This window comes from Dermacentor andersoni, chromosome 8 (assembly GCF_023375885.2).
Source record: "Dermacentor andersoni chromosome 8, qqDerAnde1_hic_scaffold, whole genome shotgun sequence".
Lineage (NCBI taxonomy): Eukaryota > Metazoa > Arthropoda > Arachnida > Ixodida > Ixodidae > Dermacentor > Dermacentor andersoni.
This window is the reverse complement of record NC_092821.1, coordinates 65016225-65160403: the sequence shown is the minus strand read 5'-3', so window position 1 is coordinate 65160403 and position 144179 is coordinate 65016225. Positions and strand designations below refer to the sequence as shown.

The 144179-nt window shown below is 45.7% G+C and overlaps 1 protein-coding gene and 2 pseudogenes across 2 annotated transcripts; all 3 read right to left on the bottom strand.

Moving 5' to 3' along the window:
• Nucleotides 1-59602: 59602 nt before the first annotated feature.
• On the bottom strand, nt 59603-136160 carry LOC126538765 (uncharacterized). Of its 2 annotated transcripts, none has more exons than XM_072289713.1 (3): nt 135874-136160; nt 126111-126317; nt 59603-61336 (listed from the first exon to the last, which is right to left on the bottom strand). In XM_072289713.1, the coding sequence occupies exons 2-3, from the start codon at nt 126301-126303 to the stop codon at nt 59685-59687; spliced, it is 1845 nt and encodes a 614-aa protein (XP_072145814.1). In that variant the 5' UTR covers nt 126304-126317; nt 135874-136160; the 3' UTR covers nt 59603-59684. The 2 variants fall into 2 exon arrangements, with proteins under 2 accessions (XP_072145814.1, XP_072145815.1); XM_072289714.1 differs by lacking the exon at nt 135874-136160 and adding an exon at nt 134312-134834.
• LOC140212836 (uncharacterized) lies at nt 107810-108923 on the bottom strand (annotated as a pseudogene).
• LOC126538771 (CGG triplet repeat-binding protein 1-like) lies at nt 108926-109733 on the bottom strand (annotated as a pseudogene).
• Nucleotides 136161-144179: the final 8019 nt, after the last annotated feature.

Here is a 144179-nt window from a genome sequence, read left to right as displayed (position 1 = left end):
ATGAACTGACAAAAAACGCTGAAACTCCAGGCTAGTTTGGTCTGACTAAGATATGATACACTGTACTGCATTCATTTAGTGCTTTTGTCACTGATCTCATGCACAAAGGTCATTCACTCCTATCTTACATGAAATGCAGTTACTTCTTTGAAGCTTCATCTAGTCCTTGAATTTGCTGCATCTAAGCAACTGCTATCAAAAGCTTATAGTCTTTCCTTGCATGTACAAAACATCCTTGGGCCTTTCAATGGACAATACTCATTACATTTGACGCTTGACTCGTGCAAAGTGCCATTTAGAATAATATGCCTGTCCACATTTGATAATACTTTCATAGCTGGGTCATTCCCATGCCAAATGTCTTGGTTATTACAGTGACCATCTCACATTTTTCCTTTAGAATCTTCTTGTCCACTTTTAAGGAAACATCCCATGACACAGTGTCACCGTCCTAGTGGTGCACTATGTAAACTCATGCGCTAGTTATAGCAGATGACGTCAACTCAAGACCACTGAAGATATAACTCTCTGTGAGAATTCCTTTTGCACAAAAAATGCAAACAATACACAATAGTAAAAATGTAGTTATCTGGCAAGATTGGCTGCATCCATCATCTTTGTTTGGGGCAATTCTGAGGTGGCTCCATGTTACGAGAGGCTTGGCGATCATTGCCATGTGACTGTTCGGGACTCTATAAATAAACGAAAGAATTGCCTCCATCATCCACCAGTTGATCAACAGCAAACTTGAATGCGTTGCAACGAATAAATGAAGCCAAGCCAGTGGGTTTTGCTCTACTGAATATCCCTCCGGATGGCATTCTCAATAGACATACTAATTTGAAACTGAAACCTATGCTTATCCCCTTTTTGTTGTGATGTGCACTTCGGGCCTGAACTAAGTGTTTTAACAAATCGCTAATTCGCTCTTTAACTTTACCATCAGGCCTCAAACACCGTTTCACTGCAATACAATGCTCCAGATTCATTTTGTCCACAAGAAAATGTCGCAAGAGACAAATCAAAGCCCTAGTATTAAGGTGGTGTTTGTCAAAGCTGTTAACGAAGCTCTATGCCCATGTGACAGCTGAAATTATGCAAATAAGTGATTAAAATGTGTCTGGTTGTAGAAATTTGTCGCAGACTGATTAGCTGCAGTTCTGTTTTATATATTACGTATGCAGGACTTCATAGTGATCAAAATGTTCATGCAAGATGGCTTTTTTAATACAGTTTAAAAATTTATGTACTAGGGATCACAACTTTTAAAGCTCCAGCATCTCCCAGCTGGAGAGCGGACACATCTCGAACAAGTGGGCTACGTACATGGAAGTGCTCTACGCGATACTGAAGATCTGGTATGGGAGAACGCAGGGAAGCAATTTCACATGCGTGGGCTATACGAGGCAAGTGGGGGGAGTGTCTCTCTTAGCAGTGTCGCTCGCCTCCTCATACCATGGCTTTGCGGCAGTGAAATATTTCTATCTCGGCTATTAATGAACTAATTTGAAAAATTATTGAGGCAGAACGCTCCCTGCAGGGCCCGTAACAACTTGCAGTGTATAATGAAAATTCGCTATGTGGCCTGGTAAAGGCCCCTTTAAAAGGTTCAACTGATTTGCCTGCACCACCGTAAACTATACCTCAAGGTGGTGCGCCAGAGGTTCAGAAATGATCTAAGATCCGTTTGATTTGCCTGCACCGCGCTGAATCAGTTCATGGCGGTGCACAAGAGTCCAGAAATTGTGCAGCTCGATATCTGCGGCACAGGCACAACGGAACACTTCAAACGAATTCCAGAGTGCAGACGCAGTGCAGGCATTATGTTTTCGTCCGATTAACGTACATCGTTATTTTCTTAGCTCCTGAACTGTGGGCATAATCAGTTTCTGAGGTGCAAATACACCATGCACTTACGTAGACACAACAGATGCACGAAACAGGGTTTCAAAGGTGCCTGTGTGCTGTACCAACTCGGCACCGACAGTAGACTGGGTACAGCAAAATCGCTAACCAGTCCTGCACGCATAGGTGGATAGTTTTTTTCCGGGAGGGGGTAATGGGGAGGGCCCAACCAGCTTTCTGAACCCCCTATATATATATATATATATATATATATATAGTGGGCGCAACACATGCCTGACTTTCGACTTCATCATCTGCAGATATCATCATCCATTGTTCAACTTCATCACCAGCAGCACAGTTTGATCCTTGTGGTAGTAGTCCAAGCTCGGCTGGAATAAAGTGGTTCCGTACAAGTTGTGGGCGGTTCTTTTCGTTCCCCAAGACCTCTCGCGCGTTCTCACTGGAGCTCCACTCGGGTCACCGCATAGCACCACCGGCCACGCTCACTTCAGCGAATCCAGGCACGTCCAAGGCCACTGCTCCACTGCAGCCTTCGCCTTCCGTCGTGACCATCAACAGCCGCCAGCGCGACCCCCAAGTCTTCGGTGGTCTACGCGGGGATGACCTAGAGGACTGGATCTAAATCTACGACCTCTTAAGCGACTTCAACAAGTGGGACAGTTCACAATTACGGAACGTCCTGTTCTACCTGTATGATGTTGCGAAAACCTGGTTTTAAAACAATGAGCCAGATCTTCCCAATGGGCGACGTTCACGCAACAGCTTCGGCAGATTTTCGGTGCCCCAGCTGTTCGCACTGAGGCCGCAAAGAAGCTCAGTGAGCACATCCAATTCGCTGGGGAATCGTACAACTCGTACATTGAGGATGTGCTTGCATTGTACAAGCATGTGAACGCCACCATGTTCCAGAGTGGCCGAATACGCCACATTATTAAAGGCATAAACACCATCGTCTTCAGTGCCCTTGCTACGCAAAATTCTGCTACCATCAGGGATGTGATAACTACTTGCCAGCAACTAGAGGATCTCCAGTCTTTGGCTATGCACCGATACCTCCGACATTCGTCTCCCTTCGACCACGCCACGGACGTGCGCATGCTTATCCTCGACATCGTCCGTGAAGAGCTTCACGGGCGGTGCTCTTCCTGCGCTCCATGAAGTACCATCCCTTCTCCACCGACCGGCTTGCGCGACATCATTCGGCAAAAGACCACGTTTGCATCGCCTCTACCGTGCTCCAGCAGCTCCTGCACTGATCAGGTACACACATATGCCGACGTTGCGGTGCTCTTTCCAGCCATCACCGCCCCTCTGCCTACACCAGGGGACCACCCTCCAGTGGCTTTGTTGTCACCACCAGTGCGTGTACAGCGTCACTACGCTCAGTGCCCTGCCAGGCCCATTTGATACTACTGTGGCTGTCGAGGGCACATCTCCCGATTTTGTCGACGGCGTCAACAGGATGAGCAACGTGTCTACATTGCCTAGGAACGTACAAGCGTCCATCCAGCATTGGGCTATCAGCACACGTCTTACCACTCCTCTTATCACCGGTCACCTTCTCCTTCCTACTCTGCTGATATGCCTGTGAATTCTCGTGAATCACGCCGCAGGTCACCGTCTCCATGTCGTCGTTCGGTGATGCTTCTCCAACCCGTTTCTCATGTCACGAACGCCCTCTTGGAAAACTTCCTGGTGTAGTTTTAGGAGGGGAAATAGCATCAATGGACAGCCTACGATTCCTCTGGAGCAACCGCCCAACTTGCTGTCAGTGTTCGTAGAAGGTGTATACGTCGAAGCTCTCGATACAAGCGCTACCAGTTTGATTATTTGTGCTGACTTTTGTTCCCGTCTCCGAAAAGTGACCACGCCTTACACCAGCCTTTCTCTTCGTGCAGCGACTAACGTTATTATTCGTCCAATTGCTAAGTGTACTGTTCGTGTGTCCATAGACGGAATTCGTCACCACATTGTTTTTGTGGGATTTCGTGAGTGACCCATGAAGTGACCTTGGGGTGGGACTTCTTATTTTTGGCGTCCGCTTCTATCTTTTGTCGTCAGCGCCTCATACAACTGGATGCCACTGGCAATTCTCTTCCTAACCATGAAGAACGCATTCGTCTCGTCACCTCTTCCAACTACGTTCTTTGGCCACCTTGAGAAGAGATTATAAGTGTGAACTCCTGTAAGATTGTGGATGGCGACATACTCATTCTACCCTATGACCATACCCTATCTCGAGCGATTCTGATTACCCCGGGTCTTATTCACTTCTCTGAGGGGTCTGCATTGCTTACCGCAATAAACCAAACTCTCGAACCCCAACTGTTGTCTCGTGGATCAACTGTCACTTGAGCTGTTGACACTCATGCCATTGCAATTGTCACAAAGACGGCTCAGTGCGTTCTTGCGTCTACTACCGTGCGCTGAACAAAATCATGTGCAAAGATGTTTACGCCGTCTCGCGGATGGATGATGCACTAGATTCGCTCCATGGTGCCGAATATTTTTTCTGGCCTTGACCTTAGATCAGGCTACTAGCAAATACCGATGTTCAAAGCCGACAAAGAAAAAACGACGCTTGCTACCCCTGATGGGCTCTATAAGTGCAATGCAATGCCTTTTGGACTCTGCAATGTGCCTGCCACTTTCAAACGCATGACTGATAAGTCTTGCATGGTTTGAAACGGCAAACCTGTCTGTGATATCTCGACGACATTGTGTTTTCAACAACGCTCTCACAACATTTGCAACGTTTTTATGAAGTCCTTGGCTGTCTTGCAAATGCTGGCCTGCAGCTGAACACACACACACAAACACACACACACACACACACACACACACACACACACACACGCGCGCGCGCATGCACACGAATGCAGTTTCGCCAGCAAGACCATCAAAGTTTTGGGGCACCATAGTCAGCAAAAACGGCATTCGAGCGGACCATGAGAAGTTTGCTGCGATCCTCGAATTTTGGGTCCACTGCGTCAAAAAGACGTGCACAGTGTTCTCGAACTTGCTTCTTCTGGCGCTTCATCGCTACACTTACGTTTCCGCTTCATCAACTCCTCGCCAGTAATGCACCCTTTGTTTGGTCCGTCGAATGTGAAAATGCTTTCCTGCTTTTGCAACATGCCCTGACCTCGAATTTTGTGTCCACTGCGTCAAAAAGACGTGCACAGTTTTCTCGGACTTGCTTCTTCTGGCGCTTCACATGCAACTTCGCTTCACTTACTTCCACGCTCCATCAACTCCTCGCCAGTAATGCACCTTTTGTTTCGTCCGACGAATGTGAAAATGCATTCCTGCTTTTGCAACATGACCTGACGTCAGAGGCAGTACTGTGCCACTTTGATCCGACCAAGCCCACCATCCTTCACACCGATGCTAGCAGTCAGTCTCGGTGCCATTCTACTGCAACGTGACAACACGTTCCGCGAACGAGTAATTGCTTATGCTAGTCGTGTACTAACCGGTGAACCAGTGCAGAGAAGAATTATTGCACCATAACCAAGTAGGAGTGCCTTGCTGTTAGGCAGTGCAAGAATTTCACCCATATCTTCATGACCGCAATTTCACCGTCGTCACCGACCATAACACACTGCGCTGGCTTTCATCACTAAAGAATTTATAAGGTCACGTGCGTCGCTGTGTGCTTCGCCTACAGGAGTACGATTTCAATGTCACCTACAGGGCTGCAAAGAAGCATGAAGACACCGATGCTCTCTCGCTACCCTCTGCCGAATCACGACGATTCACCATCACCTCTCCGTAATTGTGTACCTCCCGAGTCTTCTTCATCGGCTTTACCCATCGTAACCCTCAATTGGCTAAGACACGACAGCCCATCTGCCCTTGTGTCCCACCAACGCATCGACCCATACTACTGAACTATTCTCCAACGCATGGAAGACTCTTCGTCACCTCCGAATGCCCAACTTCGTCGACAACCTAATCAATTCAAGCTGCACAATGGGGCTTTACATCGCTACGTTTATCACATCAATAGCAACAAATGGGTCCCGGCCATATCACGTTCTCTGCAACGTGAGTTGTTCGAAGCCTTTCACCGATCATGTGACGGCCGGTCATCTAGGCTACGTACCACAAGACTTACAACAGAATATGAGGTCGCTGTTCCTCGCCCGGCCCGTCTTCAGCCGTTGCGAAGTATGTTGCATATTGCGTTCATTGTCGAAGCCGCAAACGACCAACAACAGCTCCTTCTGGCTCTACAACGTCTGCCTTGTCCCGCTTTGCCTTTAGAAGTAGTTGGAATAGACTTGTACGGTCCTCTTCCCACGACCTCACATGGCAATCTTGGGAGTGTAACGGCCGAAGATCATCTAACACGCTATGCGGAGACAGCATCTTTATCATTCAGGACTGGTGCTGAAGCTGTCGATTTCTTTCTACACAACATTATCTTGCAGCGCAGCGCTCCACGCGTTCTCCTCAGTGACCGCAGCAGTCTTCCTCTCTTCTATCCTTACCGAAGTTCTGTGCGCCTCTAACACAATTCGCAAGGCTACTTACAGTTACCATCCGCAGACCAACAGCTTGACGGAGCGTTATTATCGCACCCTCTCCGACATGATTGCGATGTACATCCGCCCCGACCACACGAACTGGGATGCAATCTAGCCGTTCGTGACATTTGCCTGTAACATGGCTACGCAATGTACTAGCGGCTTTTCACGTTTTTTCTTTATCTATGGCTGTTCACCAAGTTTCGTTCTTGATGTATCGTTCCTTTCGACTCCTCTACCCCCATCAGGTCCTTTCTCGGAACAGCTTGTGTCTCGTCTCGCGGACTGCCGTCGCTTCGCCCCGCTTAACAGCGGCATCTCCCAGGATGCTTGCAAGTTTCGTTACGACTCGACCCACTGTGCTGCGACTTTTTCTCCTGGTGACGAAGTTCTTCTTTGGACTCCTGTGCGCGTTCCTGGCTTATGCAAAAAATGTTTCACGCATTTTATTCGACCTTACATGGTCACTGAGCAGATATTACCTGTCAATTACCATGTCTCGCTCGTTAGAACGCCATCCGATTCCCGTTGCTGTGGGACAGAGATTGTGCATGTCATGTCTGCCGCTTAAAACCAAATAATTGACGCACTTTATAGTACTTGCGCGCAGCCAGGCGGCCGCTTCCACAGCGAGAGCATTAGTGTGGGCGCAACACATGCCTGACTTTCAACTTCATCATCTGCACATCTTGTCCATCTGCATATATCACCACCAGCAGCACAGTTTGATCCTTGAGGTAGTAGCCCGAGCTTGGCTGGAATAAAGCGGTTCCTTACGATATATATATATATATATATATATTTCTTGCACCCCAAGAAACTTCGTGTGACCTCGAAGACTTCAGCACTGAAGTGACGGCACTATGCGTATATACAAGACCTCATAGAGGAGACAGTTCAATTTCACAGCCTGAGTCCCTTTGGTGGTGTAATCTTCCTTCGTGTAATTGTTGCATACTTGGCTATCACCAACACTGCTTCGCCTTTCTGCAAAACTGCAGCCTCTCTCCTTTTTTTTCTGCTAGTCCGGGCATAGGCGCTGCCGCACATGACTGCTGTTGATTCTGATTTCGAGTGGATTCGGCTTGGTCTCATTTCGGTTACTGAGTGAATTATACAGAGAGAGAGAAATAGAAGATAGGAAAGGCAGAAAGGTTAACAACACGCATGTCCCGTTTGCTACCCTTCACAGGGGAAAGGGGTATGAAGAGAGAGAGGGTTCCACAGCTATCATGCACTAAGATTTAAAAAAGAACAGTTGCGTGACTCGAAGAAAACCTAGTGCATATTGTGTCCAGTAAAGTGGAGTAGCCGCCAGTAATTCCTTCGTTACTGAGATTTAATTTGGTAATTGCAATTACCTAACTCTACAAGTACTGTCCTAATTTTCAAAGTGTCAATGAGGCATTTGTTGGTATCCCAAAATGACATCCAACTGCAGTGTTTTCAGCGACATACTAATTGCGTACTATTTTTTTCGGCTGGCAAAAAAACCTCACGAGGTATAAAAAATACCATGTGAGTGAACTCCCCCCCCCCCCCCCCCCGCATCATAAAGCAGTGCCCTCAAATAAGCTGATTGAAAGCAACTGCATTGCCTGTCGCAAACCCGAAGAGGCAGCGCATCACCTTGATAGTGGTATGGAAGGATCCCCAACAGGAGGTTTCGCAGCTTCGCAGCTACTCCTTTCTCTCTACGTCACACTTATTATCCGTCTGTCAAGGCCGACTGATCAATGATAACAAAAACCCCTTGATATCGCAGCCGAACTGCAGCTCTGACCACACACGAAATGCGAAGAGCAATGTAATAGGCACAGAATGTTTCAAAATCCAGCCTTTGCTCGCGCCGCATCGGAAGAGTGCGCGCGAAGTTATATTTCGCACCAGAAACTTGCTTCGGACCAAAGCCAATATAAAGTGAGCATTTTATTTTTCATGCAAGTGTATACATGCTGCAAAAATAGGTTCGTATCAACAAATAAAAGCGAAATAAACACACTGGAAAGCGACCAACTTGTAGAGAAAAGGCAAAACCAATGCGTTCACGAAATTAGATATACCACTTCTAAATGAGCCGAACTGGCAGTCAGAATGTCGGCAAACACACGTACACACACAAAAACTGCGTGCCCTTATTATCTATGAATTCGTAACCTCAGTCGAACATTAGCCTAGAGGACGTGTTCAAATAGGTCTCCTTTCGCAGCTACGCAGTACTGTCTATTTTATCACACCTTTAGTGGCTTTCATGATGACGGACGCCGGAATTCTACGGCAGACATCCGTTATCCTTACCTTGAACTAATCTGACGTTCCTCTCGATCATGTAAGCACAATCTTTCACATAACCCCAAAGAAAGAAATTGAACGGAGAGAGGTCAGGTGACCCAGCCAGCCAATTTACAGGCCCGTGCCTTTCAATCTATTGCGCATGAAAAGTCGTACCCAACCAGTTTCGTGCTCGGTTGCTGCTGCATGCAGGTGGCCCATCTTGCTGATACCGCAGAAGTGGAAGACGTGACAGCGGGACTTTGCTGAGAAACTCATCCACCAATCCTTCAAGGATTTCGTTCACGTAACGCTGTCCAGTCAGTGTGTGATCGAAGATGGTACCGATTATTGTACTGGCGTAAATTCCAAACCACACATTGAGCGACCACTGGTACTGGCGCCGATTGCGCTTTACTTGATGTAGATTGGAGTCCCTCCAATAGTGTGCATTATGCAAATTTACCTAGGCGCTTCTGCGAAAACTGGCTTCATCTGTGCACATGATCTTGCTCAAAAAGTCAGGAGACTCAGGCTTTTGTGAGGACCCAATTCGAGAAATCTAGACGATTCTACTCGTCCCTATCTTCTAAGCATTGGTGCTGGTTCAGGTGGTACGGGCGAAAGCCCGTCATTTACAATCCTTCAAACTGATGACTCGGAAATTGGTACCTGGGTGGCCATGTCTTGCACGCTAGCACGAGGGTTTGAGACCATAAATGCTAGAACACCCGTGCGTAGGTTAGGACTCAAAGGTGGAGTTCTCCGCTGCTGCTTCTTGAAACTGCCGGTTTGGCTCAGGTATTCATAACTTCTGATGATAGTCGATGCATTTGGTCTACCACCACCCTTCCATGACTGATGTGTATATTTGCGGCCTTCCTCTTTTTGCCACTTGCAGATCCTAAGGCAAAAATCATGTTTACCTTCTGCTCAATAGGGAAAGACAAGGAGACTGGGACAAAACAAAACGCACATTTAAACCTTTGCACTGACGTTGTCAATTCGCTTTTGTGGCAAAAAAAAAAAAAAAACTGACGTCCGTGCACTTTATCAATGCTAAGACAACAGCCATCACAACTGTTTTCCAACTAACATCAACCGCTACGTGTTACTTCAGCCGGGACATGACAGATAAGGAACTTGCTTGATCACAATGTTTTTCTTTATTTCGCTCTGTATAACTCAGAAGGAGCCTGTCCGAGGGCACTGCATTTATGATCTGGGTGGGAGCGCAGTTACCTGGTATTAATTCTCCATATTTCGCGGGGTTTATTTATCAGTGGGAAAAAATTAGCGTGCAATTAGTTTGTCGCTGAAAATGCCGTAGTTAGATGTCCCTTGACTGTGCCTTCAAATGCCTCATTGACACTTTGATAATTAGGATAGCATGTCTCAAGTTAGATAATTTATTAAAATTAATTAAATCTCAGTAACAAAAAAATTAGTGGCAGCTGCTCCACTGTACTGTAAACAATACGCATTAGGTTTCTTTTAGTAACGCATTGCCCTTTTTTTAAAATATTGGTGCATGATAGTTAATCAGGACACTCTGCATATATTTATGACCTTTGCGTGATATGACAATAATATAATAATAATAATAATATAAGTTGTAAATTATAAGAAATGTTCTTTTTCCTTGAGTTGTTAGCATTGCTTACTGGAAAGAGAAGGAACACTGAGACACACAACATTCACGCGCATTTTACACGCCATTTATTAAAGACTCTGCCGAATGGGTCACTGAAGTCTATAGGTTTTTTCATGGTCAAAAAAGCATGCAAAGCAATTTGAAGTGTGGTGAATATACAGCAACATATTCATTCTCTAGGCATAGGCTTTCCATACCTTTAGAGGTAAATTTTAATTGGCTATCTCCATCTCTTTCAAATATAGTAAACTTTGTCCTGTGTGTATATTTAAATAAATGGTGTACATGCATGGTGTTTAAAGTGGAAATTCAAAACAAGGTTGAAGTGAGAAAATATGTATGAGGCAGCCACCACTAGTGCTTCTAATACGGGCCGCCCTGCTTCCAGCTTTAATCCACCCGCTGCCTCTTAGGTGCCCTGGAGATCCTGCGCCCCCTGCTTTAACCTCAGGTGCTGTCCTGAGGCATCCGTTTGCCGGTTACCTGTGCCCTCCTGGAGCAGAAGTGCTTGTAAAAAATCTAATCTATCGTCGCGACGAAAAAAGCAACCCGCGACAACACCAGTCAGAACCTTGCCCCTTCAGACACAGCGATCACCAAATGGGGCGTCCGTGCCCACTGCCTCACCACGCGGGCAGCCAGCGGCGGAGCGTAAACAAACTCGACCGCACTCCACAATGCCGGCATGTCTCGGGGACAAACGCATACAACACGCGCTAAGAAACCTCCTCCGTAGTGCCTAGGCAGAGTAATATATTCAAGGAGCAAAAGCAGCCAGATTTTCTCTCTCTTGTCCGCTCTTTATATGCTCTTAAAGGTGGCATATACCTTCGGTAGCGTATACACTATGGTACGCCCGTTAGTTTTCTCTGTCTCGCGTGCGTGATTGGCCCGAGTCGCGGTCGGATGTCTGCGACTTCGTTGCTTGCTGTCGTGCCTGTCTGCGTGTCGCCTACGTTACAGACGTGTGTCCCAGGTAGACGAAAATGCCTAATCGTTGCCGCAACTATTGTTTGGCGCCCGGCTGCCGTTCGGGGTGCAGCCTCGTGAAAGGCGCACTAAAGCCGTCCGTGTTCAACGTTCTGCGAGACGAAGAATGCAGTGGGAACGGAATTTGCGCTGTGTAGATAAAGTATAGGCTGAGACATGTGGCAGTCTGCGAGCAACACTTCGAGCAGCGATACATAATCAGAGACTATGTGCATGCAAGGAAACGCGAATTCCTCGCGGAAGGCCCCTGCTGTCGCAAGACGTCATGCTCACGATTCTACAGAACCTGCCCGACCTTTTTCCATGACCAGAACCAGCGCATAGAGAAGAGCGACCAGCGCTGGATTAAGGGGGGCGCTGAGGGGGCTGCAGCCCAGCGCCTCACCTCGGACAGGAGGATAAGGGGGCCCATTTATTCTAACCTGCTTAGTATATGGAACCATGGGCAACGGAACTTCGAGCGACATTTATGAAGCGAGAAAACCAGAACGAGCAGACGGGGCCCCCCGCCTAATGTAACAGCATGCGTTTAGCCTGATCATTTGGGGAGAGCTTGTCGAGCTGCAAAAACAGGAATCCCCCGCCACTCCGGCGGTGCCCTCTTTCTTACGAAGCGAGGTGCGTTTGCTTGGAAGAGTTTTCGTGGTTTTCTGTCAGTCCGTCTGTCCAGTGCTGTCTGGAGAGAAGGGGCAAGCGGGAAACACCTGAAACATGTAATGGGGGATAAGGACCTGAATCTCACTTGCCCCTCGTCACCACAACGCCACCCTCGACCTCTCAAATAGTTCCGCCACTGTCCTTCTCACAGAAAGGATGTGCTGCAGTACCCAACAGTGCCTCCCATTCGACTTTTCTTTACCGTGATGGTAATTTGGGCGGGTGAGGATGAGTCCCATAGCAGATGATGATGAGTCTGATGGCAGAGTCTAGGCAGGAAAGGAAAGAAGACGCCGCACGGTGCTTTTGTCCGCGGGCCGTGGGGCATGGAATGTTCACTGTTCGGGCTACGGTTGTGGAAGAGTGAAGGAGGAAGTTGGAGAGCTGGACACAAAGGCCTGTCTCTAGGGTCCATTCCTGCCTAGTGGCTGCGCACCGTCTCGGACTCTCGACGGAAAAAGTAGGTCAGACTGGCCGCCTAACTTTCCAGAAAGAAGTAGAAAAGAATGTCTCAGAGGCAACGGAGAGCGCGTAACTTCGCCCGCACTAGGAGTCGCCCTCTCCCTTGTTCTCGCGTTCGCCGTCGACGGGGCGAAAGAAAAATCGAGAACCTCCCAGAATAGACGATTGCTCCTAGCCAATAGGAAGACGAGACCGGAACGGGAGGAGTGAGTTTGTACGGAGAAGGAGGGAATTTGTACAAGGAACTCTATGCGCATGTAAACGCCTGCTTTGGCGCTAGTGACAGACGCGGCGCGCGTCCATAAATTGAGTTGATCGCGAGCTGCGATTCAGCCCTCGCCCCCGGTTAAGCTTGCATGAGCGCGCCCACTGAGGAGCTCCCGGGGGACACACCACTCTCGGCCAGCCACGGACTATCCAGGCAGCGTGCGCCAGTCATCGGGACGGCCACTGTTGGACATCTGGGGTCTCGTCGGACTGACGAAGTGCCCGATGAACAATTCGTATCCATTAATGCGAAAATGCTCGGTCGGAAGCATCAAAGTGGTGCGTCTAAACGAAAGGCGAACTTAGAAAGAGAAGAGCGTGAAAAGAAGCTACCAAAAATAACAAAGTACTTACTGAATGCAGTTTCCGCGGAGCGCTATGATCGCTCTACCCAGAGTTCGTGTCAAACACCCAATAGTACCAACTGTGCTTCTTTGGAGGACTTGCCAACTCCATCACCACGGTTTCCTGGCAAGAAGCAAGGTTTGACTCATCTTGGTTGTCTGGATCCTGTGAAACGGTGCCAACCTCGGTCGTCCATATTTCTGAGCAAGCGACGCTAACCGAGCCCTGTTCTGTTCCTGAGTCAGCAACGTCTATGCTACACGGCCGGGCCCCTGCCGCAGAGCTCCAGATGTCCGGTCCGCCACGCCCGATTTCTTCTACTGCTGATCAACAGGTGCCATACCTCCCCGATGAGCCTCCTTCTACTGACCAGCTCCAGGAAACAACACTCCAAGAACCGACTCACTTGTTTCCTGTTAGTTTGTCTTCAAAGAATCATGTTCGCACCCACAAAGTGTGCCTCGAGAGGACAAATTAGACGGCTTCTCGTTGCGGCAACAGAGAAGTACAGACACCCCCGCTGCAAGAGGTACGTTGCGAGATTCTCCGAAGTGACCCTGCTAAATGGCCGGACGTTATTACTGACAGCTTTCGGAGTGTATGCCTTGAGAAAGGGCCATTGTATTTTCAAGATCGGGCAGAAAGTTTTCCGTTTTCCGAAAGGCGATACGAAACTCAGAAATGCTATATCTCATCTCATCTTTTCGTGTGAAAGGCTGTAAATGGGGAGGCGTACGCGACACTGGTTAATGTACTCGGAGTCCAAAGGTTCCGTTTACTGTTTCATGTGCAAACTATTTTTGATTTCAAGCAACCCCAGTGCTTTCACCACGCACGGCTTTTCTGATTGAAAAAGAGCAGAAGAAAAGCTTTCCGCACATGAAAATAGCGTCGAGCACCAGAACTACGTGGCAGCATGTCTCGCCCGCTCTAACTCGAGCAGCACAATTGACAAGGAGCTGGTTAAGCATCTTTTCGCTGAGACCGCTTACTGGAAAGAGGTGTTGAAGCGCGTAGTCGTAGTTAAGCTTCCAGCTGAGTGCAACATAGCGTTTAGGGGCAGTAAGGAGAGTTTTGGTTCACCGAGAAATGGCAATTATATGGGAGTGCTTGAGGTTATTGCGAAGTTTGTTCCCTTTCTATAGGAGCACATCAAACGCTACGGGAACAAAGGAAAAGGTCACCCATCGTATCTGTCAAAAACCATTTGTGATGAACTTATAGAGCATATGGCAAAGGCTGTCAAGGAACGTCTCTTTGACGAAGTGAAACGCGCAAAATACTTCTCTTTAATGGTTGATTCGACTCCAAACCTTAGTCACGTTCATCAGCTGTCAGTTGTTTTACGATACTGTTTAAATGGAAAAGTGTACGAACGCTTTCTTGGATTTGTTCCAATTGAATCGCATGCCGGCTTGTATCTTTTCGATACCGTGACGTCCCTCTTGACGACCAATGGCATCTCAATTGATTGTAGGGGCCAAGCTTATGATAATGCAAGTAATATGTCAGGAAAATACAAAGGACTGCAAGCTCAAATCAAACACCTGAACGAATTGGCAGTCTACATCCCGTGTGCGGGTCATTCACTGAACTTAGTTGGCGCGTGTAACGTTGACAGTTGCCTTGAGGCAGTCAAATTTTTCACTGTAATTCAGAGACTGTATGTGTTCTTTGCTGCCTCACCTAAGCGATGGAGGTATCTTTTGGATAGCATGGGCGGACCTGGCCAGCAGCTTGTTTTGAAAAGTCTCTCTGAGACCAGGTGGTCAAGACACGCTGAATCATGTAAGGCCATTCTGAAAATTTTCAATGCAGTCTTGTGTTGCCTTGAAGCTGTATCAAAGAACGAGGAAGAAAACGGTGACACTAGGAACGAAGCGCACTCTCTCTTCAAGAAAATGACAAAACTGAGGCTGCGTTCATGGCGATTTTCTGGAGTGAAATCTTGGAGCTCTTTCACAAAATGAGCGTAGCACTTCAGAAACCAGGCCTAGAAATTTCAACTGCTGTAGACCTGCTGAGCTCTCTAGAAGGCTTTGTTAATTCTTTGCGACCTGTCTTTGATATCTTCGAAGAGAGAGCACGCACGCTAAGTACCAATCAATGTTATCAGGATGAGGGCAAACACATCGTTTTGAGTAATCACCCGGACGTAAAAAGCGATAGTGCGCTACAAGGTAGAAAAAAGTTTATCCTAAAGACCTACAATGTTGTACTTGACAGTCTAGGTTCTGCTTTGCGAGTGCGAAAGGCTGCCTACACTGAACTCTGCGAAAGGTTCGGATTCTTAAAATTGCTGACAGAAGTTGGGAGCGAGGCCTCTGGCACAGCAGGCTGAGAAGTTGGTGAAAACCTACAAAAATGAGTTGGAGCCAGCATTTCCCGCTGAAATCGTTCAGTTTGCGAACTTTCTGCACAACTCTGTGTGCCAGGACACGAGTCCCCTGGGAATAATGAAGTTGCTGCACGAAAGAACGATTATTGATTTGTTTCCGAATCTTGCTAATGCTTTGCGAATGTACTTAAGCATACCCGCGGCAAACTGTGAGACCGAACGACCATTTTCCAAGTTGTCGCTGATAAAAAATCGCCTTCGTTCGAGCCCCTTTGACGACAAGGTGAACTCGCTGCTATCATGTCCATTGAAAGTGACCTCATCCGCGATCTATCCTTCGAACAGACTATATCTGATTTCGCCAAAGTGAAGGCGCGAAAGATGCCATTTTAAAAGAGGAGTGTTTGCGCTATGCATGAATGGTTTCAATAAGTTCGTTGTGTTGCCTCCCAGCCTCCACGTTGCCAATGAAACACTTAGCAGTGTAATTCAAGATATGCAAATCTTCGATGTTCGTCTCTTGTTTGTTCTTCTTGTGATATTTAGTGTGCTTAAAAAGAACTGTATTTTTGTCGTTTTTGATAGTGCCAGGTTTATTTGGTGTCGTCCTTGCTTGTTTTACCTTTAGCGAAAATATTTTCAAATAATGCTTTGTAATTACAGTTGGCAATTTTCATCTGTATTCTAGTGCATTTTTATGGTGTATGTATTGCCTTAAGTATTGCATATACCTATTGCATATTTATAGAGTACAGTGTATAACGATTACTGCAGTCTGATGATTGAATTTTAATAAAGAATGGTTTGGATACAACCATGCGTCTCCTCACGGGATTAGACATAGTGATGCAAACAAAGCCTAGCTTCGGAAGGATCGACATCTGAGCTGTGTTGTCTTTTCTACATTCTTGTTCGTCTTGAGTTCACTAAACTTTTCCTTAAAACCTAGCTTTTGTTGAAAACAGAATGCAGATTATACGACGTGAACATATGTGTTGGTGTTCACAACTGCACGCGTTTCAAGCACGTTTTGTTGTTTTTCTTAAAGTAATAATAATAATAATAATAATAATCAGGTTAATCGCACTTCGTTCTTTTTGATTTGGTGGAATTAAAATGAAACATGGCATATTTCCAGTAGTGTAGCAGGCGACGGGGGAGGGGGTGGGGAAGTATAGGGAAAGGGAGCCTGCATGCGCCCAGGGCCCCCATTTTTCTTAATCCGGCCCTGAGAGCAACACGTGGCTAACGTGTCACGTTAGCCACGTGTCACGGCACTCATCGATACAGGAGCACATCTTTCTTTTATGAGTCTGCCTTCCGACGACGACTGAACAAGCTCCTCACCCCAGCGTCGGCACGCGTCGTCCGCGTTGCGGATGGCGGTACTGTGCCTATCATCGGCATGTGTACGGCACGTGTCAGCATCGCCGGCCGCCACATTCCTGTACTCTTCACCGTAATTGCTCATTGCCCCCACGACCTTATTCTCGGCCTCGATTTTCTCTCCGCCCACTCTGCCCTAATTGACTGCTCTTCCAGTACCCTTCGCCTCGAGTTGCCGATGCTCGCAGAACCTTCTGACGCACCCCACTGCCGCTTACGCTACACCGGCTTTCTTCGCCTGCCGCCAAAGTCCATAGCCTACATTGAACTGTTGTCTTTCCCACCAGTTCCTGATGGCGAGTACCTCGTCACTCCTCTGCCCGACATCCCAATACAGTATGACGTCACCGTGCCTCACAGTATAGTTACTATTACTGCGAACCACACTCGCATGCCTGTCAGTAACTTTGGATTGGCAAAGCAAATTCTACCGCAAGGTATTTGCCTTGCCACCATTGATTGTCTCGGCGACCAATACGTGGCAGCGTTATCGACCGATGGTTCTCGCGACCTTAGCATGCCCATCGCGCCAGCCTCGGGCGTCGATCCCAACATAAAGAAAATGGTTGCGACGGACCTGTCCTCTACGCAGGCTGAAGACCTTTGCGAATTATTATCGTCCTACCGCGAAATTTTTGACTTTGACGATCGCCCTTTAGGCCAGACGCTCGCGGTGAAGCATCGCATTCTTACTGGCGATGCTGTGCCTATTCACCGACGACCGTATCGAGTTTCTGTGTCGGAACGCCGAGTAATTCAAGATGAAGTGAACAAAATGCTCGATAAAAACATCATTGAGCCTTCATCGAGTCCCTGGGCGTCACCTGTGGTGTTGGTTAAGAAGAAGGACGGCACGTGGCGCTTCTGTGTTGATTACCGTCACCTGAAAGCATTACAAAAAAGGACGTCTACCCGCTCCCACGTATAGACGACGCCCTTGATTGCCTGCACGGTTCCAGATATTTCTCGTCTATTGATCTTCGTTCGGGATATTGGCAGATTGCTGTTGACGATATGGACAAAGAAAAAACCGCGTTCATCACACCTGATGGCCTATACCAATTTAAAGTAATGCCGTTTGGATTATGCAACGCCCCTGCCACCTTTGAGCGTATGATGGACTCCTTGCTCCAAGGTTTCAAATGGTCCACATGCCTCTGCTACCTCGACGACGGCATCGTCTTCTCGCCAACGTTCGACACTCACCTTGAGCGTCTCACAACTATCCTTGATGTATTTCGAAAGGCGAAGCTGCAACTTAACTCATTCAAATGTCGTTTTGGCCACAGACAAATTACTCTTCTGGGCCATCTAGTTGACGCTTCTGGAGTACAGTCTGACCCCGACAAAACTCGCGCTGTCCGAGAGTTTCCGGTTCCGAGGACAGCCGCAGATGTTCGAAGATTTGTAGGGCTGTGCTCATACTTTCGTCGTTTTGTTCCAGATTTTGCGACAATTCTCGTGGGGTACTGCAGAAGCCGCCGCCTTCTCTCGTCTCGTCACTCTTCTAACCTCACCACCCATTCTCGCCCACTTCGACCCTGATGCCCCTACAGAATTACGTACAGATGCCAGCGGTCACGGCGTAGGTGCCGTGTTAGCCCAGCGTCAGCGTGGCAAGGATCGCGTTATTGCTTATGCGAGCCGCCTCCTAGCACCATCGGAGCGCAACTATTCCATTACGGAACGCGAATGCCTTGCTGTTGTCTGGGCGGTTGCAAAGTTCCGTCCTTACCTTTACGGTCGCCCTTTTTCCGTAGTCACTGACCATCATGCTCTTTGCTGGCTCTCATCGCTAAAAGATCTTACAGGCCGGCTTGGTCGCTGGGCTTTGAGGCTACAGGAATTTTCATATTCCGTGGTGTACAAGTCTGGCCGCCTGCACCAAGACGCTGACAGTTTGTCGCGTTACCCTGTCGACGACTCTGACTCCTCCAATATTGCCAGCGCTTCTTGCGTATTCTCGGTATCCCAGCTGCTTCATTTCGCCGACGAGCAACGCCGTGACGCCTACATCAGAGCACTCATCGACCGTTTTGAACACTCTCCGGCCGATGCTACTCTACGCCTCTTCGTCCTCCGCGACGGTACTCTGTACCGTCGTAACCTTCATCCAGACGGCTCTGAGTTCCTGCTTGTAGTACCTAAACAACTCCGCTCCACCGTTCTAGAAGAGCTTCACGACGCACCAACGGCAGGACACCTCGGCGTATCTCGAACCTATGACCGTGTACGTCGGCGTTTTTTCTGGCCGGGCCTTGCCCGTTCCGTACGACGTTACGTCGCCGCTTGTGAACTTTGCCAACGACGCAAGAAGCCTTCCCAGCTCCCCGCTGGTTACCTGCAGCCGCTCGACATCCCTGCCGAGCCCTTCCATAGTGTCGGCTTGGACCTTCTAGGCCCATTTCCGGAAGCTACATCAGGAAACAAGTGGGTTGCAGTCGCGGTGGACTACGCGACCCGCTACGCCGTAACCCGCGCTCTTCCGACCAGTTGTGCAACTGATGTTGCGGACTTCCTGCTACATGATATCATATTGATGCATGGTGCTCCGCGTCAATTGCTTACAGACCGAGGCCATACCTTTTTGGCCAAAGTTATTGACGACATCATGCGTGCCTGCTCAATACAGCATAAATTTACCACCTCCTACCACCCCCAAACGAACGGCCTCACTGAGCGTTTGAACCGCACCCTTACAGACATGCTATCCAAATACGTTTCCGACGACCACCGTGACTGGGACCTGGCTCTACCTTACATTACCTTTGCATATAACTCTTCCCGTCTCGAAACTGCTGGTGTCAGTCTTGTTCACACGCAGCCGCAGTACAAGAAGCTGCGTCAAGCTTGGCTCGCGAAACTTAAAACCGGCAAACAGGCATCGGCTACAACTCGGGTATGCAGCGCGCACAGACGCGAGGAAGATTTCTGCTACGGCGCCGGGACTGCAATAATCGGTGAGTAGCACAAAACGCGCGGTACGTGAGATGCTCGCCCGCGCTCGCTGCCCGGCTAATGCCATTACGGTTTGGTCTATGAACTTGTTGATGTTAGATACTGGCAAGTTCACTGGAATGGAAAGGGAGCGGTAAGAAGCGCATAAAAAGAAGGCATGGCATGTGGTCTGCTAGATACTGGCAAGTTCACTGGAACGAAAAAGGAGCGGCAAGAAGCACATTAAAAAAAAAAAAGGCATGGCATGTGGTCCTGTTTGTGTTATGAATAACGCACTGGATTACGAAAAAGAAGCAGTGGAAAATCGCACGATCAGAATACCGATAAACATGCAGTGCGACGCAACTTGGGAAATAATATTGAACCGTCCAAGAATTAAGAAAAAAAAAAAGATTGAATAGTCGTGACCGCAGCTCACAGTCGCCGCAGGCGTCAAGGTCTGTATAGCGAAATTATTTTTGAACAGGTCTGATAGCGCAAAGAGCGCTAGAACGAAGAATGGTTGGTGTAATATCCTGTGTCGGCTTTAAGAGACAGAAAGAGAGCGGTTTGGATCAGAGAGAAAACGGGTATAGACGACATTCTAATAGACATCAAGAGAAAAAAAATGGCGCTGGGCAGGTCATGTAATGTGCAGATTAGATAACCGTTGGACCATTATGGTGACAAAATAGGTACTAAGAGAAGGGAAGCGCAGTAGAGGACGACAGAAGACTAGGTGGTGCGACGAAATTAGGAAATTTGCGGGTGCTAGTTGGAATCGGTTGGCGCAGGACAGGGGTAATTGGAGATCGCAGGGAGAGGCCTTCGCCTTGCAGTGGACATAAATAGGCTGATGATAATGATGACAGCGTTCACACAACTATTATTGCTTGTGTGCGGTCAAATGCTCATATTCGGCGGCATCGCCATCATATTCGATGGCAACGCCATCGCAGCGAAAGCGATACATTGTGCGCGGACATGCGTGCATTCGATCACTGCGAAACCGTGCGATGGCTGCACTGAGGCGCCATTCTTTTATGCTCCGTTTGGTTATACAGACAGCCCACTATACCAACGTATTTCACATAGATTGCTTTGGGCGTTTGCCTATTAAATTATGGAGTTTTACGTCCCAAAATCAATTTCTGATTATGAGGCACGCCGTAGTGGAGGGCTCCGGAACTTTCGAACACCTAGGGTTCTTTAACGTGCACCTAAATCTATGTACACGGGTGTTTTCGCACTTCGCCCCATCAAAATGCGGCCGCCGTGGCCGGGATTCGATCCCGCGACCTCATGCTCAGCAGCCAAACACCTTAGCCACTGAGCAACCACGGCGGGTTTGCCTATCTTTCATGCAAGAAGCCGCTTCGGGAGACTACGTGGCAACCGCGCGCAGTAGCGTTCTCTGTACGCATTCGGTAAACAGATAGCGTCTCTAAACGATTCTGCGCTTTCTGTTTTTCCAAGGTTATTATTTCGACAGTAAGAAACTTCCCCCGTTTTGATAGTACTTACAGAAATTTCCAGGAGAGTTGACGCGTGCTGTTATTATTGAACGCCATAAGTGAAACCTATGAGCTAGGAGCGCGCCGCGTGATCCCTCATACGACGAAAGTAGGCGCTTCGACAGATGGCGACTCCGTCAACCCTCACCCCCAATAGGGTCAGTGTCACGGAGGAAGGAAACTAAGGAGAGGCCCTGACGTCACTCTTTGTGAAGCAAAAGTGAAGCCGGAATTTGGCGTTGCTCATGGCGATGCTCCGCCTTTTGGGCCACCCTCCTCTCTTGTTTACATCTTTCGCGAAACCACGCCGCGCTGCGCGTGGTGTCGCGCGCGCTCGCGCAACATCTGGCAGAGCAGGGTGCAGGTAACACAGCGCAACAAGACACGGTGACTAACGCAAACCCGCCCACTCAGCGCCTTTGCCACGGCCCGAAACCTACCAGAGCAACACGTGTGAGCGCTCAAAACCATAACAACGCCGCCATTGTGGCCCAAAAGGCGTGGCCATGCAACAACAAAAAAATAAAAAAGCAGCAAAAAAATGAAAACCTACTACGTCATTTCCGCCACACTTTTCTCCTAGCGCGCGGAGGGGGTAGGGCCTCTCCTTAGTTTCCTTCCTCCGTGGTCAGTGTTGACTTGTCGTCTTGTTCCCACCTGCGTCTCTCCTCTTCAGTCACTTGTCGGCGCACCTCGTGTGTGTAAGCCTGTCCGCCTGCCGCATTCAGAGGAGAACCCCATGGATGAATCTCCGCATGGCTGCCATTCGCTGTTTTTAAGCAGACACTCTTTCGACGCTAGCGCCAAAAGTCCCTTTCAGTTACGGCCTTAGCAGGAGAGCCATACCTTGATAAAATGGCGGCGCACAAGGTTGTTCACATTGTCATGGCAACAGGAACAGCAGCCGCGCGGCGCCTTCTCGCCCCAGCGCTCTTCGTCTTTTTTTTTCTTTTTGCGTTTATAATGACGACCCTCCCCGCTCCCTTTCTATCCTTCCCCATGCTAGGGTGACTACCCATGCCCTAACACCCTACCCTACCGCTGCCTGCGTGCGTCTAAACGTCGTACAAAAATCCCCCACGTGACCTGATCCTAGGTGCCTAGGGACAGGATCGTTTAGGGGTCGTTTGTGTGTTGGTTCTAGGTTCTCTGTTACTTAGCGGAAAGCCGTGAGTAATGGTGGTGCGGCAGTGCGGCTTTGGCCTCGGTGGGCTCTGGCAGTACAGAATCTGCGTTGTGTGACCCGTACTTCCTTGAGAACTCGGCCGTGGTGACAATTGAAATGTCGAAGTGGCTTAATGGCCTAGCGCCTCGGCAGCGAAGTTCTGCGAACCGCGATGTGGCGTCGCCGTGTCCGACTTTGCTTAACGGACATCGACGGATGTGCTGCTCGCTGCAAGTCATGTAAATGCAACTGCGTCGACCGCCCACTGTTCAGCGCTGAATGTGTGTTTGGTGTACTGTGCTTGAAACGAGTGGTGCAGCCGTGCAGCGGGGGTGGTGGAGGAGTGGCTTAGGGGCTCCATTTGCGCGTTCAGACATGTGCTCCCGTTTTGGTCTCATTATAGCAGCTGTCGCAGGATTGTGGTGTGCTCCTTGCCTAGTATGAAGATTACGATGCTAACACACAGCATGTTCACGCTTTTCCGTGCGATATGTCATTTGCATGACGACCGAGTTGAAAACGAGGCATATGTCTGTGTTTTTGCGTTTGTGTGTTGTAAATTACTTTCTATTGTGGAAGTTCTGGCAGTCTTATTACGCAAGGAGTACGAACGTAAACATATAAACATATTTCTGTGTCTGAAATTTTGAATTACCCACAATACCATTTACGATTGGTAAGCGGGATACACGGCCTGTGTAAATTAGCTACCTTTTGTTGCGACGCTCTTCCGTGTGGTTGACTGATGCATGGTGCGCGTTTATTTCTGTACTGTTGTAAAAACCATTTGTTTATTCACTCAACACAAATGTACTGCTTCTTCGCTGCTGTACATTTTAGTTACGCGGTGAAGCATACTAAAAGTGGGAGGGGGCCGCTATTACCCAGCATAGTATGTCCACTTAGGAGACCTGACAGGCGGCAGGTGCGCGAGTGTATAATTAAACCACTCTCATTATGACCAGTGACAGTGGCCCCTTTCCACTTTTAGTATGCTTCACCGCAGTGCATTGCTTAGGCTTCACCGCGAAATATTAGTGTATTGCGAGAAGGGTAACCTTAAGCAGTCCATATGCAACGTTTCTTTTGTAGCTTGCTACACCGCAATATCGGGGTGGAAATAAGCATCGTGCAGTAAAGCATACTAAGAGTGGAAAGTACACATAGGTTTACACTGTGCTCATTATTTTAAATTGTGATATAATGTGCAAGTGCATTGAAAATTCTTTGTATATTACAAATTCATATTGCAGGGAAGCTTACTAAAGCACATTCGACATTACGGAACGCGTTAGTCACCTTCAATGCAGGAGCACAATGCGGATTCATGCCCATGCTTTTGTCTGGACTGCACATGCTCTTTGAGAATTGATTCGTTTTTCATAAGTGCACTGCTACTTTACTCTAAACTGGAGGGCTGAAGAAGTTGATATGGAAGCACAATTTTTATTAAGGGGACAAGATGTTGCCAAGATGGTTGCAGCACAGCTTTTCTTTTTTTTTCTTCCAGGCACCTTTTCTAATAGAAGCGTCCATTGCAGTGTTTCGAGCCTCTTTGAGCCAGCACATTATGTATATAAAAATCGGACACTGAGAACATCACCTATGCTCTCTGCAGTAAGCTATGCACAAGAGAAGTTCCTGCCTATCTATTGTAAAAAAATGTTGCACAACCAGACAAAATAAAAGAAGGGGGTGGGCTGCAGTAATACTAAGTGTTAAATGGTGCTTTATCCTTTCCTTTTAGTCTTGTTTTCGTGCTTTTTATTTTGGATCCTCCACAGTAACCACGCGAGTGCCGAACTTGAGCTTGTTGACGATTTCGTTTAGAGAAGTTTTTGTTCAGTTAATATAACTTTGGGTCCTCAAATCGCAAAGTTCCCTCTGTAATCCCTAAGTAAACAGTTATTTATTAAATCCTATTTTAAGATAGCGCGAACTTCAGATAACTACGCATGAGCGCACCGCACATGAAACATTCTGCTAAGGCGAGTAGTTTAACGACCACTTTAAAATTTTTAGCCCGCACACTCGTCCAGTTATTACGTAAGACGTTGATAAAGCTGCAGCCGACAATTCTGCGGCACTACACATTTCAGAGAATTCTTTACCATTTACGCCCAGTGAAGCTGGCGGAAAGAAGGGGGGGGGGGGGGGGGGGGGGTTTCAGACATATATGACAACACCCCCCCAACTGACACCCGGTGCGCGCGGCCCCCCGGCCCCCCTGTTACTACGCCACTGACACTGTCCCAGCCCATTTACTTCCTTCCATATTCTTCAGTCCTTCTTCATACTCCATTTTACTGCGAGCTTCCCTAACTTCAAAACTAGTTCAGCCCATATCACCCTGCACAGCTTCATTTGTAGTCTTGCCGTGAGCACCCAATGCGAGGCGACCCACTGATCTTTGGTTCACATCGAGTCCTGATTCTACCCGATTTAAACCAAACCGCATTTCCAAAAGTAAGTCCATTACACCCTTCCACATACCTCGGAGCACCTCGTACCTATTATATCGCTATGGCGCTCTGTGCTTCATTGTGGCTGCATTTCTCTTCCCCTTCACTGTTATTGTTCTTTCCTGTGTTTCCATATATCTACTGCCTTCGTTTATCCATATACCAAGGTATTTCTACTCTATTACCCGAAATATTTCCTGGCCCTGTATCGCCACTGTCTGTTCACTGTTTTCGTTGAATACCATAACACCTGATTTTCTAACACTAAATTTCAAACCTAAATTGTTGCCTTCCTGTCCACAACCAATTTATATGCGAACACCTCCTGGCACGCTTGGGCCTACGCGGTCACAACCCACGGGCCGCCCTGCTTCCAGCTTTGGTCCCCCCACTACCCTTTGGGTGACCTCATATAGTTTCTAAATAAATACTTTATTATACTAATACGAAACTCTATGAGTGACCTGGAGATCCTGCGCCGACTGCTTCATTATAACCTCAGGTCCTCTCCTGAGGCCTGTGCCGGTTACATGTGCCCTCCTGAAGTAGTGCTTGTAAAAACTCCTATCTATCGTCACGACGAAAACAACAAGTCGCGACCCGCGACTTGTACAACACGAGTTAGAACCTTGTCCCTTCGGAGACAGCGATCACCAAATGGGGCGTCAGTGCCCACTCCCTGACCGCGCGGGCAGCCAGCGGCGGAGCGCTCAACCGCACTCCGCAACACCGGCATGTCTAGGGGACAAACGCATACAACACGTGCTAAAGAAGCCTTCTCCGTAGTGCCAGACTCATATTCAAGGAGCAAAAGCCCGCAGATTTTCTCTCTCGCGCCCGCTCTTACTCTCGCCTTAGTACAAAGACTGGCGATCGCTCAAATGAACGTCTCGTGTGTCCTCTCCTTGGGCACCTAGGATCAGGTCTCGTAAGGGATTTTTGTACGACATTTAGACGCACGCCCCATGCCCCGCGCAGCGATGCATGGATGGATGGATGGATGGATGGATGGATGGATGGATGGATGGATGGATGGATGGATGGATGGATGGATGGATGGATGGATGGATGGATGGATGGATCGATGGACGGATGGACGGATGGATGGATGGATGGATGGATGGATGGATGGATGGATGGATGGATGGATGGATGGATGGATGGATGGATGGATGGATGGATGGATGGGTGGGTACGATGGATGTTGTAAGCGTTCCCTTTGGAACGGGGCGGTGGGTTGCGCCACCAAGCTCTTCCTGTTATAGTGCCTAATGTCCAACCGAGCTTAAAAAGAAAGAAAATAACCATGATGACCCCCCACAACCAAATTTTCTGACCCCGTATTGGGAACTTTGTTTTTGTACGTCTCCGTTTTTTGTCGTTTCCATACTTCCACCAATCTTCCAATCACCTCTTACTAATCTCTATTGCAGACATGTTTACTTTTCCCCTGCTCTCATTGAACCCAAGGGCTTCAAGGAGTCCAGTGGAGCGTAAATCGACCACTTGGTAGATGTCTTCACATTCTAATACATGCTCCATCGTTTCCCTAGCTTTACCGCAGCCAAGCACACGCTTCTTCCTTCTTAGATCTCGCTTTATAGGTGCGTGTTCTAAGGAATTCTGATCTCGCTTCGAAAAGTAATTAGCTTCCCTTTCAGTTATCATAAATGGTTTTTTCCTGATTTCGTTTTTTCCTCTTAAGTAGTTACTGATGGCACGTTTTATTTTTTCCATTGCCGCCACCCATGAGATTAATTCAGCCTCTCTGACTTTCCGCTTGACCTTCTTTGTTGATGTGTTGCCCACCCTACAGGCCGCATACTTGCTGGTAAGCTTCCCAGTTCTTTTCCTTCACTGTGAATCAATGTTTTTCCTGTACAGATACCTCAACACTCTCCCAGCCCATTTACTTTCTTCCATATTCCTCAGCCGTTCTTCATACTCAATTTTACTGCGAGCTTCCCTCACTTGAAAATTAGTCTCGCCCGTATCACCCTGCACAGCTTCATTTGTAGTCTTCCCGTGAGCGCACAATGCGAGGCGACCCACTGACCTTTCGTTCCCGTCGAGTCCTGATTGTACCCCTGATTTAAAGCAAACAACCGCATTTCCAAAAGTAAGTCCTGGAACCATTACACCTTTCCTCATACACCGGAGCACCTCGTACCTACTGTATCCCCATAGCGCTCTGTGTGTCATTATGGCCGCATTTCTTCCCCTTTACTGTTATTCTTTTTTCCCATGCTTCCACGTATCTATTGCCTTCGTTCATCCATATACCAAGGTATTTATATTCTTTTACGCGAGGTGTCGTCTGGCTTTGTATTGTGACTGTCTGTTCATTGGTTTTCATTGAATACTATAGCACCTGATTTTTAAGGCTAAATTTCAAACGTAACTTGTTAACTCGCAACACAATGTCGCCTGCATAAAACGAACCTGGAAGCTGCTGCTCTATTACTGTATCCGCTTGTTTGTATGAGAGATTAAGCCCGATATTACTTCCTTCTAGCGCCTTTTCCATCCTCACCATGTACATCATAAGCAGCAGTGGGGATAAAGGGCACCACTGCCTCAGTCCCTTGTTATCAACTTTCTCCTCGCCCCTCATCCCTTCCGATTCGATGCAAATGGTATTTTCTAGGTAATTATCTCTCAAAAGCTACAGACAATCGTCGCCTAAGCCTTCCCTTTCCAGAATATTCCACAAAATGTTACGGTCTGCGTTGTCATACGCTCCTGTAATGTCTAAAAAGGCCCCATACAACGGTTTCTTTTCTACTTTTGATATTTCAATACACTGAGTGAGGATAAATAAGTGATCATTCAAACGCCTACTTATTCTGAAGCCATTCTGAAGTTCTCGCAAAATGCCATTATTCTCTGCCTATGCTTGCAGCTTTAACCTAACTGCCTGCATTGCTCAGCTGTATATTACCGATGTGATGGTCAACAGTCTTTACGAGTGAATTTTAACTTCCTCCGCCATACCTTTATAAATTAAATTCATTCTACTTTGTCTCCAACTGTGATATTCGTCTATCTTCTAGACTTTTTTCTACTGCTTTCAACAGAGCTTCCTTACTGTTTGTAAGGAAGCTCTGTAAGAAGCGAATTAATCAGTCCAAAGGGAACCTCGTCTAGCCTTGTGGCTGTACGCTACGGGGTTTTCTCTTCGTCTTTCTTCCAGATGAAATTTGTCAGCACCAGCCCCTTTTCCATCTGGTTCTCTTTCATTCCCCCTTTTTCCCCGACTACAACCTCGTAATTGCCTTGGAAAGATTCGGCTGTTATTTCTTGAATGTAATTTAATGCCGCGTTCCCTTTCAGTTTGTTTCCATCTTCGTCTAGGATATGTTGTATTGTTCTTGACTTCCTGACTAACAATTTTATGTGGTTCCAAAATATTCTACGTGCGGCCTTCTTTTTCTCACGTATTTCTGACAACCAACGTTCACCTTGACCTTTGATCGTTCCTTGCACCGCTACCTGAACCATAGACTATTTCTCCCGGTATATTTCCCATTTACTGGCTACTTCATCCTGCGGCAACTGCGCCTTCATTGCCTGCCTGTGCTGTCGGGATGCCTGTGCTCTCGGATGCTATATATATATATATATATATATATATATATATATATATATATATATATATATATATATATATATATATATATATATATATATATATATTGCATTTGAAGAAACTTTGTGTGACATCAAACAAAACTTCCCTGAAGTGATGGCCTTATATGAGAATTTACAAGACCTCATATTAGGAGACAGTGCAATTTCACAGCCCGAGTCCTCTCCCACGACCCAGAATCTGGCGTGTAACAGTAGTGTAGTCTTCTTTCGTGTAATTGTATATTTTACTATCACTAACACTGCTTCGCTTTTCTGGCGCAACTGCAGCCTTTCTCTGTCTTTCTTTATTTTCTGTGAGTCTGAGTCTAATCGCTCCTACGCATGACTGCTGTTCACTCGAATTTCGAGTAATCCGGTTTGGCCTCATTTCGGTTACTGAATGAATTATACAGGGGCCCCAACTATCACGCACCAATATTTAAAGGAAGAGCAATTGCGTTACTCAAAGAAAACCTTGTGCATATTGTTTCCAGTACAGTGGAGTAGCGGTCAGTAATTCTTTCATTCCTGAAATTACCTAATTACCTAAATTACCTCATTCCAGAAGTACTGTCCCATTTATTAAAGCGCCAATGAGGCATTTGCGGGCACCCCCAATTGACATCTAACTTCTGTGTTTTCAGCGACGTACTAATCGCCAGCATTTTTTCCCCACTGGCAAACAAACCTCACGAAATATGAAAAATACCACGTCACTGCGCTCTCACCTGCGTCATAAAGCAGCGCCCTCAAATAAGCTGATTGAAAGCAACTGCATTGCCTGTCGAAAACCAGAAAAGAAAGCGCATCACCTTGATAATCGTACGGACGGAGCACGAAAAGCAGGTTTCGCGGATTTGGAGCTATTCCTTCCTCTTTGCGTCATACTTATTATCCGTCTCTCAAGGCCGACTGATCACAGTGATAACAAAAGCCCCTTGATAACGCGGCCGAAGAGCCCTCTGATAACGCACCAAACGCGAAAAGCAATAATGTAATAGGCAGAGCATATACACTCCCAGGGAACGCTTACTTCAACTTGACATGCATAACACGCTAGAGGAAATAGCGGAAGCACAGGAGAGGGCCCAGTTCATCAGGCTATCTACCACACAAGCTGGAAGACACATCTTACAGGAGCTGGGCGTTCCCTCCAGAGTAATCAAAACACAGTTCTGCAGCATCCCTCGAGAGCAGCGGGACCGCATCACTGTCGCGCCGATCCCACGAAACGTCCACCCAGAACACAACGTGGGAAGACGTCGGGCGCGCGCGAAGGCTCTCCTGGAAAAGGCTCGTGAACGGGCTTCGGAGAACAGTTTCGTAGGCGCAGCGCGCTACGCCGACGGACAGGCCTTCGCTGTAGTTAGCGTAAATCATGAAATCCAAATAACGAACGCAATCTCGATTCGGACGACGTCCTCTGAAATCGCAGAGCAGGCTGCAATAGCGATCGCCTTATTGGACGACAAGAGGACATCAATCTACAGTGACTCGATAGCAGCTGTTAGGGCATTTGCCAAAGGAACCATATCCGAGTTGGCCCTAGGGATATTAGGAAGCAAAGAGATCAAGCCACACACATTAATCTGGTTTCCAGCACACATGGGACACATCGAGGGTGGCCCGCCCAACCTCAATGAGTCGGCACACGGAGCTGCGCGAGGGATCATCAACCGCGTAGCTACCGGGCAGCGTGACGCCGGGGGTACTGACAATCGAGACTCTCCTTCCTCGTACACCAAAATTACTAAGCACTTTTACTTGGCTCGGAGGATCTACCCCCTCCCACATTGCAAACACAATAGACCTCAGGCTTTGACACTATAAGGCTTCTACAGACGGGGGAATACCCAAACCCCCTACTTCTTCACAAGATGTACCCCGAAATTCAGACGACAAATGCATGTGTACTATGCAATGACTTAGCGAACTTACCTCACATGCTCTGGCGATGCCCCGCGTTACGCGGCGATGAAAGCAACACTTCTTCACGCTGGGATGCTGTCCTACACAGCCCCAACCTCGAAGAACAGTTATGGGCTGTCCAACGGGCCCGCGACGCAGCGGAGAGGCTCGGCCTCTCTGTCCCGACGTGGGAGCGGCCCGCTGCGCGCTAGGGCGCGCCCTAAAGGACCCTAATAAAGTTTTTCATCCATCCATCCATCCATAGCATGTTTCAAAATCCCGGCTTTCCTCGCAACGCATCGACAGAGTGCGTGCGCAGCTATATTTCGCGCCAGAAACTTGCTTCGGACCAAAGCAAAATTAAAGTGACGGTTTTAGTTTTTATGAGAGTGTATACGTGCTGCGAAAATCCCAGTGCCCTTCCAGTCTGTGAAGTAGGACGACCAGCAAAGGTGTCTATGTGGGCCCCTCAATGGCGAACTGCACCTACGCCGCGCGTCGGCCCAGCATTGCGCTATCTTCGGGATCGGCCCACGTATGGCGAGTGCTTAACGCCTGCTTCACCTCCACCACGGGGCGGCCCGACATTGCAGCGGCTTCGGGATCGGCCCACGTATTGGGAGTGCTTAACGCCTGCCTCACCTCCGCCGCGGGTCGGGCCGGCATAGCACAAATTTCGTGATCGGCCCACGTATGAGGAGTTCTTAACGCCTGCTTCACCTCCGCCGCGGGTGCGGCCGCCATTGCACAATCTTCGGAATCGGCCCACGTATGGGGAGTGCTTAACGCCTGCTTCACCTCCGCCGCGGGTCGGCCCGGCATTGCGCTATCTTCGGGATCGACCCACGTATGGGGAGTGCTTAACGCCTGCTTCACCTCCGCCGCGGGTCGGTCCGGTATTGCAATACCTTCGGGATCGGCCCACGTATGGGGAGTGCTTAACGCCTGCTTCACCTCCGCCGCGCGTCGGCCCGGCATTGCGCTAACTTCGGGATCGACCCACGTATGGGGAGTGCTTAACGCCTGCTTCACCTCCGCCGCGGGTCGGCCCGGCATTGTGCTATCTTCGGGATCGACCCACGTATGGGAAGTGCTTAACACCTGCTTCACCTCCGCCGCGAGTCGGGCCGGTATTGCAGTACCTTCGGATCGGCCCACGTATGGGGAGTGCTTAAAGCCTGCTTCACCTCCGCCGCGAGGCGGCCCGGCATTGCGCTATCTTCGGTATCGACCCACGTATGGGGAGTGCTTAACGCCTGCTTCACCTCCGCCGCGAGGCGGCCCGGCATTGCACTAGCTCTGGAATCAGCCCTCGCATGGGCAGTTTTTTGCTTACCACAACGACACGAAAATTTCGTGGAACGGTAGAGGATACAGCTTCGCTGTGAAACAACTTCATGGCATAAAATAAAAGCGAAATAAACAGACAGGGAAGCGATCCACGTGTTCAGAAACGGGAAAACCCATGCGTTCAAGAAAGTAATCACTTCTAAATGAATCGACTTGGCAGTCGTAATTCCTGCACAAAAAACAAACAAAAATACATCAGATTTGAGTGTAGTTATTCCCTGTGAAAACAAAGCTCCGTTGATTACCAGCTGCTGCCCACAGCTCGAGGAGGTGTTCGAATAGGTTTCCTGCAGCTACGCAGTACCAAGTCCGCTTTATCTCATCATCAGTGGCTTTCTTAATGACCGACGCTCGAATTCTACGGCTGACGTCCGTTATCCTTGTCTTGAGATAATCTGACGTCCGTCTCGATGATATAAGCACTGTCTTTCACATAACCCCAACGAAAGAAATCGAGTGGAGAGGTCAGGTGACCTAGCCGGCTAAATTACAGGCCCATGCCTTCCAATCTATTGCGCATGAAGAGTCGCATCCAACCAGTTTCATGCTCGGCTCCTGCTATGTGCTGGTGCTCCATCATGATGACACCACAGAAGTGGAAGGCGCGACAGCGAGACTTCGCTTAGAAACTCATCCATCACTCTTTCAAGGATTCCGTCAACGTAAGGCTGTTCAGTCAGTGTGTGATCGAAGATGGGACTGATTATAGCCACAGGCGTAAATTCCACACCTCACTTTGAACGATCACTGGTACTGGTGCCGATTGCGCTTTACCCAGTGTGCATTGTTGTGGTAACTTCAATAGTGTGCATTGTGAAATATTACCAGGGCGTTTCTCTGAAAATTGGCTTCATCTGTGCACATGATGTTGCTCAAAAAGTCCGGTGACTCATCGGCTTTTGTGAGGACCCAATTCGAGAAATCTAGACGATTCTACAGGTCACTATCTTCCACGCATTGGTGCTGGTTAAAGTGGTACGGGCAAAAGGCCGTCGCTTAGAATCCTCCAAACGAATGACTTGGAAATTGGTGCCTATAGGCGGCCACGTCCCGAACGCTAGCATGAGGGTATGAGCCCATCAATTCTAGTAGATTCGTGCGTAAGCTAGGACTCAAAAGATGGAGTCCTACGTCGCTGTTTCATGAAGCTGCCGGTTTCTCTCAGGTTTTCATCATTTCTGATGATAGTCGACGCGTCTGGTCTACTTCCACACTCCCATGACTGATATATATTTCCGGAATTCCCAGTGTTGTCATTTGCAGCTCCCAAGGCAAGACTCATTTTTACATTCTGCTCATTAGAGAAAGACAAGGCGATTGGAACGAAACAAAACGCTCCTTTGAACATTTGCACTGACGTTGTCAATTCGCTTTTGTGGTAATAGTTTTGTGGCAAAAAAAAATCGTGCACATTATCTACGGTAATTGACAACAGCTATCACAGCTTGTGTCCAACTAAAACCAAGCGCGACATGTTACTTCTGCCGAGGGGCTGCAGATAAGGCGCTAGCCCGACCACGATATTTTACAGCGAAGATGTATATGTCTAGCCGATTCATCTGTCTGTCCGTCTCTCGCCTGTACACCAAAACCTCTTCCGGCACAACTCCACGCGAATGCACGAAAAAAAAAAAAAGCGAGAGAGAGGCGCGCGATTGACTGCAGCCGTAGTGACGTCGTTGCTCTCCGTCACAGCCGAGTGGGCGTGCAGCTGTTTCTCTCTGGATACAATATCTGTAGGCCACTCGTCATACGTACTCCTGAGGAGCAGACAACTTTCGATCAGCAACGCCGCGAGCAGAATCGGGAACTAGCTCGTCTACGCCGTCCAGATGCTGCTGCCCGGGCACAAGAACTGGCTCGTAGAGCCCAGCGCAAGCAGTATTAAGAACGGCCCAGCTGAGGTGCAAGTGTTGCCAGCCAGTTGCGAGAACGGGCGTCAACGCTTCCTGGAGCGCCGCCGCAAACCTCTAGCCACGGCGTCACTAAGTCGCCATTGTGACTGAATGCGTTCGGCGGGCCAACTATTGTTACCGAACCGCTATGTTCTGCTATGAGTGGGGGAGTTGCCGCGGGAACGTCGACGAAGGCCCCTTCCCACGCGCCGACCAAGACGCAGGACAATGGCTACCCGGACGCGCAACCCGGGTCGGCTCCCGAGTTCTACGAAGCCCGTCTGACGTCGGCTCCAGACCGTGCACCTGTGTGTGTGTGTGTGTGTGTGTGTGTGCGCGTGCGTGCGTGCGTGCGTGCGTGCGTGCGCGCGTGTGTGTGTGTGTGTGTGTGTGTGTGTGTGTGTGTGTGTGTGTGTGTGTGTGTGTGTGTGTGTGTGTGTGTGTGTGTGTGAGAGAGAGACACTTTTCTTAAGCAGTCATGTTGGACTGAGACACTCTCTCAAGCAGTCGTGTTAGACTGACGCACTTTCTCTCGCAGTCATGCTAGACTGATGAACTGCACGTAAATACTGTAAATAAACCCGTATTCCTCGTTCTCGATGAGAAGCAGTCTCTCCCTTCATCAACGTCCTCAGCGTGGATAAGTTGGACGACGGCATGGGCTACGGGTTTGACAACGGGTTACGAGCGATGGGATTCAGCCCCCAATCATAACAGCAGTAACTGCGCACCGATGATCCGGCAGCCTACCAAGTCGTCGCTTAATGAACCCTAGGCATTAACCCAGTGATAAACACCGGGGCCGCACGTTTCAGCTTCGCTGGGTAACCATCTGTACGAAGCGCTTCTTGGGCGGTGATTTTCTTTATTTCCTTCATTCCGTTCCGACTAACTCAGATGGAGCCTTTAGATAGCGCTGCTTTATGATGCGGGTGGGAGCGCGTGACGTAGTATTCGCCCTATTTCGCAGGGTCTATTTATCAGTCGAAAAAAATTAGTATGCAATGAGTACGAGGCTGAAAATACCGCAGTTCGATGTTCCTTGCATGTGCGTACAAATGCCTCACTGATACTTTCCAAAATCAAGAAAGGGGCTGACAGATAGAATAACACACTGTGGTATAAAGTTTGTAAACAGGGATAAGGTGCCTGTATTCGTGAAAGGCGGCCTCGTCATCCTCGGCATGTTAGTTTTAAACTGTTAGTGCAGTGAAGTCACCGGTTGTTGTCGGTGGGGGTTGGTTATAAAGGGAGAGACTTCAGAGGTAATGAGCGCTGTCGCCTGACGTCTGTGAGCGTCGTTCCCAAGACAAGGGGACAAGAGCGGGAGAGTGGGAAGGCGGCGAGAAAAGAAAAGAAAGAAAAGGAGAGAAGAAAACGGGGGGACACGAACAGGGAAAAAAGGAGAAAGCACAAGAAAGAAAAGAAAAGGGCATGGGAGGGCGTTGGGGAAGCCTGAGGTTACGGAGCATTCAGGGGTGTCGTTGGCGGCATGTTTTAGTGGCATTAGAAGAGCCGGTCAGCGGGCAGAGCGCGAGTAACACAAAACACAAACAAAAAAAACATGAGTTGCGTAATATAGCAGCAATGCGTCGAGTAATTTTGAAGCAGTTAAGATGGCGACAAGGAGTCTGCGGTGCAATGTATGGGGTAACTGGAAGGCAGCGTCATGGTCTTTCAAGGGACGTTAGCCCCCAGTTGCTCAACGTAGATGTCGTTATGGCGGTATATAGAAATGGCGATACCCTGTGTGGCTGAGGCGCCGAAAAAAGGTATACTGACGTCTTAGACTTCGGAATATGTTGGTGAGGGTGTGTCAAAAAACATATTTAAAAAAACAGACAAACAGAAAAGAGATTGGGGGGAACCGAAACCGGAATTGCAAATAGGAAGGTGACCTGTGCAAAAGCGGCCGGGGTCAGGTGTACATGGGAATTAAATGGGGGTCGTACAAAAGATAAAAACGAAAAAACATGAAAGAGTATATTAAATTGAGTAATCGACAGGCAAAAATTTTCGAAATGGAGGAATAGGTGAGGTTAAGAATTAAAGTTGGCTAGTGGCATAATGTGTTTTGTGTCTTGGTTGATCATATGAGAATTTCAGATTTAAGTTACCGCTTTTAAAGATTCTAAGTTGCCACGTGCCAAATTAATTCCCGTCGGGTGTAGGCAATTAAACTTTTGCATGAGGTATGATTCCGCATATTTCCTTTCGCGAGGTGAACGAAAATTTGTTTGCATTATATAGAGCATTGCTTTGTCAAATATATGACCATGTTCATTAAAATGGCTGGCTACTACTTTTAAGTAAATTGTGCTTTGTGTCCGCGCGGTGACCGTTGAGTCTTGTATGAATTTGTTGTCCTGTCTCACCTATGTATTGTTTGCTACAAGCGGCACATTCTAGACAGTAGACTACGTTGCTTGATGTGCAAGTGACAGCCGAAGTTACCTTGTGTGCGTAATTCAACGCTGTAGTTTTTACTGTAGTAGTAGATTGAATATGTTTGCATGTAGAGCACCTGGAACGGCCTCAGGGACTGGTTCCCAACTTCCTCTTTGTCCTTAGTTTGGCATGCACAAGAATATCTTTAAAATTATTGTTGCGTCTGTAGGTTACTCAGGGGGGGGGGGGGGGGGTCGGGAAAATCTTTTTTTTTTTCTGGTTGCTGGTGAGAAATGGGTAGTATTTACTGCGGATGTTATTCATGTTTGCGAGTGCGTTTGAGATTTTAGTAGTGAGAAGAAGCGTTGTTGTGATCCTCGGGCGGAGCTTGAGGACTTCGGCTCGATCAAGTTTGGTTGCAGCGGGGTAGGCTTTTTGAAGGTCACTATTTGGGTGGTTCCTGTTAGATAGGGTTTCTTTAAGGTGATCGCGTCTATCGATGTAGTCTTTGTTTTCAACGCAAATGCGATGTAGTCGTGTGTCTTGGCCTTTGAAGGTGCCTTGTTTGCAATATCTGGGATGGTGGCTTGTATATTCTAGGTACTGTTGCTTGTCGAAAGGTTTCCTATAGAGCGCTGTCTTTAGCGCCACATTGTCAATGTACATTGTTGTGTCCAGAAAGTTTATGCGCTCAGTTGAGGATTCTGATGTGTATTTTATTGTAGCATGAAAAGAGTTTAGAAATGCTACAAATTTATCTAGACTGTCTTGACCATGTCGCCATATTATGAATATGTCGTCTATGTATCGGATGTGTGTGTGGGGCTTGTCAGTGCAGCGCGATAGGAAATCTGTTTCTAGAATCCCCATAAATATGTTCCCGTAGATAGGTGCGAAAGGCGTACCCATGCTTGTGCCATGTTTCTCTAGGTAGTAACTCTCCTCCAATTCGTAGTAATGTTTTAGAACTAATTCAAGGAGACAAGTAGGCTTCAGTAGAGTGTTGTGCATTGTGTTTAGACAGCGTTTGCTTTATCGAAGATAAACCATCAGGGATTGGAATGTTGGCGTACAGGGCCGTGACGTCTAGTGTGGTGGGGTAGTGTGTCATCAGTCTTAATGTCCTCTATAATTCTCGGCAGGTGGGGCGTATCATTTACAAATGACGGAAGTGCTTTTGGCAAGTCACCAAGATAGTGGTTAAAAAATGTGGACATGCTCTGTGTCGGGGTGGTGTATCTGGCGACCTGGAATAATAGCGGTGTATGGTTCAGTGGATGGAACTTTATGAATTTTGGGAAGGAGGTAAAAACGCCCGGCAGTTTTGTAGCTTGGTTTAAGAATTTTGTATTCTGACGGTGTTATCAATTAATCAGCCAAAAGTGATTTACACCTGTTGGTAATTGTCACTGTGTAGGATAATGTCGGATCTTTATATAGCTTACGGCAATGTTCTGGGTTGTTTAGTTGGCTGTAAGACTCGTGCTTGTATTTTCAATCTGACCAAATAACTGTACTTCCACCCTTATCTGCTTCCTTATAACAATGTCATTCCGGCAACTGAGATTTGAAATGATATGACTCTTCGACGCAGCTATGTTCTTAGGCCGCTTAGATCTCTTGGATTGGCTTATAATTTTTTTAGTGAGAGTTACAAGGTATATGTCAAGTTCTATGGCTTGTTCTGGTTCGGGAGTCCAAGTGGATTGGGCTCTAAGTGGTGTCGGCCCGGTGTCTGATGCGTCTGCGAAAAAGTGTCTCATACGCATTCATCGGGAAAATGCTGAGAGGTTCTTGTGAAGCTCGAGTTCTATTATTGTGTTGTTCGTGGGACAAAAGTTTAGGCTCTTCCTGTGTACGCCTATTTGTCTTTTACTTAATGTTTAGAGTGGTTTAATTTTGTGGAAGATTCCGTCACGTCTGTTACTTCTAAACTCGAGGTCCCTCTGATCGGCGTGTGCTGGCTGTTTGACTGGAACGTTGTTTCTTTATTGTTTGCTTTTTCCCTTTGTTCTTGAACCAATTTTCTGGACTGTTTTTCGTCGTAATGCTCTAAATCTCTCTTTTCATCTGGTGTCATAGCTATGTTCAGTAGTCTGTCGCTGAAACTTTCAATTTTTTCTTCGCAGTGTTCCTTGATGATATTCGAAAGTGAAAGTGAAGCATTGTGCAATGTTGTTTGCCATTTTGCACGACGGTGTTGTGGGAGTGTTCCTAGAGCTGGTACAGCCTTGAGTGTTAGACCTTAAGCGATTATATTTTTCTCTGTGCATATTGTGTTGGTTTTCAGATGGGAGGTGTAGCTCGCATGTTTTTCGATAAGTTTTCTAGCCTGCAGGAATTCGGTGCTTCGTGGCAGAGAAGATTTATTGATTTGCGATGTCTGTCATTTATTTGTCTTTTTGTGGGCAGATTTGCGTGGGGTGTTTTTATGTTTGGCCGGTTTATTACCGCATGCCCGGCTTAATTCGAGATCGGTTTCTGTTTGACTTTGTGCGTGTGCAGGCAGGCGTGTGGGGGTCTGTGTGAAAAATTCGCTAGTGGATTTTCTGTTGTCTGTTGCAGTTGTGTCTGTTTGCACTGTGCTTGACGTCATTTTTCATGTAGTGTGTCTTCTGGTTCTTTTCACATTCCGCTGTCTGCGTTCCAAGTGTTCTTGAGGTGACTGTTGCACTTGTGCAGTGGCTTCTTTCACATTCCGCTGTCTGTGTTCCCAGTGTTCTTGAGATGACTGTCGCAGTTGTGTTGTACGCGGTGGCACGCTCCACCGAGTCGGTGGGGGTATTTGAGGTGGATTTAAAGAGTGTTTTTCTGTACGTGTCCTTAATAAAGGATTTGATGTGTTGGGAAACTAGCTTTATTCCTCTGCGGTTTAAGTGGAAACCGTCCCGAGCCAGGTGTTCGTGCGGTGTTTCGTGTATTTCTGCGTGGTGCATCGTGTCAACCTTCTTGTGGAAGTGTTCTAAGTTGAAAAATAATCAGTTGAGCTTGTTAATCTCCTCTTTGTGCTTCATGAGTGCATTAGTTTGGTTGATTACTGGGCGGTGTTTGTTTTGTAGGCTGGGAGCGACAGTGGTTACGGTTATATGTGCGTTTGGGCGAGCGGCTGGAATAGTTCGTATTACGTCGTTCATGGACTCTATCGTTTCCGCGGCGCTTTGTGTACTGAGGTTGCTTGTGCCTACATTGATAATGAAGGGTGTAGTGTAAACTGGCGTATCACAATCTAGCGGGAGAATATCTTATGTTTGCGCCCCACTCAGGTGTCTTACGTATGGCGCGTGTGGGCCTGGTAGAAAGTGTTCCTTCAGGTATCTGTACTGACTGTCTCCAAGGGCTGCTACATGGGCAAAGGATAACAAGGGGCACTTACCCTGTTCCGTCATCGTCAGCTGGCATGGAAGTTCAAAATCAACAAAAGGGCTGACAGATGGAATAGAACACTGTGGTATAAAGTTTGTAAACAGGGATAAGATGCCTCAGAAAGGCTAGCCAACGTTTCTATAGGAGGACTTATCTTTGTCAAAAGCGTCCTCCTCATCCTCGGCATGTTAGTTTTAAAGGGTTAGTGCAGTCCCGCCCGCTTTTGCGCGCATCACGCTCCTATTTGCTATTCCGGTTTCGGTTCCCCCTTCTCTTTTCTTTTTTGTCGGTTTTTATAAGTTTTTGAAACACCCTCCACAACATTCCGAAGTCCAAGACGTCAGCATGCCTTCTTCGGCGCCTCTGCCACACAGGGTATCGCCATTTCTGTATACCCCCGTAACGACACCTACGTTGAGCGAATGGGGCTAACGTCCCTTGAAAGACCATGTTGCTGCCTTCCAGTTACCCCACCGCAGACTCCTTGTAGCCATCTTAACTACTTCAAAATTACTCCGCATTGCTGCTATACTACGCAAGTCACTCTTTCAACTCATGTTTTTTTGTGTGTTTTGTGTTACTCGCGCACTGACCGCCTGACCGGCTCTTCTAATGCCACAAAAACATGCCGCCGATGACACCTTTGCATGCTCCCTAACCTCTCGCTTCCCCAACGCCCTCCCCATGCCCCCTCATTTCTTTATTTTTTTTGTTCTTTCTCATCATTTTTCCTCTTGATGTCCCCCCCATTTTATTTTCTCCTTTTCTTTTTCTTTTCTCCCAGCGGTCCCACTCTCCCGCTCTTCTCCCCTCGTCTTGGGAACGACGCTCGCAGACTTAAGGCGACAGCGCTCAGTACCTCTGAAGTCTCTCACTTTATGACCAACCGCCAACGACAACACCCGCACGTGACGTCACTTCACTAACCCTTTAAAACTAACATGCCGAGGAAGACGAGACCGCCTTGGACGAAGATAGGTCCTCCTATCGAAACGTTGGCCAGCCTTTCTGAGGCACCTTATCCCTGTTTACAAACTTTATACGGACGGATTATACGAATTTAATGTCATGCCATTCGGCCTAGTGTGCCCGCTGCTTTCGAGCGCATGATGAACAGCATCTTGCGCGGTCTCAAGTGGCACACGTGTTTGTGCTACTTAGATGGTGTTGTTGCCTTCTCACCTGATTTCCCGACTCACCTCCAACGACTAAGAGAGGTATTAAGCTGTCTACTAAGGCTGGCTTGCAGCTTAACATCAAAAAATGCTTCTTTGCTGCCCGTAAGCTTACCATCTTCGGCCACGTCGTATCCAAAGACGGTGTGCTTCCGGATCCTGCAAAACTCCGTGCAGTGGCGGAGTTCCCCAAACCCAAAAGCCTGAAGACACTAAGCAGTTTCGTCGGCCTCTGCTCCTATTTTCGCCGCTTTGTGAAGAACTTCGCTATGATCATCGCCCCTCTAAATCAAGTGCTGGCTGGAGACAACGCAATATGCGATTGGTCGAAAGCATGCGATGACGCGTTCACGACACTTCGCCATCTGCTCACCTCTCCTCCTATTTTGCGACATTTGGACCCCGCTGCCCCAACTGAGGTCCATACAGATGCTAGCGGAGTCGGCCTTGGGGCGGTTCTTGCCCAACGCAAACGTGGTCTTGAGGAATACGTCGTTGCTTACGCTAGCCGCACGCTGACAAACTCTGAGCTAAACTATTCTGTTACAGAAAAGGAGTGTTTAGCCATACTGTGGGTCCTTACGAAATTTCGACCTTACTTATACGGCAGCCAATTTGATGTAGTAACGGACCACCATGAGCTATGCTGGCTCTCCTCATTGAAAGACCGCTCTGGCAGCCTCGCACGCTGGGTGCTCCGTCTGCAAGAATACGACATCCGGGTCTTGTACCGCTCTGTACGCAAGCATACCGATGCTGACGATCTCTCTCGATCGCCCATTTCACCTGACGCCCACAGTCTTTGCCAACTCAACTTTGTCCTGTCAGCACTTGCCATCGATGACATCCACTCTGAGCAGCGCAAAGACCCGTGGATTTCTTCGCTTTTATAGTTTCTCGCTGATCCTGCCACTGTTACAGCATCGAGGACGCTACGGCGGTAGGCGCATCGCTTTGTTGTTCGAGACCAACTCCTCTACCGTGGCAACTATCTCCGCGAGGGTCGCCAATGGCTCCTCGTAATACTACGTTATCTTCAGGCTGATTTATGCGCATCGTTCCACACTGATCCCCAATGTGCGCACGGTGGCGTGTTAAGGGGCTACACCCGCCTTAGGCTCCGGTATTACTGGCCTAGCATGTAAAAGTTCGTTCGCAAGTACGCCCGCTGCTGCCTCGACTGCCAGCGCCGAAAGTCGGTCCCTACTGCCCCTGCCGCACCTTTGCAGCTCCTTCCTTGTCCGTCACGTCCTTTTGATCGCGTCGGAATCGACCTTGACGGTCCACTTCCTTGTACCGGGGCTGGCAACCGCTGGATTATCGTTGCAGTCGATCGTCTCACACGCTATGCAGAAACCGCTGCACTTCCATCTGCCACTGCCCAAGACGTTGGGTCAATCATACTGCGACATTTTGTTCTTCGTCATGGAGCCGCTCGGGAACTTCTTAGTGATCGAGGCCGCTCTTTTCTATCTGATGTCGTGACGTCGCTTCTGAAGGAGTGTGTCACATCATCCACAGGACCACTAGCGCATACCATCCGCAAACGAAGGGGTTGACGGAGCGTTTCAACCGAACTCTTGACGACATGCTCGCCATGTACGTCGCGTCCGACCATTACAACTGGGACGCTGTGGTTCCGTTCGTCACGTTCGCCTATAATACTGCCACTCAAGCCACCACTGGTTTTCCCCCGTTTTTCTTACTGTGCAGCCGCGAACCTTCCTGCACCATCGATACCATTCTGCCCTACCAGCCTGATTCATCATAATGCGTTCCTGTCTCTCAAGCTGCGCAGCATGCTGAAGAATGCAGGCAACTCGGCCGCTGTCTTACCACCGATCACAGACACCAGAAGCTTCGTCGCGGTGGCTCTGACCCCCAAGCTTCCCTTCCGATGCATTGGTTTGGCTGTGGGTTCCAGCTGTAGCTCCCGTCCTTTCTTCTAAGCTGCTCCCACGATATCATGCACGTTACCGTGTTATTGCACAAACTTCCCCCGTGAACCATGTCGTCGAGCTTGTGTCGCCGTCTTCTGATCAGCGCCGTCGCGGTCGCGAAACTGCTCACGTAGATCCGCTCAAGCCCTTCTACGATCTCGCTATGCTACCTTATGCGTAGATCGCCAGGATGGCGCCTGTCTCTCCGAGGTACAAATGTAATGAAGAAGAAGCGCCGGTTAGCCCAGCGCATCTCCAGCGTATGAAAGGCAACGGAGAACCGGCGGTTAGTCAGGCGCATCACCAGCGCCTTACACACGGGGCCGGTTCTGACTGCTCGCAGGGTTTCGACTACAGCACCGAGTTCGGCCTCTCACTCCATGGGTACCCTGTCAATAAACACCTTGACACATGGCCTTTTTTTTTAATCTCGGCGCATGATAGTTCATAGGGGCACTCTGTATATACTAAGGACCTTGGCATGCAAGTGACGACCTTTCCATCCCAAATAAATGTTATCAGGGTGTCTACCAAGTTGACATTTCCAAATTCCCTGAGTTTTCCAGGTTTTTACCTGAGCACCATTGCAAAATTCCCTGAATGAGCCAGAACTTCGTTTTATGTCAAGACAGGCTGACACCATGTTGCTCGATGCTGTCACTCTCTAGTAAGCATGTTGAAACAAAAAAATGACTTAATCTAGTTTGGATAGTAAGGAGTAATATCTATGTTATTGAAAGAGAAAACAGAAGGAACAGCGAAAAAAAATGGTAAAGCTCATTCCAAATTGAGTCGAACATTTTCAAATACGAATGAAAAGGAGATGCATACATAAGTAAACATTTTTGAATATGAGCTATGTATATCATCTAATAGCAAGCTCATCGGTATGAGGCCTGAACTTAGTCACAACAAAGATTCTCTCTGAGCAGTTGGGCAGTCAATCTCAACTGTCCTGACATACTCTCAGCCCGTACACAACATCCCAGTGTTGGGTTTCACCGCTTTAAAGAGCTTATTTTGGTTTGAATGAGGGGCACTTGCGTCTCGGCGTCAGCAAACACTTTGTTTTTTGAGCTCGAGCTCCTTCAATGAGGCGGCGGCACGCTTCCTTTCCCGTTAATTCCTCAGTGCATCGGTCCTTTCTGTTCTCATCTTCCTTCCGCCACGCGTTCACCCCATGGATTAGTTGAAGCATCCTCTTGGTAAGTTGTACAGTCAACGTCTGATTTTTCTGACTCCCTAGGGGCCGCGAAAACATTCGAAAAATTGGCCAGTTGGAAAAAATAAATGCATGTCATTTACTGCCCTTAGGAGCTCAAACCGCCACAGGCACATACGAAAAGGCTTGAAGGCTTGTCGGTACACGTACTAGGCATATCGGTGCTCGTACTGTGACAGGCAATACCGGGTGCATGCGTGTATACTTAAGGAATACATACTGTGACCCGTGTCAATAGCCCCTTCTCATGTGTGTTATGCTTCACTGCGATACTTTTGCGTATGGTTCACCAAGCAACATTTCTGTACAAAGGCGAAGCTGACTTTCGGGAACCGCCATTATGCAACGCACCGTGCTTTCCAAGCTTCTCAGTCAATCGCGAGGACCACATAGGCGGACTCTATGCCATTGCTGACAGCAGCGAATTCTTTCAATAAAAAATGAATGCATGTCTTTAACTGCCATTAAGGGCTAAAATTGCCACAGGCACGTCCGAAAAATTTCTTAAGGACTGCAGTACACTTATTAGACATATCGGTGCTCGTACTGTGACAGGAGACGGGGGTGCACGCCTGTATAATTAAGGAATGCATACTATGTCCCGTGACAATTGCCCCTTCCTACGCTTGTTTTTCTTCGCCGCGTATCGCAGCTGTATTAAGGCAAAGCCAACTTTCGGAGACTGGCATTGCGCAACGCGCTGTGCTCTGCGAGCTTCGAAGCCAATTGCGAGGATTGCAAAGGCGGAGTCGGTGCCACTGCTGACAGCGGCGAATTCTTTCAGTGAAAAACAGAGCACAGCACGGCAAGAAACTTAATAGCGAACGTAGAAGCAGCTAGACCTAACGTTGCCGCGGTGGTGGCTACGGCTGCCAGCGGATCTGCGTGCGAGAGTGCCGGTTCGAGGCGGCGAGATAATCGAAATGGCGGCGGTAGTGGCATGATTAATGCCATTTCAGATCAGCAGTCAGGGCAATATACATTGACTATATGGAGTACTTGGTGGTGCCGCAAAGCCGTGCGAATTATCGGGCATGTTCGAAAAATCGGGAGTCTGGAAAATCGGTTAACTACTCTGGCAATACCCCGTGCGAATGACACGGCGTCAATGACGATTCGTTGCAATTCCTCTGTTACTAGAGCCAGCATTAACACGACTTTCGTTCCCTTTCAATAAAGTTGCAGTTAATTTTCCCTGATAAAAGCACAAATTCCCTGAGTTTTCCCTGATATTTCCAGACTATTCGAATTCCCTGAGAATTCCCGGTTTTCCCGGTTTTCCCGGTTGGTAGACACCCTGGTTATAAATTATTACAAGTGTTTTTAATGAGCCGTTAGCTTTGGTTACTGGAAAGATAAGCGTTACTGAGACACATATCATTCACGTGCACTTCGCACGCCGTTGATAAAAGACTCTGCCGAAGGGATCACTAAAGTCTATAGGTTTTTTTTGAGGGTCGGAAAAGCAGGCAATGAATTTTGATGTGAGTTGAACAGACAACAACATATTCATTCTCTAGGCATAAGCTATCCACACGTTTAGAAATAATTGTTCTTTGGCTACCTCCTTCTCGTTAAAAATATAATAAACTTTGTCCTGTGTATATATTTAAATATATGGGGCATGCATGCATGGTGTTTACAGTGGGAATTTAAAAATATGATGAAGTGAGAAAGTGCGGATGAGGCAGCCACAGCTAGTGCTTATAATGCGCTTGTCCTCCTACTGTCAGAATTTGCAGAAATAACGCGAAAGTACGAATTTAAATATGTGCACGTCCGCGCCAACAAAGATGCAGTAAGCTGTTCGCTACAATAAATCTTTTGAGTGACAATGTCGAGGGCCAAAAGGAGCCTCAAATAATGTAGCTGACAAAACTCTGATAATGACACGTTCAGTAGGGAGGACAGGCATCGTCATTGCCGGGCGGGGGGGCGTATCAGCACCCCCCCCCCCCGCCTGTGACCCGGAGCCCTCCCGTAGTCGGCGCCTAGGGAACTTTGGCTAACGATGTGACCAGTGCGATTTAGGTTGGTCCAGTTTTGCTGTACGGGAGGCTTCAAGCAAGTTGGCCTTCTACAAGCGCATGCTGCACATGCATTGCGACAGGTGGGTGAGGAGTCTTTGACTACTTGTCGGCAAACTGTTTTCGCACGCAGTGGGCGTGGCGGCCATACCACTTGGAGCAAAAATACGGCCTCATACGAGGCGTCATACTGGCGGAATAGGCCGGAGCCTACTCCAAGGAAGTGTAACAAAGAGTCCATGACGTAGAGTACGCGGCGTGGTAACATGCATTAATCCGTAAAGAGACTCTGTGTCTTTCTACCGCCAACACAAGAGCTCCATCAGACCTGTCCGCCTATACAATAGCGTCAGGAGCGCCCTCCTTTTTGAGGCTAGAGCAAGGGCACTGCTCACTCTGACGGCAATGTGCGTTCGATACAATTAACAGTGACATGTGTTGTGCCGCTCCTGTGGGCACTCGGATGAAACAAACGAGCATCTGGTGCTTCAGTGTCACGAGCTTGGCGAATCTGTGTCTGACAAAGCGCTAGCAGCAGCACTCAGCTTCGATGTCTATGAGGGTGATATGGAGACTGTAGCGGCGTCCAGAACTAAGCGATGCCTTCAATAGTGGAGGGCAGCAACACTGCAAAGCAGGCGGTTGCCAACACCGTCAGTGGAGGACCTGGGGAGAAGTGTCCGTGATTGTGTAGGTGTGGGTTGAGGGCACGAAGTCAGCCACCCTTCCTGGAACACTGTTGTAGTTTTTTGCTGTTTTTTTATTCCACATTGCCCGGCCTTCGCGGTAGCGGCCACCCGTTTCAAGGGAAAAGCACCACTTCATCATCGCCAATTAATTTTTTTTATTTATTCCGTACTGCCAGTCTGTTTTAGAAGCCCTAGGCAGGAGTGGGATATACATAAAGGCTTCAAGAGCCAATAACATGTGAAACACAAGAAAGAAGAAAAAGGAGAAAAAGAAACAAAAAAGGTGGAAACAAGCAAAGCGTCATCTTGGTACAATGCAAAAGAAAGAAACAACAATAAAGAGGAAGGAAGATATCAAAGAGTTCTGCAATACAGCACATGATTACGCAACGGCTTATACACACACACACACAAATTAACGGTGCCCTTAACATGATATGATCTATATCACATAGTGTATGTATTAGGATAGAATTCGTGGGAAACGTTTCGGTTCATAGATTAATGAGTGCGTGCATGAAGGACGATATGGTGGAGCTTTGAAGAACGTTTTCAGGCAGGGCGTTCCAGTCATGGATGTTTCGGGGGAAAAAGGACTGCTTAAATAATGTGGTATGGTGCGAATACTCGTCTAACCTGAATGAATGTGATGAACGCGTTGGGCGCCGGCTACAAGGGGTAATATACAATTTTTTATCTAGTTTTACATGCTCCCGGTGAATTAAATATAACATTTTGAGCCTGTCTCGATACCGTCTTGCCGCTAGGGTTTCCAGGTTCGCCTGCTGTAAAAGAGCGCTAACTGATGTATGACGGCGGTAGGAATTAAAAATAAACCTGACTGATCTCCGCTGTATCATTTCAATCATATTTATGCTTGCTTGGGTGTAAGGATCCCAGACAGGAGTAGCGTACTCTAACAATGGTCTGATGAAAGTCTTGTATGCTAATAATTTTATATTACATGTAGATTTAGCCAAGGTCCTCCTGAGGTATCCAAGCTTATTCATGGCTTTCTTTTTAATGTGAGCTACATGACTATTCCACCTAAGGTCCGACGTAGTTACTAAACCAAGGTATTTATATTCTGTAACAAAGAATAAATTATGGTCATTAATGCTGTATACAAAGGGTAACGGCTTCTTTTTGCGTGTAATGGTCATTGATACTGTTGTTAGGTTAATGTTCATTTGCCACTCTAAGCACCAAGTCGCTATTGCTGATAAAGATGAATTTAGGATCGTCTGATCTGCCTCGCTGTGAATTTCATGATAAAGTACGCAGTCATCTGCAAACAGTCGAATTTTAACTGGTATATCATTCACTATATCATTGATAAAAACTAGAAAGAACAGAGGGCCCAAGACTGATCCCTGTGGGATTCCAGATTGCACATCGGATAAGTCTGATTTCGCATCATCAACCACGACTGTCTGTCGCCTGCCCGTAAGATACGCCTCAATCCAGCGAAGTAGTTGCTCGTTTTTGAGAATAGGTTTTAACTTTGATAACAACTTTTGGTGGAACACACGGTCGAAGGCTTTCTCAAAATCTAAGAATACCATGTCAATTTGGCCTTGGCCGTCTAGTGCTGCCGCGATTTCATGCACTGTTTCTAATAGTTGTGTTACAGTGGATTTCCCACGACGGAAGCCGTGTTGTCGCGGGTCACAGAGGCCATTACATTCTATGAAGACTGAGATGTGCCTAAATATTGTGTTCTATCACTTTTGATGAAGTGCAAAGTAGGGAGATAGGACGGTAAGATTGGAGCAATGAACGGTCGCCTGATTTAGGGATGGGAATTATTTTTGCATGTTGCCAGTCACGTGGAATTTCTGCACATGAAAGTGATTTATTATAAATAACGTAAAGATATTTGGCGCACCATTCGGCGTATCTCACCAAAAAAGCGTTAGGTATTTCGTCGACGTCTGGCGACTTCTTTATATCAAGATCAAGAAGCAAGGACAGTACACCTGCTTCGTTTACGTCGAGATCATCGATGGGTGCAATATCATTTAAAGCAGCTATGTGCGGTGTGTTTCAATCATCCCTCGTGAACACAGAGCAAAAGTACTTGCTAAGTGCATTTGCAATTTTCAGTTTATCTTTCACTATGAGACCATCCACACAAATATCAGACACGTGGGTTTTCTTTGGCGATAAGTACCGCCAGAACTTATCCGGGGATGACAGAAGAAAATTTTTTAAAACAACATTTTGATAATAGTCTTTCGCTATCGAAATCCCTGTTTTTAGCTGTAGGCGCAGGTTGGTTAGCTTTTCGGCGTTAGCCAATCGCCAATCCGCAAGTACTGACGAGCACATAAAAACTGGATTTATTCGGGCTCTCAGCGCATGTGTGCGAAGCAGTGGTTGCGAGAGAGAAATCAGCTGGGGACTTTCGGTCCTTGAGTTCCTCGTCGCCTAGATACTACGGGGGAAAACGTCGTTTGCCCCGTTCATCCCTAGCTGAGCTGGCAGCACAGAATCGACAGAGCGCGTGGTTTGCACGGCGAAGAAGCCGTGTCCCAGGCGAGTTTGTTGCGACGGTGGCACATTACATTCTGATAGTCGCAGGGGGATACGTTTGCGTGAGCTGGTCTTAGAACAGCTTTGCTACTGATTTTTCACAGTGTTGATGCAGCTCATTTAATTATCACCTGCATTCATTGTAATAAGACAAATGGCAACACTGCGCGGAAGGGCGTCTCTTGAAGTCTCCCAACAGCCAGTGCCGCCGTGCCGACTGCATACACGCTTAGCTACATGCTTTCCCGACGCAGTAAAAGCGACTAAGACGCGGCATTAGCTGCTACTGCGTGATGCAGGATCACTATGACAAGAAAATTAAAAAACAAAGGAAATTAATGCAGCAACTGTGGTCAAACGTACGTCACGCGTGATAAGCGGACCTACCACCCCAGGAAGCATGCAGCTAGTGAGTAGGGCTATGCCTTCATGCTTGATCTAGCTAAGGCCACAGCTAAGCCGTACTCTAGACCTAGACCTCTACAGGCCAGCTGGTAGCTCAGCTAATGCTCCCTCCACTAACGGCTAGTAGCCACCTTGGGAAGCACTGCTGTAGCTGCAGTGCAGGCATTCAATATCCAGGCTTGTTTCAGCTTTGCATGTGCTACAGTTAGTTCTATTAATGACCATGTTTAGGTTCTTGGAAGGCTGTATTCTTACTTTACACGTCACTGCAAAAGCACAAGAAAGGCAACGGCCACAGTAAAATTTTCACTTCGACTGTGGTCAGTATCTTTCTTGTGCCAATTCCCAATCATGTGAGTTGTCAAGCCCTTGATTTCAAGCCACTATAATATTGCACAAAACATCAAATTTACAATCATGTAAAGAAGCAATAAATAGCGTGCAACAATATACTTTTTCTCAATACATAGCACCAGCACTGAAATAGTTATCCCAATGTTAACAATGTATTTGTGCTCTACGTATTGTTGTCCCACTCCTTGTAAACTCAGACACAACAGTATTCGCTTAAGCTAGCGGAAGTATACGCATTCCTAGTGATGAAATGGCATCAGCATAAACCAAACTTAATTTGTATCAAAGTTGGTAACGAAACATTAATGGAAGTTTTCATACAATGTATGGCATCTGCCTCTACGCGTGAGCAGCTGAACAAGGGATTTTACATGTGGTCATGATCACAACATTATTGACCTTGTGGTTTATACTTACTCTTTCTGAACCCCCATAACTTCTCTTTCTCAACCGCAACCAACCCAACCTTTAGACCCGCTCTGTTTTCAGAGCCCAAAAATGTATTATGCAGTATGACACGCATGCCCTTATCCCCCCGAGTGTCTGCTTCATTCCCCACAATCTTTCTCCAGCGAAACAAGTCTCTGTCTAGAGACTTCAAGCTAGGGTGATCTTTACACCAGCCATCACTTCCGCCAGGGGTCAGCGATACATACACATTGTCCAGTGCCCGCATGCTCTGGTCCTGCATCTGATGCTCGACATCTACTTTAGACACACGCTGTGCCCCTCGGGCAAAAACAACTCGCGAAAGTGTACTTAAAGGTGTAAATCGAACACTGATAAAGCAGAAGACGATGAACAATGGATTATAAACAACACATTAAGCATGTTGCAGTATCTCAATGAAACGAGCTTGCATGCATATGCCGGGTATTTCAGCTGACACTTCCAAAATGTTTGAAAGTTGCCTGTGAAGGTAGCACAATTCTAGTTCATGAACTGCTCTACTCGAAGAGGCGGACATCACTTGTACAAAGAATTGAAATGTGTAACAGACAAATTAACGAAATTTGATTAACTAGGGTTTTAATTATCTTATGGCCCAGTTACATTTGCACTCGAATGCATGACACGGCGCTTTGTTATGAAAGTAACTGGAACGGCAATGCATTTCTCCGCAATGTTTGGGAATTCATCATGATCATCATCAGCCTATTTTATGTCCACTGCAGGACGAAGGCCTCTCCCTGCGATCTCCAATTACCCCTGACCTCCGGCAACCGATTCCAGCTAGCTCCCGCAAATTTCCTAATTTCATCGCACCATCTTGTTTTCTGCCGACTTCTACCACGCTTCCCTTCTCTTGGTATCCAGTCTGTCACCCTAATGGTCCAACGGTTATCTAATCTGCGCAATACATGAACTGCCCAGCGCCATTTTTTAATCTTAATGTCTCTTAGAATATCGTCTCTACCCGTTAGCTCACTGATCCAAACCACTCTCTCTCTCTCTGTCTCTTAAAGTTATGCCTAGCATTCTTCGTTCCATCGCTCTTTGCGCGGTCCTTAACTTGTTCTCAGGTTTCTTTGTCAGTTTCGAAGTCTCTGCCCCATATGTCAGCACCTTTGGTAAAATGCACTGATTGTACACCTTCCTTTTCTATGATAACGGTAAGCTCCCAGTCAGGAGCTCACGATGTCTGCCGTATGCGATCCAACCCATTTTTATTCTTCTCTGAATTTCTTTCTCATAGTCAGGGTTCTCTGTGATTAGTTGACCAAGGTAAACGTACTCCTTCACCGACTTTTGAGGCTGACTTGCGATCTTGAACTCTTGTTCCCTTGCCCGGTTATTTATCATTATCTTTGTCTTCTGCATAATAATCTTCAATCCCACTCTTACACTCTCCCTGTTAAGTTCCTCAATCATTTGTTGTAACTCGTCCGCAGTGTTGCTCAGTAGAACAATGTCACCGGAAAACCGAAGGTTGCTGAGGTATTCGCCGTCGATCCTTAGTCCTAAACTTTGCCAGTTTAATAGCTTGAATTTGTCTTCCAAGCACGCGGTGAATAGCAGTGGAGAGATTGTGCCTCCTTGTCTGACACCTTTACAGGTACCTTCCTACTTTTCTTGTGCAGAATTAAGGTGGCTGTGGAATCTGTAGATATTTTACAAAATATTTTTGTAAGCGGTCTCTACTTCTTGATTACGGAATGCCTCTATGACTGCTGGTATCTCTACTGAATCAAATGCTTTTTCGTAATCTATGAAAGCCATACGCAGAGGCTTATATTACTCTGCGGATTTCTCGATAAGCTGAATAATGACATGCATGAGATAAATTATAGAGTATCCCTTCCTGAAGCCAGCCTGTTCCCTTGTTTGACTATAGTCGAGTGTTGTCCTTATTTTATTGCAGATTACTTTGGTAAATATTTTATATAATACTGGGAGTAAGCTAATGGGCCTGTGATTCAGTTCATTAACATCTCCCTTTCTGTGGATTAGTATAATGTTCGCATTCTTCCAGTTTTCTGGGATACTTGCAGTCAATAGACACTTCGTACAGAAAGCCGCCAGTTTTCCTAGCCTTATGTCTCTTCCATCTTTGATTAAATCGACTGTTATTCCATCCTCTACTGCCGCTTTCCCCCGTTTCATGCCCTGCAAGGCCCTTCTGACCTCATCTCTAGTTATAGGAAAAGTTTCTCTATAGTGTTCATTATTGTTTCGAATAAAATACTTCCGAGTCATCTGAGTACTGTACAAGTCAGTATAGAGTTTTTCCACTGCTTTTACTATACCTTCCAGATTGCTGATGATATTACCCTGTCTATATTTCAGTGCATACATCTTGGTTTGTCCGATGCCTAGTTTCCTTCTCACAGATTTCAGGCTTCGTCAATTTTTTAGGCTTCTTCAGTCTTTCTGACGTTATAATTTCGAATATCCCTTATTTTCGCTTTATTGATCAATTTTGACAGTTCTGCGAATTCTTCTTATCTGTTGAGTTGGACACTTTCATTCTTTGTCGTTTCTTTATTAGGTCCTTTGTTACTTAGGAGAGCTTGCCTACTGGTCGCCTTGGTGACTTGCCTCCCACTTCAATTGCTGACTATGAAGCCAGCCTCTTTACGGTTTCATTCATTACCTCTATGTTCTTATCGTCATCTCGCTGTTCTAAGGCTGTGTATTTGTTTGCAAGTACCAGCCTAAATTTGTCAGCTTTTACCCTTACTGCCTCTAAGTTGACCTGTCTTTTCTTGACCAATTTTACTCTTTCTCTGTTCAAATTGAGGTGAATCCTAGCCCTCACTAACCTATGATCACAGCACTTTACCTTACTTATCACTTCTACGTCCTGCACTATGCTGGAATAGGCAGAAAATATGAAATCAATTTCATTTCTTGTTTCATCATTAGGGCTTTTCCAGGTCCACTTTCTGTTGCTACGTTTCCTGAAAAAGGCGCTCATTATTTTCAGCTTATTGATTTCTGCGAACTCTACCAGAATCTCTCCTCTAGCCTTTCTAGAATCGACGCCGTATTTGCCAATTGCCTGGTCACCCGTCTGCTTTTTCCCCACTTTTGCATTGAAGTCGCCCATTACTGCTGTATACCGAGCTTGCACTTTTCTCATCGCTAATTCAACATCTTCATAAATCTGATCTACTCCCTCATCGTCGTAACTGGATCTTGGGGGTAGGCTCGTACTATCTTTATTCTAGCTACCTCTTATTAAGTTTGATTACGACTACGGCTACCCTTTCGTTTATGCTGTAGAATTCGTCAATGTTGCTCGCTATGTCCTTATGGATTAGGAATCCTACCCCGGATTGCTTCTTATCAGGGAGACCTCTATAGCAGAGGACATGGCCGTTATTCAGCAATGTGTAAGCCTCACCAGTTCTTCTAATCTCACTAAGGCCGATAATATCCCAAACAATGCATGATAGTTCCTCGAAGAGTCCTGCTAAGCTAGCCTCAGTCGAAGGGGTTCGAGTGTTAAACGAGGTGTCAGCTTCCATTGGCGGCCTGTTCGGATCCAGAGATTCTAAGCACCCTCTTCTGCGTTACAAGTCTTACCGCCGCCTTGGTCAGGTGCTCCGCAGCTGCTGGGGACTGAGGGCCATTGTTTAATTGAATACATCATGTCAGGGAGGTTGTGGCCGAATACTGCACCAGGGAGGACAATTCCTGTTCTGGTGAGGGAGTGTCTGTTCAGTTTAGTGGGCCTTCCTAATTTGGTTGTACCTGGATTAGTATAGCCCATCTCGCTCTCGGTATCTTTCGCCCGTGTCAGGCGTCACTACAAGCCTGCAGATGTAGTGCAATGGAGAATGTGAAAAAAGGAAAAGGACGGGGGGGGGGGGGGCGATGGTAACTTCCGACAACCGCAGCCAAGCATTCGACATAGCTCAGTAAGATAATCCCGCAGGCGGCTAGACTACGTTGACGCTGAAAAGTACGGCCCAGAGGGCACTACATGCCTAAGAGATCCGCTGATTTGCCCGTTCTTTGCGGATTTTGCTGATCGTTATAGGTTGCACGATCGCAATACAATTCTCGGTCGCAAGAGAATTCTCGGGAACACAAACTAAAATAAGCAAGAAAGAATAACTGCAGATGTAGACGAAAGGAATGGACGCATATACGATCGTTCTGACGTGCTGAAAATCTCTGTGTTAACTTTAGAGCTAAGTTTTGATGCTACTTGCTGTCCCCTATTCTTTGCGTGAACACTGTAAACAAAAACCTTCACGTCATTTTTCTCTGCACGTGTTGTGCGGAAATTTCGCGTCCTCAAATAAAGTCCGTTTTGGCAGCGCACCTCGTAAGTTGCTGCGCATAAGTTCTTGGACGTTTGTAGTGCTATGGAGTGTGTAGTGCCAACGTGGACTCGCGTATTAGGTTCCCCGAATATGTTTTCAAAATCTGCATAAGCTAGCTTCTATGTATTGTGGGCTTATAGAGAGGGAATAGCAGATGGTGCAGATGTTCGGAATTTGTCTGCGTTATTTTTCTAGCGTTCACTAGAAAGCATGCGCAAGGTATGCCGGTAGTGTATTTGCAAAGCCCTTTTCGTTTCGGATTTAATACCGCGAAGTTGGTGCCATCCTGAGAATTCGTTCCATGTGCCTCCAACTTGCTCAACTCAACGGCTAGAATTTGTAAATTGCAATATGGGCCATAAGGTAACTAGTTTGAAGAGTTAATTAGTGGATTATGCATTTCAATTTTTACCACCTCACGAACTAGAGCTGTGATATCTGCCACAGGTAACATTTAAGAATATTCGAAAGTGTTCGCTGAAAGACCGTGCATATAGTTTCATACTGACTTTTCGTCGGTTGGCAACCAACGAGAATAAAAAACTAAGCGTCTTGTTGAGAGCAAGGGTCAGTGCTACATTCCAGGCGACGCGGGAATTTATGCTTATCATTGCGCTGATACATCGAAGACTGTTCCGGAACAAGAGTGCCACGCAACATTTCTTCGCAAAATACTACTATAGGCTTTTGAGTGCCCGACACTTCAGTTTGTGTCAACATGCCGTGAATGGCACACGGTGCCTAGAGTAAAAGCCACATGGTCTGCCTGCGCAGGGCATTATGCAGTGCGGAAAAAGAATTGCTGGTCCATATATCATCGTACATATCTCATCAAGGGAAATTGCTCTTTGAACTGCATGTAATGGCGGGTGGATCCAGACGCTCTCCCGAACCCCCCATCCTTCTCCCGAGACATGCCGGCTTCTCTGCGCATTGAGTGTGCAAAAAGGTTCCCTCTGATTACCATTTCATGCTCCATAAGCATTAATGAGCTCTTATGTTAAGTCTGTGTGTAAGCAAACTAGCGTGAAAAGGAAGGGAGGCGCACTAGTAAAAGCAGGTCAGGTATCCCCAACACCAAGAAGGTTGGGAACCCCTGCCTTCTGTAACTGTGCACCGTTACATCTAAGAAAGGCCTGTATGTTAGCACACATTCCAAGAGAATATGAAGTGACCTACATAGGGCTTCAATGTATCACTTATTATTAAGAGACCCTGCACATGACAGAAATGATGTATACATATAGAACAGAATTGCTAATGTCATTTTGCTTCCACACACTTGTAGACAAAAGGGTCAGTTGCAGAATAAGAAGATACCACCAAAACAAGTAGGTTCATTCACGAGTGCATTCACACTGCTTATGTTCTCAATGTCTCAGAAATCTAGTTTAGCTCTAACTAAACAAGGCATCAACATTTTCGTTCTACTTCAACAACCAGAACTTCCAAACAACTCAGGACATTAAGAGATCAGAAAAACAATATGCCATTAGCTTTTCTTGTGCACACATAATACTCTTTTCATGCACAAGGATGTTCAATTAGGTAGTGATCTCCTTTGATAACATGTCGTAGGGAAATTTACAGAATTCGCAATTTATCGCTAATGAATGTTTTGCTGTACACAGGAGTCTCTTGTAGGCATAGCGAATAAACAAGTACTTCGCTGTTGAGCCGTTACATCACAGGAATTTCACACGATCATGGCCACTGAAACATGTGCTGAAAACTGATTACTAAAAATGTCTCTGCAACCTTCAACACAACTGGTCTAAACTATATCTTAATATAACTAAATAACTTAATTGTCAGTTATTCATATATTTATTTCCACAATGTGTGCCTACATAACTGGTACCACACTTTACTGTGGTGCTCTCAGTTTTGAGTCATGTCACATCAGTGTTCAAAATTGTTTCATTGCACTTTTCAAACACAATGAAACAGCTTGTAACATTATGCTGGAACATGTGAATTACCCTAGCAGCTCAACATATCCCCGCATATAGTAACGCTTGTCTAACAGAACGCCATGCAGCATATTGCACACATATGCATTTTCCCAGTTTATTTTACTTTTATTAAGACACAGACACCTACATGGCTTAACTGTGTGGGTAGATAAATGCTATTTGAGTTCACAAGTTACGAAGAAGTTTTGAAAGAAGAACGTGAACTGAACTTGTCACGTGTTTCCACAGGTGCCTCTTCACGTGGTTGTAAAGTGCCGAAGTCTGTAGGCATATGTGTTACCAAGATTTCTGAGTGGGTGTGGACGTAACCTTTAGCAATGGAACTTGCCAGAAAGGAGAAAATTGTTTTGCATGTTTACTTACTATATGTCAGTACTTTGTTGCCTGAAACAGATTGAAACTAGTGGTCAGCAAAAGTATAACTTTTCAGATTTAATGTAATGCGGATGGGATAGGGCCAGAAGTGAAACAAGTCAATGTAGAATACATTTCAGATAGTTTTCGAAAAATGAACATCTATCATCAAAATAAGTATAAAACAATGTGCACATCCTGGTGTTCATAAGATTGGCAAGTTCCTGTTCCGTCGCATGTTATGAAGCACTGTTTACTAAAAGCACAAGTGGCGTATCAGGAACACATGGGGAATTTGCTTGCACACAAAGTGTTCTTCACTCAATACAAATTATCTCTGTATAGCTAGGAAAGCCTAGCTCCTCGAGAAACGTATACAGCCCCTACTACACACGTTCTCAAATTTTATCCCTATGTTATGCCCAAGGGCGGAGTTACTAACCAAGGCAATATTATCAGCGAATCGCAAGTTGCTAAGGTATTTTGTATTAACTCTTATTCCCAATTCTTCCCAATCCAGGCCTCTCAATACCTCCTGGAAACACGCTGTGAATAGCATTAGAAGGAACGCATCTCCTTGCCTGACGCCCTTCCTTATTGGGATTTTGTTGCTTTCTTTACGGAGGACTACGGTGGCTGTGGAACCGCTAGATAACTTTCAGTATTTTTACATGCGGCTCGTATACACCCTGATTCCGTAATGCCTGCATGACCGCTGAAGTTTCGATTGAACCAAACGCTTTCTCATAAGCAATGAAAGCTATATACAAGGGTTGGTTATATTCTGCACATTTCTCTAACACCTGATTGATAGTGTGAATATGGTCTATTGTTGAGTAGCCTTTAGGAATTCCTGCCTGGTCCCTTGGTTGAAATAGGTCTAAGGTGTCCGATTCTATTTGTGATTACGTTAGTAAATACTTTCTGGGCAACGGCCAGTAAGCTGATCGGTCTATAATTTTTTCAAGTTTTTGGCGTTCCCTTTCTTATGGATTAAGATTATGTTGGCATTCTTCCAAGATTCCGGTACGCTCGAGGTCATGAGGCATTGTGTATACAGGGTGGCCAGTTTTTCTAGAACGATCTGCCCACCATCCTTCAACAAATATCTGCTGTAACCTGATCCTCCCCAGCTGCCTTCCCTGTTTGCAAAGCTCCCAAGGCTTTCTTTACTTCTCCCTGCGTTACTTGTGGGATGTCAACTACCTTAACCATATTAGTAATGATATTGCCGGCTTTGTCTCTTAATGCATACATCTGATTCTTGCCTATTCATAGTATCTTCTTCACTGCTTTTAGGCTTCCGCCGTTCCTGAGAGCAGGCTCAATTCTATCTATACTATACTTATCCATATATATATATATATATATATATATATATATATATATATATATATATATATATATATATATATATATATATATATATATATATATATGATGCGTTTGTGTGTATATATCTATGTTATAAAACGACTAATGTTTTCAGTGTTCCAAGGTTACTAGAAGATATTTTGATTTACGAAGTGCCTATTCAAAGCACAAAATATTCGTACTAAATTACTCAAAATAAAAACAATTCATTCTTGGATTTATTATGTTAAGAACATGCCCTGTGCATAACTTTCTCCGTGAAGAAATTACTTAAGAGAGATTGGCACCACTGGCATTCACAAAGAAACTTTGCAAGTGTTGAAACACATTATTGACCCAATTTCCTGCCTTCTGTGCACAAATGTATTATACTGTGCAGGTGTCACTGTATACTCGATTCAATATGTAAATTTTATAGAAATATTTTTAGAGATATGTATGTCACACCTGTGCTTATACAAATGCTGACACATATCTTGATGTAATATGTAGGAATGAATTAGGCATGGAGGACTTGACATTTGACTCAATACGTAAATTACTCATGTATATAAGTTACAATAAGAGCCTTCTGTGCTAATAATGAACTTCCCAATTGCCACCACTCAACCTCTCTTGCAGCCCTCGATAGGATAGAATACTGACATCACTATATAGCATGCTGCATTCAGGTACTCAAATACCAAGAACAGACAATGAATTCTGATTAAACATAGGATTTTATTTGGTGCCCTGATGAAACAGACAGTGGAAAGCTAACTTATTAAACAATCAATTGCTCTAAGAAAGTACCCATTTGCAAAAAAAGGAAGTATGAACACAATAAGAGCACAAGTATCTCCGGAATGAACCACGTAATCCAGAACCTAGAGCCAACAAATACATGAATTGGTCCAAAAGAACAAGTTCATATGTACCAAAAGAGAATACCCGGGAAAAACATACAGAGCTTAGAAAGCAGATCATTAAGACATACATAGTGTAATAATTATTACAACGAACATACATAGTTTCTAGGGCTATGCAAACAGTAATTTGAGATAGGGATGAACAATTATTACTTTTCGAATAATGAAAAGCCACAATATCACAAAGCAAAGTACTGATTTTACCGTCTTCATTCTATTGAGGTTTAACTAAACGTCTATGTTTTTTTCTCAGCTGTAAAGGCCTTGTGTGGGTCACTTTTCATAATTTCTTTATCTCTATGTTATATTACCTGCTAAAAAAGATCTAGAGCAAATATGGGGACCTGAAAAAAGTGTTTCAGGGACCGTATCAGATCACATCGAGACCTGATGCAGTAGAACAATATGCAACATGCTACACGCCCATAGACATCTAACTCAAATTCTAGTTCAACATATTTGTTGACCTACCCTGCAGTATCACGGTGTTGTGCTCTCCGCTTATGTCCGCTCAAACTACGAGACTGCTTAAAGGACAGGGAGCAGACAGTACAAATGTATGGCCGGTCACCTGTATGAATGCGCTGGTGTACCTTCATTGCACTCTTTAACGAGAAGCCCTGAAGGCATAAAGGGTACTGATATGTTTTCACCTGTGTGGGTGTGCAGGTGTTCATTCAGGCGGTTCTTTCGTGAGAAGCTCTGAGAGCATGAAGGGCACTGATATGGCTTCTCGCCTGTGTGGGTGCGCAGGTGGAATTTCATGCTGCGCTTTTGTGAGAAGGTCTGAAGGCATGAAGGACACTGATATGGCTTCTCGCGTGTGTGGGTGCGCAGGTGGTATTTCAGGCTGGCCTTTAGTGAGTAGCTCTTAAGGCATAAAGGGCACTGAAATGGCTTCTCACCTGTGTGGGTACGCATGTGTTCGTTCAGGTTGTTCTTTCGCGAGTAACTCTGAAAGCATGAAGGGCACTGATATGGCTTCTCGCCTGTGTGGGTGCGCAGGTGGTATTTCAGGCTGACCTTTAGTGAGTAGCTCTTAAGGCACGAAGGGCACTGAAATGGCTTCTCGCCTGTGTGGATACGCAGGTGTTCGTTCAGGCGGGTCTTATGCGAGAAGCTCTGAGAGCATGAAGGGCACTGATATGGCTGCTTCTCGCCTGTGTGGGTGCGCAGGTGGGACTTCATGCTGGCCTTTTGTGCAAAACTCTTAAGGCATGAAGGGCACTGAAATGGCTTCTCACCTGTGTGGGTGCGCTGGTGTTCATTCAGGGAAAACTTTCGTGAGAAGCACCGAGAGCATGAAGGGCACTTATAAGGCTTCTCGCCTGTGTGAGTACGCAGGTGGGCTTTCAGGCCGGCCTTTTGTGAGAAGCTCCGAAGGCATGAAGGGCACTGAAATGGCTTCTCACCTGTGTGGGTGCGCAGGTGTTCATTCAGGTGACCCATTCGCAAGAAACTCTGAGAGCACGAATGACACTGATATGGCTTCTCGCCTGTGTGGATGCGCAGGTGTGATTTCAGGCTGGCATTCTGTGAGAAGCTCTGAAGGCACGAAGGGCACTCAAATGGCCTTTCACATGTGTGGGTGCGCAGGTGTTCGTTCAGGCGGTTCTTTCGCGAGAAGCTCCGAGAGTATGAAGGGCACTGATATGGCTTCTCGCCTGTGTGGGTGCACAGGTGGCATTTCATGCTGGCCTTTCGTGAGAAGCTATGAGGGCATGAAGGGCATTGAAATGGCTTCTCACCTGTGTGGGTGCGCAGGTGTATAATGAGGTTGCCCTTTTCTGAGAAGCTCTGTGAGCATGAAGGGCACTGATGTGGCTTCTCATCTGTGTGGGTGCGCAGGTGTATCGTAAGCTTGCCTTTTTCTGAGAAGTTCCGAGAGCATGAAGGGCACTGATATGGCTTCTCGCCTGTGTGGGTGTGCAGGTGTTTCATAACGCTGCCCTTTTCTGAGAAGCTCCGAGAGCATGAAGGGCCCTGATAGGGCTTCTCACCTGTGTGAGTGCGCAAGTGGATTTTTAGGTGGCTCTTTCGTGAAAAGCTGCGAGAGCATGAAGGGCACTGATATGGCTTCTCGTCAGTATCGATGCTGGCATGTGCGTCCCGATGAAACAATTTATCAGCCTCGTGGTCACATAGGTCACATCGGTGAAGGAATCCTTGCTTTTTGTTGTCACATGTGGCAGTTGATGGAGAAATAGGAGGCCTCGATGCTGCACAAATAAAACAAAAGTAATTAAAGATAGCATGAAATGCCAAAAAGAAAACAGGTGCTGAATTTAATTGCAAGCTTTCTTTTTTTGGGAGGGGAGACCTTGAAGGTGATTTCAAGTATGAATAAACAAACAAAATTTTGATGGTCCTTTTATTTTTACTAATAGTTCTGCATTTGAATGCTTGACGATGATGTTTGTGATGTCCGCCTATAATAGAAATTATGTTTTACAAGGGTGTAAAATTAGAAAGTCAGAGAATGTGGAGTGTTCGAAGATTTTGACGGATTTTTAGGAACCTTAACAAACAGTTTAAAAATGTTATGAACCAGCTTGCTCTCTGATCCTGAATGAGCACTTGAGGCTCGGAGGCCGTACTCGGCACTAGCAAAGCTTAGGATTCTCTGGCACAACAAATTTGTCTCATGTAAGGCTTCATCAGTCGGTTTCTGGATGCCGCACCCTCCTTCTCTACCTCCTTCTCTACCTCTCTACCTTTAGACCCTCTAGGCGAGGGTCTAAACGAAAACCCACACAGATCCCCACAAACATCCCCACAATTGACCTAGCTTATTATGGGGAAATGTCAGCTGATGGCGGGCAATAGTGCAACTGCCAAAACCACCGCCAAAGTTCTAGGCTGGCGTGCTACATAATCAGCTACCTCACATGGAGAGTTTGTCGGTGTTGGCACTTTCACATTTCAATGTTAAGTTAGAATACTGAGCCGCCAACCACAATTATGAATTTCTGGCAAGAACATTCGAATAATTGTGCGGGCAGTCTGAAAATGGTAACCTTAGTGGGGAAAATAATTTCAGTTTTTATAGCACCAACGGTATGTAAAGTGTACTTAATTTTGCCCAGTGATGTGCTAAACTGGTGTCCTGCTTAATCAAACTACCGCGATGACGGACACCGAGGAGGTGTTCCGCTTTCCTTTGTCTCGCACCTCGATGCACGTCGCACAGAGTAAAAAAAAAATGTAGATACAGTAGAACCTCGTTCATACATTTTGGAAAAAACCGCGAAAAAATTACACTAACTAGGAAAACGTACGATGCGAAGTAGCTAAAAAAATTTGTGACTCAACTTTTGTTGTCATCTACGTAACGCAAAGCGTCGCACTGATTGTTGCGGCACGATCCGCCGACGCGCGTCGAGCTGGTGGTGCTCCAACGGCCTGAGACCCGCTTAGCTGTTTTTCTATTCCGTGGTGTTGTATGAGGGCGACGGGAAACCGAAACGAAATCGACCTGAGGGGCGACGCCTGACGCCGCCAAAGCTAAACACGATGCCCACATAGCGCCGCCTGCAGGAGGGAACGGCGGCTCGTTTGGATTACCGCCTACTAAAAGCGTGCTGTACGCTACCAATGGCACTACGCGCCACTCGCCGTAAAAGAGATAGGTGAAGATATTTATCGCAATAGGTTTGGCGGTGACAGCTGTGAATGTGAACTGTGCGCGCCGTCGTTTCCACGTGAGACAGACGGCCACAAACTGTTCTTGATTCCGCGCACTTCGCGCCTTTTCTTCGTCACATGGGATACAGCCGCCGGAAAACGCATGTAATCGCAGTGTTTAGCAGGGAACGGCGGCGCGTATCGGTTCTCGCCTATTGTAAGCATGCCCTACACTTCCAACGGCAACACGCGCTGTCAAACAGATAGGCGAAGATGCTTATCATAATATGATTCTGGGCGATAGCTGTGAATGCCGCGTGCAACGACCCCGAAGATTTGCTGGTATCGATATGAGAAACTAAGTGCGCACCGGCATTTTCACGTGAGACGGGCAGGTGAGTATTGCAGTGAAGCTGGCACGGCAGGCAGCTGTATACCGTTCTTTATCCTGCGCACTTCACGCATTTTCTTCTTTACGTGAGACCTAGTGGCCAGAGAACGTATTATACGAATGCAGTTTGGCGACGTGCTGAACGTTGGTGCCAAAAAATCGTGTCCAGGAATGTAACGCCGTTAAAAAATGACCGCAACTTTATTGGGTCTTTTTTCTGTGTGCACACGATTGCGAATATTGGCACCAGTGAAATGTCAGTAACGGGAACGTATTATTGAGATTCTACCGTATATCTGCACGAAGTTTGACTCTGCAATGCCATCTGATTGGGCTGCGATGCACGAATTCTGTTTCGCGAAAGCATTTCCAGTAGTTGTCAGCATGTCGTCCTCGGACTCAATCTCAGCCTCTGGCCTAGCGCGTGATCTCAAAACCAATCACCAAGGTGCTTTACTGCTTTGAACAAATTTGAGGCCACTTTGCCGGAACAACCTGCCGTGCGCCCACCATCACGTTGGCTGGCAGTGAGTTTTAGAGCGGTAACTCTTAGGCGCCCGTTCCTGCAGCGAGCGTCAGCGTCGCCATCCTACCTCGCAACCGAGCGAATAGCAAATCGAAAGAGCGAACGTGGGGTGCAGCGGTAGATAAAAAAAGCAACGAGAGCGAAGAGAGCACGATGGGAAAAATGGAGGAGGAGGGTATGGCGAAAGCATGAGAAGAAAGGCGTACGTAGTGCTGCGCACGAGGGTCTTCGTAGCGACGATGGCCACAATACGTGTGCACCGTTTGTGTAGAAAAAAAGCGCTGCATGAGCGGAGGTTGTCTGCGGCGGCTGCTGTGGATCGCGCCCACGCATCACTCGCATGCAGGCAGTGTCGGAATCGTCGCTGAATTTTTTATGGCCATATAATGCAAAGAGCTTAAACAGAGGCTTAACCAGCAACACTTTCTCAATATGCCGCGGCGAATGTTGCTGTTTGGTGCACTGTCGACCAATGTATAAGTATATCCGCCGTATGTCATTTTAAAGTCGTGCAGTTGGCTCGCCAATAATAAAGAGAGATATTGGAGAAACAGTGTAAAAATTATGCGTGGCTCTGCTATCGCAAACACCAGAGACCAGTGGAGCTGGGGGAAGGCCATTAAGGTAGTGCCAGAGTCCTTCCATGTTTTTCTGGTCACGAAACTCCGCCGTCACGCTATGGGAGAGGTTCATATGCTGCCCAAAAGTGCCGCGACGCGGCGCCACTGTGCCACAGAGGGCATCGTTCGCGCGTTCGCGTACCGAAACGCGTGCGCAGTGCGAGGCGAGCTGAGTGATCGGGTGCGTTCTGTGCATGTGCTGCGCTATTTCTCGAGTGCTGGGCTGTTTAGTTGAAGTGGCGGGGTGGGACAACGATGCCGAACACGTGTTGCAAGTAACAGCTGAAGAAGTAGAATGGTGGTATCTCTAACAAGCCATTTAAAAAAAAATAGCTGTATGTCGCTACTTGTGTTCGTTTGAGAGTTGTTTTGCCATGTGCTATGAAATGCTTATGCTTTACACTTTCTTGTTTATAGAAGCAATCGATTATGCATTCTGTATTTATTGCCGGAATCTTGGAAGAACGCTAACATAATCCTAATCCATAAGAAAGGGGACGCCAAAGACTTGAAAAATTATAGACCGATCAGCTTACTGTCAGTTGCCTACAAACTATTTACTAAGGTAATCGCAAATAGAATCAGGAACAGCTTAGACTTCTGTCAAGCAAAGGACCAGGCAGGATTCCGTAAAGGCTACTCAACAATAGACCATATTCACACTATCAATCAGGTGATAGAGAAATGTGCGGAATATAACCAACCCTTATATATAGCTTTCATTGATTACGAGAAAGCCTTTGATTCTGTCGAAACCTCAGCAGTCATGGAGGCATTACGGAACCAGGGTGTAGACGAGCCTTATGTAAAAATACTGAAAGATATCTATAGCGGCTCCACAGCCACCGTAGTCCTCCATAAAGAAAGCAACAAAATCCCAATAAAGAAAGGCGTCAGGCAGGGAGATACGATCTCTCCAATGCTATTCACAGCGTGTTTACGGGAGGTATTCAGAGACCTCGAATGGGAAGAATTGGGGATAAAAGTTAATGGAGAATACCTTAGTAACTTGCGATTCGCTGATGATATTGCCTTGCTTAGTAACTGCGGGGACCAATTGCAATGCATCCTCACTGACTTGGTGAGGCAAAGCAGAAGAGTGGGTCTAAAAATTAATCTGCAGAAAACTAAAGTAATGTTTAACAGTCTCGGAAGAGAACAGCAATTTACAATAGGTAGCGAGGCACTGGAAGTGGTAAGGGAATACATCTACTTAGGGCAGGTACTGACGGCGGATCCGGATCATGAGACGGAAATAATCAGAAGAATAAGAATGGGCTGGGGTGCGTTTGGCAGGCATTCTCAGATCATGAACAGCAGGTTGCCATTATCCCTCAAGAGAAAAGTGTATAATAGCTGTGTCTTACCAGTACTCACCTACGGGGCAGAAACCTGGAGGCTTACGAAAAGGGGTTCTACTCAAATTGAGGACGACGCAACGAGCTATGGAAAGAAGAATGATAGGTGTAACGTTAAGGGATAAGAAAAGAGCAGATTGGGTGAGGGAACAAACGCGAGTTAATGACATCTTAGTTGAAATCAAGAAAAAGAAATGGGCATGGGCAGGACATGTAATAAGGAGGGAAGATAACCGATGGTCATTAAGGGTTACGGACTGGATTCCAAGGGAAGGAAAGCGTAGCAGGGGGCGGCAGAAAGTTAGGTGGGTGGATGAGATTAAGAAGTTTGCAGGGACGACATGCACAATTAGTACATGACCGGGGTTGTTGGAGAACTATGGGAGAGGCCTTTGCCCTGCAGTGGGCGTAACCAGGCTGATGATGATGATGATTTATTGCCATTCGTTTGCTGGTGTTTGTTTCCTGCCCCCCCAATGCATATCTCTCGCGTTTGATGTTATTTCTTTATGCTTATTATATCAGTGTCATTCTTTTAACAAACTTCTTGCATTGTGAATGGTGGACCATTCGTGACCGGACGCCTCTGTGCTGTCTGTATTTCGCTCCGCTTATTTTACATGATAAATAAATGATCGTGCTTGTATGTTGTTTTTGCACCAACACGTTCTATTTCTTTTCTTAATCGAATTATAAAGTTTTCAAGATAATGTAAATAGTTGCGCATTAAGAACCAAAATACCTAGTCTCGTCGTTTCTGCGTCGAAACCACGAGCAGCGTGAGCAGCTGGGCTTACTGACGCTTCTAAACGACTGCTTGCTAAGGCAATTGCCTAATTACAATACAGCTAGTTTCAACTGCGCAGGTCCTAACACTTCACGTTCGCCTTAATCCGTTGCTAAAAGCCGCACCGAAGACATTTAGTAGCGAAGTTTGTCTTGCGTTAATCCTACCTAAATCTCATTCAGAAATGGCATCGCTTTGCAGAGAAATCTTAAGCGCACGAAGCAGCTCAATTTCCTTTTCTTTGTCATTAAGTATTCTACGGTAGCAGCCCTTTGCAATAACAATTTGATGCTTTTGATCTCCTTATAAGATACTGCCCACAGTCAGAGTCCATCTCTGCCACAGTTTAAAAGAAAGTTAACAGCTGTGCTCGGCGAACAATCTGGCGCTATGCGCAACGGAGAGTTGGCGCTTACTTACTGGTAACCGGGGGTGACAGCCCATATGTTTGCATCTGGTGATAAGTGGGACCACTGGTGCTTTATTGCGAATGCGCGGTGTTTAATTTCAGGCAAATATTAAAAAGCGGAGCCCACTGAAGCGTTGAGGCGAACGGCGATGATATAGAAATCTGGACCGAGACCACCCGGCCGTGACAGCGGACGCATTTCGCCGGGGGCGAAATGCAAAACACCAGTTTATTTAAATTTAGGTGCATTGTAAAGACATTTAGTAGCAAAGTTTGTCTTTCATTAATCCTACCTAAATGTCATACAGAAATGGCATCGCTTTGCAGACTTTTAGGTGCGTTTGAAGATATTTAGTAGCTAAGTTTGTTTTGCATTAATCCTACCTAAATCTCATTCAGACATTTATTTATGTTTATTTAAATTTAGGTGCATTTTAATGGATCCCAGGTGGTCAAAATTAATCCTGAGTCCCCCACTACGGCGTGCCTCATAATCGTATCACGGTTCTGGCTCGTAAAATCCCAGAATTTTTTTCTTTTTTCTGAGACCGCCGAGAGCTCCATGTTATGTGCGGCTTTTCTTTCGTCCCGGGCGCTCATATAATGGCAGAAGACGCGCTCAGGCAGTAATTTAAGCATATTCAATGTTAAAAATAGTTACGTGAAACTAAAGCGACGGTTGAGGAAGTTGAGAAAGCTAGAATACCGAGGCTGCCCCCCACACAACCACACCGGTAGCGGCGTTCGCATGCCCTCTCATGCACGGTTGCGCCTCTAGCGGCGGGCGCTGGCTCTATATGAAACTGAGGCGCCAGTTTCGTGACCATAAAAAAAAAATGGAAGGACTCTGGTAGTGCCAAACCGCACGGAAGACACACGAGCGCCGGCAACGCGTATCTACGGCGTTCGCGCCAAAGGCGTCTACTACGGCGTCCGCGATTCGCATGGCTAACGCAGTAGCAGACGCAGCGGTTGTCTCCATTCTGTACGGAGCGGCGGGCGAGGAGGACATCGAGGCACCCTAGCAGCCACCGGAGAAGGACGCTCCTCCTCCCTCGCCTGACCCCCCTGCCTTGCGCGCGCTCGCGTGCGTACCGCTCCTTCTCCCACGCTAGGATCCACCCGATCCTAACATTTCACTTCGCGCAGCATAGCGCCGCGTTGCTATGCTGCGCGATGCTATTTTTATACTCTGCTTTTCTTCTCAGCTCTCTCTCTCCCCCAGCTCGGCGAAACTGCGCACGTCAAGAGAAACCCATCGTGCTTCTAACAGCTCCATTGTAATATTGTTCATGGCCTTGATATCTGTGACACTGAGCCCATCATCAGAGGTGGAACAGTCATTTCACACTTCGGCGCAGGTCCTTGCGCAGGCAAAAAGCCGAGTTTGCGTACGAGAAAACACTTCTGGAACTGAGTCCGATGGACGTGTGCTTACCATATACCATGAAAATTTTAACTGATATAGTCCATTGGTTATTGAAACGAGTTTGCACGAGGCTTACCTTATAAGCAGGGTCTGGAAATAATGCGGTGCTTCACACCGCAACGCACAAAGGGCGCTACAGACGGGTTCGTCGATACGGCGCAGAGAAGGAACCCCAGAAAGATAGATCATCATCAAAACCATGTTTATTAACCCAGAATGCAACACAGCGCGACAGTCTCAGCTTGTGCACAAAGGCTTACCGCAAGACCGATCAGCACGCGCGCCTGCACTTAACATGATATCACGCAATATAGTCGTGTCATGCCAGGTACTTTAGGGAGTTTTCGAATAAGGGTGGCAAAGGGTTCGCGGCCGCAACAGAAACAGTGTCAGCGCCACTGCGCATGCGCGAGCCGCGAACAGCGTTTTGCATTTGCATCGGTGACTATTTCAATGAAATAGCACAGCGACCCAAGCTCGACGCAAAACTTTTCCTTCAACAAACATGCCGTCACCCATCGAAGTGGTGGCTCTGGCAGGGTACCGCATTTAACCTCATTCACTAAGAACATTTCAAACTATGCACCACGCGGGACTCTGATGGCAGCGGTTCTTTTCCAAAGACCCACTTTCACTCACAAACATAGCAAAAGCTTAACTTTCTTCCTAAAACGTGATATGCCCCTTCGGCAAACACCATAGTACCACGCATGTTCGATGAACACCGAAATAAAGTGGCAGCAATACGGTAGTGGCCTTACATTGTACTTCCGTCAGAAAAAGTGCGTATGATGAACAGGACGGCTCCGACAAACCCATGGAGTATGGAGGGGACTCTGCTTCCTTCTATAATGATGATGATAACGTGTTGGTTCTGATTGCAATCTTCCTAGCGACGGAAGGAAGGATTCGCTCTTATGCATACGCTGGCGCAGGCTCCGCAAAATTTTTTGCTAAAATGCCGTTTTTTTCGCAGGATGGCGCAAAGGCGTGCACTCGGTGCTGTTTGGTGTCATTGGCGCAGGTATCCCACCACGTGTTAAGCTGGAAATATCGAACACGACTCTATACAGCACCTGAAACTGATTACCATTTTACATTGGTCACAAGAGGGAGCAGCACAGAGCCTTCCTAGGCGCCAGTGCGATTGCTCAATGCAGCCTGAAAGGCGATGCTGCCCTGTTGCCCATGGAGCCCGCACACGCTGGGGTGGAAGGCATTCAAAATAAAGAACACTCCAAGGATAGAACCATAATACGATCCAGGCTCAATTGGGGAAGCTTCATTTGGTACACTGCAAAGCTATAATACAGCTGCTGGTCTTCGCCATACCACTTTGATGGTGTGCAGAAACTGTGCTCGAGGACCAAGCCTCGTTTTGAAAAAGTCAAGGAACACTTGCGGCATAGGGAGGGCGTAGATTTCTCATATTTTGCTGAAATATAGCAGGGTTCAGTGCAATCAGTGGGGCAGTAGCATCACTGTGTGAATACCTAGGCTCAGTAGCATTTCCGTTTTTTTAACCATTGTTTCGGCACCTGCAATGCTCAATTTGTGATGTGTCAAAATTATTTAGCTGAAAACACACTCTAAGTGTGTAAAAAAGAAGTTATGTCAGCGTGGACAACATGAATCGTGCAGAAACATCAGCGTTCATGGATCCATCTTTAGTGTTTCGCACCGCTGAATTCCACCATGGTGGTATCGTTCGAAAGGTCAGTGTTTCACCTTTTCGTTCCCACACTCCTCACACAAGAGCAAATGCAACAATAAAAAATATTCAGGTGAAGGTCTCACAAATTTTCCATGGCAAGGGGCCCTCCTAATGGCTCATCACGCCAGCAAGCTAAGAGAGGCCTCATGACTAGCTGTTGCTACGGCAAGTGTGAAACAACGCTCCAGTTGGCATTGACAGGCCTGCTTCCAAGTTGGTCCACCATTTCTTGTTTGATCACACCTTGATTTTACAAGCAGCATTTGTTCAACGCTTGTTTCGAGAAGTTCGCAACTGGACTCATTTACGGAAACAAAGCACGATCATTATCTGATTGCACGCAGAGAAAGAGAAAGCGTTTGTCGCAACTATCAGAAGAGCTATTCATCAGATCGTGCCGGACAGCCAAAGTCTTAGAAGCATCATGCAATTCCATATCACGTTAGCAGTTTAGCTCTAGCAAAGCAAACTGCCCCATGTCATGGAGTCATGGACTACATAACAATGCAGACATAGCACACGTGCCGTTTTACTTAGCAAACCATACAGAACCATAGAGGGTGCACTGGCGCTTACCCTTGCAAGTCTTTGAACAGTCACGGGTTCTTGCAGTGTAACCCTGTTTAGTGACTTGATGCACCTACAACGTCACCATTAGTGGATACAGTGCATTTGCAGCATCTAGAAACGCAAAACGCAGCACAGCGTCTGCTACATGCAATTCGTGTTGAACACAACGTGGATCTCGTGCGCATATTCTCCTGCGGTGTTGTGAGCTTTGCTGTGCGATTAATTTTCACACTTTGAAAGCGAATGCTGCTTCATAGAAGGAGGAAATTTAACCACCTTTATCAAGAAGAATCTAATTGGAGTGCCTTACCATTGAATGAACTGATTTCAACACATTTGGTTTCTTTCCGTTCAGGAAAAGGTGAGCTTCATTCTAAAGCTTTTCTTTTCGTCAGACACAACAGCTAAAATTCCCAACACTTGCAAAGTTTGAGTTAGACTTTCTCAGCATTTGTGTGTGTGTGTGTGTGAGGTGCGTCTGCGTTACAGAAATCTTAAGGATGTCTCCATGAACGGATTTAAGCGAACTTGGTATCGTTTTTTTTTCAGCAAGAACCCAACTACAGGCTAAAGCTTTCTTACTTTGATGACCTTGGCACATTATTATTCACGTGATATGTAATCTAATTAGAGTAAGGTAACTTATCTCCAATGTCGAAAAGTTTTTTATCAATAGGAAAACTGCACCAATTTTTTATCAGCTTTAACCTCTGTGGTGGGCCTTTGAGAATAACCATCTATTACTGATCATTATTTTTCGAATAATAAATTACTAAAACAACCCGAGAGAAGTCAGCGAATTGCAATCTGGCATTTCGTCATATCTGCTTATATAGATTACATACTTTAAATCTGCTTGCACACTTTAAATCTCCATTCAGTGATGTGCCTGCTTACTAAATTTCATCCAACATAAGTTGATAAATAAAATGCGAAGCTTTCCTACGACCCTCGTCGCTATTTAACAGCAATCGAATAACCAGAAGTCTAATCGCTGGCAAACGGAGAAGGTGGCTGCAGTCCATAAATCGGCTGATGTGCACTGTCCTGAGGACCACCACCCTATCTCAACTAGCATTCCATGCAAACTTTTAAAACACCCAATACATTCTCACCTCATCAATTTTCTGAAAAGTAACTCATTCTTTTATTCATGTCAGCAGGGTCTTGAAATAATATTTTATGTGATACCAAAGTTCTTTGTTTCACTAATGATTGGTTCGTCACCTCAGATCAAGGATTTGATGTTGACTTTCACATTTTCCCAAAGCCTTTCGCTCTGCTGTCGTGTTCTACGTGTCCTTAAACTTAAGCACCTTAGCATTCAAGCAAATGTGTCGTCTTGGTAAAGGAGTTTATTTCCAATCAAACTCGGTATGTCGCAGCCACTAACTGCTCATCTACGAATTCACCAGTTACACCCAAAGTGCCACAAGGATCCATCTTGCTGCTCTTGCCATTCTTGATTTATATTTATGATCTTCCTAACTGCGAAATTATTAATTAATCTGTTCGGAGAGGGCTGTGTAACCTACCGCAAGATTACTAACCTTGGTGATTCATATACGTGGCAGAGGGATCTCCACATTATGTCACTCCGGTGTAGCAAATCTATAATCAAACTTAACACAGAGAAGTGTAAATCTATGTGCATATTACATACTGTAAACAATGGCAATCAATATATACTACTGAATGACACTTTGCTATCATAAGTTATCACCCACAAATGTCCTGACCTTCCCACAATTAATTATCTCTGGGGGAAAATGCATCTTTATTTCACTACTAATGGCAATCGCAATTCAAGTATCTAGGTCGTAATTTTTCCTCTTCTGCAAACACTGACACTCTATAAAAACTTAGTTCTCTCAAAACTAAACATGCATCTGCCATTTGGGATAAAAATTAGACATAGCTAAACCTTGCACTTGCCCAGGAAATCAACATTTACTGCATTTACCTCAGTCACTGAAGGCCTCATCCTCTCACGTACTGTAAAAAAAATGCAGCTACATCAGCCGGCAACATTGTTGGGTTACATTCATCAGCTTCCAAATAACCCTGAGGCGCATTTGAATCACTTTGAAACCTGTCACTGGCATAGCCTAGGCAGCATGGCGTGCTGTAGATGTACAGGGGCGGCCACTGCCAGCAGGAACACTGGAGCTCGTGGCAGCCCTCCGCGGAGTGCCACCAACTGCGCCTCATGAAGTCGTGGCAGACAACTCGCCATAGTAGACAACACGCCGGGCTTTTCCGAAATGGCTTCGATTATGCATGCGCCGCAACATTCATGAGGCACCGGTGACGAGGCTCTTCGCATAGCTGTGCCTCCCGTATTCCCGCTAGCATTGGTCGCGATTTTACATACACAAACAATGATCACATCATGCCTACTTGAAAACATGCAAAAAAGGTCTAATGGTGAGTGGAAGCTGAAGGTAATGAGACTATTGCTAAACTGCTGAGACTTCCCACATGGGCAACTGATGATGATGATGACAGCCAGGTGCTGCTTGTTTAGTTGGAACAAAGCCGCCAATGCAAAGACCGTACATGCTCACAATATAGGACGAGTTTGTTGCCGGATCCAACCTTCTTAGCTCTTCGAGACATCTACTGTCTACGAATATTAAAGCAAAGGTAGTGCTGATTAACGATTTTGTTCTCTGCAGCAGTGGTTTAATAAAGCTTCACAAAAGCATTTTCAGGGTCCACAGAGCCCTTGCATGCAAGTTGAATTCAAGTGTACAGTGTGCAGTGCATCATACTTTTCACATGACTATGCAAGGTGGTACTTGCCAACCATGGTAATTAATCAAAGAGGAGGCCACATCATCACTCCTACTACATATACGGCACTTGGCACGTGCCAGGAAACCTTTTTTTGGCAGGGTTGACAAAGCCCATGTTGACAATCTGGTCACACTAGCATCTAGTGTGACACCGGCTAGTTACGGGGGTACAAAAGTTCAAGGGTAGAAAGTCAAGGCAAGCAAGCGTCAAAGCAAGCGTCAAGGCAAGCTGCAATGCATTTTGTGTGGCAGAATTCTTGCATAAAGCTCCCTTCGATTTAACCAAGCTAGCCTGCCACCGGACACTACACCTGGCCTATCAAGACAAGGACCTCGACTTCTTTAAGGCTGCAGAAAAAAAATGCCTCGAAAATGTAAAATTTTGAGAAGTCAACTATATCACAGTACATCCCCATAGTATAATTTCCCAATTTTTTTGTTTTCGAGCGATATGTATTTTTGCATCATCCGAAGACTCATAAAGATCCGGCTGTAAATATTCGCACTCCTGAAATGTGTTGAGCTTTGTTAGATTTTATTTTTCCACTTGTTTACAGTCGCTGACCAATTTGAGATTGTCTCCAGAAAATCGGGCCTACCAAGAAAACGAATTCACAGAAAAATATATCACTTTAGGTATTTACCAAGCGACTTAAACTCGTGAATATGTGAATATGTTTCTGTGACGTGCCATGTTGTCACACCAATAAATTAGCTTGCACATTGACAGAGTGCCGTTCTCATTGTAAACAGCCTGAAGCACCATGCAGGCTTGCGTCATTTCAGAGCTAGTTGGCAACTGTCATTGGCTCCTCAATGCGGGAGTACAACTCATCTTCTTACAGCACCTGACAAACTATTTTGTCGTTAGTAAGTACAGCACAGAACTAGATCTCATTTGCAGCATTGGTGAGCTTCTCCAGCGTCATTTCCACAAGCAAATTCTCGATGAGGTCAGTAGGTGAAGTCTACAGATCAGGTTGCTAGAGCTGCAATCATTGCATGACGGTGGCATTTCACGTTGGATCGCGAAACCTGCGTGGCTCCAGACTGTGTTCTCAGTCAGGGCCTCCCTGCATCCAAAGGCATGCTGACTGCAGTGATAAAGTCAACATTGTAGCTTTCGCCACTGTCCACACAAACCCCCACAAGATAAAGCACACGTGACCAATGGAGCTGCTTGAGAGTCCAGATAATCCCTTGGTCCATTGGCTGCAGGAGTGATGTTGCGGGTGACGGCAAGAATTCCACTTGTATAGTTTTGAGGTCGTTCACATGGCTATGCGCAACGCAGTTGCCCATTGTTATTAGAACTTTTTGTCCTTGACACTCCAACTTCCTCACCAGCTTCTGAATGCGCTCTTTGAATAGATGTTACATTATCCACACTTTTCTGTTGGCTTCATACAGAACTTGAACTCGCGCGCTCTCAAAACATCTCGAATTCTTTCATTTACTGATAATAAGCATCGGAACCTTTTCAGCTCCCAGAATATTGCTGCCCAGAGGAAAGGTCAGCTGTTCCTTGCTGTGCTTGCCACGGTGGCAAGGGTCCCCAATGAACACAAGAGGTTCTTCAGGTAGCAACTTGTAAAACAAGGCAGTTTCATCACAGTTAAATGTGTCTCTGGACATGAACCTATCTTGACGATCATTTTCAGCAGCCGACTCATCTACAGCAGCACTTTCACCACACATCTTCTTAAAGCTTAAGTTGCTTCTTTGCTTAACATTTCGGACCCAGCCATTATTAAATTTAAAACCCTGAATGTCCATATGAAGGGTCAGGGTTACTGGCATTTGATTTAAAGCATCACCGGACACCGACACTTGCACAGCGATCGTGGCTTTCAGCCACATCAGAATAGCTTCCTCAGATTCTGGGTGGGCACCTTGGCTGACATTGTTCTGCCAGGATCCAGTAGATTTCTTGGCAGGTTCCAATACCATCACCTCGTTGCTTATGTAGTCTGACATTGTCTGCTTCAAGATTTCTAATTACTTTGCGACGTCTACATGCGACCGGCCACTTTGCACTTCTCTAAAATGTTGGCTTAATTTTCTGCCGTAAACCTGCTATAATTTCCTCACTTTGAAGTTTGCTTAAGTTGTTTATTTGTCGAGTTGGAGCTGGACGACGAAGGCGCTGTCAGCGCCATTGTTACCAGCTGTGACGAAACCACTAAAGACGATCAGCTGCGTAAGCGGCTAAGCCTGTCTCACAGTACGAAGCTGAAGAGAACCACAATGCGCATGAGAGGCGATATAAACAGTACCACTGACTATATGCACTGACTACCAGGAGGGGGGGGGGGGGGAGTGCTTCAGCGCCCGAGGCCCCTCCGGAGTATCCCGGGGGGGGGGGGGGCTGAGCCTCCCTCCCCGCGATGCCTAAGCCTCCCCCCATCCCTCCCACACCTAAAGTATCACTACTAGAGCTTTTTCACCCACATCATTTGAGGTTTTTTTTTTTACTTTCCTCGACCTTTTCATTAAAATTTTTATTGTGGCTAATAGCTTACTGCATCTTTGTTGGCGTGGTTGTGCACAGATTTTATTTCACACTTTCGCTTTATTTCTGCAAATCCTGACGAGGGCAAGCCCATGAGAAGTACCAGCAGTGGCTGCCTCATACATATTTTCTCATTTCAAAATTGTTTTACATTTACACTGTAAACACTATGCATTCCTAATATATTTATATATATATATATATACAAAGGACAAATTTCATACCTTTTATAGAAAAGGAGGTAGCCAATTAACAGTTATTTCTAAAGGTTTGGATAGCCTATGCCTGGAGAATGAATAGGTTGTTTTATCTTCACCTCGCTTCAAATTGCTTTGCATGCTTTTTTTACTCTGAAAGAAAACCTATACATCTCAGTGGCTCCTTCAGCAGAGTCTCTTATCAACGGCGTGTGAAACGCATGTGAACGATATGTGTCTCAGTATTGCTTCTCTTTCCAGTAAGCAATGCTAAGGACTCACGAAAAAAATTTCCAATAATTTATCACATTTATTAGAGATGGAAACATCTTCATTTGCATGCAAAGGTCATAAATATATAGAGGGTGTCCCAATGAACTATCAATCACCAAAATGTAAAAAGCAGCAATGCGTTACTCGAAGAAAATGGAGTCCATATTGTTTTCAGTACAGTGGAGTGGCTGCCACTAATTTTTTTGTTACTGAGATTTCATTAGGTCAGTGTAATGAATTATCTAGCTTGAGACGTACTACTGTAAATATCACCATCAATGAAGCATTTGTAGGCACAGGCAAGGAACATATAGCTGCGGTATCTTCAGCGACCTACTAATTGCGCACTAATTTTTAACTATTGATGAATACACACTGCTAAATATGGAGAAAACCACCTGACTACGCCCTCACCCGCATCATAAAGCAGGGCCCTCCAACGTGCGACTTTTCGTGCGCAATAGATTGGAAGGCACGGGCCTGTAATTTGGCCGGCTAGCTCACCTAACTATTTCTCCACTCGATTTCTTTCTTTGGGGTTATGTGAAAGACCACGCTTTTATGATCGAGACAGACATCAGATTAGCTGAAGAAAAGGACAACGGATGCCTGCCATAGAATTCCTGTGTCGGCCATCAAGAAAGCCACTGAAAATGTGATAAAGCGGATTCAGTACTGCGTAGCTACATAAGGAGCCCTATACAAACACGTTCTCTATAGGCAGCAGCTGGTGTTGAACGGGGCTTACGAATTCATAGATAATGAAGGCACACTGAAACTGATGTTTTTATACATTTGTTGCAGGAATCTCAATTGCCAATTTGGCGCATTTAGAAGTGGAATATTTTCTTTCTCGAACGCATTGGTTTTGCCTTTTCTTTACAAGTGGGTCGCTTCTCGATCTGTTTGTCTCACTTTTATTTTTTGTCACGAACGTGTTTTTACAGCATGCATACATTTTCATGAAAATAAAACCGTTACTTTAGTTGGCTTTGGTCCGAAGCAAGTTTCTGGTGCAAAATATATAAATGCACGCGCACTCTTTCGATGTGGTGCGAGCAGAGCCGGAATTTTGAAACTTTCTATGCCTATTCCATAGCTTTTCGAGTTTTGCGCGTGGTCAGAGCGGTGCTTTGCCCGTGTTATCAAGGGGCTTTTGTTATCAATGTGATCAGTCGGCCTTGAGAGATGGCTAATAAGTGTGCCATAGAAATGAGAGGAAGGAATAGCTGCGAAATGAGAAACCTGCTTTTGGTGCTCCTTTCGTACCATTGTCAAAGTGATGCGCTCTCTCTTCGGGTTTGCGACAGGCATGCAGCTGTTTTCGATCAGCTTATTTGAAGGCGCTGCTTTACAATGTGGGTGAGAGCGCAGTCACACGGAATTTTTCGTATTTCGTGAGGCTTCTTTGCCAGGCGGAGAAAATTGAACAGAGCTTGAAACATACGAAATTTTGGTAGTTCTTGTACAATGAATCTATGGAGCGCGTGGCAGTACCACGGCAGAGTCCGAATATTCGGGGAAGCACAATATATTGGGTGTCTGAAAAGTCGGTCGGCGAACATATCATTATGCTGCGAAAAAGAACGTATTAGAATTTCACTTAGTGCCAGTAAACATTTTGTAAAGCATTTTGCAATTCTTATGTTGCCACCGCATGCACCTGAATGACAAAGGAATGGTTGGGCATTGGTCAGGTGTCGGAAGATACCTTTGGCACATTCTGCTTGTGCTTGCCAAGTGTACTGTGAAACAAAATAAACGTTTCTTGTTTGTAGTTGTCAAAAAATGGAGACAGCGTCATCGTCTTTGGTATTACGGTGGCGAACACGCCAGCTTGGAAAACTTTGTGCAACACATATAAACACTGCAGAGGGTGCAAAAATAACATGTCAGGGCCCGACTTTATAAGTGCATTTGAAAAGAATGTGATAAAATGAGCAGAATCGTAAAGCAGGATTGTTGTACTGCACTCTCTGAATAGAAACAAAAAAGTATAACTCTTTATTTTCAATGGAAGCTTTGTTGTGCAATGGCTATTCTTTTGACAGTGAACTTGAAGACACTGTGGTGGAATTTGTTTTCTGAGCACCATGCATGAGTTCTCGGATGACAAGAGATTCAATTCATTGCAAAGGCTGACTACTGTCGTTTCACAAAGCGACAACGCTTGACTTTCGCCTCTGCAAAGGTGCATGTGCTTGTAGCACATTCTATCAAGAGTGCAGCAGAATAACTATTCACTCGGACAAACTGGCGGAACAGAAAAATGTCCCGTCGGCCACTGCAGTCTGCAAACACTGTGCAAGAAACCAGAAGCCGCTATCGACGGGAGAGGACCAAAACGAGTGTATGGGCAGCAGTCCCCTCAAGATGCCTACAGGTTGACTGAAGTAATTGCTGGCGTGCACCTCAGATGCCCAATGCATGCTGCTGATTGCATGACGACATTTCTGAGAGCTCGCTTTAGTGGAGGCAAGGATGTTTTGATAACTTGAGAACGAAGAAAAAAAAATTATGGGGTTTTACGTGCCAAAACCACTTTCTGATTATGAGGCACGCCGTAGTGGGGGACTCCGGAAATTTCGACCACCTGGGGTTCTTTAACGTGCACCTAAATCTAAGTACACGGGTGTTTTCGCATTTCGCCTGAGAACGAAGAGTCGACTGGTTTTATTCAAGAGTAAAAGTAGGTTTTCCGTGTGGCTGTGGTGGTGTCCCTGTCGGGCAGCCACTTCGGTTTCAAGAAAAGCAGGGGCAATGACCTCCACAGCTAGGCATACTGTATTTCTGGAGCAAGGGGCAATGACAACCACGGCGAGGCACTGCTCAGTGACAGATGGTCGCTACAAGGACTCTCCTGTAGAATGCCGGAGGCTCTCTAAGGGGAGCCCTTCATTCCGGCTGAAGGTATGAAGAGTTAATGTTCAACATAGGCTGGTTTTATATAGTCGAATGACACTGTCTCTGCCGTGAATGTCACTATTCAAGGCTTTCTCTGAACACGAAACCACACGAAAGGGGCCTTCATAGGAAGGAGTCAAGTGTAGCTTGATAGAGTCGCGCCACAGAAAGACGGGCGTGGTTGAGTCCATTGCTGGGAAACTAAACATAGACTGCCCGCGGGCGATATGTGGGGGGGTGTAGGTCGAAGTTGGTAGAGCCAGAATTGTAGCCCAAGTGCTGCACGGCCGCTGGCGGAGTGCCTTGCTGGGTGTCAAAAAACTGGCCTCGAATGCAGATTGCTAAGACAAAGAACGTCTCGGCTGCCTTGACACCGAGGTCATCCTTGGTCATTGTTCACAGCCCCAGCAGTACTAGGGGTAGCCTGTGCACCCATATTGCTGTCTGTCGAGTGTGGTGGTCGATGACACCTCGAATTGTCGGTGGAGAGACTCGACCATGCCGTTGCTTTGTGGGTGGTAAGCTGTGTTATGAAGGCGCGTGGTGAGCAGTCTTGCCAGGGCAGAAAAAAAGCAAGCTTTGGAACTGTCAGCCCTGGTCAGTAGTTATGAGCAAAGGGATGCCATACCACGACACCAGCATAGCATAAAATGCTTCCACCACTGTTTCCACCGTGATGTCTTGAAGAGGCGTTGCCTCAGGCCACCTTGAGTACCGGTTGAGAAACGTCAGGAGGTACCTGAAACCTTGGCAGGGCAGAAGACGGCCCATCAAGTCTAAATGCACGTGATCGAAATGGCTCTCTGGTGGTCGAAACGGCTGCACCACAGAACGTATATAACGGGTCACTTTCACGGCTTGACAGGCTTGGCAGCTCCTTGCCCAGCTTCGAACATCTTTGTTCATCTCTGGCCAGACGAAGCAGTCTGTGATAAGCCTCTGCTTCGCTCTGATGCCGGGATGGCTCAGCCTGTGCAGTGAATTGAATATTGGCCGCCGAAACTGATGGGGCACGAAGGGGTGAGGAGCTGCCTGCAATGTGTCGCAGGTGATCAATGTTATTGTGTAGGGAAGCGGCACCTTCTCAAGCTGGAATGACGAGCCTTTTTCCCGCACTTGGCGCAGCTCAGGGTCATTTTTCTGGGTGAACGCTAGAGCTTAGAAATTCACAGGGCCAACAGGCACAGCAGCAATCCGCGACAGTACATCAGCTGCCCGGTTTTCGGTCCCAGAGATGGACCCAGAGATAAATTTGGAGATGAAGGAAAGTTGCCAAAGCTCACGTTCTGAGTACGAGGAACTATACATAAATTTGGAGATGAAGGAAAGTTGCCAAAGCTCACGTTCTGAGAACGAGGAACTATACATTCTTGACAACAAACGTTAACCAATTGTTCTTGGTCAGAAAGTAAAAACTTTCAAGAAAAAAATGGAATTGCTTGACAACGCAATAGATGGCCAACATCTCTCTCCCGAAGGTGCTGTAGGTTTGACGCGCTTTGAGAAGCCCAGTGGCCTCCAGTCTATGCCATCGTGCTGCTGCAGTACTGCACCCATTGCTGTGGTCGATGCATCTACCATAAGGCAAGTTAGCGCATCAGGGTACGAATGAATCAGCAACAGCGCAGTCGCCAACCATGTTTTGGCTTAGTGAAAGAAGTGTTCTTGCTCCAGGTACCAATGGAAGGTAGGCATTTTTTTTAGCCACAATGCAGCAGGTCGGTAAGCGGCTGAAGAACTTGTGCACAGGATGGTTTGAAGCACCTGTTAAAATTTACGAGCCCCAAAATCTCGCACAACTTTCAGAAGAAGGTTTGAGAGGGGAAGTCCTTGATTGCCCACACCCGATTCTAGTATTCTAGCTATAGCTTGATGCCTTGGGGCCAAGCTGACGTCAGCGATCACAAACACCTGTCTGTGCAAATGCCAGAGTCCGATGTCTAGCGCTATCAACTGGAGCTCATACGACGCAATGGCAGTGTTCACTGCATGGAGTGTAGGTGTGAATTTTGCGCGTTGGTGATCTGCGGCCGTGGCGGGAATGATAAACTGCTTGGCTCCGGTGTCGCCGAGGAGGCAGGTGCCGATGATGGGATCGACAACGAACAGGCGGCTTGCTTGAGGACAGATATCGCATTCCGCTGTTAGCGAGTGGCCAGTGCGCTTCCCACCCATGAGCAGGGCTGGGTACAGCGACTGAGTGTACTTAAAGGCGTGAAGTTGTACTCAAAGGTGTGAAATTGAACAGTGGTCAAGCAGAAGACTAGAAACCATGGATTATGGACAACACATTCCTTAAGTCTGTTGCAGTACCTCAATGAAACGAGCCAGCATGCATATAAAAGGTGTTTAACTAACACTTTCAAAGTTTGTTAAAGGTTGTTTGAGGCAGATAACACAATTCTAGTTCATGCGCTGGTCTACTCAAAGGGGTGGACATTACTTGTACGAAGTGAAATTCTTAATCGACTAAATAACCAAAATGCACTAAGTAAGTTTTCAACAAATTACTTTATGGCCCATATTGAAATTTACAAATTCTAGCTTCAGAGTTAGCCATGCAAATCCATCTGCAACAAATTCTCAGGATGACACCAGTTGCGAGAGATTGACCCCCGAACTTTTTGGAGAAATGCACTGGCATTTCAGTTACTTTTGTGCTTGCAAAAAACAATGTTTTGTTAAGAAAGTAACTGGAACTACAAATGCATTTCTCCAAAAGGTTTGGGAATTAGTACCTCAAAACTGGTGCCATACTGAGAATTCGTTCTAAGTGTATCCAACTTGGTGAACTCCATGACTAGAATTTGTAAATTACAATATGGGCCATAAGGCTATTATTTTATGAAGTTAATCAGTTGATTTTTGTTAATTAGTCATTTACGCATTTCAATTTTTTGTGCAAATGATGTCAACCATTTTAAGGAAACGACCTCATAAACTAGAACTGTGATATCTGCCACGGGAACCTTTAATTTTTTTTTAAAGTTCGCTGAAGCACCATGCCTATAGTTTGATATTGATGTTACGTCGGATGGCAACCAACGAGAATAAAAACTAAGTGTTTTATTGAGGGCACAGGTCACTGCTACATACATTCCAGGCGATGCAGGCATTTATGCTTAGCACTGCGAATCGAACACCGTTCAGGAACAAGAGTGCCACGTAACATTTCTTTGCAAAATACTACTCGAGACTTTTGAGCACCTGAAATTTCAGTTTGTGTGAACATGACGTTAATGGCAAGCTGTGCATAGAGTTGCAGCTACATGGTCTACTGGCGCAGGGAATTATGCAGTGCAGAATAAGAATTGCTGGTCCATATATCATCGTACATACCTCATCAAGAGAAATGGCTCTTTGAATTGCATATAATAGCGGGCAGATACACAGGCTCCCCCCACCCACCCACCCCCTTGTCCTTCTCCCAAGACATGCCGCCTTCTCTGCGCATTGAGTGTGCAGAAAGGCTCCCTCTTATCTCCATTTAATGATCCATAAGCATTAATGAGCTCTTATGTTGAGTCTGTGTGCAAACATAATAGTGGGAAAAGGAAGGGAGCGGCACTACAGAAAAGCTGGTGGGATAACCACAAGACCAAGAAGTTTAAGAAACCCTGCCTTGTGTAACTGTGCACCGTTCTATCTAACAAAGGCCTATATGCTAGCACACATCCCAGTAAAATCTGCAGTGACCCATAAGGGCTTCAATGTATCACTTATTGAGAAGAGACGTTGCACGTGACAAAAATGATGCGTAGATAAAATAGAATTGGTAATGTCATTTTGCTTCCACACTTGCAGACAAGAGGATCACTTGTGGCAGAATAAGAAGATACCAACAAAACAAGTATGTTCATTCATGAGTGCATTCACATTGCTTAGGTTCTAAACATCTCGGAAATCTAGCTTAGTTCCAACTAAACAAGGCATCCACATATTGGTTTCACTTAACCAAACAGAAGAGATCAGAAAAACAATATGCAATTAGCTTTTCTTGTGCACATGTAATCCTCTTTTCATGCACAAGGATGTTCACTTAGGGAGCAGCCTACTGTGAGAACCACATGTCCTAGTGAGACATACAACATTCACAATTTATCTCTAAAGAGTATTTTAGTGTACACAGGAGTCTTTTGTAGGCATAGCGAATAAACAAGTCCTTCACTACTTAGCCGTTACATCAAACATCACATGGTCACGGTCACTGAAATATGTGCCGCAAACTTATTACCAAAAATGTATCTGCAACCTTCAACACACCTGGTTGAAACTATATTATAATATAACTAAAAAGAACTTGTTAATTAATAATATATTTAATTCCACAATATGTGCCCACATAACTGGTACCCTACTTGACTGGGGTATGGTGACGTCAGTACCACGACACGTGGTGGTGACGTTGAAGAACACAGTAGCAATACTGTGAAAGACAAAACTAACTTTCATTGGGCGAACCTGTGCCCACAAAACCGGCTACACTTATAGCACAACGATAGCGGCGAACACGGTCGGCGATCGTCGAAAGTCTGATCAGCGGGTCAAGCGCGTCGGCTTTTATACATCAATCGTCGAATGTTCCAGACTAATCGTTGGGACCCGCGTGCCTTCCACAAAGTTCTACACCATTCGCGTCAGGCGATGAAACCAGATAACATAAGGTTCGGCGACAACAGAAAGCGGATAGAAGCATCGATAACTTTCCAGAAACTTCGGATACATGCAGGCGCGTCCCGCGCTGTGCGATAACATTTGTTAGGCGGCGAAACGTGGTCACCCGATAAAGATAAGTACACGTGTCAGTATCATTGGTCAGGTCATATCAATGTTTTCAATTGATTCATTACATTGTTAAAAGACAATGAAATAGTTTGTCACATTATGCTGAAACATGCTAAGTTACCTCGGCAGGTCAACATATCCGAGCATACGGTAACGCTTGTGCAAAAGAATGTCATGCAGCGTGCTGTACATATATGCATATTCCCAGTTCAGACTTTACGTAATACAAAGAAGCCTACATGGCTGAACTGTGTGGATAGATAAATGCTATTTGAGTTGACAAGTTACAAAGCTTTGAAAGAAGAACCTGCACTGGAATGGTCATGTGTTGGCACAGGTGCCTCTTCACGTGGCTGTAAAGTGCCAAAGTCTGAAGGTGCACATGTCACAAAAATGGCTGAGTGGATGTGGAGGTAATCCTTAGAAGTGGAACTTGCCAGAAAGAAAGATATTGTCTCGCGTGTTTACTTATTACATGTCAGTACATTGTTGCCCAATATACATCAAACTAGTGGTGTGCAAAATTCGTTTTTCAGATTAAATGAAATGCGAATGGATAGTGTCAGAAGCAAAACAAGTCAAATGTAAAATATGTTTCATATAGTTTTCAAAATATGACCAGCTATTATCAAAATATGTATAAAACAATGTGCACATACTGCTGTTGATGACATTGGCAAGTTCCTGTCATTCACCTGCACTTTTATGAAGCACTGTTTACTAAAAGCACAATTAGAGCATAAGGAACAAATGAGGAATTCGCTCACACATAGCAAGCGCAAATAATCCATGTAAGCCAGGAAAGTGTAGCTCCCTTAGCAACGTATACACCCTCTGTTGATCACATTATCATATCTTAAGCCTATGCAATGACCACGGGTGTGAACGGGATTGCACACGTAATGCTTAAAGTGTTCGAAGGCTACTAGAAAATATTTGTGCTTACGAAGTGCCCATTCGAAGCAACAAATATTCACAATGACTTAATCAAAATAAAAACACTTAGTTCTTCGATTTATTATCTTAACAAGAAGCCCTGTGAACAATTTTTTTTGGGTGAGGAAATTCCTTTCGAGTGACACAACTGCAGTTCGTAAGGAATTTTTACAAATGTCAAAAAACATTATTGGCCCAATTTCTTGCCTTCTGCACACAAACGTATGATACAGTGCAAGTGTATTTGTATGCTAGACTCGAAATGAGTACATTTGATATAAATATTTCTACACATTTATGTCACAACAGTGCTTACACAAATGCTGATACATTTCTTGAAGTAAAATGTAGGAATGAATCAAGCATGGCGCACCTGACATTTCACTCAAGACGTAAATTGCCTGTGTATCTTAGTTATAACAAGTGCCTTTTCTACTAATAATTGACTTCCAACTGCCATCACTCAACTTTTCTTGCAGCCCCTGACAGAATAAAATACTACCATCAATATATTGCACGCTGTCATTCAAGTATTCCAATACCAAGAACAGACAATGAATACTCATTAAACAAAGGGTTTTATTTGGTGCTCTGATGAAACAAACAGTCGAAAGCTAACTTACTGAACATTCAATTGCCCTAAGAAAGAACCCAGTTGCAAGAAAGCGAGGAAAAACCAAACAGGCGTGAATAGAGAAAGATCAAAGAATCTCCAGGATGAAACACGTAAATCGGAGCTTAGAAGCAACAAACTCATGAATTGGTCTAGAAGAACAAGTTCACATGTACCAAAAGAGAATAGTGGGATAAAAGAAAGGCACACGAAGAGCTTATAAAGCAGATTATTCAGATATCTGTAGTGTAATAATAATTATTACAATGAAGATACATAATTTGTAACGGCATGCAAACAGTAATTGTTTAGAAAGGTACGGACGTTGATTACTTTTCGAATAATGAAAAGCCACAACAATGCAAATTGCTGATTTTACCGTATTCATTATATCAAAGTTTAACTTTATGTTTACATTCTTTCTCGGCTATAACGGCTTTGTGTGGGTCAGTTCTCATAATTTATTCTGCTCTATTCTTCCTGACATGCTGAGAAAAGATCTAGAGCAATTATGCTGACCTGAAAAAAGTGTTCCGGAACTCCTTTAAGAGCACATCGATGCATTTATACTACCTGATGCAGAAGAACACTATACAACATGGTACACGTCCGTAGATATGTAATTTGTAGTCTAGTTCAACATGGGTTGTTGACCTACCGGACAATATCATAATGATGTGCTCTCTTATGTCTGCTCAAGTGATGAGACTGCGTAAAAGACTTTGAACAGACGGTGCAGCTGTATGGCCGGTCACCTGTATGAATGCGCTGGTGTACCTTCATGGCACTCTTCAACGAGAAGCTCTGAAGGCATGAAGGGCACTGAAATGGCTTCTCCCCTGTGTGGGTGCGCTGGTGCTTCATAAGGTTGCTCTTTTCTGAGAAGCTCTGCGAGCATGAAGGGCACTGATATGGCTTCTCACCTGTGTGGGTGCGCAGGTGTTTTATAAGCTTGCCCTTTTCTGAGAAGCTCTGAGAGCATGAAGGGCACTGATATGGCTTCTCACCTGTGTGAGTGCGCAGGTGTCTTATAAGCTTACCTTTTTCTGAGAAGCACCCTGAGCATGAAGAGCAATGATATGGCTTTTCACCTGTGTGGGTGCGCAGGTGTCTGGTCAGGCTGCACTTTCCTGAGAAGCTCCGAGAGCATGAAGGACACCGATATGGCTTTTCCCCTGTGTGGGTGCGCTGGTGCTTGATAAGGTTGCTCTTTTCTGAGAAGCTCTGCGAGCATGAAGGGCACTGATATGGCTTCTCACCTGTGTGGGTGCGCAGGTGTTTCATAAGCTTGCCCTTTTCTGAGAAGCTCCGAGAGCATGAAGGGCACTGATATGGCTTCTCACCTGTGTGAGTGCGCAGGTGTCTCATAAGCTTGGCTTTTTCTGAGAAGCTCTGAGAGCATGAAGAGCACTGATATGGCTTCTCGCCTGTGTGGGTGCGCAGGTGTCTGATAAGGCTGCATTTTCCTGAGAAGCTCCGAGAGCATGAAGGACACTGATATGGTTTCTCGCCTGTGTGGGTGCGCAGGTGGAATTTCAGGATGGCCTTTTGTGAGAAGCTCTCAAGGCATGAATGGCATTGAAATGGCTTCTCGCCAGTATGGGCGCTGGCATGTGTTTCCAGGTGAGACAGTTTATCAATCTCACAGCCACATAATTGACATCGGTGGAGGCATCCTTGCTTCAAGTTGTCACATTTGGCAGTTGACAGAGGAATAGAAGGCCTCGATGCTGCACAAATAAAACAAAAGTAAGTAAAGGTTATTATGAAATGCCAAAAAGGAACAGAGATGCTAAATTTAATGACAAGTTCTCTTTTTTTATTTGTGAAATATTGAGGGTAATTTCAAGTATGATGAAACAAAGAACTCCTTATGCCCCTTCTTAATTTAGCCAATATTTCTGCATCTGAATGCTTCATGAGCCTGTTTGTGAAGTCCACCAATAAAAATTGTTTTTGGATAGCCAAAAAATTACAATGTGACAAAATGTGGGGTGTTTGTAGACTAACAGTACGACCCTAAGAGAAAAGTATAAAAATGGTTTGACCCAGCTTGCTCTGTCATCCTCAATGAGCAATCGAGGCCCGGAGGCCACATTTGGCACTTGCAAAACTTAGAATTCTTTGGCACAACAAACTTATCTCCTACGAGAGTTCATCAGTGGGTTTCTTCTTGATCACACACTGAGCTCGTGGGATCGCACGCGCATTCCGATATCTCCGGAGCGGCCACGCTGTTATCACGCGATAATCATTTGCTCGCTCGCGGAGGGCTGCGGGGAGACGGCACGTTCGCCGCTACCGCTGCTCTTCGCGCCTGGCCGCGATGCCGCAGCCAAGGCAACCTGTTCCCTCCTTTCCCTTTCTTGGAACCGCGGAGACTCCCTCTCCGCCGCTCGGGGACAAGCGCTATTCCCCCGATGCACCGTTGTCTTTCGGCTGAGGAGCTTGCGACTGGCCGCATCTCAATTCAGCCGCTGAGACCGCCGCACACAGGCCCCCTGCTGCGCTCGGCCTTACGCGCTTACGCAATCTCAGGGACGTGTTCGAGCGTCTGTGGTCTGCGGGGAAAATGCTAAACCCGACCAAGACCCAGATAGCAGCAACCCGAGTAACGCTACTGGGGTTTAAACTGGATAGCGGATGCCTTCTGCCGTGTGATGACAAGGCTCAGGCATTATTCAACTACCCGTCACCGGCAGACATAGGCGGACTGAGACGCTTTTTGGGGCTGGCGAACTCCTATCGACAGTTCATCCGAAACAGCGCTGCACTGCAAGCCCCCTTGACTATGCTGTTGAGGAAAGGTGAGCAGTGGAAGTGGAGTCCCGAACAAGAGCCGGCATTGCGCAACCTCGTAAACGCGCTCGTGGAAACCACCGAGTTAAGGCTACCAGATTTGAACAAAGAATTTGTCATACATACGGACGCCAGCTACCTTGGCCTAGGAGCGGTTTTGCTCCAACAGCACGAAGGTAGCTTGCGCCCGGTAGCTTTTGCCAGCAGCTCTTTGACTCCCGCAGAGAAAAATTACTCCGTGACAGAAAAGAGATGTCTGGCTATCATTTTCGCTCTCAAAAAGTTCGACTACTATATTGATGGAGTCCCATTGATTATCGAGACCGATCATATGGCACTAACTTGGCTTAGGCGCTTAGGAGAGCCGAGCGGCCGGCTTGCACGGTGGGCACTTCTCCTGCAGCAATGTGACTTTACCGTCCACTACAGGAGGGGAACGAACAACGTTTCGGCGGACGCACTTTCTCGCGCTCTCGTTGACTGTGAGAAGAGTAACATTACTACTCAACTCGTCTCGCACGAAACTGAGCTTGAGAGCGGACTAACTGCTGCGACGATTGAGGTCGTCAGGAGGGGTAGCATTAATACCCATCGTGACTCCTCAGTGACTCAGCCTAAGAGCAGAGTAACTGTTACAATGCTCGACAGCGCTGGTCCCGAAGGAAGGGCGGACAAACCCCCTTCTCAGGACGAAAGCGTGAACCACTTGGCTTGCATCAGTTCAGTGGGGAGCGTGTTCGGCAGAAAGGAGCTGTTAGGGGCACAGCGGGAGGATCCGTTTTGTAAGAAAGCGTTTGAGGGGCTCCGGGAGCCCGGCGGCGCCGCCGCGGCGCACATAGACGCAGCTGGTATTGCTGTGGGTGCGCGGCGCTCCGAATCAGCTGGTAGTGCTGTGAGTGCGTTGGATTCCTACCTGCAACTCTGACGGCGCCCTGCTGAGATACATTCCCGCGGAGAAGGATACACATGACTCCTTCAAAGCGGTGATTCTACGCACGCTGAGAGGAGCACTTTTACGCTACTTTCACGATACGTGCATCACCGGGCATGCGAGTGGCCCTAAGACTTACCTGAAGTTGTGCTGCTTCGCTACCTAGCCTGGAATGAAGCGGGATGCGATGCGCTACGCCCGCTCTGGCAACGTGTGCCAACGCGTGAAGCCGCGTGGTGGACGACCACCCGGGCTCATGCAGCCGATCAATAGCCGAACACCGTGGCAAATTGCGGCATGTGACATCATGGGACCTTACCCCAGGACACCGAGAGGGAATCGATTCCTTCTCGTAGTCACAGACCATTTCAGCAAGTGAGTGGAACTGTTCCCCCTACGGAAGCTGACAGCACGCGTAATCATGGGAAAGCTGATCGAGGTGTTTACACGATTCGGCTATCCTGAGAAGTTGATAACGGACAATGCGTCCTACTTTACTGCCAAACTCTTCGCGGACTCTTTTGCAGCTCTCGGCTTTAAGCACAGGAGAACAACCACGTACCATGGCTAGGCGAATCCCACTGAGCGTGTGAACCGCAACATCAAGCACATACTGGTTGCATTTGCGGAGACGCACGAGTGGGACGCTCGTCTTCCTGAAATTGGATTTGCGATCAGGTCGATAGTGAATCGATCGACTGGGTATGCACCCGCCACCCTCAACCTTGGGAGGGAGCTGTTCAATCCGGCAGAACGTACTCTACAGGAACGCAGCAGCACGGAACTGGTTGTTTAGTCGGCACGGAGGCTTTACGAAAAGCGCGACGGAACCTAAGCACTGCAAGTGCCAAGCAGAAGACGCAGTACGACCGTTCTCATCTGGAAGTTCACTACAAAGTGGGCGACCTGGTGTTGAGACGGAATCACGTCCTGAGCGACGCCAGTAAGAAATTCTCAGCTTCTCTGGCGCCGAAATGAAGAGGACCGTACCGGGTGCGAGAGACTGTCTCTTCGCTCGTGTACAGGCTGGCGGAGTTGAAGTTAAGACCAATCAGCCGACCGGTGCATGTCTGTGACCTCAAACCCTACTACGACAGGGAACGAGTGGCCCGAGGAGAACGCTCTCCCGCACCCGCAGGCAGCGGCATCGGGTGGCACAGCTCGACGTTCGAGCCCAGTGCGGCGTTGCAACTTGCGGTGTCGGCAGAACTAACTCTGTCCGGTTCACGGAGGCTATTTTATTCTGCGCGATATCGGACGGAACTTTCCTCCGATATCTAGCGTGCAGGCTTCCAGAGCAAGCACGCGCTCTCTCTTTGGAAGAAGCGAGAGGGGCTAACCAAATTGTCGCAGCAGCAGACTGCCCGTCGGGAGCCGTGCAACAACAACCAAGAAGAAAAGACCGTCTCCGCAGTGGGTACGAACGAGCAGGCCGTAAGCAGTCAGCAACGCAGTTCATGCAACAGGCGGCGAGAAAAGAGGATCCTCCGGCAGGCAACAACGAGTTGAGAAGCGCAGCGCATGGCTTCCGGTCCGAAATGGTGGCAGCGGCGCAGAATTCGCCGAACCGCGCCGCACAACCCCGCGACAGAGTTACGAGCCCCGCAGCCAAGCACCCAGCCTCAAGGCCGAGCGGGAGACTCAGCCCGCAAGGACAGAGTGGACCCATGCTGCGCAGCGAGGTGCAAGCTATCGCCAGGGGCGGGTCGGCGCCCTTTGCTGATCTTGCGTGCCGAAATCCGCATGAGAAGCGGAGGTGTAACCACAGAGAGAGCTGTGCCGGGACGAACAGGAAGAAACGCGTTCGACCATAACAGAGGGCAACGACCTCCGGGAACATCAGAAGACAGCTGTCCTGCGCCATCTCGAGGCTGGTTCGGGGATCGCGTCAGAGTAATCTAAGCAGCCAAGAGAAATCCCGGAGCCCTTTCGACACAACGGACCCGGCACGTCCGACTAGGCAGGTGACGCCGCCGAGAAGCAAGGTGACCCGGACCCAGCGGCCTTCTCGCCTCCCACTACATCCCGTTACTGTCAAGCTGCTCCGTACCATCACGACTCGCGACTACCTACACGGTGACAACGGCGGTCTGCAGCTATTATAGAGCTGCTCTCTCATCAACATGGACTCAAACCGGGTTGATGTCGAAGTAGCATGTCCCTCTCAGGAAAGCCTCAGGTGACGGCGGCCTATTTGCGGCTAAAGGGGGATTTTAAGGCGGGGGCATGTGGGATCGCACGCGCATCCCGATATCTCCGGAGCAACAACGCGGTTATCACGCGGTAATCACGTGCTCGCTCGCGGAGGGTACTGGGGAGAGGGCACGTTCGCCGCTACAGCTGCTGTTCCTGCCTGGCCACGACGCCGCAGCCATGGTACACCGTTCCCTCCTTTCCCTTTCTTGGAACCGGGGAGACTCCCTCTCCGCCGCTCGGGGAGAAGCGCTATTCCACCGATGCACCTTTGTCTTTCGGCTGAGGAGCTTGCGACTGGCCGCATCTCATTTCAGCAGCTGAGACCGCCGAACGACGTCCCACTGCTGTGCTCGGCCTTCGTGAGCTGAGCGACTGACCGCCCCAGGGCCCGAGCGCGGATCCACTCTGGGTGAGCTGAACTCTTATCAGCCTCTTTGTGGTTCCAACATTGTGCGGTTTCTTTCGCCTCAGAAGTGTGGAACCCTCCGCCGCTGTGGTTTTGTATTTGTGTTTGTGGTTGCTGCTTGTTGGTACTGTACTCTAATGTGAATAAACACCTTCAGTCCGAGACTCGCCCTGTCCCCCTTGCCTGAACCCACCGTGGTCGCAACTCACTGCGAACCGCGGGTTAGGGGTCACAGCTCTGACTGTTAGGGCTACTGCGAAAGTGCTAGCGAGCGACTGCCGCTCTGCCGGCGCTGTGCGATCCAGAGAAGGGTCAGGTGCGCACGCACGAACTTGAGTAATACCCTTATAAGCTTTAGCAACGTTTTCCAAAGTTGAGATTGCAAGGAGCTGGTTAGGAAATACCCTATTTTTCCCCATATAACATGGCAACATGTACAACTGGCACCCTCTTTCAGAACAGTCGTTAAGCATGGACAGCTGGGCTAGTTGATTGTGAATAGCATTATGCTACATCGTATTAGCACACAAATAAACACGGACTAGCAGAGGACAACAAGAACGCCAGTTCTTGTGCTTTTACTGTGTCTACTTAGTCATTCCCCACTAAGAATGAAAAATATATCTGCAAAGTATATGACTGCAAAGCCATCACATCGATATCACAGGTGATATCGATATCGAGTAAAAGCACAAGAACTGGCGTTCTTGTTGTCCTCTGCTAGTCCCGTGTTTATTTGTTTGCTAGTACGATGTAGCATAATGCTATTCACAATCAACTAGCCCAGCTGTCCATGCTTAACGACTGTTCTGAAAGAGGGTGCCAGTTGTACATGTTGCCATGTTATATGGGGGAAAATAGGGTATTTCCTAACCAGCTCCTTGCAATCTCAACTTTGGAAAACGTTGCTAAAGCTTATAAGGGTATTACTCAAGTTCGTACGTGCGCACCTGACCCTTCTCTGAATCGCACGGCGCCGGCGGAGCGGCAGTCGCTCGCTAGCACTTTCGCAGCAGCCCTAACAGTCAGAGCTGTGACCCCTAACCCGCGGTTCGCAGTGAGTTGCGACCACGGTGGGTTCAGGCAAGGGGGACAGGGCGAGTCTCGGACTGAAGGTGTTTATTCACATTAGAGTACAGTACCAACAAGCAGCAACCACAAACACAAATACAAAACCACAGCGGCGGAGGGTTCCAGACTTCTGAGGCGAAAGAAACCGCACAATGTTGGAACCACAAAGAGGCTGATAATCTTTCAGAACAGTCGTTAAGCATGGACAGCTGGGCTAGTCGATTGTGAATAGCATTATGCTACATCGTACTAGCACACAAATAAACACGGACTAGCAGAGGACAACAAGAACGCCAGTTCTTGTGCTTTTATTGTGTCTACTTAATCATTCCCCACTAAGAATGAAAAATATATCTGCAAAGTATATGACTGCAAAGCCATCACATCGATATTAGAAACATGGGACTGTGTTTATGTCACTACCGCTGATAATAAGCTTGAAACTTTTCTTAATAGTTCACTGTCACATGAGCAATTTTTATTCTACGATATCCAACAGTAGAAAGGTTTGAAGAGAAAGCCATGAATTACACACAAGGCCTTTTAAATCGATAAATCATAAGAATAATAGACATAGAAAATTTAAGCTATCCTTATAGAATAGACCTAGAGACGAACTACAAGACCTATAAGAAACAGCTTGAAAAGTTATTGCAGATTTCGAAGGCTGATTATTATTATTCACAAATAATGCGTGTAACTAATAATACTGCTTAAACATGGAAAGTTCGAAACTCCGCCATGAATAACAGAACGCACCAAACTAAAGCGATAGCTATTACTGATGGAAATACTGTCATAACTGAACCATGTGCACTTGCACAGAGATTTAACAGTTACTTTGCTGAGGTTACTGCATATCGTACCTCAAAACAACAACCCGCAAACTTTGAGCACCCTCATGATTTACGTATAATAAACCATCACTGCAACTCCTTTTATCTGGTTCCTACTGATCCTGCTGAGGTCCGCAGTGCTGTGCTTTTGTTAAACACAAATTCTGTAGGACACGATGACTTACCTGTAGCCATGTTGAAGCAGTCATGAAGGTTTATTGAAAGTTTATCGCGAGATTCACTTTTCACATACAGCATCCAAACATACATTGTCACATCAAGGGGGAGGCTAAAGGGTGCATGTGCCTGATGAGGCCTGCCCTCCTGGTGGTGCCAAACAGTGCATTTGAGATGGCAATAAGCTTCCTTGCACGGCAGCATTAGAATCGCACAAAAAAAAGAACATCCACTATTCTGTGCTGTGTATAAACTTTTTGACATAACCAATTTTCGAATTACAGCTGTGAAAAGGAGCAACACAGACAGCATTCAAAAATAAGTAATCAGCCATATTAAGACAACAACAGTTTGAAGTTGTGTGTTATGACCTATGTAATACTAGATCCATAACTTCTTTTCTGTAAAGTATCTTACTTGGGAACTCCTATATTAGATTTTTGCTTTTTTTATTATCGTCCAGATAAGTTATAATGGTATATTCAAAGGTCAGAAGCCCACAGTTAGTTCTAGCCTCAGCAGTCCTGCAAGGAACATATCGTAATTCAAAAACAGCACCAGGCTTTGCAAGTGAACAAAAGCTAAGGTTAGGTTTGCCCAGGATCAAGTAATCAGCCTATATTGCCTGTTGAAGTGTTATTAAGTAATGCACGTTAAGAAGCTCTAGTGGTTGTCAATATTCTCGTGTACTCGAAGTGTTCCGAATATTACCGTTTGCTCTAATTGCTTTTTTTGTAATATAAATGAGGATTAGATTTACATATGTCTATCCCATTGATTTAAGCAGTAATGAAGAAGTGACTGGATAAGGGTTGAATATAGTTCTTTAAACTATGTTGGTAGAACAAGCTTTAATATATGTATCAGACCAACTGAGAGTGGTGTATTGGAATGCAAGTAATTAATATGTTCAATCAAGGTTAACTGTTCACTAAATACCAGTCCAAGAAAACGCACTGAGCTCACACATTCTATTTTCTTGCTTTCTTAAATTGATGATAGGATCGAAGGGCAGAATTCTATGTTTGGTTTTAAGGACAATAAATATTGTGTTGTGCACATTTAGCTGAAGCTTGATCATGTTCAGAGAAATATTTGTTTGCATTTACTAGAGTGTTCAAGAAGTTGTGACTGCAGACAGATATGTTAGTGTCATCTACACACAGAACTATATCAGCTGAACTAGGTATACTAATATCACTACGAACTAGGAGAAGCAAGGGCCCTAAAATTGAGCCCTGTGGAACACCTGTGGAATATATGCCCAAAGTAGATGGGTTACCATTTACAACTGTGCACTGTATTCTAGACGATAAGTAACTGTTAATAATCTCCAGGTCTATACCTCTTATGCCATAAAACAGCAATTTACTAAGAATGTCATGTTTAATAGAGTTGAATGATTTTTTAAGTCTAGGAATAATAGAAGTCATCATCATCAGCCTATTTTATGTCCACTGCAGGACGAAGGCCTCTCCCTGCAATCTCCAATTACCCCTGTACTGCGCCAACCGTTTTCAACTAGCACCTGCGAATTTCTGAATTTCATCGCCCCACCTAGTCTTCTGCCGTCCTCCACCACGCTTCCCTTCTCTTGGCACCCATTCTGTAACCCTAATGGTCCACCGGTTATCTAACCTATGCATTACATGACATACCCAGCTCCATTTCTTTCTCTTAATGTCAATTAGAATATTGGCTATCTCTGTTTGCTCTCTGATCCACACCGCTCCCTACCTATCTCCCCCCCCCCCTTAATGTTATGCCTAACATTCTTCCTTCTATCGCTCTTTGCATGGTCCTTAAAGGGGCGCTAAAGGTTACCAGAAAGTCAAGTTAAAGTGATAAAGCAATGCTTTAGAACGTCTAAGGCGTCAATATAATCGCGAACAGAGCTTTAGTAACCGAGAAATTGAGGTAAATGCATGACACGATTTGAGACGCCCAGTGACATTCCGGTACTAGCCCGATGACGAAAGCACTCATCATAATTTATGTCACTATACTCAACTACTCGTATTAAAAAGATCATTTCATTAGATTATAAGACGGAAGAAAATGCTACTTGTCTACTTCTATTCGATTCTAAGAAAAAATAACATTTTGACGCTACCCTTCAGTAGTATGGGTGATCGAAAGGTTTCGTTTTCGCTCGACTCTGCGCGCTTGACTTTGCGCCGCGCGAGCTTTGGAGTTTCCATTGTTTCTTTATCGCGTCGTGCTGCAGTTGTCCTGCTGGCTCGCGAAACTTGCATTTGGAACAAGCAGCGAGAATGCCACGTCCATGTGATGTGGGATGCGCGAAAGGTCCCTGGAACTTGGCCAAGGGCAGTGCCGTACCTCTGCCACAGTGCGCTGGCAAAGAGCCGAAAAACCACGTAGTGTGCTCGCTGCACTTTCGTCCAGTGGATTACGAGTTCAACGCCGACTCACTGAAGTTGCGTGAAGTGCCTTTAAAAGCAGGCCGTCGTCGTAGTAGTACGCAACGACGCCGGCAGCGCGAGCCCTCAACAGCAGGTCACGTTCATCAGTGCTTAAATCGCTGAACTCGAGCCCAGCATCGCGAGCTAATGTGTCATTGTCAGGGTCATCCATTGCAACGAGCGTCGAAGTTGGCGTCATAAAATAGAGAACTAGCTTATCGTCGTGCGCTTTCCCTTCCGCTAGCCACCATAGTTCCGCTTTCGCACTTTTCGCACTGCTGTCGGCTCTGTCTTGGTTCTTCCTGGCCGCACGTTTGCGTTTTGTGCAGAAAAGCCGTAGCGCCGTCTGTGGGAGCCGTTTTACTCACCGACGGCGCAACGTCACTATGAGACCATGACGTCAATACTGCTCGATCGGAGGGCGGGTGATTTGAACTGCGCTAGAGGTACCCGGACGCTTCAGAACGCATTTTCTCTTAAAGTAAGTCTCTTCTTCGCACGAAACAAGCGTTTCGAGGTTTCTGGGATGGTATTTCAACCGTCCACGTTGACTTAATATTAACCTTTAGTGTCCCTTTAGCTTGTTTTCGAGCTTCTTGTCAGTCAAGTTTCTGCCCCATATGTCAGCACCGGTAGAATGCACTGATTGTACACCTTTCTTTTTAATGATAATGGTAAGCGTCCAGTCAGGATCTGACAATGTCTGCCAAATGCGCTCCAACCGATTTTTGTTCTCTAAGTTTCCTTCTCATAATCAGGGACCCCTGTGAGTAATTGACCTAGGTAAGCATACTCTTTACATACTCTAGAGGCTGAAATGACTAGCGCAAGAATGAGCACGGGGCACGAAAGGGTGACAAGGACAGGTGCTGGAGGAGGACAAGTTGGAAGTAAAATGTGCTTGTCCTTGTCGCCCTTTTGTGCCCCGTGTCCACTCTTGCACTAGTCACTACAGCATGGAATACAAACTGGCCCGTTCTCACACCCTGCTCTAGAGGCTGATTAGTGATCCTTGTTCCCTTGCCCGGCTGTTGATCATTATCTTTGTCTGCTGCATCTTAATCTTCAACCCCATTCTTATACTCTCTCTGTTCAGGTCCTCAATCATTTGCAGTAACTCACCCCCAGTGTTGCTGAACAATGCCATCTGCAAACCGAAGGTTGCTGAGATATTCGCCGTTGATCCTTACTCCCAGTTTAATAGCTTGAATACTTCTTCGAAGCATGCGGTGAATAGCATTGGAGAGATTGTGTCTCCTTGCCTGACCCCTTTCTTTATAGGTATCTTCCTACTTGCGGAGAATTAAGGTAGCTGTGGAATCTCTGTAGATACTTTGCAAGATATTTACGTAAGTGTCTACACGTCAGCAAACTCACCACTAATTTTCTTCTTTCCTTCCCTCCTCTCTCCCTGTCATCTTTGTTTTCCCCTTTCCCATTCCCCCAATGTAGGGTAGCAAACCGGACATTATTCTAGTTAACCTCCCTGCCTTCAGCTTTTCCCTTTCCTTCCTTCCTTCCTACGCAAGCGTATAGTACTCCTTGCTTACATAATGCCTCTATGACTGCTGGAATCTTGACTGAATCAAATGCCTTTTTGTAACCTATGAAGGCCATATAGAGAGGCTGATCGTACTCTGCGGATTTCTCAATTATTTGATTGACAACTTGGATGTAATCCATTGTAGAGGCCCCTTCTGAAACCTGCCTGTTTCCTTGGTTGACTAAATTCCAGTGTTGCTCATGTTCTATTGGAGATTATCTTGTGAATATTTTATATAATATTGGAAGTAAGCTAATGGGCCTGTAATTTTTTAATTCTTTAACGTCTTCCTTTTTGTGGATTAGTATAATGTTGGCATTCTTCCAGTTCTCTGGGAGCCTTGAAGTCGTGATATTTCGTAAAGGGTCACAAAGTTTTCAAGCATGATGTCTCCTCCTTTGATTTAATTAACTGTCATTCCATCTTCTCCTGCCGCTTTTCCCCGTTTCATGTCTTGCAAGGCCCTTATAACTTCATAGCTAGTTATAGAAGGAGCCTCTCTAACCTGTTCAGTACTGCTTTGAATGGAGTTATCGTTTCTGCTTTGGGTACTGTACAGGTCAGTATAGAATTCTTCTGCTGCTTTTACTATATCTTCCATATTGCTGATGGTATTACGCTGTCTATCTTTCAGTGCATACCTACATCTTGGTTTGTCCGATACCTAGTTTCCTTCTCACTGTTTTCAGGCTGTGTCCATTTTTTACTGCTTTCTCAGTCTTTCTCGCATTATAATTTCGTATATCTCTTACTTTCTCCGTGTTGATTAGTTTGACAGTTCCGCGAATTCTATCCGATCTCTTGAGTTGGATACTTTCATTCTTTTTCGTTTCTTTATTAGGTCCTGTGTTACTTGGGAGAGCTTACCTACTGGTTGCCTTGGGGCCTTACCTCCCACTTCGATTGCTGCCTCTGAAGCCAGCCTTGTTATGGTTTCATTTATTGCCTGCATGTCATCATCTCTCTGTTCTAAGGGTGCAAATTTGTTTGCAAGTACCAGCCTGAATTCGTCTGCTTTTACCTTTGCTGCATCTAGGTTGGCCTGTTTCTTCTTGAGCAATTTTACTCTTTCTTTCTTCAAATTGAGGTGAATGACTTAATGCAGTTTAAATAGCAAGGAGTAATATCTATATTATTTAAAGAGAAAACTGAAGGAAAGTGTTATTAAAATGCACAGGGAAAAAAATTGTACAACCCATTCCAAATTGAGTCGAACATTTTCAAATACGAATGAAAAGGAGATGCACGCATAAGTAAATATTTTTGAATATGAGCTATTTCTATCAACTGATAGCAAGCTCATCGGTATGAGGCCCGAACTTTGTCACAACTAAGATTCTCTCTCAGCAGCTGGGAAGTCAACCTCAACTGTCCTGACATACTCTCAGCCTGTACACAACATCTGTGTTGGGTTTCACTGCTTTGAAGGGTTTATTTTGGTTTGGATGAGGGACACCTGCATCTCGGCGTCAGCCAACACTTTGTTTTTTGAGCTCAAGCTCGTTCAAGGAGGCGGCGGCGCGCTTCCTTTTCCGTTAATTCCTGAGTGTGTCGGTCCTTTCTCTTCTCATCCTCCTTCTGCCACGCGTTCACCCCATGGATCATTTAAAGTATCACGTCCGATTTTTCGAACTCCCTTGGGTCCGCAAAAACATACCAAAAATCGGGCAGTCCAAAAAAAAATGAATGCATGTCCTTAACTACCTTTAAGGCCTAAAATTGCCACAGGTAGGTCCGAAAAAGCTCTTAAGGCCTGCCAGTGCACTTATTAGGCATATCGGTGCTCGTACTGTGACAGGAGACGGGGATGCACGGGTGTATAATTAAGGAATACATACTGTGCTCCGTGACAGTTGCCCCTTCCCACGCTTGTTATGCTTCACCGCGTAACACTTCTGTACTGAGGCAAATCAAATCAAATCTTTATTTCCACCATGTACAGTCAACCGCAATAGTTTACGGGCCGCAGGATTTGACAAGAATCTGAATTCTAGCGAAGCGTGGTCACGCAGCCTCGAATTAAATGATCCAGCATGTAGTAGCCTTCGCCACCTACGCAGTGATTCATTAAATATCAAGTGTCATGCCTTAACAGTGCAGGAATTCGCATTTGAAGGGGTAACCGCATCCCGTAAACTTTTGCCGTTGACTGTACATTACAGATGGAGGACAACGGGAAAAAAAGCTGCCAGTAGGCGGCTTGACGAGTCCGCAGCCCCACATAATGAGCGGCGTTTGGGCATCAGCAATGAAAAACAGTCAATAAACAAATGTAAACACTTGATCAGTGCAGAACAAAAGTAAAACACAATGATTCGAAAACATTGAAACAAATAAATGAATAAATAAATGCCAGTATAAGTAAATCAGTTTTCTTCTTCTGCAAACATGGATCTAAGTTTAGCAGTGGAACAAATAAATAAGTCAAAATTAGTAGATTGATAATAGTTTAACAGTGATGGCAAAGAATAACATAGACGTTCCATGCCAGAGATCAAGCGAGGTGCAACAACGTTCCAATATTCTCCATGTCTGGTAGCATAATAGTGCTCTTTTTTTTTTCTAATTGTGCCAGTTTACCTATGTTAGATATGTTATATGTCACTTCATACTTAAATCTAGTAATTAAACGATAGAGGTATAATTTATGAGCCGTGATAATATGCGCCCTATGGAAAGAACCTGCAGTTGTTGCATTAAAATCAGCATTGTACACGTGGCGTAGGTATCGTTTCTGCATAACGTAAATTTTTTGTAGGTTCGAAAATGTAGTTGTACCCCAGACAAGTTGGCAGTAGTTAACATGTGAATAGAAAGGAGTATTATAAATAAGTATCTTAAGTATTGCAGAAAGAATGTATCTGAGACGACCAATTATTCCAGTTATTCGAGCAAGGTTTGTTACTAGTGAGTTCACATGGGATTCCCAGGACATGTGCACAGTAAATGTCACACCGAGGCATTTAAAATGCTCAACACTATCTACAGGATGAGAGTTTAAAATAATATCAGCATGAGGAGGGACTGGCTTATTTTTGGCCCGAAAGATCACTGCCTTTGTTTTATTTTTGTTAATCTTCACAGAGATAGGAGGACCAATGTAGCTGAACTATAGTATCATTACAATTAGAAATAAGGTGATCGACGTTACCACCAGAAAAAATATGGTAGTGTCATCTGTATATATAATAAATTTTGCATTGTGATTATTATTAACAATATCATTTATATATAGGTTAAATAGCAAGGGCCCCAATATGCTGCCTCGTGGGACACCACAATGCAGTGGAAGAACTTGTGATCGTGAGTTATTGATTTGGACAACTTGTCACCGATGGGATAAATATGACTGCAGTAAATGTAACCCACGCCCACCTATACCATAAATATACAACTTATCCAGCAAAACTTCATGATTCACCAAGTCAAAAGCCTTGGAGAAGTCGACAAATAAGCCAATCACTATTTTCTTGCTTTCAAATTGTGTTAAAATATATTCCCTTTGGTGAAGCAAGGCTAGTTCTGTTGACATGTTCTTCTGGAACCCAAATTGGTGAGGTGTTAATACATTGGAGCTTTCAACGAAGTTCAAGACCCTGCAGTGAATTATTTTCTCGAGAGCCTTTGAAAAATTGGCAAGACAGATACTAGTCGGTAATTACCCAAGTCATTTCGATTCCCCTATTTAAAGAGCACTACTACTTTGGAAATTTGTATTTTTATTGGAAATCTTGATGTAGTCAGACAGGTATTAAATATATTCGCAAGAACTGGGGCAATTACATCTACGACATATTTCACAGGTTTTATTTGAATTTCGTCGATATCTCTACTGCTGCTGTTGTTTAAGTTTGTGATTATTGAAATCACTTCGTGTACTGTGACTGGCTGCAGAAATAAAGATTTATCATTCCTCATGTTCAGATATTGACATGCATCTGGGGAACTACCCGATGTACTCACGTTTGTAAAGAAAGCATTGAAAGCATCAGCCAGATCCGCCCCATGCAAATCATTGCCCTTAATGGTAAGTTTGGATATGCAGCTACGACCACTACCGCGACGTATTAGTGTATTTAATTTGTCCCAAAGTAGTTCACTCGGCACCTTCGTGACATCCATGAAAGAGGAGAAGTACTCTTTACATGCAATGCACAATTTCTTGGTTACCTTGTTCCGTTATTGTTTGAAAATGGTCAAGTCATCAGGATTACGAGTGTTGAGAAATTGTCTGTAGAGCCTATCTTTTGTTCTCATTTGTTGATAGAGGTCGTGTGTCCCCATGGTTTCCTATTTTTTTTATTTGTTTGGCGTTGTGGTGAAGCTAACTTTCGGAGACTGGCATTACACAAAGCGTTGTGCTCTGCGAGCTTCGAAGCTAATAGCGATGATTACAAAAGCGGAGTCGGTGCCATTCCTGACAGCGGCGATTTCTTTCAATGAAAAATATGGCACTGCACGGCAAGAAGCTTAATAGAGAATGTAGAAGCAGCTAGGCTTAACGTTGCCGCGGTGGTGGCTATGGCTGCCAGCGGATCTGCGTGCGAGAGTGCCCGTTCGAGGCGTCGAGATAATCAAAATGGCAGCGGTGGTGGCTTTGATTAATGCCATTTGAGACCTGCAGTCAGGGCAATATGCACTGACTATATGGAGTACGCAGTGGTGCCGCAAAGCCGTGCGAATTATCAGGCATGTCCGAAAGATCGGGCGTCTGGAAAATCGGTCATTAACTACTCTGGCAATACCTCGTGCCGATGACATGGCGTCAATGACGATTCGTTGCGATTCCTCTTTTACTGGAGCCAGGATTAACACGACTTTCGTTTCCTTTCAATAAAGTTACAGCTAATTTTCCGTGATAGAAGCACAAATTCCACGAGTTTTCCCTGAGTATTTCCAGATTATTCAAATTCCCTGAGAAATCCTGGTTTTCCCGGTTGGTAGACACCCTGTTAATAGCTGCCAGAATTGTGGCAGCCTGACCTTCCACTTTAGCCATTGCATTTGTTGGAACACTTTCAACAACGGTCACAGGGACCATGGAAAGAGGTGGCACAGAATCAGTTTCGAATCGTTTCCTCCTTAATGTTTGCCCAGATGCTGCAGCAATGTCAGATTTTGCTCATCTCTGCGCTCAACTTGATAATTTCTACCTTCACAGTGAACAACAGATTCTGCCACTTCGCCTAGACATCATGCAACAACGAAGAAAACAAGCGCGAAAACACCACAATATCTGTGGAAAGAAGCATAGCAGTGCAGGCCAGGATAACCTTTTGCAAGGAAGTGCCCACCCGTGGCTTGATTGTATGGAATTAAAGTGAGCTACTTTGACCCTATCTCACTGTGGTGGTAAGCTGCGCAAGCGTAGATGGTCTAAACCATGGTTTCTTTGGGTGGTGTTGGCAGCTCGCCCGGCCACCAAGCATGAAAGCCAACTTCTGGGGCATTCTTATGCTTCTTGAAATTCAGTATATCAGTAGTGGCCATTTTTGTTCTATGTAACCATATTTGTTGCGATAATTTCTAGTTGTAACAGCGTTTTAAGAAATTGTTCGATATAAGGAATAATTCGATATAAACATGATTGACATTTAGACAGATTTGACTTTACACATCACAGAGAGGTCAGATTCTTCATCCTTGCAAATATTGTGCCCCTTTGTAAAGAACACGTAGAAACACATTGGTCCCACTGGACTCCTAAACCATCGCTGAGCACAGAACCAAGAAGTATAAATGAATGCATTGGGGTGAGGAAAAGTGTTAAAATATGTACGTACCACAACACTGTTATTTTTATTTTCCGAGAACAGGGTTATGTGCATTTACTAAAGATGCTGGTTTTGTATGTGTATAACCTGTGAGAGCACATGTTCCTGGGATGTTCATTTCTGCAGCAATTAATGATAGAAGAAAACCCTTTAAGAAAGACCCCGAACTGTAGTTGTAAACCTTAACAGGGCTGTTACAAACTTGTTTTCTGTATCTGGGTTATACAGTACATAGCATAGATCTATGCTTCTTAGCTGGAACAGAAAGGAATGTCCAAAACTTAGTGTGTAAGTAAAATCTTACTGCATCATGGCTAATCATTTGCCTAGTTTAAGCTGTTTCTTGTATCTGTCATCGCCACTACTTTCTCCTTTCCCCTGCAGCCAAGAGGGCGACTGCTGTCTCTTTGGTTGAGTGCATGTCCCAGGTGGCAACTGAGGGGGCCCTCAAGCTGCTCTCCTCTGCCGTTCATCACTGACTGTGTGCGCCTCCATTCTACAGTGTGCTTTGGCATACACATTGCCGACATCCTCGTTGTCTTCATATACCTTTTTTTAAACGTCTTGATTCTTGCCGTTTTTCTTCCCGGGGGATACTCTGTATCCACATTGCACACTAGTGCCGTGACTTTGATGTTGCTTCATATCTGCAACGATATTCCTTCCTTGCCTGTCTTGACTCTGTTTGTTCTTCTAGTCAGTATCCCAGGTTTCTCAAGTTGTCGTTTTCTGGCTTGGTCAGCTTGAGTCTCTCGAGTTGGCTAATTCTATAGGCTTCCACCAGCTATTCCGATGTGTTGTGGACTGTGTTGTACTGGCATGTGCCATTTTGGAGCAGCTAGAAATGCCTTTTATAGCAGTAAACTGACAATCGGAGGAGGTTGCGAAAGCAATTTGCAAACTATAATAATCAGTTTTTACATTGGACAAGCTACGAGAAAGCAGTAGGTGGTCACTCATTCATAAACTCAATCAAAACACTAAAAATAACCCACCCCTTCATCGCAATGCTTACGATAGACTGTGACGAAGTGCTGGTGCCTAAGATGAGCCTAAAAACCACTTCAGTGGCTTAGAAAAGCATGGAAGCACGTAAGCGTGGTACGACAAGACGTCGGAGAAGTTTTGAGAACATTCAGCGCAATCTTGCCCCTATGAATGAATTAAGATGGATCACTCTGTGAAAAACAACTATGCTAATAATGCAGCCAGCCTGATATAGGCAAACGTCCTTCTCTACCTCTCTAAATACATTTGGCTATTTTTATTGTTTCTTTTTTTATTTTTGCATTCCCACAAGGATTTCTTCTTCACATTATACAAGTCCTTTAAAGTTGAAGTATCGGTAATTTTGATAAAACAAATGCTGTCTATACAAATATTTGCTTGCATAGGTAGTTTATCTGCTCTGGCAAACAACCTTCGAACAAACAGAATCGCAAGCAAAATTGTTGTCTTTTTTTATTTGATGACTTACGGTATCGATATGTTTGATATTAAAAATTTGAGTGATCCTACTGAAGAAAACTAATTTTGTTTTATTCTTCAAAAAACAGTTATGTTCCAAGATAAATATCAAATCTGACATCCAGTAGGTTAACTTCACATTCATAGGAGGGGGTCTAAACAAAACTCACGCTGATCCCCACAAACATCCCTACAACTGACATAGCTTATTATGGGGAAATGTCAGCTGATAGAGAGCAGTAGCGCAATTACCATAAGCTCTGCCAGAGTTCTAGGAAGGCGTGCTACATGACGACCTACATCACATGGACGGTTTGTCTGTGTCGGGACTTTCACCTTTCAATGTTAAATTAGCAGACTGAATCACCGACCATAATTATAAATTTCTCACAATATCAGAATAATTGCACAAGAGTCTGAAACTGGCAATTTTAATGGCGAAAATAATTTAACTGTTTTTACAGCACCAGTGGGATGAAAAATTTACTTAATTTTGCCCAGTGCTGTGCTTGAGTGATATACTGCATACTTGAAATACCATGATGATGAACACCAAGGAGGTGGTTAGGTTTTGCTTGTCTACCAGCTCGATCACACACAGTCACAAAATGTAGATACAGCAGAGGCTCATTCATACGGTTTAAAAGAAGCTGCAAGAAAAAGCATACTAACTGGGAAAACGTATAATCCTAAGTAACTAAAAAAATTTGAGACAACTTTTGTTGACATCTATGTAATGCAAAGCGTCATGCTGATCATTGCAGCACGAGACGCTGATGCATTTTGTTGTTTTCCTAATGCGTGGCGTTTTCACAGGGCGACTGGAAGCCGAAACGAAATCTAGCTGGTGAGCAACGCCTGATGCCACCAAAGTGAAATGTGGTGTTCACATCACACCGCCTGCAGCAGGAAATGATGCCACGTTTGGATTATCGCCTACTAAAGGTGTGCAGTTTGCTACCAATGGCACTACGCACCATGCACTGTAAAACAGATAGGTGAGGATGTTTATCGCAATACGTTTGGTGGTGATAGCTAAGAGTGTAGGGTGCAACAACCCAAGCGGAGATTTGAGGGGTACCAGAAAAATAAACTGTGTGCGTCACCATTATTACGCGAGACCAGACAGCTATATACTGTTCTCGATCTTGCGCGCCTCGCACCTTCTCTTGTTCACATGGAATCTTGCGGCCGGAAAATGTATGGACCCTTTTCAGAGTGATCCCATGGGCGCTGCCATGTTTGATCACATGGTGGAACGTCCATTTCTTGCCTCAGCTGTCTCCGTTGCCTCCGCATTTACTAAGGGTGTGTATGGCACCAGTGCAGCTTAGCAAACCTCTGTTTCTGAAGATATCACAGACGGTGACTGGATGGACGACACAAAGCTTAGGCGACAGCTTCAGACAACATGCAAAAGCACTTTGGAAGCTGATTAAGCCATGTCCAAATGGGGCGAGCAACATTTATTGTGAGTGTTTCAACAGCGAGGCTCAATATGTATTTCAAGCTAACCAAACTTTCTGCTCATGAACTGAATCAAGATTAGCATATTTTGATTTTCGTTATTTATTTGGCAAATATTTTTGAAGCATCGCCTTGTAAACGTCCTTGGTGGGGTTACTAACTGATTATTTCTGCCTAATTGCTCGCAGGGGTGCTAAGTCCTGATAGATTTGTTGTTGCTGCGTGCAGGACTTGAAACATAGCCATTTCACAGATTGTAATACCTTGTAGCAAAGATCACTAGTAACTCGCTTGATCTTGTGGACCGTCATAAAACATTCAGCTTCGACCATTCATGTGCTATCGGTGTAGTCCGTCATTTATTGTGCATATATGGTGCGCATATATTCAAATGTGTGCCCATTCACTTACTGACACGGCAATACAGCAGACGTTAAGGTTCTCTGCCAGTTGGGGTAGAATTGTGTAGATACAATGCACAAAACGTACTATGACAGGAAGTGGCACTACTCCCTTTGTCATTGTTTAACAAGCGGAACTCATTCTCACTGAAGCTCTGCGGCTGAAGCCCTTTGTTTGAAGGTTAGAGATACAACACTCGCAGATTAGAAAATTTCTGTGTTCTCAAGGAAATACATATATTTCAAAGTGCTAGTAACACATAGACAGTTGCAGCAACAGTCCGCAAACTTAACTGCACAGATTCATTCCAATCCTTAATATTCCCGTCATTATTCTTGCAGCCGACTACTGCACATGTCTTCAATACAACATTATTGGAGCATAGTGCTTTAGCGAAAACTCAGTTGCATTTCCGCCAATTGATCGTAAAGAAGCAAGGTGGAAGTGGTAATGGTTTCGTATTCATGAACTGTCACTGAGGCGAGTTACTGCCAAAGATGCCATGTCGATTCTCTTAGACAAACCGCTCCGTGACTAGGGTCGATACGATCACAGTCTGCAGCAGGGAACGGCGGTGCGTTTTGGTTACTACCTATCTGAAGTAGAGCCCCTAACTTTGTGCGGTGGAAAATTTGAAGTTCTGCAAATCAACATAGAGGAATCTGCAAAATTCCGTGGCAACATTGAACAGACATATGGTACATGTAACAGTTTATTTATTAAGAACTTTCAGACTCCAAACATACTTGCATGTTTAAAACTGAAGGAAGCTGTTGTGGCTGTGCATCAGACGATGCTTTGTACTCTCTTCACAAAGAGAATGGCGCTTGTGGGACACAATGTCACCATAGCGACTGAATGATCTTTCTGCGTCAACAGAGTTGATTGCCATTGACAGGTATTTAAGGGCAATGGAAGAAAGCGTTGGAGTAAGTTGTTCCATCCCTGCACAGAAAGCCAGAACATCCAAAATCTACACCCGGATTTTCTTCTTTAGAAAGAAACAGCGCCAAGTCCCTGTCACTAGACTTGAGTTCTTTGACAGACTTGAGGTACACTTGCCATTCAGCAACTAGCACTGGTGACTCTTTCCCAAGTCCAGGCACACCTGCAAACTCTGAGAGACTCTCAACTTGCAGAGGATGAAAGCACCGCACACTCTTGAACTTTCAAGTGTCAGATTTCTCCAAATATACTAGCACTTTGCTAGCTGCTTTACTCATGGCAGCCTTTATTTTGTTTGCAATCCGATGGACCTCATCATGTGCAATGTTTTATTTCTTCAGTTGTGTTTCAAAATCTTTCTGTGCCGCTGCTTCCAAATATCCCCAGAGTACAAATAAAGCATTGTACGCTTTATGACAGGCTACACGCTGACCCTCAGCTGCTTTCAGCAGGCTGGCAACTTTTTTACCAAATACTGCAATGCATCGCATGCTGTACTTAAGCTCAGTTGAGGACTCTTTCAAAAGTTCCAGAAGAGAATCAACGCATGCAGTTTCTCCATACCTTTAATCAACTTGCCTTAGCAAAGAAGGATAGTACTCAAAGTATGCACAATGCTGCTCAACAACTTCAATTCACGAATTCCACCTACTGTTGACAGGTGCTGGAGGTGTTTTCGCACACTGAATCCCGTACTTTACAAGATTAGATTTATAGAAAGCTCTCTTTTTATTCAACTGCCAGAACGCCTTTTTCAAATAGGCGACAAATTTATCCACTAAGGGAAAGGATACCTGCAATGCACTGCCTGCGATGTTTACTGTATGGGCTACACATGTAATGTGAACAGCACCTTTGCACAGTGGTTTTATGCACTCATTAAAGGGAAGCTGAAAGGTTTTCCAGAAAAAATGAGTGAACATCTGTACATCACCATATCACCATATACGCAGCGTTATCGCTTACAAAGCCTGTTACGTCCTCGAATTCAACTCCGTACTTCGTCGGTGCTCTCATTACAATGCAGCCTATTACAGATGAGTTCACTTCATCCACGAATTTAACTTCCACAAGTGCAGGTTGTAGTGAAGCACTCGCGCATCTGGCTGACTCGACGAACACGTTCACAACCGATTTTGATCTGTCATCGCTGGTTTCATCGGTAATTACCGACACTGTGGTACCTTGAACCATAGCTTTCAAAGCTGTTTCGTGCTTCTCAAACAATTCTGGAAGTCGACGGCAGAGCGCATCAGATCCAGGCACTGAACCGCCATTCCGAACGTGTGTCTGCAGAAACGTTCTCAGTTTTGGATTGTCCGCCTTCTCTAGGGGAATATTTGCAGATATTAACACATCCAGGAATATGACCACAATGTCTTGCCTCATCTCGCCAGTGGGAATTGCAGATTCAACGTTTGCAGTCGGCTTTGCTTTCTCGGCATTCCTGAACTCCCAGCACTGTCTTCACCGTCTGATGATTCCTTGCCACTTTTTCGCTTGGAAGAGTCTCTTGCTTCTGCATTCTTACGATGACGGTTGCTCTCGATGTGCTCGTCAATAGTTGCTTCCGCTGATGGTCAACTGCTCTCGCACAAACTCGGCAAAAAAGGACTCCTGCATCTTCGTAAAAGCTGCCGTTCTTGTATTCTCGAGCACGTTCTTTGGCTGTCTTGCTCAAATGAGGTCCTGTGGGAGTCATCTTGATTACCAATTCGAAACACAAAGCAAACAGTAAAATGACACACTTTCTGTTGAAGCAAACGTTGGATGGATTGATGACTACGGCTACAGCTGAGCCCTTTAATTCGGGTGGCGGCTGCGCAACCTAGCCAATTTTTTTATAAGGTGAGAATATTTTAATATGAAATTAAATTTCTTCATCAGTAAAAGGTGCCGAGACAATAGAAACCCTCTTACTATTAATTACTAAGAAAATACCAGTTTTCCGTCACCTTGGCAGCTTTCACTGATCTGTCATCTTTAAGATGCGTAGCGCCATTTTGTCAAAACTGCGAGAAACAGCGTTTCGCTGCTGCGTCAGCAACTTTTTTTTTTAATCGCATTTCCGCGAAAGAACATCAATTTTGTGATTTTTCGCGGAATCGCAGAATCCCGGAAAGCTAGGGCCTCTAATCATAACTGTGTGGTGCGTTCCCGATTGCACTACACACTGTAAAGCAGATAGGCGATGGATGATGGTTATCACAATAGGATTTGCTGTGATAGCTGTGAATGCCGCATGCAGTGACCTCTGAGAAGATTTGCAGGTGATGTACAGCTGCGGAAGCTGACGAGCTTCCTCAGTGCGCTGAGAAAATTCTTCAGCGTCGGTAGTTAGGTGCTCGTCATCTTGATCGGCAGCATAGCGTCCAGCAGTGTCTGAACTTCGTGGCCATAATGTCCTGGCGCAGCAAAAAAGCCAAGTTGGTGCAGCAGCAAGCACTTTTGGCAGACGGCGCAGCGCACTTGTGCTTATAATATACCATGCATATTTTAACTTATATAGTCGATGCGATGTCGAAATGGGTTTGTGAGAGGCCTACCTTATAAGCATGGTCAGGAAAGGACACAGTGCTCCTCCACACTGCAACACACAAAGTGCGCTACAGACGGGTTCATTGTTATGGTGCAGAAAAAGCACCGCAGACAGATTGTCAACAAACGAGTGTTTGTTAACCCAGCATGCAATACAGCGCAAGAGCCACAACGGCTTGTGGCCTCACTGCAAGACCAATCAGTACATGCACCTGCACTTAACATGGCATCATGCAGTGTACTGATGTCATGCCATGCACATTAGGGAGTTTTCGAATAGAGGACATAAAGGTTTCGCGGCTGCAAGAAAAATAAAACACCATCAGTGCCACTCCACATGCACGAGATGCAATCAGGGTTTTGCATTTGTGTCGGCAGCTATTTCAATGAAATAGCACAGCCACCCAAGCTCGACGCAAAACTTTTGCATCAACAAACATGTTGTCACCCATTGAAGTGGCAGCTCTCGCTGTGTACCACATTTGACCTCATAGACTAAGAACATTGTAAAATATGCACCACGTGCGATTCTGATCACAGTGGCTGTTTTGCAAAGCCCGGTTATCACCCATAAACACATAAAAACCTTAACTTTTCTCCTAAAATGTGACATCCTCCTTCGGCAAACTCCGTGGTACCATGCAAGTTAAATGAACACCGAAACAAAGCGGTAGCAAGGCAGTATAGTAGCACTACACTGTACTTCCGTCAGAGAAAAATGTGGCAATGACGAATTGGACGGCTCTGACGGGCCCATAGAGTATGTATGGGACTCTGCTTCCTTCTATGATGATGATGATAGTGTACTGTTGGCTTTCATTTCAGTTCTTGCAGGTGCTAAACATAGATGAAAGGAGGGATTCACTCTTGTAAATGCTTTGGTGCAGGCTCGGTGTAATATGTTGCTAAAATGCCATTTTGGTGCAGCATGGCACAAAGCCATGCTCTCAACACAGTTTGGCACAATTGGCACAGCTGTTGCCCCAATGCATTATGCTGGAAATATCCAGCAAGACACTATACAGCATCTCAAACTTTGGTTAACATATTAAATTGGTCATGCAAGGAAGGAGCGCAGGGTTTGCTCAGTACCAGTGCAATTGCTTGCTGCAGCCTGAAAAGCGATGATGTCCTGTTGCCTAAGCAGCCCGCACACAGTGGGGTGGAAGGCATTCAAAATAGACAACAATCCAAGGATAAAACAGTGGTACGATCCAGGCTCAATAGGGGAGGCTTCATTCGGTCCACCGTGAAGTTATAACACAGCTGCTGCTATTTGCCATGCTCCTTTTCATGGAGCACAGGAACAGTGCTTGAGGACAAACTTCAGTTTTGAAAACTCAAGGAACACTTGCGGTGCAGGATGGGCGCAGATTTATCATATTTTGCTAAAATGTAGCAGGATTCGGTGCAATTGATGGGGCATCAGCAACACTGTGCTAAGCATCACCCAAGCTAAGCAGCTCTTCTGTTCTTTTTTTAACCATTGTTTCGGCATCTGGAATGCTCAAATGATGCTGTATCAAAAAGATTAAGCTGAAAACACACTCCAAGTGTTTAAAAATGAGTTATGTCAGTGTGGACAACACGAAAGGAGTCCACAATCGTGCAGAACCATCAGAGTTCACGAATTAGTCCTTTGTCTTTCCCACCACTGAACACCACCGTCATGGTATTGTTCAAAAGCTCAAGATTCTGCCTTTTCGTTCATGCACTCCTCGCACAAGAGCAAGTGCAAGAAAAAAAAATCAGGGGCCGGTCTGACAAATTTTTCATTGCAAGCAGCCCTGCTGACGGCTCATGATGCCACCAAGCCGAGAGAAGCCTCATGATTGGCTGTTGCTATGGCAACAGTGCAACAACACTCCAGTTGGCATTGATAGGCTTGCTTCCAAGTTGACCCACCATTTCTTTTTTGATCACACCATGATTACAAGCAGCATTTGTTCTAAACTTGTGTTAAGAAGTTCGAAACCAGACTCCCTTACAGAAAGCAAAGCACGATGATTATATAATAGTACGCCGAGAAAGAGAAACCATTCGTCGCAACTATCACAAGACCCATTGATCAGATCGTGCCGGACCACCAGATTCTTTGAAGCATAATGCAATTCCATATCACGTTGGCAGTTTAGCTCTAGCAAAGCAAACTGCACCATGTCATGGCGTCATGGATTACATAACAATGCAGACATTGCACACGAGCCCTTTTACTTAGCAAACGGTACAGGACCGCAGAGGGTGCACCAGCACTTATTCTTGCAAGTCTTTGCACAGTCACGGGTTCTTGCAGTTTAATCCTCTTTAGTGACTAGGTGCACCTATAACGTCACCATTAGTGGAGACAGTGCATTTGTAGCACCAAGAAACACGAACAATGCAGCACAGTGTCTGCTACATGCAATTCGTGTTGAACACGATGTGGGACTCGTGCGCATATTTCCATGCGGTCTCGTGGAGAATTTTGCTGTGCAAGTTGTTTTCACACTGTGAAAATGAATGCTGCTTCGTACAAGCAGGGGATCTAACCAGATTTATCAAAAAGAATCTAATGGAGGTGCCTTACAATTCACTGAGCAAGTTTCAATACGTTTGGTTCTCTATGTTCAGCAAAAGCTGGGCTTCATTCTAAAGCCTTTCTTTTCATCATAGGTGCAATAGATAAGATTCCCAACACGTACAAAACTTTAATGAGATTTTCTCAGCATTGTTTTTTTCTGTGAGGTACCTAAGCTTTACAGAAATTTTAAGGATGTCTCCATGAAGGTATTTAAACAGACTTGGTATCATTCTTTTTACTAAGAACTCAACTATAGGCTAAGGCTTTCCTTTTTTGATAACCTTGATACATTATTTACTAGGTGATATGCAATCTAATTAGAGTAAGGTAATTTCTTATCTGCAATGTCGAAAGTATTTTTATCAATACAATAACTATAGCAATGTTCTATCAGCTTTAGGCTCTGTGGCAACAGTTCAGAATGACAGCATATTTCAGAGAAGTAATTTTTCAAAAAAAAAATGACTTCCATCACAATCCGTCAGAAATGACCTAATTGCAATCTGGCATTTTGTCATATCTACTTATCTAAATGATGTACATGAAATCTGTCTGCACATTTTAAATCTCCATTCAGTGATGTGCCCGCTTACCAGATTTCATTCAACATAATTTAATAAAATGCGAACCTTTCCTAGGACCCTCGTCGCTATTTAACAGCAACTGAATAACCAGAAGTCTAATGGCTGGAAAATGGAGAAGGTGGCTGCAGTCCATCAATCGAGTGATGTGCACTGTCATGAGGACCACCACCCTACCTTGACTAGCATTCCATGAAAACTTTTCAAACACCCGATATATTCTGATCCCATCAATTTTCTGGGAAGCAATTCATTCTTTCATTCATGTCAGCAAGACCTTGAAAGAAAATTCTATATGATAAACAATTTCTTTGTTTCACTAATGATTGGTTCATCACCTTAGATAAAGGACTTGATGCTGACTTCTTTTTTTTTACATTTTGTCAAAGCGTTTATAGGACTCAGTATGACTCAGTATGACTGAGTAGTCGTATTCTACGTGTCCTTAAACTTAAGCAGCTTAATATTCAAGCAAATGTGTCATCTTGGTAAAGGAGTTTATTTGCAATCAAACTCGTATGTCGCAGCCAGTAACTGCTGATCTACTTATTCACCAGTTGCACCCAAAGTTCCACAAGGATCCGTCTTGCAGCTCTTGCCATTCTTGATTAAAATTAATGATCTTCGTAACTGCACAATCATGAATTATTCTGTATGCAAATGACTGTGTAGTCTACCGCAAGATTACTAAGCCCGGTGATTCATATTTCAGGCAAGGGGTCACCACAATGTGTCACTCCGGTGTAGCAAGTGAATAATTAAACTTAACACTGGCAAGTGTAAACAGATGCGCATATTACATACTATGAACAATGGCAATCAATATACTACTGAATGACCCTATGTTATCATCAGTTAACACCCACAAATACCTTGATCTTCCCATAACTAATGCTCTGTCAGGGAATATGCAACTAAATTATTTCTCTACAAATGCTTATCGCACAATAAATAGCTTGGTTGTAATTTTCCCTCTTCATCTGCAAGCACTGACTCTCCACGGAAACCTAGTTTGCTAAAAACTAGAAAACACATCTGCCACTTTGGATAAAATTAAACATCACTAAACCTTGCACTTAAGAGATTCAAAAGCGAGCAATTGGCTTTATCTAGCTACTCCTGATATTCCAGTGTAACATGCACGAAAAAGGAAAGTGAATCTGCCATATACTACAAATGTGCTCACCTTCGCCTATTCCACAAGGTTTACAACTCCAACCATGTAGTGAAGAAGTAACCGATAACACAATCTTTCAATATTTCATTGAGATTTGACCAGACATATAAAATTGGCGTACCAGCCACCAAACAAACAGGCGCCATCATTCTTTTTTGCCCCACACAATTACTGATTGGAACGACCTTCCCAGATCTGCTATTCAAATCCCAGATACATCTTCATTCAAAATATCAATCTGTGACAGTATGGCTTAAGATATTTTTTTGTATAATTGTCTGTGCATTCTTTTTAACGCTTTGTTACCACTTATGTATTGCCTACAGGCCTTGAACGTACAAAAAATAAAGTAAAAATTGAACCTATATATAAGGTACACCTGTTAAACTCAATTGACTTCTGAAAACGTGGTTAAGCGCGCTTGTACACTCATCGTGAAATGCCATACTTACACATGTTGGGGTACAAAATTTCATATACCAAAATTAACACGAGCTGCAAATTCTGACAGCATAAACCTTGTGCAGGAAACCAACATTTATTGCACTACCCTCAAAGCCACTGAAGGCCTCATCTTCGAACGCACTGTCGAAAAATGCAGCTACTTCAGCCGGCAGCATTGTTGTGTTACAGTCATCAGCCTCCAAATAATGTTGAGGAAAATTTTTAAGCACTTTGAAGCCTATCACTGGCATTGCCTCGGTGGTGTGGCATGCTCAGGATGTACATATATCATGATCACATCATTCCTGCTTGGAAACACACAAAAGAATGGAAGCTGAAAGTATTAAGACTATTGCTGAACTGCTAAGCCTCCCCACACGGGCCACTGATGACAATGATGATAACTAGGTGCTGCTTGCTTAGTTGGAACAAAGGCACCGACGCAATAAGCATATGTGCTCATAATTGAGGGTGAATTTGTTGCCAGGCCCAAGCTTCCTAGCTCTTCCAGACATGTGGTGTCTATGAATATTAAAGCAAAGGTAGTGCTGATTAACAATTTAGTTCTTTGCAGTTGTGGTTCTTAAATAGGGGCTCACAAAACCATTTGCAGGGCCCACACGCCCTTGCGCGCAAGTTGAATTCAAGAGTAGAGTATACAGTGCATCACACCTTTCACAGGGTTTTTCAAGGTAGTGCTTGCCACCATGCCAATTAATCAAAGAAGAAGACATATCATCACTGCTATTACATATACAGTGCTTGGCATGTACCAGGAAATCTTCCTCCCGGTGGAGTTGATAAAGTCCATGTTGACAACCTCGTAGCACTAGCATCTGGTGCGACACAGGCTAGTTACGAGGGTACAAAAGTTTGAGGGTAGAAAGTCTGAGTCTATGAAAATCAGCGGCAAGGAAAGCTGCAATGCATTTTGTGTAAGGAAGCTGCAATGCATAGCCTCCCCAAGTTTTCGGTGGGCACCTTGGCTGACATTCTTCTGGCGGGATCCAGCAGATTTCTAGGCAGTTTCCAAAACCTCCACCTCGTTGTTTATGTAGTCTGATATTGTCTGCTTCAAGATTTCTAATTGTGCGACATAATGGTGGCTTAATTTCCATCGTCAACCTGCTATAATTTCCTTGCTTTGAAGCATTTGTCAAGTAGGAGGTGGACAACGAAGGCTCTGTCAGTGCCATTGTTAGCAGCTGGCGATTAAACCACTGAAGACTATCATTTGCTGAAGCGGCTAAGGCTAGAGTCATGGTATGAAGCTGAAGTGAACCACAATGCACACAAGAGGCGATACAAAGGGTGCCACCAACCATATGTGACTTACGAGTGCCGACAGCAATGACAGAACAAAGGCTCGCAGGAGAGAGCAGCAAGCGATGCCTGCTATCGAGGCTGTGTCAGAAATGGAAGCTCTGAAATGACATGCGAAATGCGTGCCACGCTGGTTTGTAGCTGCAGGAAAACAAAATAACAAAAATGTTCTTTGCATTTTCGCTAGTTCTTGACTTGCAATCATGAGAAAAAGTTAAAAAAAATGAAACGAGGAAAGCTTGGAACATGCTAAATTTTGGTAGTTATACAACGAATCTGTGAAAAGCATGGCGATATCATAGCAGAGTCCAAATATTCGGGGAGGCCCAGAAAATCGGGTGTCTGAAAAATCGGTCGTCAAACATCTCATTATTATACTGTGAAAAAGAATATATTTGAATTCCACTTTGTGCCAGTAAACATTTTGTAGACTATTTTGCAAATCACGCTGGAACCGCATGCATCATAATTATCAAGGAGAGTGTGGGTCTTGGTCAGGTGTCTCAAAACAACTTTAGCACAATCTTTCCGTGTTTGCCATGTGTATTGTGAAAGAAAATAAAGTTTTCTTGTTTGTAGTTGTGAAAATGAATAAAGCGTCATTGTTTTCGTCGTTACTGTGGCAAACACTCCAGCTTTGAAAACTTTGTGCAAGCACGCATCAATACTGCTGAGGGTGCAAAAACTATATGTCAGGGCTAGACATTATAATTGCACTTGAAAAGAATGTGATAAAATGGGTAGAATCATCAAGCAGGATTATTGCAGTACATTCTGTGAATAGAAAGCGAAACAGAGCAACTGCGATTTTCACTGGAAGCTTTGTTATGCAATCGCTACCCTGTTGACAGTGAACTTGAAGACACTGTGGTGGAATTTGTTTTGTGAGCATCGTGCACGAGTTCTCCCGATGACAAGAGATTCAATTCATTGGAAAGGCAATTGAATTGATCACTATTATTTCATTTCTCTAAGGGAAAGGGCTTGACTTTTCACATCAGCAAAGGTGGATGAGCTTGTAGCATATTGTAACAACAGTGCTGCAGAAGAATAACTATCTGCTGGGACAAACTAGCGGTACAGCAGAGGTCAGGTTGGCCACTGCAGTCTGCAAACACTGTGCAAAAAACCTGAAGCCACTACAGGCGAGAGAGGATCAGAACGACTGTGCGGCCAGCAGTCACTTCAAGATGCCTACAGGTCGACTGAAATTATTGCTGGCATGCACCTCAGATGCCCAGTGCATGCTGCTGATTGCCTGACGACATTGTTAAGAGTTCGGTTTAGCGGAGGCAAGGAGTACATGTTTTGACAGCTTGAGAACGGAGAGTTGACTGGCTTTATTTAAGAGTAAAAGTAGAATTGCCAAGTGGCTGTAGTGCTCAGTTCCTAGAAACCGTAGGGGCAATGACGCCCACAGCAAGACATACTGGATTTCCAGAGCAAGGGGCAATGACACCCATGGTGAGGTACAGCTTAGTGACGGACGGTCGCTACATGGGCTCCCCCACTAGAATGCCGCAGGCTTAGGTGTGAATGGTGGAAGGAATGAACAGTTGATGTTCAAGATAGGCTGGTTTTATCCACTCCAATGACACTGTCTCTGCCATGAATGTCAATCTTCATGGTTTTCTTTTAGGGAGGAAGAGGGGTTTAGAATTTTTTTTTTTTACTAAATTTAATTAAAATTGTCGCCCAGACAGAGTTTTTCATGCTGATTTCAAAAATATAATTACTTTTTAAATTGACTGAGTGGTTCCAGATATAATTAAAATTAATAAACTATTATTTATCTGAACAACTGTAAGAAGAGTATCAGCCAGAATGTTTATAAAGACATATATGGCTGGATACTACAAGGTGTAAACAACACAACTGTAGGGCAACTTTTTTTTATATTGCAGGTACTGCTAATTTTACAGCAATTTGAAGTTTGATCTCTAGACATGGCAATCATGTGGTCCAATTAGTAGCCAGATTTAAAAATTTACAAAAGCGAAATGAAGAAATCTGCTCCTAACATTGTGTAGTACACACATGTAGCTACGTGCCGCTGTTAAAATTATGGTTCTATGTGCCCTGAAGACCAAGATAGCACTTCGGCAAGCTTAAGAAACACCAAAAATGATATTCTGAGAAAACTTGAAGAAACAACGAGTTTATTTTTATAACAGAATACCACAAAATATTTGAATATATTGTATACAAGTGCTAGTGCATTAGTAGCCTCCAGGAATGTAGTCTGGCTAATGTCACTACGGTGATGACTTTTTAGCACCCGATGAAACTTTCAGCAGATGCATGCTCAGCAGACGTAGCCAGCATCTCGTCATCAATGCGATCTAGTAGTTCCGATTTTCGGTCAGTAGCAGGAGTTGGCGTTAATGCTTAAAGTTCTGCTTGAGCTTCACTGTGAATACTCCGCAAGGATTCCGGCTACAGAATAGTAGCATTGTGCTGAAATGTTGAAACGCGGTCATTGTCAGGAGCGCTTCGGGGGACTAAACCTAACACGCCATCGAGATCTCCGACGTTGCTCGACGGCGGAAGCGGGCAATCTAAATATAGTCTGACATAACGTAAGCGCGCGCGCACATTACATCTCGTTGGCGAGAACAACAGCGTCTATCATTAGACCAGCGGTTTGACCATGACCTAGTGAACTGCAGACCTGCACAGATCTTCCTACTCCAGCATGCCTGGTCTAATTCGCCCCTTTTGCCACTAGGGACAGAACGTGCGAGCACAGTGGGGCTAGTTATAGCCTGTTCGCTGTCGTCTGCTTCTGCAATCTGTTCAGCGCTCGTGCTGCCATTTCGGCAGGCACAAAGTGCTTGTATTGATGGTAAATGAATAAATTCACAAATACAGAAAGAAAACAAAAATTTTCTAATGCTTTGCGTTTGAACAGGGAAATTAGAGGAGAAGCGTTGCAAGGAAGGTAAACAATGAGCATAGATGGCAGCTGCAATGCAAGGCTGCATAAATTTATTTTTTCTAGTAAGAGACTGGAAAAATGATTTTAAAAGATGCATACGATAATCTAGGTTTCTTGAGTTGATCACAGATAGCCCAATCTCGTAGCTGACATTACGAACTACTGCTGTGTGCTATCATCATCATCATCATCATCATCATCAGCCTGGTTACGCCCACTGTAGGGCAAAGGCTTCTCCCATACTTCTCCAACAACCCCGGTCATGTACTAATTGTGGCCATGTTGTCCCTGCAAACTTCTTAATCTCATCCGCCCACCTTACTTTCTGCCGCCCTCTGCTACGCTTTCCTTCGCTTGGAATCCATTCCGTAACTCTTAATGACAATCGGTTATCTTCCCTCCTCATTACGTGTCCTGCCCATGCCCATTTCTTTTTCTTGATTTCAATTAAGATATCATTAACTCGCGTTTGTTCCCTCACCAATCTGCTCTTTTCTTATCCCTAAACGTTACACCTATCATTCTTCTTTCCATAGCTCGTTGCGTCGTCCTCAATTTGAGTAGAACTCTTTTCGTAAGCCTCCAGGTTTCTGCCCCGTACGTGAGTACTGGTAAGACACAGCTGTTATAAACTTTTCTCTTGAGGGATAATGGCAACCTGCTGTTCATGACCTGAGAATGCCTGCCAAACGCACCCCAGCCCATTCTTATTCTTCTGATTATTTCCGTCTCATGATCTGGATCCGCAGTCACTACCTGTCCTAAGTAGATGTATTCCCTTACCACTTCCAGTGCCTCACTACCTATTGTAAACTGCTGTTCCCTTCCGAGACTGTTAAACATTACTTTAGTTTACTGCAGATTAATTTTTAGACCCACCCTTCAGCTTTGCCTCTCCAGGTCAGTGAGCATGCATTGCAGTTGGTCCCCTGAGTTACTAAGCAAGGCAATATCAGCAGCGACATGTGTCCTATAGTGAAATGCAGAGGATCTGATAAAAGTATTCACAAGGAAGCTCTGCACTCGACATGTGCAATAAATGGGTCGAGTCTGTTTCAAGGAAAGGAGAGCATAGCTTGTTTTTAGTGTTGTTTGATGTCTAGATCAGTAGAATGCTTGCAAAAGCGATCTCGGTGCTTTAAAACGTGCTGCTCTGCAGGCCTTGTGTCATGGAACTCTTTTCAAACTGCAAAGATAGCTTTCCTGCGTGGTACAGCGACAGAATAATAGTGGTGCAAAAGACACGTACGCAGTGAAGCTGTATGCATAATTCTCCTTTTGAACTCATGACGCATTCACAGATAAATTTTAAGAGTTAAAATGAGTGGTAATTGTTCTGTCGTCAAACATTACGGTGGTTTCCAGTTTCTAAAGAGCGCAGAAGCGAACTTTACAACATGTACAATGAAACTGTTGTGTACTTTACGAACTCTATAAACAATGTGACTTAGCGTACAAGTTCTGTGCCTGAAAAAGGCAATAGAAGCAGCTATTTAACGCTATTTTAGAGAGCAGCGGACTACATGCTCCGACATTTTTTTAAGTTTGGGCAGTTAACTTTTGGAGCTGAGTGACCGATCAAAGCCTTGTGACATCGCTGCCACTGTGTTCGCAAAAATCATCAACTAGACAAGCAGTTTGTCACAACACAATAGCCGCCGTACTAATTACAACGCTGCACCAGTCAACTGTAGAGTAGCAGACGAACAGGTTATAAAAGCGACACCAACAACCAATGGTTGAACGAGAGTGGGCACAAGCGGCTCCCATAGAAGCCGGACATCTGTGCAGGTCTAGAGTTCCAGTAGGTTGTGAGTTCAACACACTGGTGCAGCCAGCATAACCGGACGTGGCCAACGAACTCCGATGTGTGTAGTGGCATGCGACGCTCGCCCATGCGCCGATAACGTCGGACTAAAAGCGTGCCTTATCGATGTCATCAGGAAATGGCGTGGCGGACTGCCATTTCTTGACGTTGTACGCCGACTTCCTCTTCTCTTTTTTCTAAATTTGAACTTTGTAGCGAACTTCCAAGTCGAGGTCAGCACCGCTGTCAGCGTGGGAATCCTCATTGGCGTGCATGGCTTGTGCAAAGTGGTCGCAGAGTGATGCAGATGTCGCTAGTCTAGCCAAAGGCGTGGCTAGCTGAGGGTCATGTGCGTTTCTCGACCAATTACAACATGCATTGGATCTTCTTATTGAGGCGGAATATCTTCACTGCCAATGTGCAGACGAAGCTGGTGGTGGCGGTAAAATGAAGCTGAAAGACTGCTCTTTCAAACAATATACGGGTCGGCGCGACCAAATGACCGCGGGGGCAGTCGCACGCCGTGGAAAAAGTGCTTTTTTATGGAAACTTTGGCTCATATTGTCATGATTCAAAAGCAGCAGGAACTGATAAAAAAGGGCAGGACACTTTGATTGCAGGCCAACTGAAAAGCAATCGCGCAAGGACCTCTTCTCTTCCGCAATGCACGAGATCTTCATCTTCCTCTACGTGTCGCGTACTGGATGTGGCATTTGCCTCCCTCCAGAGAGAGCATCGTCCCGATGCTCACCTAGCGGCAGGAAGATGTGTCAGACGAGGTATGGCCACTTGACTCCGAATGATAGGGCTTCATGTGCACAATGTGGACAACTTCTGGTGGACGTTGCCTCGCCCTGGAGGAGCAGGACTGTCAGGGATGACAAAATAGTTCAGGTCGCTGAGGCGCCGTAAAACCTTGTACGGACCAAAGTACCGCCTGAGCAGCTTTTCTGAAAGCCCTCACCGACGTATGGGACTCCAGACCCATACTTTGTCGCCTGGCTGATATATGACGTAGTGATGCCGTAGGTTGTGGCGTCAAGCGTCGTAGTACTGTTGTCTGGCAATTCTGACGTGGGCAAGTTGCCTCACTTCTTCAGCACGTTGAGCGAAAGCTTCAGCGTCCATGCCTATATCACTGCAGTCATGTGGCAACATCGCACCGAGCATCGTCGTCATTTCACGGCCATGAAAAAGGCTAAATGGTGTCTTTCGCGTTGTTTCCTGTTGATCAGTGTTGTAAGCGAATGTGATGTACGGTAGGATGTCATCCCAATTTTTGTGCTCCACGTCTACATACATACTCAGCATGTCGGCGATAGTCTTGTTCAAGCGTTCTGTTAGGCCGTTCATTTGCAGGTGATAAGCTGTGGTTTTTCGGTGAGCCGTACCACTGAGGCTAAGCACCGTCTTTAGAAGTGTAGCCGTAAAGGCAGTCCCTCTGTTTGTTATTATCACCACTGGTGCACCGTGCCACAGAACCAAGTTTTCAAAAAAGAATCGCGCTGCTTCGATTGCGGTGCCACTTGGAAGGGCCTTGGACAAGCCATATCCTCAGCAAACATGGCAACAGTTTCTTTCGGCTCTTGAATTTGTGATTCGAAAAGATGCTACGCGTGGTCTCGCCTTTCGGTGCTCCCGAACGTATGGAGGAACTGGCGGCGGAACTCATCCCAGCTTGGCCAAATTCCCTCCCAATTTACGAACCACGTGCGGGCTCAGTCTTCAAGAGAGAAATGCACATGGGACAGCTCCTGTCCAGCATACCACTCATTATACTTGGCTACGCACTTGTATTCCTCGAGCCAGTCTTCTGCACCCTCGTAGGTATTGCCGTGGAAGCTCACGGGAGATTGAGGAGTCAAAAGAGTCACCTGTGCAAGGCCTGGGTCTGCCATGGCTTGGGCAGTCGTGGTAACAGGTAGACTTCCTGGTAGGGGACCAAATTCTGGGCATAGGCCTAGTAGGCGATGACTGGTGCGATGAACAGGTGTTTCGACACGTGGAAAACGTCCTGGCCTTGATGTGGGGCTGTTGAGAGGCGTCCCAAACATTTACTCAGCGCCTCAACCAGTGTCACAATTCAAAAGCGGCAGGAACTGATAAAAAAGGGCAGGATACTTTAATTGCAGGCCAACTGAAAAACGATTGCGCAGGGACTTCTCTTCCGCAATGCGAGAGATCTTCGTCTTCCTCTACGTGCAGCATACTGGATGTGGCAATATATAGCCCACACTCATGCTAAAAATTTATATTACGACTAAAGATACTGATTTAGACAGCGGAAAATTTAGCGAAACGGTAGAATAATAGTTGGAAATTCCGAAAATACTGTTTTCAAAGTATCGGTGTTGATGTGATTTTTTGGTGTCTAAAACCCGTGTCCCCCCTTAACGCAAAACCATACGAAAGGAGCCTTCATAGGAAGGAGTCAATGGTGGCTTGATAGAGTCACGCCACATGAAGACATGTGTGGTTGAGTCCACTGTCGGGAAATTAAACACAGGCTGCCCATGTGCGACACATTAGGGTGTAGGTCAAAGCTTGTTGAGCCAGGAATGTCGCCTCTAAATGCTGCGTGGCCGCTGGTGGAGTGCTTTGCTCAGTGTCGAAAAACTGGCCTGGAATGTGGATTGCTAACCCATAGAACATCTCAGCTGCACTGACTCCGAGGTCATCCTTGGTTGTTGTTTGGAGACGCAGTAGTACTAGGGGTACCTTTTCCACCCAGTGATGTCTGTCGAGTGTGGAGGTCAATGAGGCCTTCAGTAGTCGGTGGAGAGGCTTGACCATGCTGTTTCACAGTGGGTGGTAAGCCATGGTGTTACGAAGGCGCGTGGTGAGCAGTCTTGCCAAGGCAGAAAAAAAGCGAGCTTTGGAACTGTCTGCCCCGGTCAGTAGTTACGAGCAAAGGGCAGCCATACCCCGACACCAACATAGCATAAAATGCTTCCACCACTGTTTCGGCCGTGATGTCTTGTAGAGTATTTGCAACAGGCCAACTTGAGCACCGCTTGACACACGTCAGGAGGTACCTGAAACCTTGGCAGGGCAGAAGACTGCCAGGGTCGCTTTCACGGCTTGACAGGCTTGGCAGCTTTTTGCCCAGCTTTGACCATCTTTGGTGATCCCTGGCCAGATGAAGCGGTCTCTGATAAGCCTCTGTGTCGCTCTGTTGCCAGGATGGCTTGGGCCGTGCAGTGAATTGAATATTGGCCACCAAAACTGATGGGGCATTAACAGGCAAGGAGCTCTCGAAATGGAGATAGGTAGCTGTGAACAGACGAGCGGTCACATATATGGTCAGTGAACGCAGCTAGCCAATCGAGACTCATCTCACCGGAACCCATCAGTACCATGCTAAGGACTGTGGGAGGTGTTGCAATAACAGCTTGTGCAAAATTGGAAGCTAGCTCTTGTTTGCAAAGTGCTCACCCAGTAATTAACACAGCCGGTGCAGCAGTTGTCACAGTTGCTGGTCGCTGAGTTCCTCGAAGAGGAGCTGTTGGCGCCTACTCTGTTGTGATGGCTCGAGGCACTGCAGGACCTTGCACTGCAGGATCTTGCGCTTCAGGTCATCGTATTTGGTGACTGAAGGCGTACCCATTAGCAAGTCACCTATGGCATCGGCGATGTCGGAGGGTAGCGTGGCAATGACATGCAGGTACTCTGCTGTCTCTCAAGCGATGCATCAGAGTCTCAAGCGATGCGTCAGATGCCTAAACCAAACTCTGGGATTCTTGGGCCAAAAGTTGGGAAGCTGAAGCTCTGCGGCAATAGCAGGAGACGTAATCATGTCATCGTCTCTGTCAGCAGGTGTAGGAGTAGCATCGTCCATGGCAAGTGTTCGAAAATAAAATGTAATGTCCTGCGCCACCACTTGTTGGGAGCTCTTTTTAGGGTAGGCAAGGAATACACATTATGACTGCTTGAGAATGGACACTCGACTGGCTTTGTTCAATAATAAAGGCAGGTTTGCCAAGTGGCTGTCGTGGTGCTCCAGTCGGGCAGCCACCTGGGTTCCAAAAAAGAGCAGCGGGCAATGACCTCCACTGTGAGATAGATTGGATTTCCAGAGCAAGGGGCAATGACCCCCACGGCAAAGAAAACTGGATTTCTGAGAAGAGGGGACAACAAAGTGATGGATGGTCACCACAACATTGTTGCACATTGCTAGTCCTGCTTAGTCATTACTGATGATGTGCTGTGGAATGTCGTAACTCAAAGCTGTCCTGGAAAAGATCCCTGACAGTTCACGTGTGCTTTCTGCCTCCCTCAATGAAAGAGCATATTGATAAAACAATGTGTACTTTGTTTGTAGTATGCTTAACTGCATTAAAGAACTTTGTTTATATTTTATTCACCCTACACACAGGGGTCAACTGACATTCTGCATTGATCTCTATTCCCGTTCTTACAGAAATACACCGCTTTTTAAGAATAACTAAGCAACTCAAGGGTGTAACGTTATCACAAAGCAATGTCAGGCCTACAACAACATCAAGTCAAGAGGGCTCTAGATTAAACTATGCCATCTAAGGTGCTTCAATGTGATCAGTACAGCATTATTTCTGCATTTTTTCCCAATCAGTATGCAGACAAGGCTCGCAAACCTGCTAATTTGTCCTCAGCAGCAGAATGTCATACACACTTTAGGAAGTGATACCAAGCTAGCCAGACTTGGCCATTCACAACGCTCACACACGCAAGCAAATGTAACAGAAGTGCCAGTCACTGCCCACCTGAGGTGGAGGTTAACTGCTCCACAGTCTCCGTAGTCTGCACGCTCCTAGACTCGCTCCATGCTTTGAAGCAGCACCCGACAGACTTGTCAGCCAGAGGCAAGTTGCACTGCATGCCAACCTCGACCTGACCGACGATCTTGGAAGGGGTGTGGCATTCCATTTTGGCAGGGAAGCTTTCAGCTAGGCTCATTGCATTTGTGAAGCCTGCAGAAAACAATTGGGGTGATTACAGTCCTGCTGCACTATCAAGAAGAGGTAAATACAACAAAAGAATAAATGCAAGGGCACTTTACAATGCACAGCCATGGAATACAATATAACCCTTTCGGTTCAGTATTCCTAAAAGGCTACAGGTAGTAATCCATATTGATTACTCTAAAGCAAAGCAATCTTTTTGTGGGAGGCTTACAACAGTAGAGCATATCTTAGACACTTTTTCATATGGTACATTTTAAAGCTATTGGTGTAGTCTAACTAATGAAATGTGACTGCAACATCCTAGGATCATTGCCATCAGCCTATTTAATGTCTGCTATAAGGTTCCCATGTCTTGTGCCAGTTGATACTATTCTGTGTGCAAAATTTCTATTTCATCACACTACCTAGTTGTCTGCTGTCCACAACGGCCCGTCATTTCCCAGGATACCCATTCTGTAACCCTGAAAGATTGTCGGTTACCTGCCCTACACCTTGCATTGCTTGCCAAATTTCATTTTTAATGCAATAGCATTCTTTAAGAATTTCATCCAGTTAGGGGTAGCTCTGTGTGTATGCAAATATGTATATGTGTTCGTTTGCATGTGTACATGCGTGCATGCGTGCATGTGTGTCTGCACCTAACCTCTTTCCTGCCAACTTCGGTCACTGGGTAGTCTATGGCCAAATGGGTAGAGCACCTGACTGCTGTGCTGAGAGAACTGGGTTCAAAACCAACTGTTGGCCCACTTGCGTCATTGAGCATGTAACATTGTGTACGTGCGGCTATTCAACAAACCTTTTTGATGCCAAGTTCGTTCACTGGGTATGTGCCAATCTTCAATGACCCTGGGCGGCATCTCCCACTTATCTCCAATTACCCTTTTCTTGTCATCTAATTTTACCTTGTCTACAACTAGGTTGGTTAGCCTGTTTCCCCTTAACTAATTATATCTTTATCTCTTCAAATTGAGAACAATCCTGGCCCTCCCTAACCTATGTTTACAGCCATTTACCCTACTAACACCTCTACATCCTGCACTATGCAAGGGTCGGCACAGAGTACGAGACCTATTTCCTCCCTTGTTTCCCCATTACAGCTTTTCCAGGTTGACTTCCTGTTATTGCACTTCCGGAAGAAGGCATTCATAATTTGAAGGAGATTCCTTTCTATGAATTCTACCAACATCTCTCATGTACAATTTCTAGAGTTGATGCCATAGTTGCCAGTCACCCTTTTTGCCAGCCATATTCCCTTTACTTTTGCATTAAAGCTGCCCATGAGAACAGTATGCCTTGGACATTTCTCATTGCTATTTCAACATCCTCATAAAACTGTTCTATTTCTCCACACCACTGCAGGTTGGAGAGTAACTTTGTACTACCCGTCATCGAGAACTGCTACTAAGTTTTAAGACGACTGCTACCCTCTTACTGTTACTGTCACGTTGTAGTGACAGAGAACAATCAAAGTGGCACAATGCATTGGGCAAACCTGTGCCCAGCAAACCAAGTAACACTCAACACAATGATAGCGGCGAGCACACTCATCGATCGCCGAAATAGCATGTGCGGGTCAAGTGCATTGAATTTCATACATGACTAGTAAAAAGTTCTAGTTGTATCGCTAATGCCTCCATGCTTTCCAGAAAATACTACACAATTCATCTCATGCATACAATCTCGTTACACAAGCTTCAGTGACAACACACACAACCAGTGACAACATTTGAGAAACTTCCGATACAGAAAGGTGTCTGTCTCTTAAGCTGCCTGACAATATTCTAAGAGAGACTGGACTGTGAAAAATTTTCACCGAAAACAAGCTATTTAAGTGCATACCAATACTGCAGAATTTATCCACATTGCCACTATGTACTTATGAATTAGAAGCCCAACCCTCTATTCCCTCTCATCTGGAAGACCTCTGTAGCAGAGGATGTGGCCGTTAGTCAGCTCTGTATAAGCTTCCTATTTTTCAAACCTCACTACAACCAGTGATATCATAGGCAATGCCCGATAATACCTCAAAAAGCCCCACTAAGTAGCCTCACGTGAGAGGGTTCACGTGTTAAATGTTGCCAGGTTCAATTTGCAGGGGCAGCCTGTACAGATCCAGAGATTCTCAGCACCCTCCCCCGCTTTGCAGGTCTGACTGCCGCCTTCCTGTGTGTGTACTTCTTGTGTGTGTACTGCCGCCTTCAGTGTGTGTACTGAACCTTGACCTGGGAGTGCTTGCCGGCACCCGTCAAGATATGAAGGCGGATGTGAGGGTTCATTTTAGCCATAGGGATTACAGTGCAGTCCACTTATAACAGTATCAAGAAGATCAATCTTACAACCAATCATTACAATGTCTGGATGAACTGCTGCACAAAAAAGAAAAACAAAAGCTGCCAAACATACCTTTGTAGCTGGAGCACAAATTTGCCACTCGCACTAAATGATACAGATTGTATGGAGTAGACATTGAAAAATAACATGTTTATTTATAGCCATAAAGAGCATGTCGAGCATCTGGCGTGCCGAAATAGTCAGAAATGTGCACCTGCTCTTGAGGTATTTCATGTTTAGAACTGCAGTGTGCATCAGATCCAGCTGCTGCACGAACACCGGTGGAAATCCTTAAGTGCGTATGAAATCAATGCGGGACTTGATTGATGACAGTGCATTTTTCATGAACATCAAGGTCGAGGCGAAAGACGGGCCATTGTCTTTCTCGTCACTGCGGCTGCTGTCGTCGCACAATGCCACCGTTTGTAATAAGAATGATCACATCGTAGGAGATCTCTCTGCAGAACAAGGCAGTACCATGTTCACTCAGAAGCTCCTCCAGTTGAAGCACCACTTCTTTCACCGTCAGTAGCAATATAGAGGCTAGAAACAGCAACCTGCTCCCAGAGCTCGGTCATGTCAGCGGCTTCTACCATGATGGTATCACTACCGTGGGGGTTTCACTTTGGCACACAAAGCCCCCCTTTTTGAAACAGATTATGGTGAAAGATGGTTTCTTGGGTGCAGCCTTCAGGATCACGGCACTCAATATCACTGAATGCATGAGCTCGTACTTCTTTGAGTATTGCGAAATTCGCGACTTTGTCTCAAGCAAGACACTTTTATGCTTTGCTAATCATATCATGAGAAGCCAACAAAGACACCAAGGAAAACAGGCGAAATTACTTGTACTTGCCTTTGCAGTGCCATTTTGGTCACGGCAAAGTCAAAGTTCTTGGCCACCTTGTCACTGCTGCCAGTATACATTCTGATCCTGATAAGATTCATGCTGTCGAGAACTTTTTTGTACCCTGCTCAGCAAATGATTTCTGCAGTTTCGTGGGCTTGAGCTCCTATTTTCAGCGGTTTGCTAAACATTTTGCGGATATCACCCAGCCACTGACTGACCTTCTCAAGAAGGACGCTGCATTCTTTTGGGGCTGCGAACAAGCTGATGCCTTTTTGCTGATAAGTGCTTGCAAGCGGTTATTGCGCATGAGTTGCATTATGCTGCTGCATTTTCTGTATCTGTGCCCCCAAAAGGCACTGGGCGCTGACCTCACAGGGTTACATATACAGCTGAGAATAAACATTGCGGGCTCTTTTGTGTGCCTTCAGACCTTCCTGCGCTTGTTAGAAGTAATCGGGCAGCGCTATCCAGTGTGAAGGTACATCACGAAGTAAAGGAAAATAAAGCGTAGTTTTCTGACCCTTTGTTGCATGAATGTTTTTTGGCATTCTTGCGTGCTTACATACAGGGCAAGCTCGCGGCAAAGCACTTCTACACTTGCCGACATTCACTTCATCTTTAAGCGCGAGCAGCGAGTTATCTATTGAAAGCCCAGTGTAAAAAGCAGGCACACGCCAATCTGTGCTTGGAAATGTAAGCACAAGGACGTAGCGAGCCACGCCAATTTAATCCAGAGGAAAGAGAAGGAGTGATGAGCGAAAGAGCACGCAAGCACGTAGAAAGCCACGTCAAGCCAATCCGGAAGACAGACGAGAAGAGGAAGCGCGGCGCTGCCAACTTGTGACACTAAGCTCAGCGGTACCTGTCAGGGTGTCTTGCAGTGGCATGTTTCTTCAGACACAGTGCTTCATCTACTATGCTTGCTGCGATGCATTGTTTTCCCCCACCTAACCTGTACCACTTGCTGATTAGTAAATGCAATTTAGCTGCTTGCTGAAATTTTTATACAGAGGTTAATGTGAAAAACAATACTGCCCTGTACCGACCTCGACACACACATTTCGTTGTCACCTCAAGCCCGAAGCTGTACAATGCAAATCAGCGGTCGGGCTTGGCAATTCTGCTTTCCAACTAACCTAGTTAAAAGCACCACATTTGTGTACTCAGTGTTTTTTCTGGCAGCATATTCATAACATGTGTAATAAAGATGAGCTCCTGTATATCATCAGTGATATTGAGAACACATTGAATGCAGCTCAAGATCGTAAGGTGGCCAAATGCTACTCCTCTGTTGTTAAGCTAACCACCTCTCATTACTTTAATGGGTAAGCATTCTTTGGCGAGTACCCTAGCAAAATCTGTCTGTCATGCGAAAAGTGTAATGCCTTGTATCTGCAGAAAAAGGCGTAGTTTGTGCAGTTAATGCATTTAATCATTTTAATTGTGTAAATGTAGATGATTGGTAGCTTTATAAGCAACAAGGAACAACGAAAGAAAAGAACTGTTCCGAGAGAAAACCCATATGATCAGATTTATGCATATCCATACGGATACATAGTGCTCCAAAGAAGATGCCTAGAGAAGCCTATATTAGGGGTGACCAACCTGAAATCTGGGGGTGGGCAAACAAATTTAGGGTTATACGCTTACGCATACTATAGTATACATACTTAGACAACTGCAGTGGAGTTTCTCCAAACTTACTGCTACAAACTGAAATCCTATCTGGAAACTGAAATTAATGTGCCACCACATCTGTTCCACATCTAATAAGCTTAATTTGTACATGCAATTTTTACGTGTCACTCATGCATATAAAAAAATGAACGTTCAATTGAATCAGCAGGAAGTGGCAACAACCGATTCGCCAACTGAACATTCAATGTTCAAAGGACTTTCTTTTCTATGAACAAAATTGGCAACGAACATTGTGACATGTTTCATCTACTTGAACAACTTTTTTTCAAAGTAATTTTCACATTATTTTCTGGCGGTTCAAGTGCATGTGCTTGATCATATAAAACTGTATTATACATGCCAACAGTTAGCAATCATCACATCCAAATGCAGACGTTCACAGATGGTTTCTCCAGTCTGACTAGGGTTTTCCAAAATAAATCACATGAAACTAGATTTACTAAAGTGTGTGACGAATTCATGTTTAATTCTGTATGCATTCAATAATGGTGAATATCAGAGGATGGTTTTCAATGACCTCACATCTTCGTAAAGAGGCTTGCGGGGGTCGAGAATCATGTACATTTGAAGCCGCAGGCAGTTTCCTTCATATTACCCATACATGTTTCTATATTTGCTTGAGGGTTGTGTACGGAGGCTTGGTCGAACAAAGTTGCCTCTGCAGCCAGAGATGACATTCACAAGCTTTTGTAAATACTGTGCACCACACTGTTTGTAGTGCACATACGATATTATATGTCACTGTCTTACTTTGGCTTGATATGTTATGCACACTTGGCCGTGCTTAGTTTTCAAGCGATCTGCTTCTCTAAGGACAATTTCAGTTATGGTTTTGAGGGTGGTATAGCCGCTCGAAATAGCATTTTGTGGGTTTTGTTGTTGCTTTTCATGCAGCTAAATAGGTGCAATACTCTTCATACGATCCCCATATCGCTGCTATGTGGTGTCGTCTTCAATAAGTTCAAGCTTTCAGAGTACAGAAGGCAAAATCACGGTCGCGAGCTTGATTATGAGAGTCAGTAGCGCATATTTCGTAGGCAAGCACCACAATATTCGAAGCACAATTGCTTTAAAACCTGCATAAAGCGCATCCCTACAAGCTTCCGCCGGAGTGCCTGCCAACACTCGAGCTCTGTTTCTTGGTCAGCTTAACTTTTGCATCACATTTCTTGGCTTCAAGTTGTGTTTGTGAAGACCGAGAATAATTACCACATCCATTGCACCATGAACCAGCGCCCATTTTTTCCACGAGGAATCAATATAGATTTGTTCTCAAGAATGAAAATATAGATTCTCGTACTCAACATGTCGTTCACACACATCGGCTTTGTCCGTGAGACATTCTTTCAGCACAGCATGTGTTTCCATATATTGACCCTTTTTGCATAGCACTTCGTTCTAGAGAAACAATGATCATGATGACTGGGGTTTATTGGCACCAAAGGCTATAATAAGAAACTGCTGTTGCTGAATAATGATCATTGAGAAGTGGGTGAAACACTGCAGTATAGAGGCCTAAAAAATATTCTTTGGAAAGTGCGTATATTCTTAATAAAACTAAACAATGATACATGATGTATGGTGTGAAAAACAATGTACCATGAAGACGTGATATACTAAAATATGTCGCTACAATTAGCATCACTGCCTCAAATAGCCCCTTAAGCTTATTTTTTAACACAGTGGCCCGGAGGCATCTGCCATACACGTTGCTATTACAGCATCAGCCACTCGTGCGAGGATGTGCTATGAATATCGTGGGCTTATAACGTGCAATAAATTGACATCTTGTAAAAAAAATTTAAAACATATTTATGATCAAAGATTGTTTCAGCACCAAGAATCATTACCAGATGAAGGGGAATGTGGCATCAGTATGCTATAGGAAAGTGCTTTTTTCTTCAGCTTCTGCTTCCCATCACTCCACTAAGACAAGGAGAATGACCAGCCTCTCACCACACCTATCGCAGAGGGGAGGTTTGCTACCAGGCAGCAGGTAAGAATGAGTACCCTATGTGTATAATTTCTCGGTCGACAGAACATGTTATCAGTTTGTCGCACTTTTGTTACTGAAGGCCAATTTCGTATGTGCGGCTTAATTAAAGAAACGTGATGGCACTGTCGGTGGCATGCCGCACGTGGCCTCAGCGACAGCGCACGCATACGAAGCCATTACTGCTTTTACCTTGCTTCTGTGCAATCAGCTGTCGGAAATGCAACTGAGTTTTTACTAATGCACTGTGCTCCAATCGTGTTGGATTGAAGACGTGTGCAATAGTCGGCTGCAAAAATTGTGGCGGGCATATTGGAATGGAATGAATCTGTGTGGCCAATTTCATGGACCACTGCTGCAACTGTCGGTACATGTTACCGGCACTTTTAAATGTATGGCTTTCCTCGAGGATATAGATATTTGCTCAACCACCAGTGCTGTATCTCTAACCTTCAAAGAAAGGTCTTCAGTTCTGGAATGTCGGCAAGAGTACCGCTTGTTAAAAAATTAGAAAGGAGGTAGTGCCGCTTCCTGTCATAGCAAGTTTCACTTGCAGTATCTAAACACATCTATCCCAAACGGCATGGGATCTTACGCCCACTCTATCGCCAACATGTCAATAAGTGAATGGGTGCACACTTCACTATATATGTGAACTATATACACACAATAAATGATACTACGCAGATGGTGCACAAATGGTCGAAGCTGAATGTTTTGCGACAGTCCACAAGAGTGACTAGCGATATCTTTGCTACAAGGTATTTAAATGTACAAAACGGCTATGTTTCAAGCTGTGTGCACAGCAATAACAAATATATCGCAACTGAGCACACCAACGAGCAATGAGGCAGAAAATAATCAGATAGTGACCACACTGACAGACTTTGCTGAATCAGAAATGTGACAAGCCACTGCTTCAAAATATTTTTCAAGTATGATGACCGAAACACATTAACCCTGATTCAATTCATGAGTGGAAAGTTTGGATGGAATGGAATACATATTTCGCCCCACTTTTAGAAAAAGCACCATATATGCTGCTCGCGCCGTTTGGACAGCTTAATCAGCATCGAAAACTCTTTTTCACGTTCTCTGAAGCTGTGGTCAAAGCTCCGCGTCGCTCACCCAGTAGCCGCCTACGCCATCTCCCGAAACAGTGGTTTGTTAAGCCGCACCGGCGTCATACGCATCCATTGTCAACACGAAGGCAGCTGAGGCAAGCAATGGACGCATCACCACGTGATCAAACATGGCAGCGCCCACGGGATCACCGTGAAAGGGTGAATATAACTCTCCGCCGTCGTCACGGTGCGAAAAAACATATTGAGCACCAGCATCACGTTGCATCTGGCCGCTGAAGCAGCCGTGAAAACTTCTTCCTTTCGTGAGACACCGACGCGCTTGTGCGCTAAACTTCTCCCCGGAAAAGAAAAAAAAAACGCCGCACATCACACGACACCAACAGCATGACCACAGTAGCGAGAGACAAAGCAGCACCACCCAAACGTATACACACGAGAAAGCAGAAGTGAAACCAGAAGCGGGCATAAGTAACGAAAGACGCGATTGCAGCACCAGTAGTTCGTGTGATCATCATTTCGGCAGTGCACTTGGTGCACTCTTTTGCGATAGACACGATGGTGATAACGTCACTCCACTCGCGACGTTTAATAGCGTCCTCGATCACCTTGCCCCGGAATTGCCCCGAAACTAGAATGGTGCGATTTGCACCGCCGTGGTGGCGCACTGCGGAGGGTCAACATCGAGGACAAAACTGCACCCCGTGCAGGGTGCTTGCCTGCAGCGCTACATTGCCCCTGGCGCGAAAAACGTGCGCGAACACGCGCGCGCGCACATTTTATTGTTTGCAGGTGCTGAGCATCTGCGGCAAGCGCTCGAACCTTGTCAAACTGCGTGCTCCGACATACCTGGTTGCAAGCAAACACCAATGGATTTTATAATTAATCCATACGACCCGTTCCTGACGACCCGTTCAACGAACCTGTCCACTTTGGGCCGCTCTTCACCACATTGTTTTTGGACGCGAGGTCGATCAGCATGTCGTCTTCGCTGTCAGACGAACTTGAAAAAAGCTCATCTATTGCAGCAACTAGGAGCGCTTCCTTTCTCATTGCCGACATCTCCACTAGCTAACTCCGTCAACTTCGTTGCAACCGCAGCTTGCGCAGCTATCGGGCCAGAGCGTCCGCGGTTCTGCAGTCGGCAGTGCGCGCGCGCGTCGCACGTCCCGCAGTGCTTGCTGGGATTGCACCCCGGCGCACCTCCGATTTTCTCGGTGCGAGACGGGGCAACGGAAAACCGCCCCAACAGGGTGCGCTTCCGGTGATCGAGGATGGTCGGTGCGCACCAGTGCGGTTGATCGAGGATGAAAGTGCGCACCAAGGCGCCCCGGTGCGCACCGGTGCGGGTGATCGAGGACGCTATAAGATTTCTTGGAGTGCACTTACCGAGTGACGCTATCCTTAGTGCGTGAACACCACTTCGGCAGTGCACTTGGTGCACTCTTTTGCGAGTGACACCGTCACTCCACTGGTTTTCTTAAAGTGCACTTACCGAGTGGCGCTCTCCTTGACCGCTTGACAGATGTATTGCTCTATGGTTGTTCCTACAATTAGGTGTCGGCAAACGAACAGGTAATCGTGCGAAACTCTGAGAAGTACTCTCACCTTTTATTCCAGATGCGTTGCGGTAACAGCGGCACTTGGGCAAGGGGGATTTTGGGCCTGATAAGGGAATAGACCCCGGGGTGCCCGACGATGGTCTGATGGTCTGACGTATCCTTCGAAAGCAGGTCTTTATTCTATGGCACTGTGACCAAAGTCGCTCTCCTTAGTGCGTGATCACCACTTCGGCACTGCACTCAGAGATTAAAGAACCAACTGGTGCACTTGGTACACTCTTTTCCTCTCCTGCTGCCGCCAACTGCCCCAACTGCCCTATAGTGCACAAGAAAACGGTTGAGTGGGGCGAACGGATGGGGCGGCGCATGCTTACCGGTCGAGCGCGCGACGACGAAAACTACTGTGGTGGCGCTGCGATCGATGTGCATTAGATGGTAAGTGGATGGTAAAGGATGGATGGGTGGATGGATGCTGATGGATGGTAAAGGGGTAAAGTACCTGACGAATGTACAAGTAGGATGAGAATGATATATAAGGGACAGGGGGACAAAGATGACATAATTAACTACCGGCCTATAACTGTGACGTCAGTGATTTACAGGGTGGTTATGCAGAATATAAACGACAGACTGCAGGCATGGGTAGAGAACGAGGGGGTGCTTGGAGAGCTACAAAATGGGTTCCGGAAGCATAGGAGGCTAGAAGACAATCTGTTCTCACTAACACAGTGCATTGAAATCACTGAAAAGGAACACAGACCCCTATGGCTGGCTTTTTTGGATATCAAGGGAGCCTCCCAAGCAACCTTGGCCAACTGCCGCTGCTTGGCCGATCGTCGGGAAATGATCGTCAAACGACTATATTGGCCAGCGAAGGTTGGCGAGAGGTCGGTATGACAACGGCCGCCGCCTTTACCGGCGGGCAGTCGGCAGAGGGCGTCTTGCCAACCTCTCTGTCAGACTGACTCCCGACCCGCCAGTTGGTCGCCGGCTCGGTACGATGGCAACGCGTCGGACCAACGCCCGAGGCCGATGAGTAGCATAATTTAATTTTTATATCAATTCCTGTCTGTCGGTCTATACTTATAAAATTCTCACTAGGGAAATTTGTTATAGGTGAAGGTAATACATTGTTATGCTTACAGAATTTATACTTTTCGTGACTATTACATATATACACAGCTGCATTATAGCGCAATGCGTTCAGAAACAGCGATATATGTGTGTGGGACCGTTTTCTGAAGCAATATGAAACTCGTCGTACGCGTAAATATGTGAATTAACCTGCCATGCTTCTTTAAGGGAAATTCTCGGGATGCTTGCAAGGATTAATTCTGTAAACATGCGGAATTTCACGTGGGCTGTGGTATATATTATGAATTTTCGCTAATTCTTTTTTACTGTAATTTAAACACTAAACTTCTAGAAATATTTGGGGTTTAACAAAGCAAACGTCACTAAATTAAACTTGTACCTACCGCCCTAAACATGGCCTCCGAGATGCCATCATAGAGCGCCGACGAATCTCTGGGGCGGAGCGCTGAAGCGGTTAGTGCGACCAGACATCGCATCGCTCTGTTAGCGCTGCCCTCGGCGCGCTGCCACGTTCGCTGCACTGCTAGTTTTCCTCCTACTCCCTCCCACAAGCGTCTCCTCTCCAGAAACGTCACCCCCCTCTTCCGCCCGGACTCTCCGCCTCCGCGCCAAGAGCTGCAACACAGAGGCGCCTTCCCCACCCACTGCATTCAGCCACCACTAAAAAGAGACGCGTTTTACGATGCTTGGCATCTTTCTTTGCCTCCCTCAAGCTCCTTTATGCATCAACTAATAGCGCTTTCACTCGTGTGAACGACAAGTGCACCAGAACATACGTATGCTCAGCCTGAAGTTAACTTATGCGAATTATTACAGACTGTGGAGCTAGGAGTCCTTGAATTCCGCTCAGCAGGCAGTACCGAGCGGTGATGCTTTCATTCCCAAACAGAAAAACTAATGCAGGCCTTGCTCCACAGTGAATTTTTTATATTTCATTTATCACGGCAAGACTATTCGTATCCTCCTCTTTTGGATATTTGACGTAAGGAAAGTGTCAGAAAACTAGTTAAACATCTATTTACTACAGCTGGTGCAGATATATTGTTTACTCAAAATGAATTGGTCAGATATGAATTCACAATTTAAAATTTCGGAATAACATGCGCGACGAGGTGTTAACACTGAACGCACGCTGAGCATTTGCCAAAAGGCGAACGCGAATTGTATTGAACCAAGAATAGAACTACGGTTAGGAAAATGCATATTATGTGGAAACCGCTGGAAACAAAAAAACAGTGGCGCAAGAAAAAAAGAGGACTAGAAACAGAATGAGCCCTGTGTCCTCGTCTTTCACGCCATGATGTTTCCCATGAGCCAAATAGCCCAAGCAAACGTTATGCGACATACTAAGAATTAACTTCCCCTGATAAAAGTGCTGATGTCTTCATTTTGCAGGAGATGACTGGGGAGCGCCAGGGGTTTTCTGTTCCTGCTTTGTTACAGGACTGTGAAACGTAAATGCATCAATAGTATAACTTCGATGTTGCACCTACAGCAACACAATCTCGAAATCTTCTCAGCCAATCTTTTCTTCCTTTTAGTAGAAATGATTTGGCTGCAACGACGGCGCAATTCATCTGCTACGGCACCGAGTCCCACTACCCATTCTCTAAATTTTTGTTTCTTCTTTCAAGAAATGGTTTGCCAAAGGCTCGAGGATCCCTTTTTACGAGTGCGTCCCAGCAAGACTTTCTCTGTTGCACGCTTCTGCAGCAGCACTTCGCGCTCGCCCAGGTTTTCTCGCATAGTTTCCGCGTGGGCGATTTTCAAATAGCAATGCAAGGTTTTCCCTCATGGTGCGGGCTGCCGATTTGACACTCGGCACGCCGCTTTCCGGTTTTCCAGTTGGGCTGGCAAGCGCTCTGTTAGGCACTCATACATAACAGACAACTGTATCCTCGCAGTAAGCGCGTTTCTCTTCGGTGCAACAAAAGATATGTTCCTTCATAAAAAATCTAACACGTATGATTTCGGCTCATATGTATATCTACAGCACACCGACCTCTTAATGGAATAGTGCTTTATGTTCAGATTCATGATTTATCATTCGCTATGTGCCACTGGCTGCGCGCAATTCAGTCTAATCCTTCAGACTGAGCATGTGCCATCTTCTTCGGGTGATTCGTGACGGACGGCGCGGCGCTGCTCGAGACTGTGAAGTCTCCTTTCTTTTCGAACTCGCACTGCTGCTTGCGGACGGAATGCTTTTCTCCGGAGCCTGAGGGGACGAAACTTGTTCTGGCCTATTTTTTCTTTCTTTTTCAGCTTCTTCTTGGATCACTGGTAAAGAAAGTTGTGAGTTCGGCGGCAAGCGAACCGCCTGGTTTCCGCGACCCCGAATGTAAAGACGAACACAGCCCCCTCACTCCCCCCACCAACACGTCGCGCGAGAGCAGGCGGGGACCATTCATGCCGTGCAGGCGGCGATCATGTTACAGCGGGGCTGGGGAGAGGAGCGGGCTTCCTGCCGCCGAAACGCGCCGGCGCGCGTATACTACTCCTTGCCCCGCAAAACACAGTGGAAAGTGCGTGATATATCCTAAGAATTTGAAAAGGCGGTAGCGCAAGAAGACACGGATGGAGACGAGAGGACAAGGATGGGTGCTGAACTTCCAAAAACATTTATTGTGAATGAATCACGAATATATACATGCTGCCCGAGCCCGGTGTAATCATCTGCGCATTCGTAAATATGCCAACTATTTGTCTGACAGCGTGATGGATGCCATGTTGACACATCCCCATGCTTACACAGCTTTTTTTTCCTCTCCTCCATCGATGATGGAAATAAAGTTCAAGTTCACTTCTAGAAATCGGTTCAGATTCTGCGATTTCCCGTATAACACGAGTTTTACTCTTCTTAATAACGAAAGTGTTTACAAGGTCGGGCGAACAGTCCCTGCAAGTCAGGCAATGACTTGCCAGAAAACCTTCGAAATCTTTTCCTTCACGCGGATTTTTTTACATTGTTTGCGTTCTTCCTTAACCTATCATTAACACATCTCCCAGTATGGCCAATGTACACTATTCCGCACCTTAAAAGAATTTCATAGACTACCCCTTATGCGTATTCAATAAAAGGCGGCCTGTGCTTTATGCCGCAGTCACGTTACTGGCTTGCTTCCGGGTCGGTCATTCTACAAAGCTTTTACAGCTTATGGGGAGCAGCGAACACTCGTAACGCTGAGCCACCTTTTCCAAATTGTGGGATAGTGTGTGAACATAAGGTATCACAGCTACATTCTGCCTACGCTGTGCGCGGGTTTCGCACGTTTGTGGCTTTGTGCGCATATTTCTCAGCAGGTTCCCTGCAGTATTCTTAGCAAAAAAAAAAGCCCTCCTCCATTGCACCCTGTGAAAGTGGATATACAACGAAACGATTGCCGACGTTAGACGACGTTACTCAGAAACCAACCACCACTAACACCACAAGCGACGTACGTAACGCGGGCACGCATGTATACGGAAGTGCAGCATACATGGCCCCCGCCAAGCGCAAGAGCCTTATGGAACTAAATGAATCTTTGAGGGTAAATTGTCAGAAAATGCGTAAAATACAACTTAAGCACAAGCTTTAGACATGATAACTTCGGATTGCAAATCGAGTATGCGGGAAAACATAATTCTGTTACGCGGAAACTGAAAGACAAAGCCCTTTTCTAGCTGCCATTTGAGGTCTGTCTGAGTGGCCACGGCCGGTAGGTGGCGGTACCTCAGATTAGTACCACAGAGAAAGGCGGGAAAAAAAAGCGAGCTCGCCATGCAATAGGCTGCATAAACATGGAGGGCGCCAGAAGAAAGGAAAAGCGCTTTTAAATTGAGGAGCAGTTAAATAGAGAACAAATAGGGGTGTATGCGGTTATAAAAAACGCACCTTAGAGACTTAAAAAATGCACCAGTCATTGAGAATTATGTTTGGGAAGGTTGCAACAGAAGTAAATCGAAAGGAAAGGGAGGGGGGCCGGAGTGTTCAAATGGGAAAAAGCATATTCAAAGTGTCAAGGGCATTCTTTGGTTTTCAGGCACAATGAGTGGAAATAAAACTTGGCAGGGCTTAACGTATATATGAACGAGAAAACATTGCAGAGAGAAGAACCAAGGCTTAGCGGAATGCCTAAGTGCTGATATTAGGCGTTTTCGGAAATAATGCCGAAATTACCCTGTTAGGCGACATGAATGCCCACATACAGGATCTAGACGTTTATACCGACAACAACAGGAAGTTATTGCTGGACCTTTGTGAGCAACGTAACCTCGTTATCGTAATTACGGGCCGTAAATCTGATGGTCAGATCAGATGGGCAGTTGGAAATAGGCAATCGACTATTGGTTACTGTCTGATGACGGAAGATATTTATGATAAGTTCAGATCAGTTGAGATAAGTTGAGCCATTGGCGAGTAAGACTGTAGTAACACAAGGACTGGCCATAAACGCACCATTTTGAAAATGGGATATGTAGTTGTGAAGGAGAGCACGGAGCGAAGAATGGCCAGTCCAAATTTGAACGCTTAACAAATAACAAATATAGCCGCGGGAGTCGAGAAAGAACACGGCAAATGGCCAAGCAAAAAGTGGGAATACAATGAGCTTCTAAATGTAATGACGAGAGAAATTAGGAAGGAGAAGCAACACGTTTGTTGGAAAACAAAAAGGAAGTAAAAAAAGCTGGTGGAACAGCGTGATACCCGAAGCGATCGATGAACGACAGAAAGCATTAAGGCTAAACCCCATTAGCGCGATTTTGTGCGCGACAGCGACGAGCGACGGGTTCGCGCGACGGATCGGGCCGTCGCTTGAACAGATCGCTCGGTCTTGTCGCGCGATCGCTCGGTTTTGCAAATCTAGAATTCGTCGCTCGTCGCCCAGAAGTGCTATGAGCGACTAGCCAATAGCGCAAAGCCGGAACTGGACGTACATAACTCCAGCACTTCCGATTGTCGCACGGAACGAGCAAACAATTGAATTTTTATACGTGCAAGGATAAGAACCTACTGCAAGACTTCCAGAAACATTTTATGCTGCTTTTTACAGTAAAATACATCAACTTAAGTTAATAAAGCACGCGTCACGCTAGTTTCGGCGCCTATATTGCTGCCCTCATACCGGCAACACTGGGGAGACGTCGCTTGAAGTCATCGCTCGCATGGGGTGCAACTTGTAGGCGACGAGCGAACGCGACAGCCATCTCCATCGCGTCGCTTGTCGCTGTCGCGTGCAAGATCGCTTGCATGGGGTTTATACTTTACGAGAACATAAGCAGGCATAGAAAGTGCAGTTGCCACAGGTTGAAGTAGACAGAAAATTAGAAGTATACTGGAAGAAAAAAAAATATATTGTTATAATACTGGTTCAAGCAAAGTTCAAAGGTGAAAGTGAACGTTGGTTGTCGGAAATACGTGAGAAAAAGAAGGCCGCGCCTAGAATATTTTGAAAACACACAAACTTATTAAGAAGAAAGTCTGGAACACAACAGCATGTCCTAGACTAAGATAAAAAAATGGAAGGGGATGCGACATTAAATTACATCCGAAAAATAACGACCGAATCATTCCAAGGGAATGATGAAGTAGTTTTAAAGAAGAAGAGCGTTAACGAGAACCAGAGAAAATTCTAAAGCGCACAGCCATAGGGTTAGGCGAGGTTCCCGTTAGGCTGATTAGCGAACTAGGATCAAAAAGTAAGGAAGCTCTGTGGGAAGCAGTAGAAAAAGGCTTACAAGATAGGCGAATACCAGACAGCCGGAGACAAAGTAGAATGAATTTAATGTATAAAGATAACGGAGAAAAGAATTGAATTCACCCATATAGACCGTTGACCATTGTATCGGCAATATACATGTTAGCAATACAGGTAATTAAATTACAAGTGCAAACATGGGCAGAGAATGGTATGGGAGAACTTCAGAACGGGTTCAGGATAGGCGTCTGGATGATAACTTATTTGTTCTTATTCAGTGTATTGAAATATCCAAAGAGAGGAGACTGTTTTATGTGGCTTTTTTAGATATTACCGGAGCGTATGACAACGTAGGCCACAAAATTTTGTGGGATATTCTGGAAGGCATAGGCAACGACTTTATATAGCTTTTGACAGAGACCTACCTAGAAAATACAGTTTGCGTTGAATGGGGAGGGATGAGGAGCGAGAAGCAAGTTGATATCAACTAGGGACTGCTGTTTGTGATGTACATGGTAAGTATGAAAAGGACGCTAGAGGGAAGCAATCTTGGGTTTTATCTCTCATACAAACAGGCGGTTAAAATAGTAGAGCGACTCCAGGTTCGTTTTATGCGGACGACATTGTGTTGCTAGCTAACAAGCGGAGTGTTATGCAACGCCTGGAGAATATATGTGCACATGAAGGTGAGAATTTAACATTTGAAATTTAGTGTTAGGAAATCAGCTTTTATGGTAAACAGTACTCAATGAAAACAGTGAACAGACAGTATCAATACAGGGCCAGGAAATACCTCGAGTAAAAGAACACAAATACCTCAGTATACACTAAAAAAAAAAATCCACGCTTAATCTCACGCTAAACTGTGAGTTTTAGCGTGACGCGCATGTAAGTGAGGCGCGGTTGACGTTTCAGGCACCCGTGACCGAAAATAAGCGTGACATTCCTTTGTGTAAGCATGAGGACAAGACTGCCTGCCATGGTTCTGTCTTGTGCGAGCGTGAGCGAGCCGCGTACGCGTGAGAAACGCAAATTACACGCTTAACATCCCGCAGAGCGCTCGCGTGGGAACTTTCCATCACCCATATAAAAAATCCGAATAGCGGATCCGTTTTATATCACGGGATCTGCGCGGAGCGTGGGCGAGGGAAGACAACGCTGTGTGTCTTCTCACTGCCCTGCGGTGAATGCGAAACTTCTCTTGGGGGGGGGGGGGGGGGGGGGGGCTGAAGGAGACCGTGGTGTTTTGAAGGCTGCACCCGGCCATTTTTCGTGTGGATTTTCCGGCGGACTGCCACGAGCGACGTTCGTTCATTGCAGCGCAGAGCTTCCGGTCTAATTGTCAGAGTTGGTGTGTATCGCCATAGTATCGCCACGCTCACTTCTACAGACCTTCATGGCGTACAACGCCGGTGGTGTCTGCAGACATTGTGCACTGTGCCGAGTTTACGAGAGTTTACGAGAGAGAATCCACCGCGGTCTGACGGCTCCAGCGCCATATGGATAATGGATATATGTAGCGGTCCCTCACCTGCTATTCATGGACGATTTAAATATACAGGTAAGAACAATACTCATG

Excerpts from the sequence above, each read along its gene's own strand:
- LOC126538765 (XM_072289713.1), bottom strand. The coding sequence starts at position 126,303 with ATGAGCCTAGCTGAAAGCTTCCCTGCCAAAATGGAATGCCACACCCCT. Across the intron at positions 61,337-126,110 it reads GCAGTTAACCTCCACCTCAG|CATCGAGGCCTCCTATTTCT; the intron begins GTGGGCAGTGAC and ends TTATTTGTGCAG.